The sequence below is a fragment of the Balaenoptera acutorostrata genome, chromosome 3, assembly GCF_949987535.1.
Source record: "Balaenoptera acutorostrata chromosome 3, mBalAcu1.1, whole genome shotgun sequence".
Taxonomy (NCBI): Eukaryota; Metazoa; Chordata; class Mammalia; order Artiodactyla; family Balaenopteridae; genus Balaenoptera; species Balaenoptera acutorostrata.
This window is the reverse complement of record NC_080066.1, coordinates 174,990,580-175,112,475: the sequence shown is the minus strand read 5'-3', so window position 1 is coordinate 175,112,475 and position 121,896 is coordinate 174,990,580. Positions and strand designations below refer to the sequence as shown.

Here is a 121,896-nt window from a genome sequence, read left to right as displayed (position 1 = left end):
CTCGGGCCCGCTGAGCTTGGCTACAGTAATTCACATAAGAAATGCCTCCTGGCTCCAGCCAGGCCCTCAAAGCCCCTGGAACACCTTCAGGCTTCGCTCCCTGCCCTTGACCATCATAGATCCTCCCAACACCTGTGCCCCCCTCAAACCTCAAATCCTTCCAGGGCTGCCTCACCCTTCCTTCCTTCCTTCCTTCCTTCCTTCCTTCCTTCCTTCCTTAATCCTCCTCCTTAACCTGTGAACCATCCTGTCTCCGGATCTGATTAGTTTCTTTTCTCTGGAACACTCCTTTCCCCCATTTTGCTTGTCCTTTGGGGCTCAGCTTTTATGTCTCTTCCTCCGGGAAACCCTCTCAAGCCGTCCCCTCCCAGCTCCCCAGGCTGGACCCCCCTTCTCTCTGCTCTCAGAGCACCTGCTCTCACCTGACGGTGGATCATCCTACACCGTGACACTGTCCTAATTATCGTCTCTGTCGCCACAGCCTCCTGGAAGACGGACTTTCTCAGGTTCACCGCAGGGACCCTCGCAGCAAGAAAGGCACTGAAGCATTAAGTGTTCAGTAGATATCCTTTCACCTGCAGCCCACACTTTCTACCTGTGTGTGCGGTTCTGCCTCTATCAGCCCTTTCTCCCTCTCTCCATGTACCAGATTCTACCCCCGTCAAGCTCAGTTCACAGTTCACTCCCTTCACAGCCTCCTTTCTTTTTTTTTTTTTTTTTTTTTTTTAAATTATTTTCCCTTTATTTATTTTATTTATTTATTTATTTATTTATTTATTTTTGGCTGTGTTGGGTCTTCGGTTCGTGCGAGGGCTTTCTCTGGTTACGGCAAGTGGGGGCCACTCCTCATCGCGGTGCGGGGACCGCTCTTCATCGCGGTGCGCGGGCCTTTCACTATCGCGGCCCCTCCCGCTGCGGGGCACAGGCTCCAGACGCGCAGGCTCAGTAGTTGTGGCTCACGGGCCCAGCTGCTCCGTGGCATGTGGGATCTTCCCAGACCAGGGCTCGAACCCGTGTCCCCTGCATTAGCAGGCAGATTCTCAACCACTGCGCCACCAGGGAAGCCCCACAGCCTCCTTTCTGATAACCCTGGAAGGAGATCATCCCCTTTCCCTCTGAATGCTCCAGGTACTGGGTCTGTGTCACGCGCATGCGATTTCTCATTGACTTTTTTTTATATTATAATTATTTCAATCTACGCAAGTTCCTTGTGGATAGGCTCTCTAGCTATGTCATCTCTCTATTCCTAGCAGTTAACCTAGAACATTTTGGATGGACAGGCAAGTGGAAATGTAACAAGAGATGCTTACTGGAAACGTGTTTCCTACCGCTGTGACAAATTAACCATAAACTTGGTGATTTAAAAAAAACACAGATTTATTATCCTCTGGTTCTGGAGACCAGGCATCCAAAATGTCACTGGGCTGAAATCAAGATGTCAGCAGGGCTGGTTCCAGAAGGGGGCTCCAGGGCGAATCCATTTCTTTGCCATTTCACGTCTCGACAGGACACCTGCAATTCTTGGCCTGTGGCCCCCTTCATTGCATCCCTCCAGCCTTCTCTGTCTCTGACACTTCTGCCTCCTCTTTATAAAGACCCTTGTGATGACGTTGGGTCACCCAGATAACCCAGGATAATTTCCCATCTCAAGATCCTTCACTTAATTACATCTGCAAAGTCCCCATTACCCTATAAACATTTACAGGTTCCAGGGACTAGGTCCTGGTGATCTTGGGGGACCATCATTCAGCTTATTACAGTAGTATTTACTACATCAGTAATAGTTGATGAGGAAGCCACACTTCTTGGCTCCCTGCTGTTTTTTTTTTTAAATAAATTTATTTATTTTATTTACTTGTTTTTGGCTGTGTTGGGTCTTTGTTGCTGCGTGCAGGCTTTCTCTAGTTGCGGTGAGCGGGGCTACTCTTTGTTGCGGTGCGCGGGCTTCTCATTGCGGTGGCTTCTCTTGTTGCGGAGCATGGGCTCTAGGTGCATGGGCTTCAGTAGTTGTGGTGCGTGGGCTTAGTAGTTGTGGCTTGTGGGCTCAGTAGTTGTGGCTCTCTGGCTCCAGAGTGCAGGCTCAGTAGTTGTGGCGCACGGGCTTAGGTGCATGTGGCATGTGGGATCTTCCCAGACCAGGGATCGAACCCGTGTCCCCTGCATTGGCAGGTGGATTCTAAACCACTGTGCTACCAGGGAAGTCCCTCCCTGCTGTTTTAATTCCGCCAGAAAAGTTGGAGGATTTCTTTTCTATGGGACGTGGATATTGGAGTCAATCGTCTAGGGATGCATCGTTTATAAAGTTCCCAGACCTTGGTCCTGAAAAGCCGGCCCAAAAAGACGTAAATCACTGGATTCAGGCAGCTGTTGATGAAAGCAAAGAAGTTGGCCCATTGCAGGCCCAGGTCGGTGAAATTCTCCCAGAAGCAGCCTCTGACAGCCCACACCTGGAACAGGAATTCCAGGAAGGCAAAGAAGTGGTAGGGGGTCCAGCAGAGCAGGAAGGTCGCCACGAGCATGAGTATCAGGGCCGTGGTCTTGCCATCCGTGGGCCCCCCACGCCTTGTCTTGCTGACCTTTCCCCGCCCGCGCAGGGCTGCCAGGATGTGATAGTTGAAGAAGACAATCGCAACCAGTGGGAGGAGAAACCCCAGCACGTTTAACTCCACCATCCTTGCAAAGGGCCAGGCCTCGTTGGGGTACAGCAGCACACAGGCAGAGATATTCAGTTCCGGGACAGCTTTGACGGAGCGCAGCAGGAACGTGGGGATACTTAGGAAGCCCCCCACGGCCCAGATGAGCACGCAGGTGGCCTGAGCCCGCCGCCGTCGCCGCCGCCTCCAGCTGGCCATGGGGTGCACCAGCACGCAGTAGCGGTCCTGGCTGATGGCCACCACCAGGAAGATGCTGATGAAGAGATTGGCCTTGATGACGCCGTTGACCACGCGGCAGAGGAGGGCTCCGAAAGGCCAGTTGAATTCCTTCCAGATGTTCTCTGCCCAGAAGGGCAAGCCCAAGACGAACACCAGGTCGGAAGCCGCCAGGTTGGCCAGGTAGATTTCTGCCGCGTTCAGACGCCGTCGGGCCAAGAGAAAGACGGACAGCACAAAGAGGTTTCCCAGCAGCCCGCAGAAGCAGATGGTGATGATAAATGTGGGTAAGACGCTGTGCAGCAGGTCCCAGGCTTCCTGAGCGCTGTCACAGGACGTGGCATTTGGAGGCGGGAGCTGTCTCTGGTTGGAGGACTGGAGCTCCAGGAGGGTCCGGGAGGCCATCCACGGTGACCTGCAATGAACGTCACAGAGCATCACACGGGAGGCGGCCGATTTCAGCCCGCGGCCCATCCAGCCTGTCCCCAGTTTCGGAAAATAAAGTTTTATTGGCACACAGCCGCATCCACTCATTTACCTTTTGTGTTACAACAGCAGAGTTGAGTGGTTGCAGCAGTGGCCCTTTGGCCCGCAAAACTGAAAATATTTACCACCTATTCCCTTAGAGGAAAATTTTGCCGACCCTGGGTATAAAGGAAAGGACCAGGGCTTTGAAACCCGAGTTCAAATCTTGACGTAACTACTTGGTGTGGGCCACTTAGACCCACTGACTTTTATTTGCCTCTTTGAACATTGGATCTAATTGTATCCCTCTTGTGGGATTGTGGCAAGGACTGACGAGTGTGTCTGTGGAGAGCTTGGCCTGGTCGCCTGGCTTAGAGGAAACACTCAATGGAAGGGGAAGATGAGTCTTTTTTTTTTTTTAAACTTTGGATTTGTTGATTGATTGATTGATTGATTGATTGATTGATTTATGGCTGTGTTGGGTCTTCGTTTCTGTGCGTGGGCTTTCTCTAGTTGCGGCGAGCGGGGGCCACTCTTCCTCGCGGTGCGCGGGCCTCTCACTATCGCGGCCTCTCTTGTTGCGGAGCACAGGCTCCAGACGCGCAGGCTCAGTAATTGTGGCTCACGGGCCTAGTTGCTCCGTGGCATGTGGGATCTTCCCAGACCAGGGCTCGAACCCGTGTCCCCTGCATTGGCAGGCAGATTCTCAACCACTGCGCCACCAGGGAAGCCCCGAGGATGAGTCTTATTTACAACCATACCATTATTATTAGCAGTGTTTCATTAAACAAAGCACTGGCACAAAGTAGGTGCTCATGTTTGATTTAATGAGCACCTACTTTGTGCCAGTACTTTGCCAGGTGCTGGAGATACAGGGAACAGGGCCCAGCCCCCTGAAGGTGCTCACCATCTAGAGGGAGGCAGACATGGAGACAGTGGTCGATGACCGAAGATGGAATGAAGCAAGGAAGAGGCCCGGCCCTCAGGGATGCTGACCCACTGGGACTGGGGCCAGTAGGGCGGAGGAGGTGAGGGCAGTAGTAGAAGGTGTGGGGTTTCTGGGGCTCCACACCTAAAAATCCTCCTCCCACCTGGATGAGTTAATATACGCAAAGCGCTTCAAATGGCTCCTGGCTCTTTGTAGGCTCTCGCTACCCGTTAACTACCGTTATCATCATCGTTATCCTTAGTGATGCCCAAGAGTCCTTCCCTTCAACTGGGCAAAACTCCTAGTATCCAACACAAGATATTGCGTAAGAGAGCTGATCTCGGGAAAGTCTATTCGGCTCTGCAGTCTTAGGCAATCACTTTGTGTCTCTGAGCCCGACTTTCCTCATCTGAGGAGGACGTGATGACCTTCTCACTGTGACACTGTAACCCACACACTGTGCCATTCACATCGGGTAAAATCCATGGGTCCCTCCATTCGTTCATCCACTGGACGAGTATGTACGGAGCACACACTATGTGCTAGGCGCTGTTCTAGGTATTTGGGACATAGCCGTGAATCCAACAGGCAAAACCCCCTGCCCTCAAGGTGCTTCTAGCCTTGTGGGAGGAGAGAGGCAATGACAATAAGCACACGGAATAAACCTGTTAGCCGGGCAGGGACAGCCATGGAAGCAGTGAGCTGTGACCAGGCTCTAGATAGAGTCTGAAGGTAGAACCACCATGATTTCCAATCGGATATGGGTTATGACAAACGAGGAGTTGCATGATGCTTAGATTTTTGGCCTGAGCACCTGGAAATAGGAAGTTGCAGTCAACTGAACTGGAGATGACGGAGTGAAGAGGGAGCAGGTTTTTTGGCGGGGAAGATCGGGGGTTCCCGTCTGGACATGTGGAGGCTGAGCTGTCGCTTGGACATCAGGTGGGGATACTGGGGCAGTCGGCTACACAACACTGGTGTTGAGAGACCACGTCTGAGATGGTGATACGTCACTGGGAGTTGTAATCACACGGATGGTATTTGGCATTTAAAGTCACAGGACTGGATGAAATCACCAAGGGAGAGTGTAGGCAGAGAAGAGAATCAGCTGCTGGGCTGCCAGTTGACAGGTCAGCAGAGGACACGGGAAATGACGGGTTAGGAGGCTATGACGTATCCGTGGCTTATAGGGTTCTGACCCAGAGCATATGGAAGAGAAAGGACACTCTTCTTTTGTCATTGATTTCAGGGCATAAATCCACCATGAAGTATTTATTTTGTTATTTGGCAATACTTTTCAATTTTGCAATGAGTCCTTCTGGCAACAATGAGCAAAAAAAAAAGAACGTTTAATGAAAATTTAAGTCCTGAACTTCTGTCTCTCAGGCAAGTCAAGGATGAACGTGTAACTTGCACAAAACGTTTATTGATGTTTATATCGTGATGGGGGCTGTAGCGCTTTCCCTGACCACAAGGAAACCTAACGCAAAGCTGCTACTTCAGAAGTTGGTATTTTTCAAAGATCAGCCCTAAGACGTTGATTTCACTCATATCACTGCAGAAGATGCTGTGACTTTTCACTTAGAGCAAACGACTGTTCTTAACGTTAATTCAGCTCATTTTTAGTGTCAGGTTATCTCGTGCACACACAAAAATGGAAGTGATGGCTGATTAATGTGACGGCTCCACAAGAAATCCACGGACAGTGAAATGGTGCCAGTTGATACCAGTGTCCTCAGAGTCTTCAAGCAGAAAAATCAGTCAATTCCAATCATGATTCAGTTTTTTTATCCAGTTCATGGAATCAAAGCAAAACTTTTGAAAGTTCACTCTGGCAAAATGAAACAATGGACATTTTGTGAATGCTATTCTAAACTCAGTTTAAATTGTTCACATTGGACAGAAAGTTGTATTTTTCTGATGATCACACACATTTTGGTGGGGCCCAGTGTCACGCTAACAACAATATTCTTGCTAAAATAAGAGACCGATGAAGCAGAAATGTACTTTGAACAGGTCATGGGGCACACACAATGTGTAATTGCAGATAAATGAGTTTCAATATTTTACCAATTGATATGGAGGTTATATTTGACAAGATTTACAGAATTCTAAAACATAAGATTTGTAGTTCAGAATTACTGAACTACGAACTTTGTGACGAAGTTGATGAGGAATTTTTTTTTGGCCGTGCTGTGAGGCTTGTGAAATCTTAGTTCCCCAACCAGGTATCAAACCCATGCCCTCGGCAGTTAAAGCACAGAGTCCTACACACTGGACCGCCAGGGAATTCCCTTGATGAGGAATTAAAACAACTTTAGCATGCATTTTCTTTCTCTGCTGCCCATCGTAAATCAATTTTAGAAGACGCTAAGTGCCCTAAAATGTTATTCAACTATTTGTTACAGCAGAGTTGAGAATTTTTGTTGAATTTTGTTCCAAATCAATGAGGAATCTTCGAACAAGTATTCAATGAATGGAGCACCAAAACATCAGCTTTTAGAGCTTTTAGCAGATTGTAGTTATTGAAAACAAAACTTTTATGCAGAAAATAATTGAAATTTATAGCAAAAAAGCAAGGGAGAAAATGATCAAACTAAGCGATGAGAGGTCAAATGGTGCACAAGATTTAATTTTTGAATTTTATAATGAGCTTTGGAATGTCTCAATTTGTGGGAAGCATCTTTTCAATTGGAGAAGTTCATATTTTGTACAAAATTGAGATGAAATTGGGACAGCCCCTGATCTGCAGCATCTAAATTTGACAAAGCATTCAAAACTTATAAATAGCTACAACTTATCTGAAGAGTTTAATGTGGTGAAAATATTTGTTGAAGGAACTCAAACTAAGGCAAAAAGACAGCACCTGTGAAAATATCTGGGCTGAAATATTTGCATAATTCCATATGCAAAGAATTAGACTTGAGAATAGCCTCTGCTTGGCAGAAGTTGCTCAGAGTTTATCAGATACCTCAACACCTGCAGAGAGAACATTTTCTTCATTAAATATTTTCTGGTCCAAGAGAAGAGTCAATTGAAGTTGCTAATTTAAATTTATTAACCATAAAATTTGAAGGAAAAAAAATTCAGGCAATTATATGGAACCATTAAAAATAATAAGACCACATTGAGAGAAAAATACATTCTCTGGAAAATGCCAAAGACATATGAGAGTCAGGTACAAGCTCAAGAAGCTAATTGTAGCACTTGCATATGTACCCAAACTAATTATTTTGCTTATGTTATTTTTCAATGTTCAGTTAATTAACATAAAGAAAATCTTTCATTTTGCTTTAATATATGTAGATGGATGAATATATTTAGATTTTTTTGGAAAAAATATTTTTGACTAGAACTACTTTATAACTCCATCAATATAATATAACCAATTTGTTGGGGGGGGGTGTGTATACACATAAATATATACAGTTAAATATATAATTATTTTGAAAATAGCTTTTAATTAGAACTACTTTTATAACTCCATGAATATAACATAACCAATTCATTGGTGTGTGTGTGTATATACATATACATACATGTATATATAATTAAATATACATATTTTTTGAAAATAGCTTTTGATTAGAACTACTTTATAACTCCATCAATATAATATAATCAACTTTAAGTGTTTTGTAGTAATTTGCTTTGGCAGCCACAAGAAAGCAATACACCCAGCAAACCTGATTTCACAGATACCTGGTGGCCCTCCATGCCCCGCCCCCGGCAGCCCCCTTGTACTACACACACGTGTGGGAGCTGCTTCCTAAGACTGCCGTTGGGCCTCATGCCATTCCTTCCTGTGTGCTTCTCTGCACGTGCTGAGGAAGCTCTATGTGCCACGGAAAACCCGAGCGTCTTCGTCTCAGCCCCAATCTCCCACCGACGCTGGGGCTGCAGAGTAAGCCCCCGATGCCAGATCTGACCCTTCACTGTCAGCCACGCCTGTGATCTGTGGGCTGTGCTGGGCTTTATTTAGGTAGCCTGATCCTGACAACATGCCTGGGAGGAGGGATGGCTGTCTTGTGCCCATTGTACAGATGGGCAAACGGAGGTGAAGAGAAGTGAAGTGACTTGCCTACATTCATACGGTGATAGGAGCCAGTCTGTTTATACACGGCTCTTCTTCCAGGCCCAGCTCAGGGTCAGGCCTCTTTTACCCAGCGTGCTGTGACCATAAAGAGAATGGTCCTGGTGTTAGGGAGCCTGGGCTTGGGTCCTGGGGTCACCAAACTGTGATTCTGGGCAAGTCAGATAACTTCTCTGAGCCTCAGTTTGTTCATCTGTAGAATGGGAATAACGGCAGTTATTACAAAGAGTCATGGTGACGCTTGAAGGAGATTATACCTGTAGAATCCCCTTGTAGGTTGCAAAGCAACAAATATGAGGCTCGAACAACCACCACAACAATAATAATGGTGATAACTACGGTAGTCATAATGTGATGATAAAGTGTCCTGGTCCCTCCAAGTGTAAGCAACCTCTCCTTCATGTGGGCTACCCTGGTGTCAGAACACGAGGTTGGCAAGTACAAAGAGACACCTTTTCTGCTCTTCCTGAGCTGTGGAACAGTTCAGGGATTACCAGGCACCTAGCACACTAGGAAACTAAGGAACTAAAATTCCAGAAAGCTGAGTTCCAGGAGGGCCTGGCTTCTTGGCAGTGGGATTCTCATTCGTCTCCAGCCTTGGAGCTTTCACCACCAGGAGGTTTAAGAAGGAGCTGGAAGGAGGGAAGCGGTTCGTTGTGGACGCTGAGAGAGACCCCGGATGTGGTCTGCTTTGCTTCCCTCCCTTTCCTCCTCCAGGTCACCTTGAATGTGTGGGACAGGGGTCGAGTCCCCTCTGAAGTGTGGGTGGCTGGGCAGGAAAGGGTGGCTTTGGGAGGCAGTGGAGGGGGCCTGGCTCCTGTGTGCTCCTGAGGGACCACAGGTCAGCAAGAGGCAGGGGCTGCCCGGGCAATGCCAGACCAAAACATGGGCTGTACCCCAGAGCCGTGCGGTCGGCAGAATGATGGTCCCCAAAGATGTCCACGTCCTAGTCCCTGGAACCTGCAAATATGTTCCCTTACATGGTAAAGGGGACTTTGCAGATGGGGTTGAGGTAAGAATCTTGAGATGGGGAGATGATGCTGGATTATGGAGGTGGGCTTGACGTCATCACAAGTGAAAGTGATTTCATTTATAAGTAAAAGAGGGAGGTAGGGGGCGGTCAAAGGCAGGAAGAGAGTAGAAGATGCTATGCCATTGGCTTGGAAGATGGAGAAGGGGCCATAAGCTAAGGAACACAGGCAGCCTCTAGAAGCCAGAAAAAGCAAGGAACGGCTTCTCCCTTCGAGCCTCCAGAAGGAGCACAGCCCTAGCCAACACCTTGACTTTAGCCCAGTGAGGCTGATTTTGAACTTCTGACCTCCAGGACTAAAGATAACACATTTGTGTTGTTTGAGGCCACTAGATTTGTGCTAATTTGTTACAACAGCAACTGGACACTAATACATGGGTCAAGGCTTCACCTTGCCCAGGAAACCAGGAACTGTCACCTATGCCACCAGCAGAAACCTGTTACTTCAGCTCGAATCTGATTGGTTCAGCAGACACTGCCCGCCATCCCATGGGACCCAGCTGGGTCTGTGGCCACGGCATGTGTTTGCTCAAGCCGAGCCTATTTTCAGGAGGCTGTCTTTACCAGCTGCTGCCTGTGTTTATGTAAAGTTGGCCAGAGAGGAGAAAACTTCCTTTGTTGGTTCCGAGTCTTAGCTCTGATATTTGCCTGGCCCATAGTATGTGGTCAAAAACCAGCAGCTATTGATATTATTAGTCATATTTGATCTTATCTGAAAAAGTCAAGAGTGACATTGGGCCAGTCTACTAGAGATGATCGATTCTGTAATTTCTATGTGATATTTTCTGAGCTCTGCACATTAAAACACTGGTGCATGCTACTTCTTCAACAAATTAGCCTTCTTCAAATTAATTCCAATTTCAACAGTGAGGTGATGATAAAGGCATTTGAAATACAGGCATAGATATTAAAGGATGTCAACCCAATCACATCATAAGATACTGTTTTCAATCCACAGATAACCCAACCAGTAATTGGCGTTATGAAATTTTGTAAGCGATCCTGGGGAGACCAGTTTGATTTTTATAAATCGGAATTCGTAGACTGTAAGTGGTCGGAGCCCACACGGAGCTCTGATGACTGTATTCAGCCTCTACACGTTTCACGTGACCTTGATGGAAAGAGCTGCCGGAAATACTCTCCTGTTCCAAGCATCCTCCCTCCTCCTCTTCTGGAAAAGCAGCTAAAACCCAAAGGAGGCATGGAATACAGTCTCTTAAATTGATTCAGAATTATGGTTTTTTAAAAAACATACAACAGAAAGCTGAAAGCTCTGCCAATATTAGTTGTAAAAGGAAAATTTTTTCCCCTGAGATATGGATCTTCTCTTATATTTTACTCTTATAAGAGAGGAAAAAAAGATGGTCATTTACTTACTCAGACAAAATGAAAGAGGTCACAACTTCAGCTGGGCTTTCTGATGGTGAGAGCTGCCTTTGGAGGTATCTTCTGCTCTGGGAAGCCTTGTGGAAGTGTGGTGGCCATAAATTACAGAACCCCTACTCCAGTGATGTCATCAGCTGGACTGCTGAAAAAGTGAGTCTTTCAGACAGAGGAAACAAGCTGGAATTTTGGAAGAAAAACAACTTTGCACTTTGGGGCTGGCAAGCGATTACTCAACTACCATCTCCATCTTTAATTTGGTAACATCTGGGAAGGTCCCGCGATCCTGCCCAAGAATGATACAGTGACCAACATGCCCTTAAAACACATTTTGGCATCGTTGAGTCCTCACAAGTCTGAGTGATGATTTTACCCATTCGCACTGGAGACCTGAATGCTTGGGGTTCTGCAGCAGCTTTCGTGGGAGTTGACTTGAATGTCCACTTTTGAATTTTGGTCATGAAGGGTACATAGCCAAGAATCCATCACTGTGGACCCCATTAAACAAACAGTGAACCACAAAAAGCTTGACTCATGCAATATGCAGAGCTGAGTAAGGTCAGATGCACTTTTCCCTCATCTTCCCTGCCAGTTCTGAAGTCTGTTTTTGATGTAAGTCTGCGGATATCAACTTGAACCACTCAGGACCTAGTGTTCAGACAGTCTGACATTTCTGGCTTTTTTTGAGAGTCAGACCTCAAGAGCCTTTGACTGAATGCCGCCTACTTTCTATCTCAGCTCCTAAAATTGAAGATGTCCTAATCTCCCTCCCTAAGTGCAGGAGAATGCTTCCACACCAGGGCTTGATTCCAGCTTCTGGAAAGTGCCTCCAAAATCTCAGGCCTCAGTCCTCCCTACACCCTAGTACTGCCTCTTGGACGCTCTGCTTGTATTTCTTGATGTCACCTTGAGCCTGGCGTGTCTGGAGCAGAAAATGTCCCCTTTGTCCTCAGAATCTGGCCTCCTCACCGTGTTTCCCTTTTCTATTACTAACACCTCACTGGAGACAAACTGCACTTTTGAATTTCCCAGCAGTTTTCTCCCATTGTTGGACATCTTAAAATTGTGGAAGCAGGTTGAAAAGAAAGAGGACACTCCAAGGATCAGATGTGTATTTTAGGGAGGAAGCTGGAATTTATCTTTGGGGAAGGGCCCTTCGTATCAGGAGAGATCTGGGACTTTTTCAGTCATGCAGATGTTAGGTGAGCGCCTGCCATCATTTTGGGGTAGATTTTAACTAGAGAAAGTACTCCAAATCCCAGTCATCAGTCCTTCCTAATTAGTAATGTAGATCAGAGTCTCACCAGCCAGACCCGCCTTTGCAGAAGGTGGTTGGCTTTTCTCCCTTTGATGTGAGTTTAGACAGGATTGTTTCTGAGAAGTATCTGCTCTCAGGAGATGTCTGCCGGCTCCAACACAGGTTTACCCACAGGATATCATGACACCAGTCCTGCCAGGAGGTGGGGTGCGCAGGCCTGACCTTGGCTTTGCCTCATGTGGAGGACAGACTGTGAGAAGTGGCCTGTGCGTGGCGGGGCCACGTGGCCAGGACTGTCAGTAGGCCACATGCCACTAGTGAGGGCTGAGTAAGTGGCACTGTGGCAGCCCTGCCAAGGCCTTGGGGAGCCCCACCCTGTGGTGGGATGGAAAGTTCTCTGAAGAAAATGGATGCTCCCACTGTTGCTTTCCGGGATGGGAAAAGGGAAGTGGGCCTTGGTCCAGGGAGGAGAGGGTCTCCTTCTGCCTCTGGGGCTGTGGGGTGTGGGAGCCTGAATTCTGGGGTCTGAGGGCAGGCTGAGGGAACCCCACGTGTAGGATGGGACCACAGATCCCTGGAACGTGGCGAAGATGGGAGGAGGCTGAGAGTGACATGGCAAAGGCCTGGTGTGAGCTGTACTGGGTGGAAGTCCCCTGGGCACTGGGACCCTTGTGGGAGGGTGGGCATAGGTATTCATAAAAGCAATAGACAGAAGTCACAAATATTAGTTGACATGGCTGAAATGAAGACATCTTCATAGATACCCAAGAAAAGTAGAGTAACCCAGCCCTAAGAGGTCGTAAAAGTAATGTTCATCCACGTTTACTAAATAATTAGGCCCCGTTTTGTGAACCAGAGAAATCACAATTCTCTGATCATTATACCGGAAGAAGAAGAATGCTTCCGAATTCCTGTAATCTGTATTCTGACTGAGGATCATACAGTGGATTGTGAAATGCTTTGTTCACTTTGTTCATTAAGTATGTGAACTTAATATACGTTAGTTAATAAAACTGATTTTTAATGTGTTAAAAATTATTTTAACAGATTTAAAATGATTATTTTAACCAATTTAAAATGATTACAGCAGAGACCGTTATAAGGCACAAAGAGGTGGCTGGTGGAAGACCCAGAAACAGAGAACAGCCTGGCCAGCTGGGCGGGACAGACCGACCCTCCCTGAAATTGTCCTCAGTGTTAACACAGCGGGACCCCAGGCAGGTACGGGTGGGCTCGGACTATGCTCGATGCAGATTCAAGGAAAGGGTGCGCTGGAGTTGGAGGAACTTGGGGACGCAGAGGTTATGTCCCCACTCTGACAGTCAGGATCACTTTCCAGCTCTCCAGCTGCTAAGTCCTGGAGTCACTTGGTCTCTTCTCCTTTCTAGTCACATCCAGCAGCTTCTTCAAGGTCAAAGACTCTGGTATATTTCATCCAGCGCAACTCTATGAATGACGTCTATATGCCTAGCGTCTTGTGCGGGGGTGTGGGTGAGGGTCCTACTCAGTCCGTAAAATAGCTGGCATCTCTCTTACAGCCTCCACTGCAGTTAAGGAAAGAAAACTCCCACAGGGCGACTTCCCACAAGGATGAAAGGCAGCATTCTTGTTTCGGTCTAGCGAGTGCTCTCCCCCTCTGCCCAAGCCTTCCTTCCCATCTTGGTTTTAGATGCTCATGCAACAAATACGTCTGCAACAAAGAACCCCAAACCAATCTCCTTGCTTTCTGATTTTTTTCCCTTCAGTTTATCCTTGGGCTAGATGAATATTCCGGAAGGACCTGGATTTTGTCACTTCAACGGCCCCGCCCCCTGGAATTCACAGACTCCTTGGCGGTCCTGCTGTTATCACCCAGAGCCACCTCTACCTGGTCCTTCCATTCTGGCTGAGAGGGAAGGCCCATGGGCCTAATGCATCTGGACTCACCGACCTGTGAGCGTTCGCTAGAAATCACCATCCCAATCCTCTCTTTCTCCTTCATGTCCATCCATCATTCAAATCCCACTGTAAGCTCTGCTCCTTTGTAAGCACAGGGCTGAGCGTTTTTCTTCCTGCTCTGCAAACACGTGGGGAGCAGCTCCATGGGGCCAGGGACAAACTGGGGGCCGGGGGCAGAGAGGACGGCTCAGCGTCCGTGCTGGGCCGCTCACGCTAGGGTGGGTGAGGCAGGTGAGCAAGCAGACACCTGCAGCCACGTGCGGCAAAGGCCATGGCAGAAGAGCGCCACACAGGTGCAGCACGAAGGGGGGAGGACAGGGCAGGGCAGGGCTGGAGTAACGGGTCATGATGTCAGGGGGATAAAAATAAACTCCTCCCCGCAGGTTTAACAAAGCGCAAAGACCCAGAAATCAACAGGGAGACAGCTGCCAACTGGAGTGTGTCCTGGGCATTCAGGCGGCGCAGGCGCTGCCCTGGCCTGAGTTCATGGCCATTTAGAAGCCAAGGGTTCTTGGTGCCTGTCACTCTGCAGAGAAGACTCCTCTGGGACAGGGGTTCCATGGGCCACGAAAGTTTAAGAAAGTCCACAGAAAACTCTCCATCCCCACGCTGGCCTTGCTCTGGGAGATCAGGTTTTCTCAGCTGGGTAGTGGGCTCACTAGAAACCTCCACTTAGGGAAGCTGGGAGGATCCCATGAGCTAACACAGCCTGGAGCTTGGCACATGCTGGCACTCAGGACATACCCCCCAGGGGCAACGCTCAGAAGGAGTCTGCCAGAGGATGATCAGCTATGTTCCTCGGTGTTCTACAGCCTAAGTCAGACCATGGCAGTCCTGTCTCGGGCCCAGGAGGACACTAAGATCTGACAGTGGCCCTCAAGGCCACAGTGCCCCACCCCCTTATGCATTTCTGAGCACCCCTCTCACTCTCTCCGTCTGTTCCCCCGCCTCCTCGCTCTCTTTTGAACAAGCTGTGTTGTCTCCTACCTCAGGGCCTTTGCACTGGCCATTCTCTCTACCTGGAGCGCCCTTCCCATAGGGATCTGCATGCTCACTCCCTCAGGTCCTTCTGGTCCCCACACATCCCCCCCTTATCAGAGAGCCCTCCCCTGAAATAGCCTTTCCTCCGGTTGCCCAGCTTCACTGTTTGTTACAGCCGTTATCATCACCTGGATACATTCATCTGTTTATCTCTTACTTCCTGTCTCTCCCAGCAGAATGTGAGCTGCCCCAGGCAAAGGGTTTATCTCTTTTGATTAGAGTCATGTTCCCAGCTCCTACAACAGGGCTCACATGCTTAATAAATATTTGCTGAAAGACTTCATAACTCTATTTATTTATATACAAGAGTATCAACAGCTTGTCTCTATCAACATGCATGTCCCAAACCCCTTGTGGGTGCCAGGTCCTGTGTGGGCACTGGAGGGACAAAGGTGAATGCTGTCCCCTTGAGCAGCTCTTGGTCTGGCTGAGGACAAAGACAGGCAGACATCCAGTGACTATACTTTGTAGAATGCAAAGTGGCAATGAAGTGCCAAGGTTCTGTCTGAGTGTCAAGACTGAAAGGATTTAATTCTGCTCAAGGCAGAGTTGGGAAAAATTCATGGTGGAAGGATATTTGAGTGGGGTTTTGAGAGATGAATAGGAGTTTGGAAGGCATGCAAGCTGAGAAAAACATTGTAGATGGAAGGACCCGCATGCATACCATAAACACACATGTGCACAGATGTGTTTGTGGAAGACTCACTTGGAACTTGGAGTCAGAAAGCCCAGGTTCTAGCCGTTCCCCCACCCCACCCCATTTAGTCATTCTTTATGTGAGATCACATAGCTCCTACCCTGGGGCAGTCCCTGTTCAGGTGTGCCCCCAAAGGCTCTTGGTTTGGTGCAGGAAAGGGAATTAAACAGTTTCATATCTGGGAGAGTGGGTACAGAGGGGGAGGCCGTCCACCTGCAATACTCCTGGAAGGGAGCTGGGTGACACACACAATCCTGGGAATGCTCTGACCCTCGGTTTCTTTATCTGAGATCATTCCCTACTTTGAGAGCAGTTCTGAAGATCATACACATGCATGGAAACTGTCAATATCACTTTATACAGATGTTCACAGGGTAAGATGAATGTTTATATATTGATGTAGCTTTTCCCAGTTTTATGACTTTTCTCTGTGTAATCTGGGAGAAAGTACCCATTTCTAGTCAGCCTAGATGCCTAATTGGCCCACATGTACCGCAAAAAATGGGACCATGAAGTAAAATTCCTCTTCCTTGAGGAAGTTCTCATATGATGTATTTAATGGAGATGGAGTTGATGCTGTGAGCATTTGTCTTTAGCATAGATCATGTTGGCCCCCATGATGGGGGATGCTTCTTTGAGCTGCCAACTCTGGGTACAGGGGAACTGAATGCGGAAGATAACTTTCACCTTTCCTGTAAGACTCAGGAATCCCAGCTCCATCACGGTTCAGCTGGGTGAACTTGGGCCATTTTTTATACCATCTCCCGGGGCCTCAGTCTCTTCATTATATTTTTTTTTTTCTGGATTTTTAAAACCATTTTAAAAAATTGAAGTATAGTTAAATTACAATGTTGTGTTAGTTTCAGGTATACAGCAAAGTGATTCAGTTATACACATAAATATGTCTATTCTTTTTCAGATTCTGTTCCCTTATAGGTTATTACAAAATATTGAATATAGTCCCCTGTGCTACACAGTAGGTCCTTGTTTTTTATCTATTTTGTATACAGTAGTGTGTATATGTAATCCCAAACTCCTAATTTATCTCTCCCCCGGCCCCCCATGGAAACCCAGTCTCTTAATCTGTGAAGTGGGCCTCTTCTCCGAGTTTGGGGATCAGGTGAGATGGCGATGTAGCTGGTCCTTGGTCAGCAGCCGGCGGGAGCTCTTCTGGTTTCATCACTTGGCCGTTGCACAAGGCGGTGGTAGTGTGAGCGCAGCAGGGTTACGTAAGCTGTCCTCTGCCTTGGCCAGGACTGGGGAGAGGAATAGGCAGGCGTACTTGACTGCCCTGAGTGGGCCGTGCGGTGACTCAGCGCGGAGGGGGGCGTCCAGAAGAGCCTCAGAGCTCCATCCTGGGCCATTTTTCAGGGTTGTTTATAAACAATGTCCCACCAAAGTGGGCTTGGTGGTGGAGCTGTCAGGAAGCCGGGAGCTGGGCCCTGTGGCCTCTTCTTAACCTGGTCTGAGACTCCTGGAATCGGCCTGCCTTTGGGGGAAGGAGAGAAACAGGGCAGCCCCGGCCCTGGGTCAGTAGAGACGGTGTGTCGAGGCCTGTGGTGCACACACTCTGGGGGCCTGGGCAGCCCCCAACACGCTATGTTACCTTGCGAGAGTTCTCAGTATCTTCCCTGTGAAGAAATCTCTAAAATTCTGTGAGATGGTGTATCCCATTCTTTCTTAGGACACCTTCCATCACCAACTAGCATCTCTAAACCCCAGGAGACCTGAAGAAGGTGTCTGGTTCCCTCCTCCATTGTCGGGGGAAGCAGTGCGTGTGGACTGGGGCGGGTACCTCGTGGGTGACACGCACTCAGAATCGTTAAAACATCTGTATTCGTCTCCTAGAGCGGCCGGATCAAAGTACCACAGACAGGGTGGCTTAAAGGAACAGAAATTTATTCTCTCACGGTGCAGGAGGCCAGAAGTTCAAAAGCAAGGTGTGTGCAGGGCTGGTTCCTCCTGGAGGCTCTGAGGGGGAATCTGTCCCCTGCCTGGCTGTGGGCGGCAATCCTGGGCATCCTTTAGCTTGTAGAAGCATCACTACAATCTCTGCCTCCGTCTTCTTAGGGCCTTGTCTCTGTGTCTTTGTGCATCCTCTTCTCTTCTTATCAGGATCCCCGTCACTGGATTTAGGGCCCATCTTTATCCAGTATGACTTCATCTTAATTACTTCTGCAAAGATCCTATTCCCAAATTAGGTCATATTCTGAAGTTCCAAGTGGATGTGAATTTGGGGAGGGAGGGGACACTATTCAACCCATGAGAACACCTTTATCTCACTTAATCTTCACAACGCCTGGATCCTCATTTTATAGGCAACCCCCCTGCCACCCAGAAACTCAGAGAAGTTAACTGATCTTGTCCAAATTCCCACAGCCAGGAAGCGGCAGGGCTGTGAACCAGGGACCTGGCTCCAAGTCCAGGGCAGTCCCTGCCATGTTGGTGCCACCCTTTACAGTTTACAAAGCCCCCTTTCCAGAGTCATTAGCTCTGTGTGACACAGGTATACTTATTGTATTATCTGCCCATTTCACAGATGAGGAAACCGAGGCTAAAGGCCGGTGTGGGGGAAATGAGTCAAATGGTTTGTAAAGATCAGACGGTGAGTAGGTGGCATGGCAGGGACTCAAGGCCTGGACTCCACGGTTCTTCCCCTCCAATTCAATATTATACCGCCGTGTAGGTCAGGTGAAAGAAGCCAGACACAAAAGACACATATTGTGTGATCCCACCTCTATGAAATGTCCAGAATAGGCAGATCTAGAGACAGAGGGAAACTTAGTGGCTACCAGAGGCTATAAGGAGGAAATGACTGCTAATGGGTGTGGAGGGATGAAGGCGTTCTGGAATTCGGGGGTAGTGATGGTTGCACAACCTTGTGAATACACTAAAAGCCACAGGAATGAGCAAGACACAGAACTCCTATCTCAGTAAAGCCGCTCTAATAAAGATCTCACTGTAAGGTGTCAGCCACCTGCCGCTGGGGAGGTGGTTCTTCAGGAAGCAAGAACTCACAAGCCCCAGAAAATGCAAAGTCTGTCCATCAGGACAGAAACAGCCCAAGCCGAGGCCGGATGCTCTTCATGCAAGAAGGCACCTTGGGAGCTTCTTCTGTGATAATTTGCATCCCCCTGTTAAGGCACAAACACACAGAAAGCAGGTGGGCTTCTGACCACACTCCTGAAGAACCGTATGGCCTTAGCAGGTTATTTCCCTCTCTGGGCCTAAGTTTCCACATCCCGAACTGGCAATGATACAGGCACCTCCCTACCTGAGTGGTCCTGAGGGTCAATCCTAAAAAGAGCTCAGCAATGGATAAACAACAAGGTCCTATTGTATAGCACAGGGAACTATAGTCAATATCCTGTAATTAACCATAAAGGAAACGAAAATAAATAAACAAGAGCTCAGCAGAGTGAGAGATATTTTCATGGAGCCCCTTTGACCTCAGCCAAAAAAACCCCACAAACAAACCATTAAACTTTCAGCCACGGCTATTGCCAAATCGTGACCTCCTTGCTCAACCCTGACCCCAACGTTCTCAGGGGGTTTGGCCAGAGGTCAGGGCTGTGTGGGGCTCTGCAGCGGGTCCGGGGATTGAGTAACTAGGAGGTATGGCGTGCGCTGTGCGGGTCACAGTTGGAGACTGCACCTTTGAATCATAAGTGGCTGCATCACCGGCGGAAGCCTGCATCACCAGCACTAGTTCCCGTTGGGGCACCTGGTGCACAGTTGGCATTTCTGCACTGGGCCCTCACCCGCTCTGGCCAGGACACACTCAGGAGCTGGGCCCATCGCTTGGTTCTGAGTCCACCAGAGGCCCCTCTGGGCTTCTCCCCATCTCACCAGCTCGCTGGGGCCAAGGAGGGTCAGGAGTTGAGGGCCGCTCATGTTGCCTGGCTGGGGTGGGAGGGAGGTAGGAGGGAGGTGAGAGGGAGGCCTTCCCAGCCTCTTTACACCTGCTGAGAGCCCTGCTCAGACTCCTCCAGATTGCAGACTTCCTTGAATCACGCCCCATCCGTGAGCAAAGTCCCTCGGATGAGTTAGCTCCCTTGTGCACTTGTGGGCGACTTTCTTCAAGCTCAAGGCCTTGGTGGGGTGCAGGCTGGATGGGAAGGGTGGGCACTGGACAGAGAACTGAATATCTACCAGGCACCTGGGTCCAATACGGCTGGAGGGTAGAGAATGGGCCAGGAACTGGAGAGAGGGAAAGAGACAAGGCAGGGGCCAGCTCATGAAGGGTCTTGCGAGCCACCTTATGGAAGTGGAGCTTTATCCCAAGAGTGGTGGGACACTACTGAAAGGTCTCCTGTTAGAGAGGGCCGTCATCACCCCCACCATCATCTTCATGACAGCCATCGCCATCATCACCACCATTATAACCATCACAGCCGTCACCATCACCATCATCATCACCATCACCAACATCATCACCATCACCATCACCATCACCAACATCATCACCATCATGCAGCTCATGCATGTTGAGTGCCAACTCTGTACCAAGCTAAACACTTTCATACACGAATTCTGCTAACAGTTCTATGATGTGAATGCCATTACTATCCTCATTTTACAGATGAGGAAATGTAGACTCAGAAAGGATAAGTGAGATGCCCAAGACCGCACAGCAAATGAGTCTGAGCCAGAAGCAGAACTGGAATCCAGGTCTGCCTGATCCCAAAGCCTTGGCTCTTAAACACTGTTCTTTACATGTTCTTTACATGTATAGCTTCCCTATCATCGTCTTTGCCTTCTTAAAAGATGTCATTGGCTGCAGAGTGGAGAATATGAATTGGGAGTTGGTGGTAGTTAATATCAGAGATGGGGAGACCAATAAGAGATGATGGTTAGACGTAGAAAGAAGCAGATAGATCCAGGAAACACTTAGGTGGAATGTAAAAGAGGTGCTGATTCACTAGGTGTAAGGAATAACAGAGAGGGTTATTCCTCTTTACCATGAGCCCCAGGTTTCTAGCATGGATTGATGGATGCAGAGACAGAGCAGTGTCATTTCTGTAGACACAGAAGGCAAGTTTTTTTTAAATGAATGAGTGCATGAATACATGAATAATGAAGGGACCTCAAAATTGAGTGGGTAATGAGTTCCCTGTCACTGGTAGTATGCAAGCAGTAGTTAGATAACTGTTTGATCTAGACCTTGTCAAATGGAAGGCACCTAATAGATATATAGCACATGCACGGATGATTGAATTACAATCATCCCTATGATTCCAGGGCCTCATGGGCCTCATGCGCACCTGATGGGTGCTTGGTAATGAGTCAGCAATGTAGGAATATGAGATGGGAGAAAATATTCAAACGCTGTTGAAATTTCTTAGATTTGTACTTGAGTATATTTTAGAGTGTACATTTTAATACATGTAAATAAGTGTACGTATTGGGTACATATAATCAAAATATTTTTACTTATATAGATACGCAATTACAATAGCTTGGACACCACTGATTTATAGGACAGAAGCCCTAAAGTAGGTTGAGTGGAAATAAATGGAACCCCCAGCCCAAAGACTTCTAACCGCCACGGCAGTGTCTGTGACAAGACTCAGGTTTTCAGGAGTTGTAACAAATGAAAGAACTACGCAAGAATGCCTCATCCCTTTATTATGCTGGACAAAAACACATGTTTATGCCGTTCATCCATTTCTCCTTGTTTGTGAAATGCTCCCTCTTTACAATGTAGTAGCTCTTTGGACCTTTCACAGGACAGATGTTCTTTATCATGGTACCAACACAACCCACGGGCAGCTCCCTTCCCACAGACCGATTGCTCCTTAGCCCGCGGGTGGACCCTAAATGGCCATTAGGAGCCCAGGGCCGTGATGCAGCTCTGCTCATAGGAGACCTTTAGACCATACACACCCACTGATGAATGAGTGGTACACATTCCAAAGCCCAGCCTCCTTTTGTGTTACCCCACTCACAATATGCACATGGTTTAACTTCATTCTAATACTAAATGGTTCCTACTTCGTTCTAATGCTAAATGGTTCCCGTTTCTTATTTCCTCTGTTTTCTTTCTCCAGCTAGAAGTGTGTATGTTTATTTGGGCAGAGGGGTATGCGTGGCAGAAAACAAAGGCTGGGATGGGGAAGAAATCTTCTGTGACTCTTTTTCTTTTAAAATCCAGAGCTGGATTGGGCAGTATTTATGGGCTCTTTGCCATCTAAACCCTCCTGGTCCCCCAGGTTCTATCCTCTCCAGAGACAGCCCGCTAACAAATCACCCATTTACTGATCGAGGGAGTGCTTCCAGGGCGCTGCCTACATTACACGTCCCAAACTCCATTGCTACTGAGCGTCCCTCCCTGCCTCGACTCTGAGGGCTTGATGTTGGCGCCTGGGTGGTGCGTTCTCCATTATCTCCACGTGGCCCGGCCACAGAAGGCAGATTATAAAACGTGTAGAAAGAGAAGAAACGAATTCCCCCTGGAGGACCTCGGGCTTGGGGCTAGGGCTGTCTCTTAAGCCTCTGGCCAAGGATGCTGGTCCAGCTTCCTCCTGCCTGACACCTGGTACCGGCTTTCCGCCCCGCCCGTCACTGCCCACCCCGCCCCTCGGCACAACGACCCGCCCCTGCCCCGCCCACAGGAGGCGGAGCCGCGGACCCTCTGCAGATGCTTCTTTGGGCAAATGATCTGCCAGAGACAGGTTGGGGAGGGCGTTTTCCCACCTCCACTGAAGGGGTGAACTTCCCTGAAATTGCTTGTGTGTGCGTGCGCTCGCCTGTGTGTTTGTGTGTGTGTGTGTGCACGTTGATGGGAAGGACAGGTGGTGGAAGGGAGCTAACATATTGAGCACCTAGTATGTGTCAGACACCGATGGGTGCTTTACACCACCATTAGCTACCGATTCTCCGCTACGGACCTTTTGCTGAACCTGTGTCTTTCTCCTTATAATAAATTTATTCCTGTTCTGTGGGCGTAATAATGCCTCACATTTACATATCACCTTTCATTTGTCAAAGTACTTTTATGCCTGTTAGCTCCTTTAATCCCCCAACAGCCTCGTGTTACAGAGGAGGAAACCGAGGCAGGGACACAGCCACGTGCAACTAGTTATAGGCTGAGCTGGGGCGGCCTCTCCTCACCCCTCTGCTCTGCCCCGCCCACAGTGCCTTGCTTGACCGTGTCTAGAACAGCCTTCTGGTGGCTGCAGGTGCTGACTTATCCCCACATGAGTCTGCAAGTTCCTTCAAGACCGAGACTGTACTTTCTTTTTCTTCTCTTACCCACAGTGCTCAAGGCTGCATATACAGCAAGTGCTGGATAAGTGCTTATTGGGTTCTTCTTTGGCACAGACCACTTGTCTTTCCATGAGGGGAATGAAAGAATCCTGGTCTCCGGGTTCACACCATGGATCTCTCAGAGTTTAACCTTCATTAACCTGAGAAATCATCCTCCAAAGTCCTAGCTGAGTGGATTAAAGAAACCCAAGGCAAAACTTCAGCTGAGCCCTGCGTGGGCACTCAGCAGCTGCACCAAAGCTGGGTGGCATTTCTGGACATCTGAGCTGTCATGCTGGGGCAAGGTGGGACACCACATGGGAGGGAAGGTTGGCCACTCCTGTCGCTGCCCCCAGGCTCCCTCCACTCCTGGGAAGCAGCAGACTGGTCTAGGGGTGGCAGCAAATAAGAACAATAATACTCTTGTGTTTCTGGAGCCCTTGGCCGTGTACCAGATCACTCCAACCTCACAGCCTTGTTATCTGCAACTTGAGCCGGGCAGGAATTTACTGGAGACACCGACTCACTGCCCGAGGTCACACTTGGGATTCCTTCCATTCCTCCTGGGGCACATGCTGAGAACCACTGTCCAACGATCGTCACCCACGTTAGTAGCCCTGGTGACATCTGCTCACTGGCTGCTTCCCACCCACTACGACAGTTTGTGAATCTGGCGTTCCACTGAGATGGAGGTCCGCAGCGTGCCCATGGAGTTCTCCATGTGGCTGGGCTCCGAACCGCAGCCCGCCTGCCGGCACAGCCGCCCGTACACCTCCCGCGACTTCTTGCGGAAGCTCTTGCCCACGATCACGTACACCAGCGGGTTGAGGCAGCTGTTGCTATAGGCCACGTAGGACGCGATCTGCGTGAAGACGTCGATCACGTGCTCGTCCCAGCAGCTGGAGAGGACGTCGAGGCGCTGCAGCGTGTCCAGGAAGGTGCTGATCTGGAAGGGCAGCCAGCAGACGATGAACAGTAGCAGCACGGCCAGGACCAGCACGGTGGCTTTCCTCTCCGTCTGGATCTCCTTGAACTTCTGCATCTCGTTGTTGCGCAGCACGCGCAGGATCTGCACGGTGCAGAAGGTGATGACGCCGAAGGGCAGCAGGAAGCCCACGGAGTTCAGGAGGATGTTGGTGAAGACCTCCCAGCTGCGGGACGGGTAGATGATGATGCAGGCGGTGACGTTGTGGCCCTCGGCCCCGTACTCCCGCATGGTCCGGAACACCAGCATGGGCAAGCTCAGGAGCAGCGTGCAGCCCCAGATCACCAGGCTGTAGAGTCTGGCCCAGCGCACCCCACGCATCCGGCCCATGGACATGGTCTTCACCAGGGCCAGGTAGCGGTCGATGCTGACCAGCATGAGGAAGCAGATGCTGCTGTAGAGATTCATGTAGAGCGCGGCGTTCACCACGCGGCAGAGGACCTCCCCAAAGAGCCAGTCGAAGTTGTTGGCGATGGTGATGGCCCAGAAGGGCAGCCCGCAGGCCAAGAGCAGGTCGGCCGCGGCCAGATTGCCCAGGTAGACCTCCGCCACCGTGCAGCTGCTCTTGTGCAAGCAGAAGACGCTGAGGACGAAGACGTTCTCGAGAGCTGCCAGTATGAAGAGGACCCAGAGGAACGGGGACTGAATGGTGTTCAGCCAGCTCCACCAGTCGGAGTGGACGCAGCCGCTGCTCTGGGGAGGGGTCCCGGTGAGAGCAGGCTCAAGGACTTGCGAGGTGATGTTGAACATTTTGGCGCTGCAAGAAAGTGGAAAAGAGGCAGTTACACCTCAAGGTCACAAGAGGAAGGAGAAACGACTGATGCAGAAGGAGAGGGGGATGCTTCCAGAAGGCAAAGTCAGGGGTGAAACTCAGGCCCTTTCTGCGCGGTGTTCAGAGGCAGTTCAGGTACACCTGTGTGCCCAGGGTCTTAGAAAGGCGCCTCTGCTCCTTGGACTTAAACTGAGAGCTCCTGTTCTTCGCCTCCAGGCTCCACTGGGATGTGTACTTGACCAGCATCCGTCACCCAGACTAACAAGCGTGAGTGTTAGACCCTGGACCTCCTCGAAGCTTCCATGATGGGAGGATACACAGCACATTCCTTCCTTATCACAGGCCCCCCCCACACACACAAAAGGGCGCTGGTCTCTTTCAGCCTCTTGTGGCCTGGCCATGGGTGAGCAGTTTATTAGAAGAGAAAGGTGATATCATGTCAGACAGGGAGAGTCCATCCTGGCTCGGAGACCACGGTCCATCTGCCCACTCCCTGTCTCCTTCTGGCAGAGGGCAGCATCATGCTTCCGTACCTTCCATCAGTGTAGCATTGATGATGAGCAGAGGTTGCTTGATGAAAAGGGAGGGGAAGTGGCTTTGGAGCCAGACAGTCCTCTGCGTTCAGTCCTGGCTCATTCATTAGCTGTGTGACCTTGGGTAAGTTAATTAACCTCTCTGAACCTTAATGTTCTACCTTGTAAAACGGGAATAACAAAATCTTCTCAGGGTTGTGGTGGGGACCTGAGACAAGGTGCAGAAAGCCCCAAGCACTGCACTTGATTCAATAAACATGAATAATTACCTGTTTTTTGTGAACTTATTAAAATAACCAATGTCAAACTCCAGCACCACTGTTGGCAGATTCTTGCTCTTACATTGATGATTTCATCATTAACCCACTGGCTCCCCTTTCACTCTGAGACTCAGACCAGCGGTGAGACTCAGACCAGGGGGCCGTTCACTTTCTGGATGCTCCTCTCCGACTTCAGCAAAGAGGCTTTTTTTTTTTTTTTTAAATAAATAAATTTATTTATTTATTTATTTGGCTGTGTTGGGTCTTCGTTACTGTGCGAGGGCTTTCTCTAGTTGCGGCGAGCGGGGGCCACTCTTCATCGCGGTGCGCTGGCCTCTCACTATCGCGGCCTATCTTGTTGCGGAGCACAGGCTCCAGACGCGCAGGCTCAGTAGTTGTGGCTCACGGGCCCAGTTGCTCCACGGCATGTGGGATCTTCCCAGACCAGGGCTCGAACCCGTGTCCCCTGCATTGGCAGGCAGATTCTCAACCACTGCACACCAGGGAAGCCCAAGGCATGGGTTTTTGATATACATTGGCTCCAACCCTAGCTGTGTTGTCTTGGGTAAATTGCTTGACCTTTCTGAGCTTCCACCTTATTGTTGTAGTCTTGCTCTCTCCCTGGCTTGCCTTGCGTGGCTCTCGCAAGGTTTAAATCAAAGAGTGGGTATGAAGACACATTGAAAAACTAAAAGCACAATGCAAAGGGCAGGACTAATGGGGCACTTTCCTAGTGCTCCGTGGGGTGGAGGAAGGAAGGTGGAAGTGGAGAGGCTCTTCCTGGGCAATTGATTGTTGGGTAGGCTCGTGGGGGAGGAGCTGAGCAATAGATTATGGGAAAGAATCTGCTGATTGTCTCTGGGATTTCCCAGAAAAAGTCCTGGAGCAGCTGGCTGGCTTTGAGGGGCTGGACTGGGGACCTGTGATGAACTCATTCATTGATGCAATTTATCTTTAAATGTTTCTTGAGCATCTCCTCTGTGCTGAGTTCCACCTTGGCTCTAGGGACCCAGAGGGGAACACCACACGTCTCCTGCCCTGCCCGAGCTCCCAACACCCGCGACCCAGTGTGCGTGATGAGTGCTGAGGGGTGGGAGGAGGGGCAAGGGACACAGATGTGGGGGGAGGAGGCTGGAGGTAACTCTGGAGCTGGGTCTCAGAGGATGAAGAGCATGTCAACAGGGGCCAAGAAGGAGGGAGGGCAGATCAGGCCGAAGGAGCAGCTTGAGCAGAGGCACAGAAGTGGGGAAGCCGCTCGTGTGTTCTGGCAGGTGGACGAGGAGTTGGCTGGGAGGTGGGAAGTGGGGGGGGTTGAATAAGGGGATAAGGACAGTCTTCAGTGGGCGCTGAGAAAGTGAGGCTTTGTCCCTATTGGAAATACGCTCTGGAAAGGCCCTCCTAGTGGAGGGTGGTTTTAATATGTCCACAAATTCTTCGCTACTCCTCCTTTCAAAGGGTGGAGTCTAATTCCTCTTCCAGTGGATGTGGCCAGACTCAGTGACTTGCTTCCCACCCGTGGCGGCAGTGACAGTGTGTGACATCCAAGACTAAGGCATAAGAGGCTTTGCAGCTCCCTCCTTGGCCTCTTGGGTTGCTTACTCAAGGGGCGGCTAGCCGCCATGTTGTGAGGACACTCAAACAGCCACATGGAGACGCTCCGTGGACAGGAACCGACTTGCCACCTTGGACGTGGATCCTCTGGCCCCAGTGAAGCCTTCGGTTAGATTCTGTTCCCTCAGCCTGTGAGTCTTCCAGCTGAGGCCCCAGACATCGCAGAACAGAGACAAGCCATCCCCACTGGACCCTAGATTCCTGACCCATGGAAACTGGCAGGCTTCTCTGCAGAGCCTCTGAAGGTAAGACCTCCCCTGCACGGCCCCCTTGGTCCAGCCTTTGGCCCGATTTCTGCAGGTACAAAAAACTTGTTTCCTTAGTGCCCCAGACCTGGGGCGCTGTCTCTCATGGTCCAGCTCTCTAGACAGTCAAGTGTCACACCACATGCTGCTTGTTAATTTCCCCCGCAAGGTAGTCCGTAGCCAATGGGATGGCACCTGGCCCATACCTGGCTCTGAGACGCCACAGGTTCGTTAGAAGGTGGCCTGGGGAGTGCTTGACTGGGAGTTATAGGGCCCGTGTTCCATGGCCCCAGCTGAGATGGCCATCTGGTCATGTCCATAGTAGGTCACACCTGACACAGGACCTAGAGGCCAGGCTGGGCCCAGCTCCCCTTTGTCTTCCTAACACTGCCCCCCTCAGGACTGACCCTCCCTTTCCTCTGCTTCCACTCGGGATCAATGCCCCCCACATTCTCTCTTTAGAGTGTTCAGACCTTCCCCAGAGGTCAGCCTTGTGTTGGAGACGTCCCGTCTCCACTGGAGACATGGTACGTCTCTGTCTGATTTCTTGTGTCGACTTCAGGATTTCAATCTCTTCCTTTCCGCGTTCACCTGGGGTCCTTCACACGTGACCACCTGTAATGTGTGCTTCTCCTCTTGCACACCCCTCCCTCAAAGAGAGCAATCCACTCCCTCTGCCCCCGACAGGCCTTTGGGGATTGGGACACCAGCCTCACCAGCCCTTGAGGACTTTTGTCTTTGGGTTTAACATTGCCTGTTGCTTCACGTGTTGTCCCGGAGAGGAGGGGCGTGCTCTCCTAGGTGTTCTCCAGCTTGTCCCCTCCCCTCTGCCCCATAAAGAGTAAATCGAGGAATCCCTTTGACTCACCTGAAAGAGGCAGTGGTGGGCATGGCGTCCTCATGAACAGACTGGATCATTGATCTCTTTCAGGCAGAGAGCACTTGGACTCAGAGGGGGACGTGAGTAACGGCCTGCCCAGGCTGACTGGAGGAGAAAAGACAGTTAGGTGGTGGGACTGGAGACCATAAAACACACGCATTCTCCACTAGGGAAGAGAAATGGAGGCCTTCACTTAACAGATATTTATTAAGCGTCCACCACACACTGGGTGCCAGGACATAATGTGAGAACAGGCGCAGCGTCTGTCCTCCGGGGGCTTATGGTCTCATGGAGAAGCCAGACATGACTCAGTCAGTAAGTTACTGAAAAGTGACATAAATGCTGTGAAATAAAATGCAAGGTCCCGTGACAGCATGGAATGTGGGGTTCTAAACCAGCCACGGGCAGGGGCTGAGTGGATATTTATTATGAGACCCGAGGGTGAGCAGCAGTAAGCTGGGTGAAAGGATGGTGGTGGAGGATGTCTGGGCAGAAGGAACAGCAGGTGCAAAGGCCCTGGGGCAGGAAGGCGCTGGGTGCGGATGTGCGTTAGGCCCTGGTGGCTGGATTGTGGGGGGGCCGGGGCAGTTCCTGCCCGTTTTTCTAGGCACGGGATGATGGAGACTGTAGAGGATCGATTCCAGAGGTGTTTAGGGAGGAACACTGACATGTCTGGAGCAAAATTGGACATGGAGAGGTTGGAGATGAGGGTAAGGAAGGGATCAAGGATGCTGTCACCCCCGTCCCGGTGCTGCCGTCTCCTATGAAGGGGATGAATGGGAAGGGCTAACTTGGAGAGACAGGATCATGTGTTTAGACTTGAACCTGTTAAGTTTGAAGTGCTTAGAAACTTGCACGTGGGTCTGGAGCTCAGGGGAGGGGGCTGGGCTGGAGGACAGGCTCGCCCTGATGCAATGGAGATGAATAAGACACAGGATCTCCAGGGCCTTTGAGCCTAATAGACAAATACAGAGGAGTGTTTCCAATCCACAGCTGTGGTCAGTGCTGCAACGTGCTCTCAAGTTCTGAGCCGGGTCCTCACCTGAGCCCCGGGGAAAAGTGACAGCCTCTCTGCCCCGTGGGGCTTGCACTGACGCAACCTCCCTCTCCCTCTTCAAGTTCAACTGCACTCTCATCCAGGGAGGTAGGCATTGGCTGTACGCTTGCCTTGCAGAGGAAGAAACGAGGTGCAAAGAGGTGGGGTGACTTATCCAAGTGCCATTGCTGGCAAGAGGTGGAGGTGGGACTTCAACCCTTCTGGTGCCAAACCTGGAGCTCGGACCAGTATCCCACGTGACCTCTGGCTGCTGTCTGGGAAGGGTGTGAAAAGCCGGGCGCTTGCATGCGTGTGTGTGTGCGTGTGTGCGTGTGTTTAGCCGCGGATCTGCCCTGCCCTACGTTTCAGCAGCTTCTCAGCTAGCGGAGTCTGTGCAGACCTTGCACACCCGGCTTCCAGAAGCCCAGCTCTCCCAGTGCAGCTGTAGGAGGTGGAGATCAGTTAGCAGACAATTCTGGAAATTTGAACACATTAGGAAAAAAAAAAAAAAGACTGGGTTGGTAAGCAGGAAATAAAGCCAAAGATCTCCAGTTAACACCCAGAAAAGGTTTCCCCAAACCCCCAAGCTGAGCTGAGGTCAGGATTTAGAACTTGCAAGAGATGCAATGCACAGCAAGTCCTTTTGATTTTTCGAGGGAGGGGGGTTAGGGGAAGGGAAGAAAGACCTAGTAGCATGCTTTTCCTGAGGGCCCCTGCTGGGCCCATGGAAAGAAAATTCAGCTGGGGGTCAGAGGTCATGTGTTCAGATCATTCATTCCTCAAGAGCAATTACTGAGTGTTTTTCTGGTGCTGGAGATTTGGTGGGGAAGAGTGAAGCCGAGCTTCCCCTGCCCCCATGGGGCTCTCTGTCCAGCCGAGGGACCTCAGCCTGCCTGCTGAGGTCACCATTTCCACCAAGACAGTGACAGCCGCGTAGCTAAGCCAGGGTCTCCCAGCTCGGTCACCCTGGGGAGGTGGCAGCCGTCCCTCCCTGCCCTCTGTCATGGGGCCGCACGGTCAGGTGTCCCCAGACCTGGCAGGATCAGCCCAACTGGACCCTAATTGTTTGCTAACGACGGTCAACATTGCTCTCCTGTTCAGAACAGAGTTGAGGGCTTTTCTCTTTCCGATGTCCGGAGAGCAGGCGGTTTGGGGACCAGGGAGAAAGCAGGAGTCTGAGGCGACTCTAGTTTCTCTGCATCTGCTCTGGACGCTCCACGTGGGGGGGGCCTCCGCCGCCCCCTGCTTCTCCCCAGCCCCGTCCCGGGGGCGCGGGGACCCCTCCCTGGGGATGACATGGCTGCCATCCGGCTTCCCGTGGGGACGCCAGCAGGGGGCTGAGGGAGGGAGGAGGATGAAGATGCGGCGCCGGCTCCCAGCTCCCTCCTCTGGGGGCCTCCAGGGGCTGGCTGGGCCTGGCCCGACTCGCACACAGCTCCCATCGGGGCCCTTTCCAACTCGCCGTCCAGGGATTCTGGTACGTGCCACCTCCCCCTGCTGCTCAGGCCTCAGGCCCGGAGGGAGGGGGGAGCGGGCCGTCTGCCGAGGCCTCTGCTGCTGCAGCTCTGAGGCCCGGGCAGGGTGCCCACGAGCTGTCTACACGCAGTAAATAGACCCTCTGTTAAAATTCCCTTCCGCTAACCAGTATGAGCTGGTTTGAATGTGCCCTCTCTTTCCTACTGGACCCCGACTCGTATATCTTGGGATTATAAACTCAGATGGCAGAGAACTATCTAAGGGACTGCTGGGGGGAGGGCGCGGGCGTGGTGTGGCGGGGACATCCCGCTGCGGGTGGTGGTGATCAGATGTGCGGTACTCTGGGTGTCATTGGAGGGAGTCCCTTCCCACCCACCCGGGGCCTCGGTGTCCTCATCGACACAACTGGGGGTGGGAGCGGGGGTGAGGCGGGGGGATGGACCCGTGCCCCCTCCCCCCTACTCCGATCCTCGTGTCTGGGTCGGGGTGCTGGGCCGATGACTCCGCAGCTGGGCTTTCCCCTTGTTTTTCAAACTGATGCTTTAGAAGAAACATCCAACATTCTCCCTCAGAAACTGGTCCAAGAAGACTTACTTTAAAAGTATTTCCTTTGGTTGAATCACATAAACACTGGCTCTTGGTGCTGCGGAGAGTATTTCCATTTTAGTCTCAGAGGGAGTCTATTCTGGTTCCCCAAGAATCCATGTCTGAGGGCTCTGTGGCCGTGGCCACCCCAGGACACACAGCGTCACTTTCTCAAGGGCCAGGATTTGCCTTGTATGGAGGCCCTGATACTCGTAGCCAACTTGTGCCCCGTGTTTTGTGGCGGCGCGTGGGAGATAGGAGGTATTTCCCAAAGCGAGGGTTGTGGGCTGGACGGTAAATAACCTCGAATCTTTGAGCCACTCCTCTGGGGTAGCCCTGGAGAAAGTGTCCTCAGCACCTCTCTGGTGTTTATAACCCACCTTTCAACAAAGACAGCAGGCCCGGTGCCTGGGCTGGCCCCCAAATCTAAGCCAGACTTTAACTGGATTGTTTATGGTCCATTGTATTTATTTTTACAGGCTTTGTTTTGGTGACAAATGGTACTCATTTTCCATTTAAGTTGGTGATATGGAGTTACCAGTTCAGAAGTGAGTCGCTATTAAAGAAGTAAAGACCTGGAATTGGGTCCCCCTCTATCGGGTCATTATTTAACCTCGTGGTGCCTCGTTTTTCTCAACTGTAAAATGGGGGTTAGTATAAAAAGAGCCCTCACCATCTAGGGCGGCTGTGAGGAGTAGATGAGTGAATACATGTCCAATGCACGAAGCACGTGGTGAACGTGTCCAGGATGGGCGCTGCTTCACCCCCGCTCCCCAGGGGGGCCCATCTGCTGCAGGAGCCCCCCACGTGGCCTGCTCTCCCACCCACAGCCCAGCTGCGGTTTGCAGACACAGTTCCACAGCTGGATGGAGAGATGAGCGTGTCGCTGGGACATCACCAGCCTGCTGATCCAGGGGAACCCTTGAGACCGCACAGTTCTCTCCTGTCCGGAGGGCGGTCCCCTTTTGCCTTTTGCATTCCCCTCTCACAGTGATAGCCTTGTGTGTGTGTCTATGTGTGGATGCACGCGTGCTCCGGTCCCGTTCTATTAAATACACCTGCCTTGCTCGTCTTTCCACCCTCTGCCGTGCCTGCTGCTGTGTTTTGCACATCAGTCTCTTGGAAAACATTTACTCCATAAGTAAGTAAAATCTCTCAGACCACCCAGCAAATTGGAGTCAAGGCCAGAGCTAGAAAGAACCAAGGTCTCCCGAATCTCAGCTCAGAGCCCTTTCCTGGACTTCTCCCCGGAATAAATGTTTTCCTCTAAAATCTGCTTTATATGATCGCTGAGTAAGGACGCTGTCTGTAGGGAGAAGTGCGGCCTGAGTACAGTTTCCAAGGGGCTTTTTCTCCTTTTCCCTGAGAAAAGGTCAGCGGTGTCTGTGGGGGAAGGACGGGGTTCTGGGAATTCATCCTCGGTTCCAGGAAACACCTAAAGAGCTGAATCAGAAGATCCCTTCAATCTTAGACGCCCATGTGGGCCCTTCTTGTGTTTGGACACTTTGTGGGCCTGGAATGTTTTGGAAACACTTACGGGGGTGGAGGTGGGGTGGCGGGAAGCGGGGGGGAGCCGTGAGAAGCGGAGCGCCTCTCCCCACCTGCTTTCTGCAGCCGAGGATGGGCCCTGCCTCCCTGACTGCTCAGCCTCGCAGACCCCGGGGCTCCTGCTGGTCTTCGTCTGTTTCCTGTTTCTTACTGTTAGCTTGTTCTGTTCAGCACATCCTGTTTTCCTCACCTCGGGCTCTGTAGTTTTAAAGAATGAGCAACTTTATCTGATATCCTAATACCAATCCTTCCCCTTAAAAAAAATAACATCTACCTTTTTATTTATTTATTTATTTATTATTTTTGGCTGTGTTGGGTCTTCGTTTCTAACATCTCCCTTTTTGTCTTAAAAGATAATATGACCACAGTAAAGAGCCTTTAAAAATACTAGAATCTTGGGACTTCCCTGGTGGTGCGGTGGATAAGACTCCACGTTCCCAGTGCAGGGGCCCTGGGTTCGATCCCTGGTCAGGGAACTAGATCCCACATGCTGCAACTAAGAGTTCACATGCCACAACTAAGGAGGCTGCCTGCTGCAGCTAAGACCCCGTGCAGTCAAATAAATATTTAAAAAAAAGAAAAATACTAGAATCTCTCAGAGTTCTATCCCCAAACAGCTCTTTTTATATCCACACTCAACCAGCTTTTCATCTCCTGTGGTTTTACATAGAATATCGCATCAAGGGGATTTTCCCATGTCGTTCCATTGTCGTCATAAGGATGCCTTTAAAAGAATGCACTGTATTGGTTTATTGTGGTTTATGAAACCATTCCTCGATTCCAATCCCTTTGTATGTAATGTATTTCCATGGGTCTCCATCAGGATGATCCCAAGGATATTTCTTACGTTCCCACCACCTCTGCCTTTGCTGGGGTTGCCCCTTCTGCCTGAGTGCCCTTCTCGGCCCTCTGCCTGAAGGTGAGACCAGCTGAGCCACCAACCCTTCCACGGAAACTCCTCCTTAAGTGCCCTGCGATGGTTGGTTTTATGTGTCAACATGTCTAGGCTACAGCCCCCTACAGTTATTCAATCTAATACTGGTCTAGGTGTTGCTGTAAAGGCATTTTGTAGATGTTATTGAAGTCCCTCATCAGACTTGAAGTAGGGGAGATTATCCTCCAGTATCTGGGTGGGCCTGACTTAATCAGTTGAAAGGCCTTAAGAGCGGAACTGAGGTTTCCCAGAAGAAGAAATTCCACTTGGGAACAGCAACTTCAGTGCATGTCCAAGAGTTCTGGCCTGCCCCTCCTGATCACCTTACCGATGGATTCTGGACCTGCCTAGCCAGCCCTGCAATTAAGTAATCCTATTCCTTGCAATAAATCTGTTAATACATTTCTCCCACTGGCTTTTTTTCTCCGTTGAACGCCCTTGAGCAGTGGAGTTCTCTTCCTTCTCTTCCCCCTCCTCCTTCTCCGTGACATTCATTTAGGGCAGATCTGTCAGAGATGCTTATGCTGCTTCTTCTTTTCTCTGTTCAGTGCCCGATGCCTATTAGGTACTCAATACAAGATCATTGACTGACCTGATAGAGGGCAGGGCGATCCTTACTTTTCTTTTTCTCCCCAGCAGACACATCTGCAGGGTAGAGGCAAAGGGAAATGGAAGAACTTACTGTGTGCCCTGCCTGCCACATCCTCAAGACTGTACTGTGTGGTTGATACATCATTATTCCCATATACCAGACAAGAAGGCAGAGGTTTAGCTAAGTAACCTGAGATAGTTCAAGCTCACAAAGCTAGCCAGAGGCAGGGCCAGGATTCAAACCCAGGTCTGCCTGAATCCAAACCCCAAGGCATTTTTCTTGCATCAGAAAGCCTCTCCCCCTCGTCGAAGTTCCTGGTGCAAGGCCCCACCCCCACCCCCGCCGCCCGGAATAGTTGAGGGATTAAGTGGGCTTGCAGGCTTGGCTGTCCCTGGCCTGGAGGGGGCACTGTGACTTCATTCCTCAAGGGAAGAAGTTTTGTGCAGGCAGCTGCAGGCGGGCAGCTCAGACGAGGGCTCAGCTGGCCGTGTGGAGGTGGCAGGGGGATTCGCACAGGGCTAGAAATTGGCAGCCCGTGAGACTCGGTCCCTGGGACCTTTTGGTAACGCGGGTTTTGGAAGCAGGAAAGCTCAGTGCCTCGATCTCGCCAGTTACTTGTGGTTTGGACCTTGATTGGCACTGCAGAGGGCAAGTCACAGTGTGTGTGTGTGTGTGTGTGTGTGTGTGTGTGTGTGTGTGTGTAAGAGCATGGGTTGGGTGCCTCGAGATGTTCCTAAGGGGTTGGAAAGACAAGGGACCTGGGGTTTCATGACTGAGATACAACCAGCTCAGAATCCCAATTCCAACACTTACTAGCTGTGTATAACCTTGGACAAGCAGCCCAACCCCTCAGGGCCTCAGCTTCTTCATCTGTCAAATGGGAAGCTAAGAGCACCCCCTTTGTGGGGCTGCCGTGAGGATAGGGAGGTTAATGAATATAAATGCTTAGAACAAAGCCTGACACGCTTCAAATGCTCTATACATGTCAGGGTTTCCTTCCTCTCTGCTCTGCATTAGGTTTCTGCAAACAATTTTATTGGAAAAAAGAGTTCTACTTAAAAAGAAAATGCTCAGTCTACCTCCAACCCCTCATGACAAAGGGGGAAACTGAGGCCCAGAGAGGTGAGGAGATGCCTAAAGCCATACAGCGAGTAAATGCCAGCCTGCAGAAAGAGCCACGGCCTGGCCTGTCTCCTCCTGGAGTGACCTTTTAGGGGTCTCTTCCAGGCCAGAGGTGACCAGGGGTTGGGACACACTCACAGGTCTGAGGCCACTGGGGACAGAGCCCAAGTGGCTGTCTTAATGGAAGCATGGGTTCCTATACCCAGCATATTCCTCCATCCTTCTCCTGCTCCGGAAACCCTTCCTGGGTTAACATGACAGGGTCCTGGAATATTAGGGTGGGAAGGGCTCTTGGACACTATTTCATCAGGCCCCTGTTATATAAGTGGACACGGAGGCCCAGAGATGGTGGACATTATCCCAGGACACACAGCCAGTTAGTGGCAGAGCTCAACCTTGAACCCAGGTCCTAGAATTATGGTATCTAAGCCCCCTGTGTGTTGTTTGTTTGTTTGTTTTTGTGTTTTGTTTTGTTTTGTTTTTATCATCCTACAGCTGCTCCCATCCCATGTAGAAGACAGGGCTGTGTGCTAATGTCTGATTGTGAACATGTTCAAAAACCCAAACTCACACCCACAGCCCATGCAAAGGGATGGTGAGGGCACACACCAAAACGTTACGAGCTGCTGCCTTTGTGTGATGAGAAAGATGTCCTTCTGGGAGAAAATATGTGCAAAACGATGTGACCGACAGGGCTTAATCTCCAAAATATATAAACAGCTCATACAACTCAATAACAAAAAACAAACAACTCAATCAAAAAATGGGCGGAAGACCTAAATAGACATTTCTCTAAAGAAGACCTACAGATGGCCAATAGGCACATGAAAAGATGCTCAACATCGCTCATCATTAGAGAAATGCAAATCAAAACTACAATGAGGTATCACCTCACACAGTCGGAATGACCGTCATCAAAAAGACTACACATAATACACGCTGGAGAAGATGTGGAGAAAAGGGAACCCTCCTACACCATTAGTGGGAATGTAAGTTGGTGCAGCCACTATGGACGACAGTATGGAGGTTCCTTAAAAAACTAAAAATAGAGTTACCATATGATCCAGCAATCCCACTTCTGGGCATAGATCTGGAGAAAATTCTAATCCAGAAAGACACATGCACCCCAATGTTCATAGCAGCACTATTTACAATAGCCAAGACATGGAAGCAACCTAAATGTTCACTGACAGATGAATGGATAAAGAAGATGTGGTATATATATACAATGGGATATTAGCCATCAAAAAGAATGAAATAATGCCATTTGCAGCAAAATGGATGGACCTAGAGATGATCATACTAAGTGAAGTCAGAGAAAGACAAATATCATACGATATCACCTTTATGTGGAATCTAAAAAATTATACAAATGAACTTATTTACAAAACAGAAACAGATTCACAGACATAGAAAACAAACTCATGGTTACCAAAGGGGAAGTGGGAGAGGGATAAATTAGGAGTTTGAGATTAACAGATACACACTACTATATATAAAATAGATAAACAAAGTCCTGTTGTATAGCACAGATATTCAATATCTTATAATAAACGATAATGGAAAATAATCTGAAAAAGAATATACGTATATATATATATATATATAACTGAATCACTTTGTTGTACACCAGAAACAAGCACAATATTGTAAACCAACTATACTCCAATTAAAAATGTTTTTAAAGAATGATGTTCTCTTCCTACTTTCCTGTATGTTCTGGGGTTTCTGTTACAAGCATGTAAATAATTTATAATGTGCAAACAATAAATGCTGGAGAGGGTGTGGAGAAAAGGGAACACTCTTGCACTGTTGGTGGGAATGTAAATTGATACAGCCGCTATGGAGAACAGTATGGAGGTTCCTCAAAACACTAAAAATAGAACTACCATATGACCCAGCAATCCCACTACTGGGCATATACCCTGAGAAAACAATAATTCAAAAAGAGTCATGTACCAAAATGTTCATTGCAGCTCTATTTACAATAGCCAGGACATGGAAGCAACCTAAGTGTCCCTCGACAGATGAATAGATATAGAAGATGTGGCACATATATACAATGGAATATTACTCAGCCATAAAAAGAAACGAAATTGAGTTATTTGTAGTGAGGTGGATGGACCTAGAGACTGTCATACAGAGTGAAGTAAGTCAGAAAGAGAAAAACAAATACAGTATGCTAACACATATATATGGAATCTAAGGAGAAAAAAAAAAAGGGTCATGAAGAACCTAGTGGCAAGACGGGAATAAAGACACAGACCTACTAGAGAATGGACTTGAGGATATGGGGAGGGGGAAGGGTAAGCTGTGACAAAGTGAGAGAGTGGCATGGACATATATACACTACCAAACATAAAATAGATAGCTAGTGGGAAGCAGCCGCATAGCACAGGGAGATCAGCTCGGTGCTTTGTCACCACCTAGAGGGGTGGGAGCGGGAGGGTGGGAGGGAGGGAGACACAAGGGGGAAGAGATATGGGAACATATGTATATGTATAACTGATTCACTTTGTTATAAAGCAGAAACTAACACACCACTGTAAAGCAATTATACTCCAATAAAGATGTTAAAAAAAATTTATAATGGGAAGAAATAGAAATCTTTGCAAGAGGGTGAAGCAAAAACCATGTAGGGTCCAGTGGGAGTGTGTTTTCCAGAAAAGCCTTTGCTCAGGAACGGCTCGGACTTGGTGAGCTGAAGAGCTCATTTCCCCGTAGACGCTCCAGCTCCTTGAATGTTCTGGTGGCCCCGGGGGTGGCCCCGGCCCTGCTGGGGTGGGAGGAGAGGGCGGCTGACCTGGGGCTTCGGCCACATGCACGTGTGTGCTATGACCTGTCTTCCCATCCAGCCCGGTTTATAAAACGTGGGGGAGGAAAACACCATGGAGACGCTGAGCCAACCACAGAGAAAAAACTCCTTCGTGGCATGAGGGGATTTGGGTCCTGTCTAAGATGCGTGCAAAAGGAGTGGTGAACACCAGATTTGAGGCAGGTGGAGTTTTATCCCTTCCTGCAAAGGGTCCCCACAAGATGCCCTTGGCTCCTAAGGGACCGGTACCTGTTCAATTCCCGGGAGTGGCCTTCCTGCCCATTCACTCATTCATTCATTCAGTCAACAAACTTCTATTCCCCATGTGTTTGCCATGCTCAGTGTGAGATATCATGGGAAGGGCACAGGCACGGTGGGCAGGACAAAAAGAATTTGGACATCAAGACACAACCTAGTGCCATCCTTCAAGGACCATCTCAAATGTCACCTCCTTTGAGAAGCCTTCCTTGACCTCTCAGCCAGCAGAGATCTCTCCCTTGTCTGAGACTCTATAGCAAAGAAACGGAAGGGTGCAAGCCTCTGGGTATCAGAGCCCTGGGTTCTAGTCATGCCTCCATCACTGAGTGCCAGATGTGACCTTGGATAAATGCTTTGACAACGCTGGGACTTCATTTCCTCATTGAGAGAATGAGAGATTGTACTAGGTGGTTCTGGAGACCTTTGTAGAACCATGTCCCTAGAGGGGAAATGAGCTGCTGTGGGGAAGCAGTGAGCTCCCCATTCTAAGAAGCATGCAAGCAGAGGCAATAGGGTCAGCACACTGAATCTTCAGGGTTCATCTCCTCACTCGTTGGCAACCAAAAACTGATACGGAGATGGGTGGAATGAGCCAGTCTTAGTAAGTTCACCTTCACTGGGCGTGGTGAAACAGAGGTGTCTTCCTGCCTCCCTGTCTGTCTCCCTGAAGCCTCCAAGGATCCCAGGTCCTGGGTACTGGCCCCGCCCTGTCAGGCCTGCCCAAGTCAAAGCCACAGTCAAGTCAACTACAATGAGGTACCACCTCTCTCTGGTCAGAATGGCCATCATTAAGAAGTCTGCAGATAACAAATGCTGGAGAGGGTGTGCAGAAAAGAGAACCCTCCTACACTGTTGGGGGGAATGTAAGTTGGTGAAGCCACTATGGAAAACAGTATGGAGGTTCCTCAAAAAACTAAAAATAGAGTTGCCGTATGATCCAACAATCCCACTCCTGGGCATATATCTGGACAAAACTGTAATTCAAAAAGATACATACACCCCTGTTTATAGCAGTACTATTTCAATAGCCAAGACATGGAAACAACCTAAAAGTCTGTGGACAGATGAATGGATAGAGAAGATGTGGTACATATATAAAATGGAGTATTACTCAGCCATAAAAAAGGAACAAAATAATGCCATTTGCAGCAACATGGATGGACCTAGAGATTATCACAGTAAGTGAAGTAAGTCAGAAAAAGAAAAACAAATACCATATGATATTGCTTATATGTGGAATCCAAAATATGACACAAATGAACTTATCTATGAAACAGAAACTGACTCACAAACATAGAGAACAGACTTGTGGCTGCCAAGGGGGAGGGGGGTGGGAGATGGATTGGGAGTGTGGGATTAGCAGATGCAAGCTAGTATATATAGAATGGATAAACAACAAGGTCCTACTGAACAGTCAGGGAACTATACTCAATATCCTGTGATAAATGGAAAAGAATGTGAAAAAGAATGGATATATATGTATAACTGAATCACTTTGCTGTACAGCAGAAATTAACACAGCATTGTAAATCAACTATACTTAAAAAAAAACAGACCTTGCCCTAGTCACATGACTGCTGCCCTCTGCCCAATTCCACTAAGGGAGGCTGATCTCCTTGGAATCCAGGGAGTCAACCTTCAGAATTCCAGAGCTCTGGGCTCTGTCAGTGTGATACGTTCTTTTAGAAAAGAGTGGGAGAGGTGCATATTTCTTAGAGTTGATCTGCAGAGCTTGGAATCCCCCAAGAACAGAGAAGCAGAGAGGAAGGGAAACGCTGGGCCCAAGTCCCCAGCTCAGGCACTCACATCATGCCTGGACGCACGAGCCAGGCAAGTCTGGGACGTGTCTTGGTTTTTGTCTGACTGGATGACCTTGGGCAGCCGACGTAGCCTCTTGGTAAAATGGGCATAGCTTCCCCTAAAAGGGTGTTGTGAAGACTGGTAGCAACGTGTAAAGTGCCTGCAACTTTGTTTGCATGTTTCTAAGTACATTACAGAGTAACCTCTGCATGTAGGAACTATTATTATTATCATCCCTATTTTACAGATGGGCAAACCGAGGCACAGCCTGCATGGTGGAGCTGGGATTTTAAACCCAGGTGGTCTAGGCCAGACCCCCAGATTTGATTTTTGATTTTGTTTTTTAGCTTATTATGATGGAAGTTTTGAATATGCACACAAGTAGATAGACTAGCATCATGAAACTCCATGTACCTACCACCCAGCTTCAACAATTGCCAAGTCACGGTCAATCTTGTTTCTTCTATACCAAACCCCACCCCAGCTCTTCTGTATGATTTGAAGCAAATCTCACACGCCTATCATTAACCTGTAAATCTTTCAGGGTGCATCTCTAAAAGATAAGGACTGTTTTTTTCAAAAAGCATAATCGCATACCCCTTATTCCATCTAAAAGAAATCAACAATAAATCCTTACCAGCATCAACTATCCAGGCAACTGTTCCCATTTCCAGTTGTCTCACTCTGATTGCCAAGCAGTATTCTAAGTGCTTCCCATGAATTAATTCAGGTGATCCACACCTCTCTTAAATGGAGGTACTATCTTTATCCCCATTTTATAGATGAGAAAACAGAGGCATAGAGAGGTGAAGTGACTTGTCTAGAGTCACACAGCTAGTAACTGGTGGAGCTGGGATTTGACACTGGAACCTCACGACACTGTCTCTGTGGTGTGAGGACAGTGGTAAACGAGAGCTGTCACCTGCCCTCAGTGGTCTCCCAGGTGACGGGGAGTATGCCCAAGGGTGGGAGCGCAGGAGGATTCCTGGGGAAGGTCTGGACCCTGCCCAAGAGCACCAGGTGATCTCAGCTGTGCAGCGCTCCTGTACAGCTCTGTTTCCTTGGCTTCTCTGCTAGGACGCCTGACACAGCCAAAGCGTGACGTTGTTGATGGGTGACTGGCACCATTGCTCTGGCTGGGATGAGGGGGGCCGGCTAAATCTGGGGGCAGGGAGTCAGAGGCTGTGGCAGCCAGGTGGGAGAGGAGATGGTGCCTGAGATGGAGGGGGGATGGAGGGAGGGAGGGAGGGAGGCAAGGAGGGAGGGGGAGAGGGAGGGATGGGAAGAGGGGGGAGGGAAGAGAGGGAGGGAAGGGGAGATCCAGGGAGAGAGGATGTGGGAAGGAGGATGGAGGGAGAGGGGGATGGAGGGAGTGGGGGATGGAGAGGGGAAGATGCAGGAAGGGTGAGCGAGAGGGAGGGGGAGGTGTAGGAGGAGGAAATGGAAGAAGGGGGATGGATTCCAGAGAAGGTGAAGCATCAGTAGCCTTGAAAAGGGTGGGGAGAGGGAGGGCAGAACAGTGGAGGGAAGCGCTCTGGGTCTGGGGTTGGTACCTCCACCTGCAGGATCTCAGGTGACCCCCAACTCCTCAGAAGGCAGACAGAAAGACCTCAACGGTTTCTCTCATCCCCAAGCCTCTGCTTCTCTTGAGAAGCAAAGGTCTGTCAGCTTCCTTTCTCCTTCATTTCTGCCTTTTGTAGTTGACATACAGCACCCTGGGACTATTTGTCCTGGCGTGGAAAGCTTGTCCCCGAGAGCCACATTAATGCCTCCTTCACCACCGTTGAGGCCCTGGCACGGGTGGACTCCTGGTAAACATTTTTTCCATAAACACTCTGGCGTTCCCTCGGACTAGCCCAGGACCAGCACTCACAGGAAGAAGCTCCTGCTGCCCTGCCGTGTGCCCGTGGGGACCTCTGGGCAAGGGTGGGCTTCTTCGGGCCGACTGAGAGGAGACAGAGGCAGTGGTGTGCTGGCACATGTTACCAACTGGATCTTGGCGGGGGGGGGGGGGGAAGCGCTAACTGGTAGCATCTGCAAATTTCCGTGTTGTAACTATTCCCACCGTGGCTGATTTCAAGCCCAGTTGAGCTCATGCAATTCCCGACCATGTGACAGTTGATTCCCGCCTTGCCCTGCCCAGAGCCCCAGCAACCATGTCTCAGGACCTTGCCTCCCTGCCCACCTACCCCGCTGCACAGGGCAGGAGCCCTTCCAACTCCTAGTCATCCTTCAGATCTAGCTGAACATCACCTCCTCCGGGAGGTCTTCCTGGACTCTGAGTGTCTCTGCACAGAGGCCCTTAGCTTCTGTGCTCTCATGGCTCTCAGTACATTTACGTAAATAGCTTGTTTAATTGGTTCTCTCCCCACCAGGCTGGGAGCCCTCTGACTGCAATAAATGTCTCAGTCTTCCCTCCACTGTATCCTCATCTCCTAGCGCTGGGCCTGGCCAAGGGCAGGTGCCTCAGGAAGTAGTGTGGAAAGGATGAATACTGATGATGATGATGTTGACAGCAACGCGTATAGCATCTTCCATATGCCAGTTCTGTTCAGAGCACATAACAAACATCAACTCACTCAGTCCTTACAACAACTCTAGACAGGCATTGCTAACCCCATTTTACAGATGCGGAAACTGAGCCTCAGCAAAATTCAGCGGCAGGGCCCGGCCTGGGAAACTGTGCAGAAGCGCTTCCCTTAGTCCTGTAAGAAAGGCGGGGCTCTCAGCCTTGTCCTCATCTTAATAAACAACAAAACAGGCTCCGACTCCTGCGAGGGGCTTGTCCAAGTTTAGGTAAAGGGCCTTGGCCAAGGTCATCGGCTATTAAGTGGGTGGGAATGGGGTAGGATTCGAACTCAGGGGTTGCAGATACAAAAGTGCTTTGTAAACTGCCAGGTACCCCAGATGTGTTAGGGCCATGGAATTTTCGAGCTGGAAGAATCTCGCCATTTAGAGATTTTTTTCGTCCAACCCTATGTTAACCGTGAGGAAACTAAAGCTCTAAGAGGGAGGTGACCTGTCCCTGGTCGTGCATGAGTGCCCCGACCCTACCCCTCTGCATACAACCCCACGATGCCGGTAACTCAGTGGCAGTGTGTACTGCACTTTACAGTTTATGACAGGGACGTTTGCACCCTGATCAGCGGTTCTTTCCCTGATCCTCACATAACTGTCCTGCGAGGGGATGTGACGCCTATTTTATAGGCAAGGCAACAGAGGCTCAGCAAAGTGATGTATCCAAGGTCACAGACTCCTAGGTGGGGACCCAGGTGCCAACTCCCAGAGCCACCAGAGAGACGACAAGAACCAAAGAATAGCCAAGTTGATTGTGGTCGAGTGCATCAGGCAGACCCCGCTCATGAACCCCTCCTGACCCCCATCCCCCAGCTATGGGGCTGTCTCCTCAGGGCTCCCAAATGTCAGCCTGGGGCCAGGCAGTGGGAAGGCTGGGAGGTGACAGTTAGAGCTGGCTTGGCCCCCAGCTCCTCACTTCCCTCTGAACCTCGGGGATAGTAGTAGCGTGTCCCCCTCCGTGTTGTCTGGGGCTGAAATGAGCTGGTGCTGTCAGATGCTGAGCCCCGGGGCTGGCACGGAGCTGGGGTCCCCCCACGGTAGCTGCCATCAGAGTTGCTTTCGCTATTGTTAGTATTACTGTTATTAGACCTACCCTGGGCCGCTGACTCAGCACGTGCCTTTGAGCAGGTGGCTTTCCCTCTCTGGGCCTCAGTTTCCTCATCTGTAGGGCAAGCAGGGGGATGATTACACAGATTATTTTGTAAGGTCTTTCCCACTGTGACAGTCTGTGATTAGCAGCTTTCTAAATCTGTTCATTCTGGTGCTGGTGTGGGTCTCCCCACTGTAGTGACTTCCTCTTAATACATATTCCAGACATTGGTGTTCCCACATGCACACACACACACACGCAATTTTCTGTCTCTTTGCACGCATCCGGACTGCCACATTGTCAATTGCTCAAGCACAGGACAGTCTTTGCTTCTCTGAATCCGCAGTCCTGGCAACGTAACTGCTTGTTGAATGTTTGATGAATTGCATTGCTATTAGCAGTAGTGAGTTCCCTGTCATTGGAAGTATTCAAGTAAAGTCTGGGCAGTGTTTTTTTGGTGTATTTGGACCACGATTCCTTAAATTCTATGGATTTAGCCCTAGGACTACATATGGCTGTCCCATCCAATGCACGGCTCCCGTGCCCCTCGGCCTTTCTGGTTTGAGACACATATATTAAATTTGTATGCTATGAAGGTACTGGAATTGCCCACTGTATGTCAGTAGATTCACAGGCCCTATCTCCCTTAATTCTCCAAGAACACCATAGGAAGTTTACACTGGATAAGATACCATCTGATTTCAGGGAGAAAAATAAACTTCAGCGAGGTCACTAACCCCCAAAAGTCCACCCAGCTGTGAAGCAGGGTTTGGCCTCAGACCACCCAACATCTGCACTTATTCTACCCCGCACTAGGCTGCCTTCTCCTTGTGCGAGGGGGAGAGAAGCAGTGGCGGGGTGTGGAGGGTGCTATTATCTCTATTATGTAACCCTGCAGAGGAACCCTGGCTTGCAGCTCAGCTAGCACAAGGGGTTGTGTGTCCTGGCCCGTGACTCTGAGACCTCCCCAGACCCTGCCTGTGGGTGCAGGGCCCCAGGGTTTATCATTTCAGTGCTAAAGCAGCGGAACATTCCAACTTTTCGAGCCGGGATGGAGGAGCATTTCTGACACCACGAGCTTGCCTAGTCTCCGTGTACTTCACAGTTTGGAAAGCAGCAGGAAGAGCCTGGGGGATGACGTCCCCAGCCTACGGGGAAACTGTGCCAGACGGAGGCCACACCCAAGCAGCTCACCTTCCCACACACCCAGCTTGAAGCCTGCCCAGGGGACACAGGGGCAACAGTTCTGTGCCTCTGCTCACTGCCAGGTCCCTGAACCTCTCGGAGCCTCAGTTTCCTTATCTGTGGAATGGGATTGTTCACTCGTAGGCACTCAGTGAAGGATCACTCTTAGTAGAAGTTTGCATCTGGTGAGATGCCAAGTCCACTGCCTCCAGCCCCTGGCTGCCTGGACCCGATTCCTCAGGAACCCTCGGAGCCAAGACCACATTAAAACAATCTGGTTTGCAAATGTTTAATGGGCCAGTCACACACTGAGGGGGGAGGCAGGCAGACGACAGCTTCGATGGTCTTCTCCGAATAGGGTCAGGCAGAGAGGGTTGACTGGCTCTCAAACCTGTCTCCAGAACATTTGATTTTGGGATAATTCAATGAAGCAAATCAAGAACCTAAAAAAATACCCTTTACGTTTTGCTCGGTATTTCTGAAAACAATCAAAAGGACAGGGAAAGCCTCCTGTCCTTAGATTAGGGCAATAAGAAACAACCAAAACTTTTCAGACCAGGGGACTGATTAAATATTATACGTGAAAAATGACGTTCCAAAGAGTTCACAAAAAGAGAGAGAATACTTCTGATATCAGGCCAGGTGGGAAAAAAAGCTGGGCACTAAATCATATGTATAACACAGCAGGAAAAAATCTGGAAGGCAATATACCAAATTATTACTAGTGGTGATTGCCTTTGACCAATGGGATCCTGTGCTGCTTTTGTGTTTTCTTTATTCTTTGTAGTAGCCTTCACATTTTCTGTGAAGAACATTGATTGCTTTTGGAATGAAACTATTTAAATAAGTCAAGTGTTCTCTCCTATTTTTTTCAAAATAGAGAATGAATGATGGGTTAGCTTGTGTCAGAAAGATAATCAGCCAGCTCATGCTCAAAGAAAAGGCCTTGCTTACTTAAAAACCGGTACATCAATGCGTAATCATGTTTTCATATACAATGAAATGCTGAGTGTCTTTATGAGTTGTTTCTTCAATGATTTCCTGTCTTACCCAACCACCAGTCCTGAGCATGAGACAGGCTGGGACTTGGGACCCTTTGCTGCAGTGCTGCAGTGCTTGCACCTGGACAAACGTCTCCTCCACCTACGAATTACAAAGAAATTATAAGGGACTAAAAATAAAACTGTGTGCAGGTGCAGCTGGGGCAAGTTACAGACAAAAAGATACAAAAAGACCAAAAAAACCCCAACTACCACTTCTGAAGAGCTGGGCACAAAAACAGGGTGTCGCCAGCAAAAGCAGGGTACTATGCGTGACCCCTGCACTCAACCCCACCAGAGGGGTGGGCAAAACACCTAAGCCGCCCCTCTGGCTGGATCCCTGGACACACCCCTACCCTCACCCCATAAAAGGGACAAGCTCACCCCTCCTGGAAGTGGGGGGGGGCAAACAAGGGAAACTGTTACTTGTTTTCACCCACCCCCTCCCACCCGCTGCAGCAGGGGCCCCAATAAGTCTTGCCTGAATTTCTTGTCTGGCCTCTAGTCAATTTCTATTGCTTGGGGAAGGCCAAGAACCCTGGTCAGTATCAAGCAGGTGGAGTCAGTGGGCTTCTAAGAACCCAAGAAAGAGCACCCTGGTGGGGAGCTGCTGAGGGAGACTCTGGGAAGGTGGGATTTCCTGCTGGACTCAAAAGCCACTTCTTGTCACAGGATTCAGCCTGATTTTTTACATTTGGGGTCCCAGTGAACCAAAAATCCTTCCCCAGCCTCTGTTCTTCACTTTGACTCATGTCTCTGTCACCTGAGTTTCGTCTTTGAGGGATTTTTTTCACGATGGTTGCAAGGATGGCATGTTCTCTGAGCCCTTTCACATTCAGCATGTCTTTCTGCCGCCTTCACTCATGGAAGACCATTCGCTGTCATAGCCTGCTTCTCTCCTGAGTCTGGAGACGCTCCTCTGTTGGATTTGGTGTATTTGCTGATGTGGAAAACCTGAAGCCAGCCTGATTTTCCTTCCTTTGTGTGTTGCCCGCTGCTTTCCCCCCCGTTCCCCCGCCTCTGGGTTATCTGGCTGCCCGTCTTCACCACCCTCTCAGGTCATCCTCAGTCAGGCCAGCGCTGGCCCTTGAGGCAAACCTGCAGCAAAACGAAAAAGGCTGGGAGGTAGCATCACTCTGGAGGCACCCAGATGCCAGCTCTGCCATTTACCAACAGTGTGACCGAGCCAGAGGCCGCCTGGCTGGGCCTGGGTCCCCCCACTTGCAGGACTAGAGACGTTATCTCCTGCCTGCAGGTTGTGGTGATGACCCAGCGGGATCAGCCCCGGCCATCAGGGTCTCATTAGCCCTCGGCTCCCTCTTCCGCCTCGGAGTAACCGTTGCCTCCACGGCACCCCAGATCCAGGCGTGTTCTGTGCGGTGACCGGCCCGGGGGGCCCACCTCCACCCCCTCAGCCACGGCCACCACGGTCCACACACGCTCTTGGAAGAAATTCCCCCAGGCCACCTGGAAGTCCCCGGGGCTGCGACTTATTTTTGCAGTAAACACACGTGTACACCGCTGGGGACGTGCAAGGTGGCCCAGTCCGGGCAGTCCGCGCCCGGCTGGGGCTTCGGGATGATGCCGCAGAGCGGGAAGGCCCGGGCTCCCCCCGGCATCTCCAGCCCCGGCCCCTCCTTCGCTTCCCCACCTGCTCTCTCCCCCGCAGTGGCAGGGCTGGTCTCCTCGCCGCCCCGGCCTGCGCGCGCCTCCTGAAGCCCATCCTGACATCTTTGCCCATCCAGGGAGCCACGGCGTCCTCGAGGGGGGAACCAGACCGGGTCCCGATCTTAGCGCCGCCGCTGACGGGCTCTGTCACCTCTAGAGAGCGTTGCGTCCGCGCTCGGGGGGAAGCGTCCCCGCTTAGCAGCTTTAGCAGAGTCCTGCGGGCGAGGGTGCCCAGGGTAGGGCCGAGATACACACTCTTGGGGCCCTGGGTGGGCTCCCGCCTGGTCTGTCCCACCGCATGTCCTTCCCCATTTAGACCCGCCCCCCGCCTTAAAGGTCTAGGAGCCTCCTGGGAGAGAACTTGAACCCTGCCCACAACGACAATTCAGAGAGCATCGATGTCACAAGATGGTTATGGGGACAGGCAGGCAGCAGAGAGGTGGTGGTGTGTGTCTGTGTGTGTACATGTGTGTATGTGTGTGCAGTGTAGTGTGTGTGTGGTGTATTTATTTGTGTATATTTGTGTGTGTATGTGTGTGTTTGTGTGTGTGCATCTGTGTGTGTGTGTGGTGTGGCGTATTTGTGTGTACATGTGTGTATGTGTCTGTGCTGTCTCTGTTGTGTGTGTGTTTATGTGTGTGTGTGTGTGTGTGGTGTGGCGTATTTGTGTGCACATGTGTGTATGTGTCTGTGCTGTCTCTGTTGTGTGTGTGTTTATGTGTGTGTGTGGTGTGGCGTATTTGTGTGCACATGTGTGTACATGTGTGTATGTGTCTGTGCTGTCTCTGTTGTGTGTGTGTTTATGCGTGTGTATGTGTGTGTGTGTGAGCGTGTGCTGTGTGCTGTGTGTGTGTGTGTGTGTGTGTGTGTGTGTGAGATGTGTGAGTGTGTGTGGCAGGCTGGCACACAGAGGCCCAGGAAGGGGAAGGTGGAGATCCTGCCATTTGGCTCTGGATGCAGGAGGCTCAGGACCAGCAGGGGACATGGCCGTCCCGGGTCCTCTGGGCTGGCCCCTGGGGTCACAGGAGCGGGGTGCTGAGTCCAAGTGTCCCAGGCCCTCGCCTGTCTCTCCCACAGGCTCCGCAATCCTCGCGGGCAGGAGCCTCTGAGCCGGGAGCCCGGAGAGTCTCTCCCGAGTGGTTCAGAAAGGAGGGAATGAGCGGGCCCTGCGCGGTGTGGGCACTTTCACACACGGTCCTGCTGTGTCGGCTGCACAAAGGTTGTGGATGGCGGTCTTGATGCCCTGATGCAGGTGGGAAGGGAGGGGGTCAGGCCGGTCAGCGACCTGCCCTGTGTCACTCAGCAGGCAGTTGGCCAAGCCCCGATCAGAACGCTGGGCTGTTGCACAGCGAGGCCAGGGCCCTCCACCACGGCCTCTGCCCAGGCGCTGGAGCTGGCTGGAGGCCGCCTTCAGAGAAGCTGGCACTCAGGGTCCAAAAGAAGGGACTTTGCAGAGTGATGCAGGCCTACCAGTGGCTGCCACGGACTCCTGGGGTCGGACCCCATTCCCTTGGGGGAGGCACCCGGGCTCAGAGCCGCTGGGCTCAGAAGTCTCATCTGTGCCCCAGAGCCTTTAGGACATGGGGACACGGCAAGACCCACAGAAAGGAAGTCTGGAAACCTGCCACCCGACTGTTAGTCTGCAGTGACAAAGAGGCCTCCTTGGAACACCTGCTCTCTCCAGGAGGCCAGAGGCCACATTCAGGAATGTCAGCACTCACTGGCCCTGGCGTCTGATGGCCAGATGCCCTTCCTGTTGTCACTGCAGAGTCCGACCTCCCAGGAGGCCGGCTGAGCCTACCAGGGTACAGGCCCTAACAGCCAGGAGGGCGCTGCAGGTCCCCTGGGGACCAGGCTGGGGATGAACAGAGGGGTAAGATGAGGCCCTGGCCTTTGAGGGGGCTCACAGGCTGCAGGAGAGGCAAACACACAGATGATGCCAACACAGCCTGGCTAGTGCTGTCACTGAGGGGCCAAAGGCAGTTGCGGGGCACCAAGGAGGGACCTAGCTTCTGGGAAGGGGTGTAGAAGGCTTCCTGGAAGGAGGGACCCCTTCATCTCAAAGGATGAGTAGGAGAAGAAGCTTGAGGAAGGTGTGGAAAAGCATCAGAGGCATGGGAACAGCATGAACGAAGGCTCAGAGGCATTGGAGAGCATCGTGTGCTTAGGATCCTGGATAGTTCAGATTTTCCTCAGTTTCACATCAGCTTTTTCCTCCTCTCTGTTTGGAAGAGTCAAGCCCTCCAATATGGTCTCAACTCCACAGTTGGGTGTTCCTGCTTTAGGCCTGGGAAGTGCTCCGTCTCTAAGGCACTCTGCAGCACCATCACAGGCCCATTTTAGAGTTCAGCCCCCAGAGGCTTGCTTGGGGAGGGGCTGCCTTTGCCCTCCCTTACGTGGGGCTGTTTGGGGGAGAGGCTGCCCTTGTAAATCTGCTCTGAAAGTTCTTTCTCCCAGTCGTAACCAGCTCAGTTCTGCCTCAGTGGCCTTCACCAGTCCCGCACCTCTCAACGTGCCAAGCAGGGCCTCAAATTCAAATGCCCACAGGGGCCCATTAAAGTGGGGTGCTGGAGGTGAGAGCAGATGCTGGCTCTGGGGGAAGGATGGGCACTCAGAGGGCCAAGGTTTGACCTAAAGAGTTGTGTGTGGCCAGGTGGGGCGTTAAATTTCAGCCTTGCCAGAGCCGTCTGCATTCCTAGAGAAGCTGGAAAGCTGAATTTTTATGTGAAATATCCCACTTTAAAAATATTGACTCTGGGCTTCTCTGGTGGCGCAGTGGTTGAGAATCTGCCTGCTAATGCAGGGGACACGGGTTTGAGCCCTGGTCTGGGAAGATCCCACATGCCGCGGAGCAGCTAAGCCCGTGAGCCACAACTACTGAGCCTGTGCGTCTGGAGCCTGTGCTCCGCAACAAGAGAGGCCGCGATAGTGAGAGGCCTGCGCACCGCGATGAAGAGTGGCCCCCGCTTGCCACAACTAGAGAAAGCCCTCGCACAGAAACGAAGACCCAACACAGCCAAAAAAAAAAAAAAAAAAAAAAAATTAATTAATTAATTAAAAAAAAATATTGACTCTTTTAAAAAATGCTGGTGGCTAAATACTTAGCACATCTGTGAGCCTGTTGGTTCATGGGCTCTGATTGAGACTTAGGTATAAAAGGTTGAAGCAGAGATGATGGGATCCCAGGCCCAGGTCATGGCGGGGGGCAGGGCTTTGAGCTCTGCTCTCCTACCTTCAGGGACATGGGACCCGCCCAGGGAACAGGAGGCCAGTATGGAAAGAAGGCCTTCATGGGGCCAACAGAAACCCCCAACCAGGCAGATCCTCCTTCCCACAGCCTGGAAGGGCTGGGATGCTGGGCCCCAGCTTTGCTGCAGGCCACTCTTTTTTTTTTTTTTTTTTTTATAGCTACTTTATTTATTTCTTTCTTTTTTTATTTTTGGCTGTGTTGGGTCTTCGGTTCGTGCGAGGGCTTTCTCTAGTTGCGGCAAGTGGGGGCCACTCTTCATCGCGGTGCAGGGACCGCTCTTCATCGCGGTGCGCGGGCCTTTCACTATCGCGGCCCCTCCCGTTGCGGGGCACAGGCTCCAGACGCGCAGGCTCAGTAGTTGTGGCTCACGGGCCCAGCTGCTCCGTGGCATGTGGGATCTTCCCAGACCAGGGCTCGAACCCGTGTCCCCTGCATTAGCAGGCAGATTCTCAACCACTGCGCCACCAGGGAAGCCCCTGCAGGCCACTCTTGACCACAAATAAAGTGGTTGCTTATCACTCCCTATCTCGGCAGCTTATTCTAATTCTCCGCATAGCGCAGATCACTTCCTAATGTTTCCTTCCCCTTCCCTACTTTCCAAAGAGCCAGCTTTTGGTTTTTCCTTAGATGGAATACTGATATTAACGTTTTTTTCCTTTCTAATTAATCATTTTGTTTTGTCATCATTATTCTTTCTTCTACTTCTTTTTCTTTCTTTCCTTTGTTCTTCTACTTTTTTTGTCCATCCAGCTTCTTGAACTGAACATTTTATTCATTTACTTGCAATCTCTATAAACAATAATATAATAATCATCATAATAATTATTATTATTAACATGAGTTCGACTATGAGTATGGCTTTGTCTGTATCCCATAAATTTGATTAACAGTGTTCTTGTAACTGATCTTGTCTCAGATATCTGTAATTTCAGTTTTGATGATCTCTGATGGGAGAGTTCTGAGGAAGAGCATTTTCTAAAATTTACAAGTGATTTGTGATGTTTAGTTTCTATATTTGATGTTAATTTCTACAGTATGGTCAAGTAATGCAGCCAGTAAGAGTTTTATATCTGGGACTATATTAAGGTTTTCTTTAGGGCCTAGAACATAATCAATTTCTATAAATATTCCTTGGAATGTATTTCCTTTGTTGAATACAAAGTAAGATAATTTATCATAGCTTATAATAATTATATGTTACAAATATAACATACTATAATTTTATATATATATATATATATATATATATATATATATATATATACTCTTCAATTCTTCTAATGGTTATCTTTAAAATTTTAACAAACATATGAAAACTTGTATCCATCTATTAGCATCAAGAGTAGAAAAATAACTGTTCTTCCAGCTAAGATAAAATCTTTAGTGTAAATCAACTATACTTCAATTAAAAAAAAATCTTTAGCACACTTTTCCTCCTCCCTTCTTTTTCTCTTCTCACTTTTCAGATTTAGCTGAAATAATAAGAAATTTTTGTTCCAGATTATTTCCTAATTTTTATGTCTATTTTAAGCATCCTGCCTGAACAGTTACAAAGCTTCACGATCACAGTACAACCAATTTGTTAGCCATAGTTTAGAACTGAACTGGTTTAACTGATGAGCTAATTTTCCCTATGACTTGCCTTTCCTTTTCTTGAATTGCTTGATGGGATTAATTCCCCATCTGGCTGGAAGGTGCAATCTCAGAGGCTCTGGAAGGACAAGAAAGCCTGCCTCCTGCGGTCAGGGTGTCACCCCTGCTGTATGGGTATTCATAGTAGATGCCATGCGCTGGGCTGGGTTCAGTCTTTTCCCTGGAGGGGCTTTCAGTTGGGTGGGAGAGGCAGGACACAGCTTGATGCTTCCTGAGGCCCAAATCCACCTGCAGGGGAGCTAGGCTGGGAGCTGTCTGAGGCCCCGAGTTCTCAGGGACAGTGTGTCTGTCGGTTCCTGAAATGACATGGGAGGGGGCGGTGATACAGCCCTGGGTACCAGGGTTTGGGGGCCCTGAATTTCGGCCATGGGGATTAAGAGGAGGGGTCTGGGGATGGTGGCTTTGGGGTCTAGGGCAGGGGCAGGGCCTGAGTTCCTTTCGAATTTGCTCCCCCCAGAAAGCCATTTGCTAAGTCAGTGTGTGTCCATGGCTGGTCTTCCCGGTCAGGCCACACCCCTTGGAATATGGTCACTTGGGGACCCAAAGGAAAGAAGAGGGAGCACGATGTCACAGGTACACATCAGCACAGTAACAGCCACAGAAGCGCTGGGCTTGCCCAAGTGCCTGGCACTCTACAGTTTACAACACCTCACGAGGTGTCTGGCACAGGCGCTGCTGATTTCTTGAGGCTCAGAGAAGCAAAGTGACCTCGTTGAGCTGGCTCAACCAGCTAGCGAGTTTGGATTGGGGTCTGGAAGCCAGTTCTCTGTGCCCGCCTTCCCAGAGCTCCACTGGCCAGAGAAATCAGAGGGGCCCAGAGGCGCTGGGGAGTGTGGGCTGGAAACCTGAAGTGTGAGCCCTCAAGGGAAAAGTTACAGGGCTCCCACAGATGTGCTGCCTAGGGATATGAGTGTGGGCATGCTGGGGCACCCTGTTCCCTGGGAACCCCCAAGCTGCAGTGACCCCACTGCAGGGCAGACAACACCTCTGGTAGTCCCAGGTCCTTGTTGCCGTCCCTCTGCTAAGTGGGCACCTGCAGTAAGCCTGGCCCCTGTTTGCACTGCACTAGCACCATCTGAGATAAACCTCTCCATGCTCCTATAAATAGGAATGACTATCCCCATCGTACAGTTGAGAAAACTGAGGCTCAGAGAGCTTCTCCAGCAGTAAACAGTCAGAATCTGAACGCAGAGCCTGTGCTTGTTCCACCCTGCTTTGCGCTGTGATGATTTTTTTTGGAGGGGGTTCACATTTTTCTAACCTATAGAACCCTACAGACTCCAGAGTCAAAGGAATACTTTACTACTTGGGTTTGTTCTGGAAAGTATATTTTGATTGAGGAGTTGTGGAAGTTTTGCTCAGGGAGGACCCATAGGATGAGAATTATACAGTCCAACTCCAAGAGAGAGAAAGTGGCCCAATGCTCAGTGGGAGAGGGATTTAGCTTCAGTCTAAGGAAGGACTTTTTAACAGTACAGCCCTCTCGAGATGCAGCGGCTGCCTTGTACAGTAGCGACCTCCCCGTTCCTGGAAGCACGTGCACAAAGAAGTCAGGGAATTCCTGGGCCGGGTGGGTGTTGGAAGGGAGGTACTCAGTCTTAGTATCAAGTCTTAGGAAGTTCTGATCATTTGATCCATGGCTCTGGGATACCCTAAGTGCCTTCTGAATCCTCAACACAAAGTCCTGCACGGTGCGCTTTAAAAAAAAAATTAGACTTTATTTTTAAAGCAGTTTCAGGTTCACAGAAAAATTGAGCAGAAAGTACACAGAGTTCCCATATACCTCCTACCCAACACGTGCACAATCTTCCCCACTTATCAACATCCTGCACCAGAGTGCTGTGTTCTTACAATCAATGAACCTACACTGACATATCATATCGCCAAAGTCCATGGTTTACATTAGGGTTCACTCTTGGTGTTGTACATTCTATGGGTTTGGACAAATGTATAATGACATGTATCCACCATTACAGCTTCATGCAGAGTAGTTTCACTGCCCTAAAAATCTTCTGTGCTCCGTGTGTTCATTCCTCCCTCCCCCCAACTTTGGCAACCACTGATTTTTTTCACTGTCTCCATAGTTCTGCCTTTTCCAGAATGTCATATAATAGGAATCCGACAGTATGTAGCCTTTTCAGATTGTCTTCTTTCACTTAGTAATATGCTCTGTGTGCTTTTAGTGCCTGCCAAGTGACCAGTATTCATTTATTCATCCATCCACCCATCCATCCATCTATCCATCCATCCATCCATCCATCCATCCATCCACCCATCCATCCATCCATCCATCCACCGATCCATCCATCCATCTACCCATCCAGCCATCCACGCACCCACCTACCATTCAGTCATTCAGCAAATACTGACCAGTGCCCACTTCATGGTAGGCAGGGTTCTCAGTGTGGGCTAGCCAGCTGTGAATGGACAGACATGATACCTACTTCCATTTTGAAAACCAGAATCCCCTGGTGGGTCTGCAGGGCAATCTCCAGTGCCCTCTCTGACCCCAAGGCTGCACAGGTCAGAAAGGCAGCCATTAGTGTTACCCTCGGATCCACTCTGAACTTTTTATCCAGACACGGTCACTGTGTTAGCAGAGACCACGTGGCACGGCTCTTTCCCCTGCTTGGCGCCGTTGGCCAACATCTCTCCAGTTCGGTCTAATCCCATGTCCTTAGCCTCACCATTCGTCAATCATCGGAACCTTCCCCTGCTTATAAGTGACAGACCTGAGTCCCAAAGAGGTCAAGGCCTTTCCCGGACCCTGAGCAGAGGGCTTTGCTCAGTTACGTCCTGGCTCGGAGGCTCAGTTTCCTCATCTGCTCTGTGATGGCCTCGGACGCATGACTGCAGGGGTTTTGTGAGATCCCGGCAGAGCTGGGATGAGACCCTGGGGTCCTGCCTATGCGGCCAGCATGGGAGCCTGCATTTGCAGTGTTCTCCAAAACCCCTTCTCCTGGCTCTTCCCCACCCCCTGTTTGACTCCAGGAGAAAAGCAGTGAACTCTTCCTTCAAGCTTGTGGGGCTCCTATTGTGGAATGTCCTCTTCACCCCGACTGCTGCCAGGGCCCAGAAGGACACAGAACAGTTTTCCTCCAGATAGGGAGGGTGGACGGTGTCCTGTGGGGTCGCTCACCCTGCCCCCAGCCACCCCCTGAGAGAAGGAATAAGAGGTGGGTTGGCCCTGGGGCCCCCATGGCCCACTCCTGGGCCAGAGCTCCCACTTCCTGTGGACTGATGGGAGCCCCAGGCAGCCTGACTCAAGGAGGCACATTCTAACCTGCCTGGGAGAGCAACTCCCACCTCCCTCCCCGACGCAGCCTCGGGAAACTACCTGCCCTCGGCAGCTCTGATAATGGCTACGATTTATTGAGCACCTACTGCATACGCGACACTTCACTTCATCAGCCCATTTCTGTCTTTGCCCCCCATCCTGCCAGGTCAGCTTTCTGGCTCAGGAAACTGGGAAAAAAACGGACTCAAAAACATTACCCAGGGGACGAGAGCAGAGCTTGGTGTCAACCCAGGGCTGGATGCAAAGCCCACGCTCTGAACAAACAAACTGTTTTATCAGCCAGGACCAGACGAGAGGGATGCGAAGCTTATCTGAGTTATCACCACGACCGCCCCAATGCACATCAGCCATCGTTCACAAACCCCCTTCCATCTGTGGTCTGATTAACTCCAGCCGCCCCGGGAAGCAGGCGAGCAGGGTACTTTGCAGACGAGAAACTGAGGCTCAGAGAGGTTAAGTAACTTGTCCAGGGTCACACAGGGTCAATGAGCGGTAGGGCTATGAGTGAAAAGCCAGATTCTTGAGTCTAAACCTCACACCTTCCCTGCTTCACCACCCTCTCTGTTTTAGTACAGGAATCCACCCAAAGTCTATAAAAGTCAGGTCACTAAATGGCTCACATAAATATACACCTGCCTGTCTGTCTCCTCCATTCAGGGAGAAGACAAACCTAGAACAAACAAGAATGTTTCTCTTGCTGGGAGCCCTTCTTGTTACCTGTAGGGAAGGAAGGGAACTTTCCCAAACTCCCCAGGACCTGAGGAAAACTTCTCACCCAGCCTGGGAATCAGCCCCCATGTCACCCATCTGCCCGCCCTCCCTCTGTGCTTGGTCTGCCTGTCCTTCCCGGAGAAGGTGAGGCGGCTGGACCAGCCCCTGCCCGGCACCCACCTTGTCCGGAGCACAAACGCGGGCACTTCGTAGCTCCCTGGTCCAGCGGGGCTGCCCGAGGGCCCCAGTCCTCCGAGGAACCTCCGGAGCTGAGCTGGAGTGGCAGCGGGAACATATCATCTTTCAAGGGCTGGGCTGTGATGTCATCACCCTCCTGGGCACTTCCTCCCTCCACCTCCACCCTAGGCCAGAGCTCCAGCTCCTGCCCAGCGCCGGCCCCAGTCAGGCTGGCTACAGTTTCCAGAACGCAGACCTACAGAGGCCAGGTGGGTAGCTGCATCTGCCCAGGGCTCCTGCTGCCCTCTGAGCCTGGGGCGCTGGGCGAGCCGCGTGGATGATTTCCAGGTTAGTGCACGGAGTGTTCTCTCGTGTAGACAGGCTGCCCTTTAGAGGCTCGGATTGGCAGACGTGTTCTGGGCTCCAAGTCAGCCTGGATTTCAGCCCCAGCGCTGCCACTTTCCTGGAGGAAATCCTCGGGCAGGTGACTAAACCTCTCTGAACTCTGAAAGGCAGCTGATGGTGACCAATCTCAGAGAGGGGAGGGGTGAGGGTTAGTAACAGTCCTGACATGTACATAACTTTTACTGTGGCAGGCGCTTTTTTAAAGCCCATAAATGCGTTAACTCAGCTAATCCTCCTCAGGAACCCAGGCAGTCTGGCTCCAAAATCTGTTCTTAACCACTTTCCCATCCCTTTTCTCAACTAAATGAAATTTTGGTGTGAATATTGGATGCATAGCAGGTGATCCCTAAAATACTAGTTTTCTTCTTTCTGGTATTGAGCTAGGTAGCTGACACACTTCACAAGTGAATACATTTGTCTAATAGCACATTTATTGCTTATCATGATTTCTTTTCCCTATGTGGTTGTTTTGTGTCTGAGTTCAGGTGTAAACAGTGGGCATTTACACAGAAGGTAGAAACAAGGGTGGCCAGGGAGGCAGGGGAGTTCTGATTTTTTTTTTATGTCATGTATATACTTCCAAAGGGATGACGGCAGCAGAAACTCGGAAACATCTTCAGAGATAGAACACCTTTCCCTGTCCTGTTTTCTGGTGACACTTAAGGATTTGTGCCTCTGAGACTCAGCCATTTCTTTGGGGATGTTTGGCTGTGGTTTCCTCACACTTCAACACTGATTGGCTTTCTTGGCTTCGCTCTGGAGACTTACTGACAATCCACAGCACTTAACACTCCCAGAAGCTTAGAAGCTGGAAAGTATGGGGGCCTTCGAACATTTTTGGAAAAAGTCTTAAAGCCTTTCCTTCAAAAGAGAGCTGATAATGTGGGTCCGGTGGGACTGCGGGAATAAACGGGAGGGTCACAACTCCACCTGCTGTCTCCCCTTCCCCTGTAACTTCTCTGAACCAAGTCTTCAAACCAGCGACTGAGTCCAGCTCCATTATTAGAGATACGGGGAAAGTGAGTCCCAGAAGGGTTAACGGGGAGGCCTGGGATCTAGGCCTGACTTGGCTGTGAACTGGTTGCATAAACTTGAATGTGGTCCTTTCCCCGACCTGGTGTCTCAGTGACTCCTCTGCACAGTGGCTGGTTCTACGGTGCTGGGACTCCTTGATCTGAGGTTTCTGACTTCCTAGATGGGAGCAGGGCTCTTTGGACAGGCTGCCTGGTGCCCACCAGCCCTATAACATGGACTGTGCTATACGCTTTTTCCAGGAGAGAGGATCTATAGTCTTCGTCAAATTACTGAAAGGATCTTCTATGATCCAAAGCATCTTGCGTCCCTCAGATGTCAGAGAGAGAGAGAGACCTTGTGAGGTCCCTTCCAGCTCACATATTCTAGGGTTCTACATCTATGAGATGAAAAATCTTCAAAGATCTGAATCCAGTGCTGATGCTTCTGTAAATACTATTGACAGAGAGAGCTCCAGAAGGCATCGTCCATCTACACACTTCTCCATCCACCACTGTAATATAGTTTTTTTTTGGGGGGGTGGGGGAGAAATGCTATCTTGACGCAGTTTTGAAGTCCTGGCTCGCGGTTGGTCAGTTCTTGAACAGCTAAGTTCACACTCCCATCACTTCCCTTCTCGGGCTTTTTCACACTCTGGGCCACTATGCACCTGCCCTAATCATGCGGGGGCCAGGTACCAAACAACTATGGACAGCCCTTATATCCTGGAACTTACAAAATTATTCAAATTAGCCAATCCACAGGGAGCCTGAGAAAGCTGCCTAACCCATCCTGCTTGCTGTACATAAGCTCTCCCTACAGCACCAGCTTGCTGTTACTCTGTCCCCAGGTGCAACCCCTGTGTGGCCCTGCCTGGAAGACTTCTCTCCTTTGGGGAAGTAAGTAACAAAAAGTTCTGCCTTTCATCTATCTGAGTGCCATCGTGTCATGTCTCTCCAACAAAAGAATCTTTAAATCTTGTAAAATAATCACCCACTCTTCCATCCACCTACACTTGTATCTACCCATTCACCCATCCACCCACCCGCTCTCCCATCCTTCCATCCATCCATCCATCCATCCATCCATCCATCCATCCATCTACCCACTGATTTATCAGACATCCGCATAGGTAGTCTGTGCATTGTTAGGCAGAAGTGAATGAATCAATGCACCCATGTCTGGGAGGAGCCCACCACTGAGGCCAGGGAACCATTTCAAAAGGAATTTCTCACAAACTCAGTAACAACCCACACTCATTTATATCTGGATCGCACGTATTTGTACTTCATTTTTGCTATGAGAAAATTTAGCTAAACCCTTCCTGCGAAATCTGACACCCCTGACTTATTCTACCCCTTTCCACTTATCCACTTGGCTGGGGTCACAGGGGGCTCAGCCTGAGGTCACAAGGGGGCTCAGCCCTGCCAGGACTCCGGCTCCAGCCGGCCCGGGGGTTTTCAGGGACAACTAGAGGGGGCACCGAGTTCCTCCTGCATAACCCTGACGGCCTCCGCGCTAAGCCAGGGCCCCTCTGTGGCTTGATAAGAACCGACCCCTGGCCTCTCCAGCTCAAGCCCAAACCTAAGCCTTAGCATCACGCAGTCATCTAAGTCTCCCAAATGTGGCAGATGGCAGCTGACTCATGCAGTGATTTGCACATGCAGTGATCTCTGTTTGGAGTGCCCTTCCTTTGGAAACTCCCGCCCTTCTTTTAGGGGCCGCTCACGGGCCTTTTCCTGACGTGCCTGGTGGAGGCTGCACCCCGCCTGCACTCAGCAGCCTGGCCGCCTCCCTCCACAGCGCCGAGTTTTCTTCCATGACCCCCGGACATGAATCCCATGAGGCAGGGACTCCTGTCTTATTTATCACTGTCTGTTATCGTCCAGCACATAGCAGGGCCCCTGTGAACTCCTGCTGATGGAATGAAGACACAGGTCAGTCTACGGGCAAAAGCCCCCAGATCCAACCTCACTGGGGTGGAGAAAAGAGCCCATAAAACAGAACAGCAGGAAAGCAAGCTATGTATGCAAATATATGCACACGTGTTTGTTTATGTATGTCTGCCCCTCCACCCCAGTGTTCCAGAACATTCTCTCCAAATGTCTGTGTGTGAGGCTGAGGTCCTCAGTCCCCTCCCCAGGAAGGCCCTTTTCCATCCACCTCCAGAAGTGGGCTGCGCTTTTGTCCAGAACTCTATAGTCTTGACCAGAAAGCAACCCCTGTTCTCTGTCACTCGGCAGCCGCCCGGCATACCACAAGCAGACCAATCCTGAAAAACTGGGTGAGCACGGATTTTGATTCAGAGCGAAACATGCACAAAGCCTATAGTGTGGATTGGTTGGCACTGATGCCCACGCCCACGGACCCTGCAGAGCAAGTCCCAGCCGACGTGCAGCCCCCTCCGTTCTGCCTCTGTTCTCGCCCCCGACCCCCACAGGCCCCCATAGCCCTGCAGGAAGCTTCGTCCTGGGCACAGCTGGCCCTCAGTCCCCAGCTCCGACCCCCGGGCTGTCCATTCCCCAGTGATAAGCTACTAGCTGTTTAAAGTCCTTCTGAGTAAAGGAGAATTAAAATTTTAATTTATTAGCATGCATTTTACCATTCACCTTTATATCGCTCAGCTTGAAGTGCAAATATCTGTGCGTTTAACTCATATGTGAAATCACCGAAATAGCACCATTTATATTTTGCAGTTTATACGTGCATATGTATTTTGTTCTTTCCAGAACAGTGGAAACCTGGCAGAAAGCAAACTCTTGCTTTCCTTAATATGGGTTTTTTCCTCACAATTTCTGTCCGAGTGGACATTCCCACACCCCGTCCTCAGATTTAGGGCGTGAGTGAAATCCTTGCTATTTCTGGTACAAAGACCTTCAGAGCTGTGATCAGAGAGGAACTTGAGGAAGGAGGTGGGGGCGAAGGGCACAGGGAGGCTAGTCTTTCCTCCGTCTGTCTGCCTGTCTCCCTGCTGCCCTGGGAGGTGGATGGGGGCCTCGTCCTGCTGGGCCAGCAGGTTGGCGGGAAGGAGGCCTCGGTTGCCAGTTGGCCTGGCCACACTGCTTCCTACCTCTGTCCTTGGCCTTGGGGCTGCCGCTGCTCTTATGTCCAGAGGTGATTCCTCACTTCCTGCCCGGGCGGCAGGCTGGGGGTGGCTGCTGAGTTTGGGAAATTCTAAGGGTGAGGAGCCCAGGCTGATTCCTGGCATCCCTTGCCCTTCTTCTCCAGGGACTGACCGCTGAGCCAGGGTCCCCAGGGAGCCGGCTCTACCTGCAGGGTCCTCGTGCCTCCTCGTGCCTCCCGTGGAACCTGGGACCCCCAGGTCCGGCGCCCACCAGGCTCGGTGCCGAGGCCCCTCCTTTCCCCTTCCCACCCCCTCATCAGGAGATTGAAGCTCCGAGAGGGGATTTACTCTAGCGAGTGGCATCCTCGGATCTCCCTATTCTGGGTATTTCATAGAAATGGAATCCTGTGACATGTGGCCTTTGGGGCCTGGCTTCTTACACTCAGTGTCATGTTTTTGAGGCTCAGCCACATGGCGGCACATAGCGGTCCTTCATTCCTGTTTGGGGCTCAGCAACGCTCCGTCATATGGCTGGACCACATCTCTTTGTCCCTTCCCCCATGGATGGACTTTGGGGCTGTTTCTACCTTTCAACCATCGTGAATAACGTTGCCAGGAACATTCAGGTAGAAGTGTTTGTTTGGGTGCCTGTTTTGCATCTTTTGGGCGTGTACCCAGCTGGGCCATGTGGGAACTCTGTGCTTCACTTTTGGAGGAAGAGCCAGACTGTTTTCACAGCAGCTGCATCAAGAGGTGCCCCCGCCCCTTGCAGTTCCCCACTCATAGGTTCAAACACCTAGCGCACTGAAGCTGCTGGAGGGCTGCAGAGAAGGACACTGCCCTGGGGGGCATTCTGGAGCCGAGCAGAACCCTATGGGGCCTTTCCCAGACAGACCCCTCCCTGATATCCTCTGCTGTAGCTCCTGTCTGAAGTACCTGGATAACAGTATCTGATGCACATTTCCTGAGTTTTTCAGATGCTGAAGCCACCACCAAATGGAAGAAATTAACTATTGGATAATCACGAGCATGCAGCCCCCAGACCTTCTGGCGCCTAAGGATTGATAAAGTTAATCCCTGTGATACTGCTGTGTTATCTCACCATCAACCAATCAGAGAATTGTGCACAAGCTGATCACAGACTCTGGGATGCCCTGCCCTCGCCTGGCCTTTAAAAATGCTCTGCCCCTATGATATTGTAGAGCACAGGGAACTCTGCTCAATATTATGAAAAAACCTAAAAGGGAAAAGAATTTGAAAAAAGAATAGTTATATATATATATGTATAACTGAATCACTTTGCTGTACACCTGAAACTAACACAACATTGCTAATCAAGTGTACTCCAATATAATTTTTTTTTAATTTAAAAAATAAAAAGCTGTAAATTGCTGCTCTCAAAAAAAAAAAATGCTTTGCTGAAACTTTTCAGGGAGTTTGGGGTTTTGGGGGGCATGAGCCACACGTCCTCCTTGTCTGACCCTGCAAGAAACCTTCCTCTGCTCCGGACTCTGACGTTTCGGTTTGTTTGGCCTCCCTGTGTATTGGGCACATGAACTTGCGTTCAGTAACAATTCGAGTTTCTACTGACTCAGTGGGCTAACCGTTGATCACCATCAACATCAGCCTCCGTTTCACTTCATCCATTTGTTCCGTGTATTTTCAGTTCAAAGAGGTGCATTCCCATGTGCTATGCATCAGCGTCTTACAACGAAGCAGAAATGTTGAGTAACCTGCCCAAGGTCCCCCAGCTAGAGGGGGGCTGAGCTGGAGCAGGAACCCAGGCCTCCTCTGCACTGGAGCCTGCAGACGGGAGCCTCTGCTTCCCAGTGGATGGCCCCCGAGAGCCAGCCTTTCCCTGGAGCTCTCTGCTCCCCAACCCTCTCTGCCCCGGCTGGCACTGCAGTCAGATTCCGAATTCGCCCCAACTCTCCCTGGGAGAGAGAAACTTAGTACACAGCATTCTGGGCCACATTCCTCCGCCTGGGGGCCTCCAGCTGGGTGCCCTTCACTGTTGAGTAATTCCCCTTTAGCTCACCTTCGAGTCTGTTTTCCTAACGCAGCCCCAGACAGCTCCCAGCCTCCACCCCCTGCCCTGGCTGCTGAGTCCCAGCCCCCCTCTGGAAAACACAATCAGCCAGGCTCCCAAGTGCCCAGCACCTTGCTCTAGCCAGGCCCCTCCAGGCAGGTGACAGGTGACATCTCCAGCCCACGCAGTCAGCTTCTAGGTGGGAACCCTGTCCCCAGTGAGGAAACAGGCTCCCCCAGAGGTCAACAGCCTGAGCCACCGCCAGCCCAGACCCAGCCACTCTCACTCAGGCCACTGCCGTTGGCCCTGGCCGGTTTCCCACTTCCTCTCCTGCCCCTCCCACCCTTCCCTTTCACAGTTGCCAGAGGGATCTTTTCTTTTTAATAGAAAACTTAAAAAAAATTGCATGGAGTCAAGTTCCCTCTTTGTGGTGTCCGGTTGGTTCTGTGAGTTTTGACAAAGGCAGAATCGTGTATCCACACCCTCGTGCCCGCAGAACAATACAATCACCCTGCACATTGCCTGCAGGCTCCTTTGCCGTCAACCCTCCCCAGTGCCCTGCTCTCTGGCAGCTACTGATCTGTTTTCTATCCAGAGGGATTTTAAAGAAGGTAAAATCAGTCTCGGGTGGCGGCTTCCACTGCATCTGAAATAAAACACTCCAGGCCTCTTGCTCACTCAGTGCATACCCTGCCACAGGACATTAGCATCGCCCGCTCCTGCCCCAGGAATGTTCTTCCCTCTTCTCCCAGGGCCAACTGCTCTCCTCCCCAAGTCACAGCCTTAGTGGTTCCTTCTCGGGGGGGAGGGCCTTCTCAGCCAGCCTGGCTAAGAAGGTGCCCTCCTTCCCACCTGGGGCTCTTCTACGGAACACCCACAAGGTGCAAAGTTATATGTGTGTGCTCGTGTGTCTCCTTTGTCTGCTGTGAACTCATAGCTCCATGAGGGCAGAGCCGTGTCTACACTACCCGCCAATCCACAGGCAGGCAGGTCCTAGGTGCTCAGAAAACACTCACTGAACAGGTGAAGGGGGGTTGCTGATGGTAGTGAACCCAGTTTGTGTCTGACTCTCAATCTGTACCTTTTCCACTGTGCCTTGTGCGTCCCCAGAATTCTCACTCATCTGTCCATCTATCTATCCATCTGTCTGTCCATCAAACACTCACTGAAGCCAGCTCTGTCCCTTGTGCCAGCCCAGGGCTCCCAGAGCTGGTAAGGCTGGCCCCTGCTTTCCCATGGTCAAGATTAACAGCCGCGCATCCCTGCCGTGCCCTTCAGAGGTGGGAGAGGACTCCCCCACCCACTTCCTCACGTTGCCTCCTCCTCCCAGCCCTGTGGGGTGAATTATCAACAGAAGGGGAAGTGACCTGCCCAAGGAGAGCATGACCTGAAGATACCGCAGGGCATCCCAGCGCCCACAGAGCCACGCAGTGCCCTCGGAGAAAGGCAGGAGATGGGCAAGAGGATGTGTCCTCAGGCGGGCAGAGAGGAAGCCTGGATCCTGGAGGGTCCACAAGAGAAGGCAGGGAGGGAGGGGCACCTCAGAGCTGGGGGCTCCCGCAGTGCCCCGCGGGGAAACGGGTCCAGAGAGGATGCTTTAGTCATCCAGCCCATCCTTGAGGGTCCCTGTGTTTCTAGGGTGGGTCACAAAAGCAGATGTGTAGGAGACATAGGGGAGGGGTGCTCTGGGGCCCGGGGAGGAACCAGCCCTGACGATGTCAGGGGGACATGAGCAAGTCCATCCTGTTGTTTCTGCCCCATAAATAGGCACCACCTTCCAAAACACCTCTCTGCCTCAAACACTGAGGGCGTGGAGGTGATGCCAGAAATAGGTCAGGGCCCCCCAAGCTGCAGAGACGGTGTGGGCGGTGACTGACCGCCCTTCTGGGAACCGAGCTCTGTTCTCTTCCCAGATCCGAGTGATTCAGAGAGTGAGAAGGTGACCTTTTCCTTTCCTGAGGGTTACGTTTTTAATTCCAGGGTTTATCTGAGTTTTTTGTTTGTTTGTTTGTTTGTTTGTTTTAGCAACCTAATGGAAGCCAAAGTGAACTATGTCAAATTATTGAGACTGACACAGTGCCTGGCCCAAGGGAAATGTGTGATAAACAGTTACTCATTGACTAAGCAGATGCCTTCTCCCCCCTCCCCTGTGCACACAGAGCACTTGAAGACCAACAATAGAAGGCTGGTCTTTGGTGCAGGTCTGTGCACCCAAGACCATGAGTATGTGGCCGAAGCCTGGCGGTGGGCATGGGAGTGGGGACACTAGAGGCTGGGCTTGGAGGCTGTCCAGCCAGGAATGGTGCCCCAAAGCCACCTTGGAGCTTCGCCTGTGTAGACACTGTCGCTGCCCCTGCTGATGCGCCCAGGGCCTGGCACTGGACGCTGGTGCATCAGGGAGCTGGGGCAGCTGCCGCCACCCTCCTGGGGTGGGTTTCCAGGTCCTCACTAGCTTCTGATTCAAAGGCCATTTGCGAACGTCCGATTGGGACTCGTGGCCACGTGCCTGCACCCCAGTTGCAAGAGAGGCTGGGAAAGCATTTGCCATCCTCCAAAACTCATTGGGTGGGGAATCCCCCAAGCTCACCGAAGGTATTCCGAGAGGGAGGGAGGAATTCCAACAGGAATAAGCACGCTCACAACAGTCCCCTGTGGACATTCCATGCTTAGGCCAATCCGTGTCTCATATTGCCACGCCTCTGGGCCTTTGCTGTGCTGCTCTGTGCACTCGGCCTGACATTCTACTGCACATCCCCCATCTTTGTGCATGACTATATATATTCCTCTTGCTCTGCACCCCCCCAGCCCTCCCAATATGATCATATAAAATAATTGGTTACATCGAGCATCAGTTTTCATGTTACTATGTCTCTGATATGAAATGTTGTTTCTGGGTAGATGTATAAGATCTCTGCTTATTCTTGTTCCTCTTTTTTTTTTTATAGCATCCTGTTCTTGTTTAATGGATGCACTATTTCATCCTTATGAACATATAAATTATACTTAAAAAAATTTCTTCTATTTTCTGCACTGCTTATCCTTGGTCTCATTTCTTCTTTGCTTTTAGCTTAGAGGGTTTCCTCAAAGGGCCAGTTCCCTTAGCTGTCTGTTTATTTTGAAGAGTGAGCTGTCCAGGGTTCTGCATACCTGGGTTGGCCTTGGTGCCAAGTGCAACTCATGGAGGAACAACCGAGCAGCAGGCAGGGAATGCTGTCGGGGAACCTGCAAATGTCAGTGCTGCAGTGTTTCCTCTGCAGCCACTCAGCTTCCCAGAGAAGAACCTACCGATCCCCTGGCTTTTCTGGGGACAGGTTTGTGGGTGCCAGAGCTCAATGTGCTGATGTTTACAGCTCCCTAGGCTGTTCAGCTTCATGCCTCACCTTTACGCCTTTCAATCTGATTTTTCCAGAGGATAAACCTCATGTCCTGGGGCTGGAGGTGGCATGGGAAGGAAGAAGCTGATGCTGGTGTCAGACAGGGCACCGGGAACCCAAACATTTTGTAGAGAAACTTTCAGCCAATCTCCACTTCCCTTTTAGTCCGGAATCCAACACCCTCCTTTCGTGGTACCTGGTGCCTCAGACGGCAATCCCCTGTGGGTTCTGTGGTCAAGTGGTGTGTTTGTATGGACTCTCCCTCTTCGCGCCCTTAGGTGGAAACCATCCCCATTCTGCCAGATCCCTCTTCTGCTTTCAGCCCGCTAACAATGTCGTGACTCTCAGCTGCTAGGGCAGCTTCTCCTGTGTTTATGTTCTTATAGAGTATTACCATTTTTTGGTGATACCTCTATTAATATTTTAAAGGGGTTTTTGGGGAGACAGAGGAGACCCATTAATGGTGAATGCGTCACTTTTAACCAAAATTGGCATTTTACTTTCTATGACCTCCCTTCTTCCCACAGGACGTGCATGACTTTTCCCACACCGCGACAATGCCCGTTGTCCCTCCCTGGACCCCTGTCCCTCACTGCCCTCCATCCCCTCTCTACTAAGCTCATACGGCTCTGATGCCACTGTCGACTGAGAATTGCCAACCCCAGCCGGGCCCCGAACAGCGCCTAGAGTCGCCCATCGTTTCTCATCTACTGGTCCGTCTCTTTTCCTTCAAATTCCAAACTTTCCTCTTCCCCCAAGCAAATGACCCTCCTGCTACTTCACAGGGAAAACCAAAATCACTGGATGAGGGTTCCTCCTATTCTCGTTACCACCATCCTCTCCAGCCTGGGTACCGTCTTCAGGGACACATTTGCCCCTCCCCCACCCAGTCTCCACCCAGTAGCCCAAGGGCCCCTCCAAGAACATACATCAGCATCTGTCACTTAAAACCCTCACCGTTTCTTACTTTTCCTAGACTTGTCAACCTCCCCCTACGCGCCTCTACTCTCCACTCAAGCTTCCTTTCAGTCCCAGAAAGAGCATGCACTCAATATTTTTACATTTGCTTTTCTCCAAGGGTAATATTAAAAATATTGAACAATGGCAATATGCTATAACAGGGTCCCAGAGGCCTCCTGCTCTACGAGGAGTTACCCCTTTAATGTCTGGATCGCGAGAAGGTATTAGTTCCCAGGGCTGCTGTACCAAAGTGCAACAAAGTGAGTGACCTAAGCAGCAGATATTTATTGTCTTGCATTTCTGGGGGCTGGAAGTCTGAGGTCAAGGTGTCGGCAGGACCGTGCTCCCTCTCAAGGTTCTAGGCAAGGATGTGTTCCAGGCCTCGCTCCCAGCTTCTTGGCTATGACAGCTTAACTCCAATCTTCACATGGCGTTCTCCTGATGTGCACGTCTGCGTCCAAATTTCTCCTTTTTATAAGGGCACGGTCATATTGGCTTAGGGACCCACCCTAATGACCTCATCTTAACTTGATCATCTGTAAAGACCCTATTTCCAAATAAAGTCACATTCGTAGGGACTGGGGTTAGGGCTTCAAAGATTTTTTGAGGGGACACAATTCAATCCTTATGGGTTGACCAGAGTGTTAGGGGTGGGCATGTGGGAAAATATCTATTTATTAATGCATATGGAAGAATGTCAGTATTTTAATAACCAGGACATCCTGGCTGAATATGTACTCAGCCAGCCCTGGAACTCTCCCCATCACTTCCCATTCCCTTCATCTTGTGGCATCCTCAGCTTAACCATCTATGCCCCTGAGACCCTACCCTGGAAGCCCCAGCTGCAGGGGCTCGTAGCCGTGCCATGAGCACCACAGCACCCATGCCTCCCTGCCTTGACCGTGTCGGTTGAGAGGGATTATTTCCCTTCCCTGGGCACCTGGAACCCAGCAGGTGCTCCAGGGTTATTTGCATACATGTCTTTGCTCCCATGGAGTCCTGGGGGCAGCGGCCTCATCTCTTACACATCAGCCTCACCAGTGTGGTGGGCACTGGAGAAATGGTGGATGAATAAACAAATGCTTTCATGAATGGATTTTTAACCTGTCCACCAATATCAGGCTGTATCAACAACCTTTCTTTGTTTTACACTCTGATAGGTGACATGGAACTCACAGGTCAGCAGGTAAGAGACTTAAACAAACATTTGGGGAGGGGAGGTTTGCTGTGTAAAATAAAATCTGACCTCCCGTGCTCCATCGTGAGAAGGAAATAAGAGCTGCAGGTGGGGAAGGGCAGATCACAAAGGAAGGTCCCTAGGCAATCAGGGCTCTCTGAGAAAGGGGAGGAACGCTAAATCTATCGGGGTCGTCATTTCATGATGTAGGTAAGTCAAATCACTATGCTGTAGAGTGAAGTAAGTCAGACAGAGAAAGAGAAATACTGCATGATATCGCTTATATGTGGAATCTAAAAAGAAATGATACAAATGAACTTATTTACAAAACAGAAACAGACACAGATTTAGAGAATAAACTTACAGTTAAAGAGGAAGGGTGGGGAGAAGGGTTAGTCAGGGAGTTTGGGATCGACATGTACACACTGCTATATTTAAGATGGATAACCAACAAGGACCTACGGTATAGCACAGGGAACTCTGCTCAGTGTTATGTGGCAGCCTGGATGGGAGGGGAGTCTGCGGGAGAATGGATACATGTATGTGTATGGCTGAGTCGCTTTGCTGTGCCCCTGAAACTATCACAACATTGCTAATCAGCTATACTCCAATATAAAATAAAAAGTTAAAAAAAAATTCAAAAAAATCACTACGCTGTACACCTTAAACTTATACAGGGCTGTTTGCCGCTTACATCTCAATAAAACTGGAGGAAAAAAAATCCACATATTGCTGAAGCCCAGCCCCAGAATTTCTAATTTAGTAGGTGCGAGCTGGGGCCTGGGAAGCAGTGCGTCTAACAAATTCCCAGGTAATACTGTTGCTGCTTAGCTTCAACTTGAGAGTCGCTGATAGAGTCAACAACTTCAAGGTAAAGATGGTAACGCTAAAGCCCAGAAATGTGTCTTGCCCAGCAAAGTTGGCTAATGCCCAAGATGGACGTAAAACCAAGCTGTCACCTCCAAGTCAATATAACCCCTACAGCAGGCTGCCTTTGCGGCACTCCCTCAGGAGAGGGTGCCTGCCTGACCTCGCAGTGATTCAAAGAACAACCATGGAAGGAAAGAATTAATACCTTGGTGGTGTTTCACCTGGCTCTTGTTTATATTGTATTTTAATGTCTGATTCCAGAATCAGCCATGTTCTTGACATCTGCACCAATCTTGCACCACCAAGCATTCTATTTTGTGTGTGGAGATCTGATCTCTTTATAAAAGCAACATTGCAATCACAGTATCATTTTAAAAAGGCAATTCTAAAACTTACTAATCTTCTCTTCCTAATAATAGAGGGTTCTCAGGACAAAGGTCTTCTGTTATAAGATCACTTTTCTCTGTAGTAGCTCCCTGGTAGATAACTGATTGGGCAACTAACAAAAAACTTACTGTGATCATTGAGAGTAAGGAATTCAAATAAGTACTGGGAGACAATTTAAAAAAAAAAAAAAAAGAAAGAAAGGGACTTCCCTGGTGGCACAGTGGGTAAGAATCCGCCTGCCAATGCAGGGGACACGGGTTTGAGCCCTGGTCCGAAAAGATCCCACATGCCTCGGGGCAACTAAGCCCGTGCACCACAACTACTGAGCCTGCACTCTAGAGCCCGCGAGCCACAACTATGGAGCCCGTGTGCCTCAACTACCGAAGCTCACGCCCCTGGAGCCCGTGCTACGACAAAGAGAAGCCACCCCACCGCGTTGAGAAGCCCGAGCACCGCAACGAAGTGTAGCTCCCGCTTGCCACAACTAGAGAAAGCCCAGGCGCAGCAACGAAGACCCAACGCAGCCTAAAATTTAAAATAAATAAATAAATAAATTTATTTTTAAAAAATTAAAAAAAAAAAAGCAAGAAAAGAGAGGAAGGCTGGGAGCCATGATGCACTGGCAGGGCCTCCGCACGAGGGGGTCCGGAGCAATGACGAGCTTGGAAGAAAGGCTCCACGCGGAGCACAGGGTTCCTCTCGGCTCCTTTGGAAGCTCAGCCAGGACTTTTCACTCCGTGTGGCTCAGAGGACTTGGTGTCTCCTTCCTCTGTTTGTCCTCTGCCCCCCTCTGTCTACACCCCTCATGTGTTTTCACCAGGAGTGACCCCAAGTAACAGGTGGGGTTGAGGCTGTCACCACGTGCCAGAGCTGTGTCCTTGGGGGTGGCCCGTTCAACTTGTCCCCTGTTCCGTGCTCAGGTCTTCTGGTCATTCAGGCTCAAGTGTCAACTCTCCAAGAGGCTCGCCTGACTGCACGATCTAAAGTAGCCTCCAGGGGGAGGGGCACGATGGTGTAGGGGATTAAGAGGTATAAACCGCTATGTATAAAATAAATAAGCTATAAGGATATATTGTACCACACAGGGAATATAGCCAACATGTTATAATAACTCTAAATGGAGTATAACCTTTAAAGATTGTGAATCACTATGTTGTACACCTGAAACTTAACATAATATTGTAAATCAACTATACCTCAGAAAAAGTCATCTCTAACACGCACGCGTGCATGCACACCCAATCCACACAAACCCAAGTACACACTGCACACACATCCCACCAACACACACACACTGACACACCACACACACACACACTCACACACACCACACAAGGTGGTCCATTCTCGGCTCAGAAATTAAAACTTTAAATTGCAGATGGAGGCTTCACGAGGTTAAGCAATAGCCCCTCAGGTGCGTGTGGATTTCTCGACTCCACCCTCAGGCACAGAGGCGCTGAGATCAGATGTCTGTGCTGCAGAGCTTCAGAGACCCTGGGCATCCACCCCATCAGCCCAGAGGGTGCGAACCCAGGGTGCGGTTCGCCTGACCCCCGGCTCTCTGGCCCGGGGTCTGCCTCAGCAAACCCTTCCGAACTCCGGGTGCTGACACCCAGTCCCCCGCAGCGCCGCGAAGACTGGCTGTGGACCCCGAGTGGTGGGCGTGCAGCCTGGGCGAGGGGCTGCGTGCTCCACGCTCTGGTTCTGCTGTGACTCTCAAGTGAGGCCCTTACCTTGCCCTGGCTGAGCTTCCTCATCTGTCAGATGCAGACAGAAAACGGCACCGAGCTGACGGGCTTGTGCGAGGACTCAGTGGTCTATGCGTCCGTGGAAGACTGAGACACAGGCTCCTGGGCAGGGTGCTGTTTGGGAGCTGACCCCGTGGGCCAGAAGGAGGAGCTGGTGGACGGGTGCTAGGAAGGCGGGAGGCGATGCAAGGACGCTTTCCTGAATCGGCCACTGCTGTGGGTGCTGGGCCCTGCCACCTCGAGGACCTTCTAAGGTGGGTTGGATTGTGTCTCAGAAATGCCTGCCCTGGGACAAGAGGGAAAGGCGTTTCCCCAACTCAGGGAGGGTTTCCCAGTGAAGCACTGGTGCCCCCACGCCCTTGGGTGGCGCTTCCGGGAGTGCGGAGCGGGGTCGCCCGGGCAGCCCCTCCTATAGATCCGAGAAGCCCCAGGGCAGGAAGAGAGGGGCAAGGGTGCATCCAGAGGCTGGAGGTTGTCGGCCTAGAAGGGCCAGTTAGCGGAGCCACTGCTGGCGCAGGGCTGAGGCTGTGAGGGCACCCAGGACACACGCTCCGCCCTCCCCGTCACCGGCCATCACCGTGGCTCTGCCACTCTCCGTGCGGGAGAACCAGAGCTCCTGCTCCCAGCGCCTCTGTCTCACGGCTCTTGGCGCCTTGCGGCATCTGTGTGTCCCTTCTCTCTGTAGGTCTTTTGCCTTCTGCTTCTGCCAATAGCCAATAGCTGGTTTTTCTGAAACTCAAGTCCAAATTCTCAAGCCTGCATCCGATGGATACGAGTGGTCCCGCTCCTTCGCAGGTGCCCTACAAGCCTGGGGCCAATCTGTCCATGAACCCCTGGGTCAGATGCCCTCCTCAGGCTCACGAAACCCATTTTGCCTCCCAACGAATCTGATGTTAGGAAGCCATCCATTCAGCCCTGTCGCCTCCCCTTTCCTGAGCCTAGGAGAGAGAGAGAGAAGGCCTTCGCTTGTCTGTTGTGGAGCTTGAGGCGTGCCAAACCTATGGGTGCTCCGACAACTGGGCCCATGTCCCCAAAGGGTGATGTGGTAGACAGAATAATGGCTTCCTCAAAGATGTCCACGTCCTCTGTTATGTCATGTGGCAAGGGGGAATTAACTTGCAGATGGAATTAAGGTTGCCAATCAACTGACCTTAAAATAAAGAGATTATCCTGGATTACCTGGCCCCAATGTAATCCTACGGGTCCTTAGATGTGGAAGAAGGAGGCAGAAGAGTCCGTGTCAGAAGCATGCAAAGTGGGAAGAACTCTACCACCACTGCTGGTTTTGAAGATGGAAGGGGCCACAAGCCAAGGAATGCAGGAGAATTCAAGGGAGTTAATATGGTGATCTAGGGAGATGGAGGGTAACGGGGCACCCTTCTGCCTTCTTCTTTCATGGGGCTGAAGTGAGCCAAGCTTCTCCCCACGATTTGGCAAGGCTGGCTGCTGGGTGGTCCCAGCAGGTCAGGCGTTGAAGCCACCAGAGCAACCTGCCCATCTGGCTCCTCCTACCCTGCCCATCAAGCTGGACAAACACAGATCCCTCTGCCCACAGGTTGGCAGCAGGAAGAGGGGATGGCTGTTGGTGACGAGGTCTGATGCCCGCCACCATCTCCACAGCTGGGTGAGAGGCATGGCACGGGGGGCTGGTATCTTGCTGGTGGCCGGGCCCTGGGCGGGGGTGGAGGAGCTTAGGCACGTCCCACCCCTGCTCTGAGCCGGTTTCCCTTCTCACCCAGGCTGTATCACCGGGCTGTGAAGATTGAATACACTGTGCTGTGGAAGCATTTTGTTGAGTTTGAATGCCCCGCAGGTGGCAAGGGCTCCCCACCGGGCCACAGTCTCTGAGCCCAGCTTCCCATCTGAAGAAGAGACCAGCAGGAGAGGTGATTGGGGCTCCGCTGACGTCTTGCCTCTGACTCACGCACACACGAAACCCCCCACATGGCAGGGCAGCTGGAAAAACACTGAGTTGGAGGGTAGCGTGCGGACGGCCAGATGGTTTTCATCTTAATGATGATGAAACTTGAGACACCAGGATGCGGATGGGGACCCGAGGCTCTGATGTGGTGAAACGTGATCCCTCCCGCCAGCTTCTCCACGCTCATCCTCCTGTGCTCTCTCTTTCTCTGTCTTTGAATCTGCGATGTTCCTTTCAAGTTGATTTCACATTTGTTTTCTGTCTGTGCTTCTCACTCTCTCCTTCTGTGTCCTTTTCTTTAGCTTCTCATTTTCCCCTCACTGTTCTTAGAGGTTACCTTTTGGTATCCCCTGCAGCAGCATCAAGGCTCACCCTTCTTCTTTTTTGTTTTTTTAATTTTTATTGGAGTATAGTTGATTTACAATGTTGTGTTAGTTTCAGGTGTACACCAAAGTGAATCAGTTATACATATACATACATCCACTCTTTTTTTTTTTTAAATTTATTTATTTATTTTTGACTGTGTTGGGTCTTCGTTTCTGTGCGAGGGCTTTCTCTAGTTGCGGCAAGCGGGGGCCACTCTTCATCGCGGTGCACAGGCCTCTCACTATCGCGGCCTCTCTTGTTGGGAGCACAGGCTCCAGACACGCAGGCTCAGTAGTTGTGGCTCACGGGCCTAGTTGCTCCACGGCATGTGGGATCTTCCCAGACCAGGGCTCGAACCCATGTGCCCTGCATTGGCAGGCAGATTCTCAACCACTGTGCCACCAGGGAAGCCCCATCCACTCTTTTTAAGATTCTTTTCCCATATAGGCCATTACAGAGTATTGAGTAGAGCTCCCTGTGCTATACAGTAGGTTCTTATTAGTTATCTATTTTATATATAGTAGTGTGTATAAGTCAATTCCAATCTCCCAATTTATCCTTCTTCCCCTGCCTTACCCCCTGGTAACCATAAGTTTGTTTTCTACATCTGTGAGTCTATTTCTGTTTTGTAAATAAGTTCATTTGTACCCTTTTTGAAGATTCCACATATAAGTGATATCATATGGCATTTGTCTTTGTCCATCTGGCCTACTTCACTCAGTACAATCTCTAGGTCCACCCATGTTGCTGCAAACAACATTATTTTGTTCTTTTTCATGGCTGAGTAATATTCCATTGTATATATGTACCACATCTTCTTTATCCATTCCTAAGGCTCACACTTCTCAACCTTCATCATGCTGTAATGCAGTCTCGGGGATCTGTCCTTACCCTCCTGCCCCCCAGATCTCGTCAGTCCTGTGTATCACTCCCTCAGATCCCCTAATCCTGGCTGGGAAGTAATAGACAAATGTGTTAGTCCATTTATGATTCATGGGCACTTTATAGGAGTGTCTCCTGGGGTGACGTTGTTTTTACCTAAAGCCCGGGCTTCTATAGCACATGGCAAGTGACTTGGGCTGAGACCTGTTGATGAATAAGCTTTTCCTGGTTCCACATCACACTCATCAGGGATTTTCTCTTCTGGATCCTGAGATAAATGTCCTTTTGGATTGGTGGAAGTATTAGTGGAGTGAGTACAGAGCTGTTGCAGCAAAGAGCCCCTCATCCCCCAAGAGTGGCTACAGGCATAGACATCTATCTCTTGCGCTCACATAACAGTTCTGAAGTGAGCTATCTGGGGAGGCTGTACTCCATGTGGTCATTCAGGGACCCAGGTTCCTACCATTTCTTACTCCATTATTCCCTAGGTCATAAAGTCATTTGCATGTTTGGAGCTGGGTCACTGCCATGTCTGGGTTCCCTCTTACAGGAAAGGAAATAGAATGTGATAGAAGCACTCTCTGTGGCTTAAATTCTAGACCCCCAAATAGCGTATATCACGCCCATGACAGCCTGGGGAATACAGCCTAACCAGGCAGCTTGTGTCCAGCTACGCACGTTCATTGCTAAGAAATAAGGGGAATAGGTCCAGGTGGACAGCTAGCCATCTCTGCCACATGGGACAACAGAAGAAGCTATTGCTCTGATTCTGTCCCCATCTCTGCCCTCTTTATTGAGATGGGGAGCTCAGGATTCCAGCTGTAGGCTAGTCCCATAAGTGACCTCTTTGTATTAAGGACCCAGGAGCTTCTTGGGAAAATACGCATTCCAAGGGAAAAATCTGTTCTTGCTGGGTTCAAGGCATAAATGACCAAGATAGGGAGAGAAACGATTCTGAGCACAGCCTGCTGTCACTCAGATACCGTTCTGGATCAACCCTGTGGACACATGCCTAAATCAGAGAGGAGGTGCAAGGAAGGTAAGTCAAAGCCAAAAGAAACCTCCTCAAACACAGGAGAAGGAGGCAACCTTTGGGGCAAATCCTCCCAGGGACAGCCTGGCTTTGCCTGCCCACCACTCAGGCCCACGTCTTCTGAAAACAGCCCCTTCACTCGGAGGCCCCCTTGGTCCCCACTGCATCAGCTTCATGGAGACTTTAAATCAAGTGGTGGGCATGTGTTGGGCCAATCAGAGGCTCTTTTCCAGTAACTTGACCTCTGAGGGGATGGAGGTGAGGCTGGACCAGGGTCAGGGCTCTGTGGTCCAGAAGGGCACATGGGGACTCCTAGCCTGTTGGTGACGTTCTGTTCCTTAACCGGGTGGTGGGTACATGGGAGGCCAGTTTATTACTATGTCTTTGTTCTTTTTTTTAATTTAAGTATAGTTGATTTACAATGTTGTATTAGTTTCAGGTGTACTGCAAAGTGATTCATATATATATATTCTTTTTCAGATTTTTTGCCATTATAGGCTATTACAAGATGTTTTTTTATTGGAGTATAATTGCTTTACCACGTTGTGTTAGTTTCTGCCACATGGCCAAGTGAATCAGCCATATGTATACACACATCCCCTCCCTCTTGGACCTCCCTCCCCACCCCATCCCACCCAGCTGGGCCATCACAGAGCACCGAGCTGAGTTGCCTGTGCTATACAGCAGATTCCCTCTAGCTATCTATTTTACACATGGTAGTGTATTTATGTCAAACCTAATCTCCCAGTTCATCCCACCCTCCCCTTCCCCACCCCGTGCCCACACGTCTGTTCTCTACGTCTGCCTTTCTATTCCTGCCCTGCAAATAGGTTCACCTGTACCATTTTTCTAGATTCCACATATATGCATTAATATATGATATTTGTTTTTTTCTTTCTGACTTACTTCACTCTGTATGACAGACACTAGGTCCATCCACATCTCTACAAATGACCCAGTTTCGTTCCTTTTTATGGCTGAGCAATATTCCATTGTATATATGTACCACATCTTCTTTATCCATTCATCTGTTGATGAACATTTAGGTTGCTTCCATGTCCTGGTTATTGTAAATAGTACTGCAATGAACGTTGGGGTACATGTGTCTTTTTGAGTTATGGTTTTCTCAGGGTATATGCCCAGTAGTGGGATTGCTGGGTCATATGGTAGTTCTATTTTTAGTTTTTTAAGGAACCTCCATACTGTTCTCCATAGTGGCTGTATCAATTTACTTTCCCACCAGCAGTACAGGAGGGTTCCCTTTTCTCCACGCCCTCTCCAGCATTTATTGTTTCTAGATTTTCTGATGATGGCCATTCTGACCGGTGTGAGGTGAAACCTCATTGTCGTCTTGATTTGCATTTCTCTAATAATTAGTGCTGTTAAGCATCTTTCCTGTACCTCTTGGCCATCTGTATGTCTTTGCTGAAATGTCTATTTGGGTCTTCCATCCATTTTTTGATTGGGTTGTTTGTTTCTTTGATACTGAGCTTCATGAGCTGTTTGTATATTTTGGAGATTAATCCTTTGTGTGTTGCTTCATTTACAAATATTTTCTCCCATTCTGTGGGTTGTCTTTTCATCTTGTTTATCCTTTCCTTTACTGTGCAAAAGGTTTTAAGTTTAATTAGGTCCCATTCGCTTATTTTTGTTTTTATTTTCATTACTCTAGGAGGTGGGTCATAAAAGATCTTGCTGTGATTTATGTTAAAGGGTGTTTTTTCTATGTTTTCCTCTAAGAGTTTTATAGTGTCTGGTCTTACATTTAGGTCTTTAATCCATTTTGAGTTTATTTTTGTGTGTGGTGTTAGGTAGCATTCTAATTTCATTCTTTTACATGTGGTTGTTTAATTTTCCCAGCACCGTTTATTGAAAAGACCGTCTTGTCTCCATTGTACATTTTTGTCTCCTTTGTCATAGTTTAGGTGACCATAGGGTTTATCTCTGGGCTTTCTATCCTGTACCATTGATCTATATTTCTGTTTTTGTGCCAGTACCATACTGTCTTGGTTACTGTAGCTTTGTAGTACAAGATAGTGAGTACAGTCCCTGTGCTATACAGTTGGTCCTTGTTGTTTATCTATATATAGTAATGGGTATCTGTTAATCCCAAACACCTAATTTATGCCTCCCACCCATTACTATATTCTTGACTCCATACTGACATATTATGAATGTAATTTTTCCCCAGTTTTATTGAGAAATAATTGACATACATTACAGTATAATTTTAAGGCATAGAACATGCTGGTTTGATTTACATGTATTGTGGATGAATATAATCTTTTATATGTAGGCTATAATTCAGTAACAAAAATAAGGAAGTGGTGGCGGGTTGATCTGTCCTGCTTGCAGAACTCAGAAGAAACCCCGTGCTAGTGCCTGCTTCTGGATGTTTCTCCGTGTCCTTCTCAAGACCTGGCTGTCCAACTTCGGTGATTCTGGGAGATTTTTCCAGTTTCTCTGCCTCACCCTCATCATCCTCCCTGTCTCCTCCCTACATGTACCAGGACTGGTTTCTGCTGCTAATAACTGAAAACCCTTCCTGAAATAAAGGAAACATTATATGAATGTGTACGAGTATGTGTGAGTGTGTGTGAGTATGTGTGTGGGAGTGTGTAAGACCCACTGAGGAGAGCTGACTCAGCTTCTGCAATGACAGGTATTGGACAGAAGAAGGAAGTCCTGTTTTCTGTTTGTGGTCCTGATTTTAACTTGTGGCTGGCATGGTGGGCGTGGCACTACCTGTGGCCTAAGGGTTATTGGGGTGGGAAGTGAGGGACAGATTTTGCTCCCACGCACAGGAGACAGAAGTCTTGGCAGCAAGAAGCAGCAGTCGGGCCGAGATGCAAAAGAAAATCGACGACTGTGGGGCACACAGAGTCAGGGCTGAGGGGCCCCCACGGTCCTCTGATTCAGCTTCTCATTTTGCAGAGGAGGGACCTGGCCAGAGAACTTCCGTAACTTGCCCTGGCTTGCACAGAGGATCTTGAATCTGACTTTGCCATGAGGCTGTCCCACTAGAAAGAAAAGATGGAAGCTGAGATAGGAATGCTCAGCTGTATGACATGGGTGGGAGGGGAAAAGCAGGTAGAGGCTGGGGCAGAGAGAATCAGCTACACGAGTGAAAGGTATCTTCCCTTGTTGCCGCATGCTTTAATTAATCAGTGTATGATCACAGATGGGGCAATAATGGAGAAATTTTTGAGTGTGCCTTTGTCACCCAGGCAAACAATATGGGACCAGGGATGAGAAAGCATGATTATTGTTGTAGCCAACCGGAAATACAATTTGGATTATCATAGATATTCATATATTCAGCCTTTGATTTCTTATTTATTTATTTTTAAATATTTATTTATTTATTTGGTGGCACTGGGTCTGAGTTGCGGCAGGCGGGCTCCTTAGTTGTGGCATGTGAACTCTTAGTTGTGGCATGCATGTGGGATCTAGGTTCCTGACCAGGGATGGAACCCAGGCCCCCTGCACGGAGAGCACGGAGTCTTAACCACTGTGCCACCAGGGAAGTCCCTATTCAGCCTTTTAAATTGTATGTCAGCCTCTGATTTGCCCAATCACTGGCACTGGGGACCCTGTGAGAGCAAAGCAGGCTCTGACGCTTCCTTGCTGGTGGACCTAGACTTTCGGGGAAGACAGATATTAAACATGCAATTTCACAAATGATTGATTAGGCACTTCGGTGCTCCTTGACAGGAAATTGCTCCCGTGGAAGCGACACTTAAGCTCCTGCCAGAAGAAGGACGGTTTAGCTGGGAAGCCTGGCGGGATAGGTTCCCAGGTGGTGGGAGCAGCATGTGCAAAGGCCCTGGGGCTTGGAGAGTGTGGCTTGTTGGCAGAGCTGAAGAAGGCATTTTGTGAGGAATTGAGAGAAGACGAGCTTGGCCGGAGTTTGGTGAGTGTGGCAGGGGCCGTGAGAGAGCTGAGTCTGGGGGGAGAAAAATGGAGAGGGGGAGAAAGACCTCGAAAGCCATGGAAAGGAGTTTGGACTTTGTCCTGGGGTCAAGGGAAGCCACTAGGGGGTTCAGCGTGTGTGAGTGTGTATGTGTGTGTGTGTGTGTGTGTGTGTGTGTGTGTGTGTGTGCGTGTGTTACGATTTGATGCCGAAAGCTCAGCCAGCCTCTGGGCACCGATGACGAATGGAATCTTGGAGACAGAGTTTTGGGTGAAGTAGAAAAGAATAGCTTTATTGCTTTGCCAGGCAAAGGGGGATACAGCAGGCTCGTGTCCCTCAAAAACTATGTGTCCCAACCCGGGAGGAATTGGTGAGGAGTTTTATAGCAACAGTTCAAGGGTGGGGTTGCTGACCAGCTTAGGGTATGTGCAGGGCCTGCGCCCCTTTAACCTCATCTCAGGTGGTCTCCTAGTCTGATGAGCTTCTCTGGTTGCTTTAATCTGGCCTCAGGTGGTTTCTTGGCTGCCCCTCCCTGGTCTCTGCATCCCCTCCCTTCCCCGAGTAGCAACTGTTGGAATTTGCCCTTTGGAACTCAGGGGAGGTCATGGAAGCTGAAGTCTGTCCCCTACAAACAAGAAATGGGGGACAGGAAGCCTTCCTTGCCCAGGAGCCCCAGAGGGTCCTGCTCGGTTTCAGGTTCTCCAGAGAAATGGAAACAATGGGATGCATATACACAGAGAAAAAGATTTATTTTAAGGAATTGATTCATGTGATTACAGAGGCCGGCAAGTCCAAAATCAACAGGGTCGGCCAGCAGGTTGGAGGCCCAGGACAGAGCTGTAGGTTTCAGATCGCCAGCCTCCATAATTGGGTAAGCCAATTCCTTAAAATAGATCTCTCTCTATATATGTATTCTATTGGTTTTGCTTCTCTGGAGAACCCTGACTAATCCAGATTTCTCCCCTTCCCCTCGGGACTGTTTCCTCCTCTTCTAAGGTCACTTGTGATGGCAGAGATGCCTGCAGCTCCCAGCTCCCCACCATACCCGTCACACCATTTTATCCCTAAGGTCCTGGGAGGTGGGCTTCAGGGAGACCAGGATCAAAGTGCGGGCAGCAAAGTGATCAAAGGCACCAGCTGCCGGGTCTGAACGCGAGTTCCGGACCTCATGGGGCACATTGCTAAACTGCTGGTGCCTCAGTCTCCTCTTCTGTAGGGAAGGGCTGATTCTGTTAGTATCTCTCTCATGGGTGGGGTGGAGGGTGGAATGGGTCTGCTCTCTGTTTTACTGAGGGAAATCTGGAAGTCAGACGAGTGAGGACATTGCATGGCTTCTCTGCACGTTAGTGAAGCCTTCCTAACCCCCAGGGCCTCGGGTTGCTCATCTACCAGGCGGGTAGGACCAGGCCAGCTCGCCCGAAGGCTCACCCTGCACTGTTTGTCTTCCTGAGTGAAGGCAGAGACAGCTGGCTCTCCCTGGAGAAAATGCTGGGAAGACTGTCTCCCTGGGTCCTGGCAGAGCCGAGGAAGTTTTGGCTGTAAATAATCTCAAGAGGCCATGCTGGGCTTTTCTTCTGCAATCTCTAACCTCCCACAGATTGCCAAGAGGCTCTTTCCAGCAAAATGGAAAAATACTTCCGACTTCTTACAGACCCATGTGCCAAACCCAGCAGGCGCCAGCAACTGTGGGGCCTTCAGAGCCAAGGGCTCTAAACCTCTCTGCTCAGGGAAGGCTACCGAGATATCTGGGCCCTTCTTTAACTGGCTAAATAGACAAATGGACCTTGAACCTCAGACCAGGCCCACCCTTCTCGGGTCAATTGATGGGAAAAACCCTCTGCTCTGAAACGTTAGGCAACGGAATGAATCATGGGGGTGTGACCCAATGGGTTTATCCTGGATGTCACGGGACTAATGTTTGTGCACACATCCATTCACTACTCATTCATTTACAAATATTTTTTAAGCACTTAGTATGCTCTAAGTGCTGGGGATGTTGCAGTGAAACAAACAGGCCAAGTCCCTGACCTCATGAAGTTTATATTCTAGAGGGAGGAGATTAAAATGAAATAAGGAAACAGATAGATAGACAAGATAATTCTAGATAGTAACTGATCATAAGAGTGTAATGAAAGAGTGAGAAATAGGGTGTGACTACAGGGAACTAGTAGTGATCAGGAGAAGTCTCTCCAAGAAGATGACATTGAAGCTGAGCATTGGATGGTGAGAAGGGAGCAAAGATGAGGTCAGGGAGGGGAGCTTTGCAGGCAAGGGGGAGAGCAAGTGAACAGACCAGAGACAGGAGACAACCTGGCTCATAACGAAAACCATACAGAAGGTCAGCACAGTGAGAGTACAGTGTACGAGGGTGGGTGCCAAAGGAGGTGATGTGTAGCCAGCAGAATGTGAAGGAAGAGGAAGCTTGCATTAGCCAGGGTAAGTTAACACTAGCTGCAATAACAAATGACTCCCAGAGCTCAGAGGCTTGACAATGCAATAAAGGGCTGAGTCTAGCTCACTTCCTAGCTCTATGTGGGTGTAGGGGATTCTCTCTCCTCCAGTCTTTGAGGAACCCAAGCTCCTGATGTCACGTGACTCTGTCTTCCCCCAGTGCCTAGTGTCTGGGAGCCTTCCATGGGATACATGCATCCAGCCAGTACCCAAGGGAAGAGAGAGGTGATGGGGAATTGTGTGGTAGTTTTTAGGAAGAGGCTTGGAAGGGGTATCGTTGACTCCTGCTCACATTTCATTGGTCAGAACTCAGATCCCTAATCTCTCCTAGATGCAAGGAAGTGGGGCTGGGAAATGTCCAGCCGTGCACCAGATGTATTGGTGAAAACCAGCCAGGTTTTTCCTCAGTACCAGAAAGGGTGGTGGGAGGGACTGGATCTTATAGGGCTTTGTAGATCACAGTCAGGAGTTGGTTTTATTCCAGGTGGGCTGGGAGGCTGATGGAAGGTTATAAAGGAAAATGCATCACCTGGTTTACATTTGTGTTTTGCCTCTGACACTAAGCTACTGTGTCATGTGTGCAAACATGAGCTATGGATCCTCCTGGGCCTTCAGTTTTATCGTCTATAACATGGGGGAATTGGAATTCAGATTATTTTTAATACCCTTCTCCTCCACATCTCTTGTGGCATGCATCACTTCCTCCCACATACCTACTCTATGGATTTTTGGGGACTTCAGGAAACTAAGACCATGTCTACCAATACTGAGGGGTGGATCTTCTTCCAGGACAGTCCTGGAGTCCAGAATAGAACGTGAACAGGGTGGAAAGGCCACAGAAAACCTTTCCAGTCCTCTGGTGGCCAGCCCTGGTAGATGAGCATGGCCCAATTCCTGGTCCTTCCCACCTTCCAAGTATTATACTGATACAGAATGTCCCTCACCACGTTTCCTACCTCCTGGGTTGTTGACAAACACACACAAGTTGAGTGAATTGTCTTCTTCCCAGAAACCCCTTCCAATTCCTCTCCTGGACCCAATTCCCACACATCCCACCAGATTCCACTCAACACCTCCTTCTACTGCTTACTCCCGTCCACCGTGATTTCTCACTTCTCTGAAATCCAACACACTTAGGGTGTATGTCATCCAATTTAATCAGTGGCTTGTTCATGTATTTAGTATTCTTTCATTTTTAAAGGCTCATGTCTGTGGAGTGCTTTTTATGAGCTGTTGATTTCAAGATTTTTTTATAATTTTTTTTTCTAAATTCGTTTATTTGGTTTTTCTTTTCTTCTTTTGGCTGAGTTGGGTCTTCGTTGCTGCACATGGGCTTTCTCTGGTTGCGGTGAGCGGGGGCTACTCTTCATTGCAGTGCGCGGGCTGCTCATTGTCATGGCTTCTCTTGTTGTGGAGCACGGGTTCTAGGCACGTGGGCTCAGTAGTTGTGGCTCATGGGCTCAGTAGTTGTGGCTCGTGGGCTCTAGAGCGCAGGCTCAGTAGTTGTGGTGCATGGACTTAGTTGCTCTGCAACATGTGGGATCTTCCCGGACCAGGGCTCAAACCCGTGTCGCCTGCATTGGCAGGTGGATTCTTAACCACTGCGCCACCAGGGAAGCCCTCAATATTTTATTTAAAAGCATAGCCTGCCTTATGAGGTAGGTAGCTATCACATTAGGCTAGGTTGCAGAAACAAATCAATCCTGATGTCTCAGTGGCTTAAGCAAAGGAGGTTTATTTCTTGTTCACATCACAGGGCAGTTGGGTCCTTTTCCAAGCTCTGACTTGGGGACCCAGACCTGTTTCGTCTTGTGGGTCCGACGTCTAGTTGTTTCATGATCTCCTTGTTTCATCCAGTCAGTATGGGGGCCTGGGGCCTGGAGAGTAAGAAGAAAGAGAAAAGGCTTATTTGTGGGAGACCCTATGAGCTAGGCATGCAAGTGGCATACATCACTTCTTCCCACATCCCGTTGGCCAGAATATGGTCACGTGGTCTCATCTAGCTGCAAAGGAGGCTGGGAAATAGAGTTTAACAATATGTCTGCAAAGAGGTGAAAACTGATATCGGTGAACACTAGCAGTATCTGCCCCAGTAAGATTATTTTAGACATGAGAAAACAAGGACTCAAGTGAGGTGAAATGAATCACCCACAGTCACTGGGCTAGGAAGTGGGGTGCCGGGGAACCTGAGCTTAGATGTCAAAACACAGCGAAGTGTTCATAGTAACATGTTAACTGAAAATGGCAGGAAATAAAAAGTATGCAATTTGATCCCACTTATATTACATATTTACACACACACAAGTCCACATACAGAAAACAGACTGGAAAAAAATACACCAAAGTACCATTGGGTTATATCTGGGTTATATTTAGTTGCTTGGACTATATATGTTTAAACTTTTCTTTATGTTTTTTACCATAAGAAAATAATTGCCATTACTTTTTAAAAGTAGTTGATTAATTTTTCTTAAATGTTCTATTTCCATAAAAGCATATCATAAGAACAAAAAAGTTGCACATGACAATAGTATTCTTACTAGCAGTAGTAATTTCTTACATCTGTGATTCTAACTCCTAATAGTTTTCAAAGTACTCTTGCATATTTCATTTGTTGTTTCGTTTATTCACTCAGTGAGCTCCCACTCTCTTTCCACCAGGTCCTGGTGAGGCTCTGGATGGCACAGAAGGGACATAGACCCAGGAGTCATCAGTTGAGCCAGCATTCATGCAATTGATAAATACAGGAATAAAGTCACGAGTGGATTTAGCGACTGCCTGACAGGTGGGCCCCAGATCATATGGAAGCCTGCATGCTGCACCTTGGGGTTTGGTCAGTTTCCTGTTGGCACTGGGGGACCTAGAAGCAGGGATCTTGGGCCATCAACCTAGATTGCAGAGCTCACTGCTGTGAATACTGGTTGGGGCCGGGAGAACATGCAGCTGAAGCCCAGGGCATCCCAGGAGTCTGGGGATAAAGGTCTGATCTGAGACCAGACCCATGCCCAAGCCAGGGATCTTTCTAGAGCATTTCTTAGCCATCAGATGGCTTGGTGGCTGAATGTTCCCTCTGTGCCTTCCTCAGACACTTAGAAGGACTCTGCCCGCACAGCTGAACCTAGAGCCCTGTGAGTCCTTAAATGCGACTTTGAAGCTGGCCACAAACTCTGCAGGCAAACATATTGTTGGGATTTATTCTTTGTGTATCTAGAATCTGGGGAGCATAAACAAGGCCATGTCTGCCACCCACTCTTAGGAGTGGGTCAGGATGTCCTGTACCAGACCTGTCAGCCTGGACTTTCTGTGATTGGGCATGGTGCACGCACACACACACACACACACACATACACACCCTAAACACATACATACACACGCTCACTCACTCACTCACTTCTTCTCTGTATGATCAGATCCCTGCCCCAAATGCAGAGCTACCTTTTTTACCCTCTTCTCTGCATTTCTTTTTTTTATTCATTTTTGGCTGTGTTGGGTCTTCGTTTCTGTGCAAGGGCTTTCTCTAGTGGTGGCAAGCGGGGGCCACTCTTCATCGCGGTGCGCAGGCCTCTCACTATCGCGGCCTCTCTTGTTGCGGAGCACAGGCTCCAGACGCGCAGGCTCAGTAGTTGTGGCTCACGGGCCCAGTTGCTCCGCGGCACATGGAATCCTCCCAGACCAGGGCTCGAACCCGTGTCCCCTGCATTGGCAGGCAGACTCTCAACCACTGCGCCACCAGGGAAGCCTTTCTCTGCATTCTTGATGGCAGAGAGCCTTACATTTTTGCTGAAACCAATTTAGATGCGAGAAAAAAAAAAGAACGTGGAAAAGATAACTGTATTTCCAAACTTTTTTTTTTGTAAGCAGTGGAGAATGTTTTTGAACAAAATCTTACATGGACAAAGTTGCTCAGGTTAAAGCCAGGTGGGGCCCAGGCCCTGGTCACTGGGCAGCAGCCCCCTCAGCCCCAGTGTTGTCTGAGAAATCCTGGAAAAGCAGAGGCGAGAATGGCCAAGCGCTGACGAGGGTCAGGAGTGCCAGGGTCCAGTGCCCTGCAAGGCTGCTCCCGGAGACTCTTGGGGAGACCCCAGAAGGGATGCTCTGGGCCTGAAGATCTGCTCGGGTCCTGACTCTGCCCTGACCCTCTCTGGGCCTCAGCTTCCCATCTGAAAAAACTGGATTCTCACGTATGTAAAGACACCTGGGACCAAAGGATCCCTGCTCCCCGCCTTCCCCATTGCGAAGGTCGGTGGTATCTGAGTTGATTTCTAGCACCATGATTCCATGGGGGAAGCGCATTGTGGATAAAATACAGAACTTGGAAAAAGTAAACCATATTTGGGAAAATTGAGGGACCTCCCAGAAGAACTGTTGAGGCTGCCCTTACTCATTGCCTTGTAATCCTTCCTTCAAAGCAAATTTAAGCCATTGTATACTTTTTATCTTCAAAGCCATTTTGGAAACTTGGGACAGATCCTGGTAAGAAGGGAATTTTGAATTTGCAGGCAGCTGTGTTAACTCTTTCAAATCCATGGTTGTCATTTTCAAATATTCGGTGGCAATATAGCCGAAGGGACCTTCCATTTTACAGATGGGAAAACTGAAGCCCCAAAGGTAGGAGGATCAGGTTAGAGGACAAGCCAGTGGGGGGACCCAGGATTCCTGACTTTGTATCACTGCAGGTGGCTTAAGAGCAAGGTCTTCAAAGTAAAAAAGACCCTGCACGGAAGCCCAGCTCAGCCAACTAAAAGTCCTACGATGGTGGGCAATTTACTTAAAATCACCGAACCTTAGTTTTCTCCTTTGGAAAATGGGGTAGTTCCTAGTTCACAAGGATAATGTTGGGATTAAATAAGGTGGGTGTCAAATGCTTAGCCTAGTGCCAGGCACAAGGAAAGTGCTGGCAAAATGTTACTCCACTATTATTGCCCTCATTTCCTGGGGAAGGAAACTGAAGCTCAGAAAGCTTCAGCCTCTGGCTGTGTGTGACTCCAGAGCCTGTGTCCCTAACCACCACACCACTCGGCTTGGGCAGAGGGAGAAAAGCCGTGCGCCTCAAATTCCTTTCAGTGAGAGCATTTTATGTCTTAGAAAGAAACTCCAGGGCCAACTTGGGATCCAAGCCTGCTTGGGATAGAAGCGGAGCCTTCAGGGATCTGTGTGAGGGCAGAAGCATCCTGCTTGCGACCGGGCAGAGGAGGCTGGTGAGTCTGATGTGTGTAGGTGTTGAGAAGAAGGAGGTGAGATCGAGAGAGGAAGGGAAGAGCCCGAACCTGGGCAGAGGGAGATGAACCCCTTGACCACGCATGCCTTCAATTGCTAAACTCACAAAATGCGGCCCCAGAGGCATCCTTGGGCTTCACGAGCAGAAGAACCCTGAGGTCAGTAGCAAGCCAGCATCCAGGATGCAGAAGTGCAGAGCTGGAGACAAAAGCTCGAGGAAGCAGGTCTTGGAGAAGTCACGAAAATCACTTTGTGGGTGGCAGGTTGGGGTGTGGAGGGGAAGGACCCTCCGGAGACTCAGAGGCCCTAAATTAGGAGTTTGGATGAAATGTCTCCAAATCCCTGAGAGGCAAGGAGGCCCAGATGACCCTTAGGTTCTGTGTGTATAAGTCAGTTTAATTAGTTTTCCATGAACCTGGAGAAAGCCTGAGAATTTTGCTCTTTCCATCCAGACTCGTGCAAGCTCCCTTGGCTGCGTCCGGCATCCTAGGGTCCTATCAGTTTGAGCTCTGAGTCCCAGGACCAATCCTGCCAAGCTTTAAACACCCCATCCGCTCGGCCTCTGGCAGAACCCGAGCCTCCTGGACCACCCAGGACCACCCACTTCCGACAGATGCTTTGAACATTCCTAATCTGACCCCGTCTCCCACCCTCCTCTCCCATCCACCCCTTCCTCTGAGCCCTCCAGAACTCAGAGTCAGTCCTAAGTTCTGCTAATTTCACCTCATACTAATTCAAACCCAGGCTATCCGGGACACTGCTTCCCTTGCAGTCTTCTCCAGAGGCTGATATTTTTTCCACAATCGCAGGCTCTGGAAATAGTAGTCAACGCTGCTGCTCTTCATTCCGCTGCCAAGCTGTCTCCTTCCTCTTCAAAGCCCCCAGCTCCTTTGAAGTGCATCGTCCGTCTTCATGACCCTTGCCCCTTCTCGTGGCTCTCTTTTCTTGACTTTCCCATCACCCCCCTTAGTCACCAGTAATGTTAATACTGACTCACTACTCTTCCTCCATCACCATGCCCTTCACCGTTCTAGGCATGTGCACATCCTTCTGTCCTGGAAGATGGATTCTTGTTCAAATTATTTTTTGAAGAGTCTGGCCAAGAAAAGGGGAGTGAGTTTAGGGCAGGTGGAAAAGCTAAGCAATAAAGTAGACTCTGCTGGAGACCAGCTTTTTGCCCAACCCCACGGGGGTCTCTGGAGGATTAACAGTACCACAGAGCTCATTGCATCTCCAGGGAGCCACCGCTGTACCCGCCGCCTTGTCTGCCGTTGGCTGAGATCTGCAGAGAGCAGGGAGCACGGCCTCCTGGAATCTGAGTAGCAGTCACAACACCATCCAACCCCAAACAACCGCCCGATCTCAAAGGACAGCCAGTGATCTCTATGGCCACCCATCTCAGCCATCCATTGGCAATCATTTTTAAAAAATTTTTTGGAGTATAGTTGATTTACAATGTTGTGTTATTTTCTGTTGTACAGCAAAGTGAATCAGTTATACATATACATATATCCACTCTTTTTTAGATTCTTTTCACATATAGAATATTATATTTCCCATTACAGAGTATTGAGAAGAGTTCCCTGTGCTGTACAGTAGGTCCTTATTAGTTACCTACTTTATATATAGTAGTATGTATATGTCAACCCCAATCTCCCAATTTATCCCTCCCCACACCCCGCTTTCCCCTCTGGTAACTGTAAGTTTTTCTACGTCACAATCTTTTTTTTTTAATTAATTTATTTTTTATTTATTTATTTTTAGCTGCATTGGGTCTTCGTTGTTGCGCGTGGGCTTTCTCTAGTTGCGGCGAGTGGGGGGCTACTGTCCTTTGCGGCGCATGTGCTTCTCATTGTGGTGGCTTCTCTTGTTGCGGAGCACAGGCTCTAGGCACGTGGGCTTCAGTAGTTGTGGCTCACGGGCTCTAGAGTGCAGACTCAGTAGTTGTGGCGCATGGGCTTAGTTGCTCCAAGGCATGTGGCATCTTCCTGGACCAGGGATCGAACCTGTGTCCCCTGCATTGGCAGGCAGATTCTTAACCACTGCCCCACCAGGGAAGTCTGTCTAGGTCTCAATCTTGATTTGAAGCTTCCCACTTTCTGACCACCAACGCCTATTCTTCCAATTCACTTCCCTCCAAAACTTCTCTTTTCCAACTATCTGCTCAACCCTCCGCCTGCACGTATAAGTTGATTATAGCCAGGAAAAATGAGGCAATGGAGCTGGCTGTTTATATGTCAGATTTAAAAGCACAGATCTCTAGAGGCAATGAACACGTTCAGTAAATCCATTTCTACTTTCCTAGAGATTCCACCTCCATTTTCCTAGTTTACCACTTCTTCCCTCTCTACATCTTCCACCTTGCTTTCTTCCCTTCCTCTTGGCTGATGACCTTGTCTCCTATTTTATAGAGACAGTCCATCTATTTAGATGGAGACATCCCATCACCAAGTCACAGCCTGTCAGCATCGCTCTCCACATGCTCCGTAATGGAAGATATGTCTGTTTCCATCACTTGGCTCAGGATTTCTTTCCCTCTCACCCTCTCAAGGTCTTCCCTTCTGTAATTATCCTTTCTCTTTTCCCCATCACCAATGACACCCTTTCTGATGGGCTGCCCAAATATGTCCTAAGGGCAGCCTTTGAAACTCCTCTGACTGCACCTCCTCCTCCACACACCACCCCATTCTTCTGCTTCCTTCCCAGCACCACAAAGATTTGTCTATTTTTACAACTTTATTTTATTGAAGTATAGATGATTTACAGTGTTGTGTTAATTTTTGCTGTACAGCAAAGTGATTCAGTTATACATATATATGTACATATATATATTCTTTTTCATGTTCTTTTCCATTATGGTTTATCACAGGATATTGAATATAGTTCCCTGTGTTATACAGTAGGACCTTGTTGTTTTTCCATTCTATATATAATAGCTTGCATCTGCTAATCCCAAACTCCCAATCCATTCCTCCCCCGTCCCCTTGGCAACCACAAGTCTGTTCTTTATGTCTGTTAGTCTGTTTCTGTCTCGTAGATAAGTGCATTTGTGTCATTTTTTTTCTTAATTTTTATTTTATATTGGCGTATAGTTGATTTACAATGTTGTGTTAGTTTCAGGTGTACAGCAAAGTGATTCATCTATATATATACATATTTCTATTCTTTGTCAAATTCTTTTCCCATTTAGGTTATTACAGAATATTGATTAGAGTTCCCTGTGCTATACAGTAGTTCCTGGTTGATTATCTATTTTATATATAGTAGTGTTTATATGTGAATCCCAAACTCCTAATTTATCCCTCCCCACCTTTCCCCTTTGGTTACCACTAGTTTGTTTTCTAAGTCTGTGAGTCTGTTTCCATCTTGTAAATAAGTTCATTTGTATCATTTTTTAGATTCCACATATAAGTGATATCATATGGTCTTTGTCTTTGTCTGACTTCATTTAGTATGATAATCTCTAGGTCCACCAATGTTGCTGCAAATGGCATTTTTCATTCTTTTTTATGGTCGAGTAGAGTAGTATTCCATTGTATATATGTACCACATCTTCTCCATCCATTCATCTGTCAATAGACACTTAGGTTGCTTCCATGAAGTGTTGTCTTGACTTGTTATCTCCTCTTTCTCATCTTCTCCTCCAGCCTTTCTAAGCCAGCTCTTGTGCTCATGAATCCCCATGAGATGGCTCTAGGTAACCAACGCCTTCCATCGTGCCAAAGCTCAGTTCTCCCTCGACCTCCTGCTGTCATTTGATGTAACTGGCCACGTCGTCCTCCTGAGACTCTCCCCTCCCTAGGTTCCCACCTTACAGGCTGATACCTTTCTGCTGCATCCTCCTCCTCACCCCCCCCCCCCCAGTGCCAGAGTGCCCCAGGGCCAGCCCTCAGCCTTCCTCCCCTCTCTGCCCATACTCCATAGCCGAGTGCATGCAGCCCATGGCTTCAAATACCAGCATATGCTGACTCCAAAGTCCCCGTCTCCATCCCAGATGTCTCCAGACTCTTCCTCTCTCTATGCCAATTGACCGTCTCCACCCACATGAATAACGGACCCCTCTAACCTAACAGGACGAGATTGAACAGTTGGCTCTCACCCCTACTTCGCAGTCTGCCTCTTCTTGAATCTTCCCCAAGACAGGAAATTGCATCACTGGTTGCCTTGTGGCTAGGTCAGAAACCCAGTGATTCCTCTCTTTTCCTCAGACCCTTCTTCCAAACTGCCAGTTAGTTTTTCCTGGGAGCTCCAGCCCCGCCTCAGCCCCTCATTCCTCCACCTGATCCCAGGTCACCACCAGCTCTCACGTGGCCCCCAGAGAGCTCCTGATGGGCCTCCCTCCTTCACTCTCCCCCGGAGCTGAGTGATCGCATTAAGGCCAGATATTGACATTGAGGGTTACTGACGTCAGATCACGTCATGCCCTGTCTGATGCCCCTGCAGTGGCCTCCCATTACCCTTCAGATGGAAGCCAGATTCTTTATGGGGGCGGCACCCCCTGCTCCCGCTGATGTCACACCTTTGCCTTCTCCACACTGTCCCTCTAAGCTCCAGCCACCAGCCACGCAGACCTGCTTTCTGCCCCTCGTCCTGTGATGCTCTCCAGGCCTCTCAGGATCATTTCACTCATCCTTCAGTTTGGAATGTTTTGCCTGAGATCTTCTTCAAAAGATTTTTTCTTTAACTTTTATACAATTTTAAAAGATTACTTTCCACTTACAGTTATTACAAAATATTGGCTATATTCCCCATGTTGTACAGTACATCCTTAAGCCTGTCTTACACCCAATAGTTTGTGCCTCCCACTTCCCTGCCCCTATAATGCCACCCCTCCCGCACTGGTAAACACTAGTTTGTTCTCGGTATCTGTGAGTTTGCTTCCTTTTTTGTTATATAGTTTGTTGTATTTTTAGATTCCACATATAAGTGAGGGCATACAGTATTTGTCTTTCTCTGTCTGACTTATTTCACTTAGCATAATGCCCTCCAAGTCCATCCATGTTGTTGCAAATGGCAACATTTCGTTCTTTTTTGTGGCTGAGTAATATTTCATTGTATCAATATATATGGACCACATCTTCGTTATCAATCATCTGCTGATGGACACTTAGGCTGCTTCCATATTTTGCCTGAGATCTTGGTGTTGCCTTCTCATCGCTCAGAACTCAGAGGTCGCCTCCTCGGGGAGCCGTCTGGGCACCTTCTCCACCAGCCTCCATCTCGTCTCCTTCACAGGCTTCCTCAGTTCCTGACATCATCTCACTTACGTGTCTGCTTACATGTTACCACATGGCCCCGCAAGAACGTGAGCTCCTTGAGGGCCGGGTTCCACTTGAATCACCCATGGCCTGTGGCCTTGTGTGTAGGAAGGTGTCTGCTCATCCTAGCTGCTCAAGATTCAGACCTGCAGGTGCCCAGAGCGATGACCAGCCCTGTGGGACGAGAGGAACAAGCCACGTTCAAGGGTTGGTGGCAGACGTACCACAGATGTGCCTGTCGGGGTGGGCAGGCATGCTGGGACAGAGCACACCTTGCTTGTGGCGGGGCTGGCCCAGGACCCCGAAGGACGGGGACACAGAGGCTGACAAAGCATGGGGTGTGGGGGGTGGTTGCCAGAGGTCTCTCAGCTCTGCCAAGGTGATTTCCTTCAGGGCCACAGAAGAGGAGATGGCCACACGGAGCAGGAGGAAACGCATCCTGTAAAACCCAGGCTCCTGCGCCCACCCGAGGCTAAAGACACCCACTCAGCTTCACACTCAGGACTCCACCCAAAGACATTTCAGAAGAGGGACATTAGCACCTGGGAGGCACTGGCCAGCTAGTCCGTGGCTCTCCATCAGATGCAGCCACTGGGTTCAACGAACTGAACACTTTTGGACCTTACGGACCCCCACCTACAGTGTGTCTGCAGCTCAGCAGGGAACAAAATGGGGCTGGTTGATTGAAGAGCTGGGCAGGAACCCAGCAGACCTGCCTCACAGTCGTGGTCCATCTGTACCTGGGGTTGGATCTCAGGCTCCCCGGGCCAGGCCCTCTGCCCTGGATAGGGCTCTTGGAGGGGCAGGGGCAGAAGTGACATGGGGACAGGCATGTAGGAAGGCACGGGAGACACTTCATCTGGGGTTGGATGGAGATTGGACCTTAGCTGAATCACCGAGCAAGATTTTGAACTTCTTTGAGCCTCAGTTTTATCATCTGTAGGATGGGCTCAGTCACTCTAGGATTGGCCAAAGGGCAGATGAAGCTTGGGCTTAAGTCACCCACAGAGCTGGGCATCCAATCAAAGTGGATGGATGGTTTGATACTTCAAATATAGATGCACAGTGGTCAGCTCAGGCAGCTGAGACTTTTTGATATTTCCTTGTGTTTATTTTAAAATAAAACAAAAGTTAACCTTCCGGTTAAATCATAGCACTTTACTTGACACATAATAGGTGCCCAATACACGTTGTTGCTTCCCTCTGTCCTGGCTTCTCAGAGGTGAAGTGGGAAGAGGCCACAGAAAGCTTTCACCAAATGGACCCTTCGGTGAGGGCTCCTCTGACGCTTTTCTGGAGGAAAAAAGCCACGTCCTCTGCGTCCTGCATCCCTGGAAATCCCACGTATGGTTGTCGGTGTGGAGTTCCAGCTCTGAAGAAAGTGCTTGCTCTGGGGATGGGGCCTCATTTCCGTTGTGATCTGGGCACTGAGTCAATGAGCAGATGACCGTGCACCCTGCCAGGTGTCAGCATCGAGGGCGGGACATATGATGGGGCGATGGGGAGTCCTGGTGGGATGGGGCAAGTGCCACTTTAGATGAGGTGACAGTTGAGGAGGGCCCCAAAGGACGGGAGGGAGCAAGATGTCCAGGTCCCTGGGGGAGCAGCTTTGCAGAAGGAAGGGCAGTGTGAGGCCTTAGCATGGGCAGGGCCTAGGATGCCCAGAGCACACAGGGAGGGACTGAGCAGATCGAAGTGAGTAGGGAGAGCCAAGGGCGAGGAGATGGAGGGGTCTTGGAGGGCGGTGGAGCCAGGGAAGCTACACACTTTGTCTTTTATTCTAGGTGGGATGGGAGGGGACCCCTGGAGCGTTCTGAGCTGAGGAGAGACAGATCTAACTTAACCTCTCAACAGATGACTCTGGCTGCGGTGTTAATAATAGATGAGGGGGCAAGGGTGAATGATCAAGAACGGTTATGAGTGTTTTGCAACAATTCAGGGCAGAGATGGTGGTGGCTTGAGTTGGAGGCTCACCAGATCTATGTGGATTGCCCGCCATAATCAAAGGTAAGGTTGGCCAATATTCCCTGCTGACACCGTAGGGGAGCTAAGATGGCAGATATCTTCTAGGCACTGATGGGGGGCAGGTGCTTTTCATGCCAGCTTACCTAATAAAACAACTAACATTTATTAAATGTCTGCTATGTACCTGCCAGGCACTGCCAGCCTGAATAGAACGGGGCTCAGAACCAGAGATGCTGGCAGGAGAGACTTCATTTCCCACGTTATTGAGTGTCACTTACTAAGGAGATTCCAAGGGTCAGGGAGAAGCTAAGGACACGTGTGGCTAGTGCAGTTCAGCAGAACTGAGGTGACCTGAGGCTCCAGGATGAAGCAGTGCGGGCCTCCCACATGTCAGCGGCATTTAGTTCCCTCCCTTCCCCTCCCTGCAGGGATGGAGCTCTGTGCCGGGCCAGGGGAACAAAGTGGAACAGACTATAGACCTTGCCTGTCAAAGGATTCCAACCAGCCAGGGAGAGACACACACTTTCTGGAAAGTCTCTTTCGAGCATAGGTAATAGAAAATCCAACAGAAACAGACTCAAGTGAGAAGGAATTTCAGAGTCTAAAATACTCTGAGTATTTAATAAAATACTGAAGAGTCCAGGAGTATGTCTAGCTTCAGGAGATGCTTAACCACAGCCCATAGGATATCACCAGAATGCCAGGACCCTGTGAAACAGGATGGGGAAGAATGGATCCCCGAGAGGTTATTACTGGAAGTAGAGAGATGGGTGCTGGGCAGCCACAAGCCATCCAAGAGACTCTGCAACAGCCAGATGGGTGCCAAGCCAAACTATGAGATGTTATCTGAGAGGAACATTGAGGATGGAGAGGTTGATTCCAGCTGGGGTGATCAGCAAGTGGTCACAGGAAAGGTGGTGAGCTGAGACTTAAAGGAGCATTTCCATAATGCCATTTGCAGCAACGTGGATGGACCTAGAGATTATTATACTAAATGAAGTAAGTCAAAGAGAGAAAGACAAATACCCTACAATATTGCTTACATGTGGAATCGAAAATATGACACAAATGAACTTTATCTAGGAAACAGAAATAGACTCACGGACATAGAGAACAGACCTGTGGTCGCCAAGGGGGAGGGAGAATGGAAGAGGGATGGATTGGGAGATGCAAACCATTATATATAGAATGGATAAACAACAAGGTCCTAGTGTATAACACAGGGAACTATGTTCAATATCCTGTGATAAACCATAGTGGAAAAAAATATGAAAAAGGATGTATACATGTGTATAACTGAATCACCTTGCTGTACAGCAGAAATTAACACAATATTGTAAATCAACCATACTTCAATAAAATAAATTTTAAAAAAATAAAGGAGCATTTCCAAGAGGTATAACATGCAGGAAGAAAGTCATCCGAGATGGGGGCATGGCATGAGCATGACGTGGGGGTAGATCTTTGGTGTGGAGAGTAGGAAAGTGAGTGGCCGGACCATCGGGAATTTAGGAGATAAGGGAAGAAGTGGGATGGGGCTGGATTGTAAAGGGCCCTTCGTGTCAACTTGAGGAATCTGGACTTCCTTTTCTAAGCAATGGCGAGGAATTAGAGGTTTGAGGGCAGGGAGGCAATGTGTTCTGTGCTTTAGAAAGATTGTTGGGTGGCAGCACGCAGAGGGGACAGGAGAGGAGGTGAGGCTGGCAGAGAGCACAGTTAGAGGAGGTTACTGTGGGCCTGAACTGGGTAGAAATCTTGGCAAGGGGAAGGGAGATGGGTTTGATGAAACTGAGACATTAGACCAGATGCGATGGAGGGGCTGGTTAAATGTGGGAGCTGTGTGGCAGGGAACTGATTACTTATCCAATATCCATTCTCTTCTTTCTTGCCCACAGAAGCTCAGTTTTGTTCAGGGCAGCAATGTGCCTTGTGATTGCTCGCCTTCCCAGGTGTCTGGCAGTGGGAGGTGCAAGGCAGCTAGTTGTGTAACCCAGTTGTGCCAAAGCGACATTAACAGAAGTCTATCAGACAAAGCTATTGTTTCCCACATAAAAAGGAACAAACTCAGGTGACATGAGCCTTTGCCCTGCATCATCTTTGCCTTGACATGTCCTGCTTGGAATGTAGCTGCAATGCTTGGAGGTAGAGTAGCATTTTTGTGACCATGAGGATGAGAGCTTCCAGGTGAGGATGGTGGAGCAGAAATCTACAAGGAATCTGGGTTCCAGATGACTTCCTTAAGCAGGTGCACCAGCCCCAGACTGCCTGCCCCAGATGTCCTGTTACACTATACAAACAGACACCTTCTTTTTTTTTTTTTTTTTTTTTTTTTTTAATGAGGATCTTGAATCAGATGCGTATGTTTTTGATTGATTGATTGATTGATTGATTTTGGCTGTGTTGGGTCTTCGTTTCTGTGCGAGGGCTTTCTCCAGTTGTGGCAAGCGGGGGCCACTCTTCATCGCGATGCGCGGGCCTCTCACCGCCGCGGCCTCTCTCGCCGCGGAGCACAGGCTCCAGACGCGCAGGCTCAGCAGTTGTGGCTCACGGGCCCAGCCGCTCCGCGGCATGTGGGATCTTCCCAGGCCAGGGCTCGAACCCGTGTCCCCTGCATTAGCAGGCAGACTCTCAACCACTGCGCCACCAGGGAAGCCCACAAACAGACACCTTCTTAGTTAAGCCACTGTCGTTTGAATTATGACACATACAGCTCAAGCCAATCTTAGGAGATACAGTGGGGATGAAGGCAATGTTAGAAATGACTTTGGAAATTTGAAGAACAGGTGGAGATTGATGCCATTAGCTGAGATTGAGAACAGGTTTGGAAGGATCAGCGTGGCAGGAAAAGAGCCTGCCATCCAGAGTCAGACTGGCCTGAGGCCAAGTGGGAAATCCTTTAGCCTGCTCAGCCTCGAGTTACCCATCTGTGAAATGGGATTTTAAAGTCAATTTATCAAGAAGACCAGAGACAACAGATCCATCATGTAAAGCGTCTGATACCTGCTTTGGGTTCCCAGTAACTTATGGATTTGCTTCTGGAGTGTCAGGAAAGAGGAAACCAGCCTTGCTGGGGATTCAAAGTAGAGAAGTTAGTACAAGAAGGTCACTGAGAACTGTGGCCTCCTTTGTGTCCCAGCCCAAATGCCCTCAGCTTCCCAAGGGACGAGGACGTCCCCGAGCCAGTGGTGAGGCCAGCAAGAGCTCCGGAAGGGTGAGCCAGCCGGGTAGGGGGGCTACTGACTCCACTCCTCTTCTCGTCCAGCACGAGTATATTGTGGGTGACGTACACACCAGACACAGAGATGACTAAATACGGGGTGGTCTGATGTTTGTGGGCTCATCCTTGTTGCTAAATTTCGTGCAGCCATATAAACTCCAAGGAACAAACAAACACAGTTGACCCGTAATGTGTTTATAATGGTTATTAAGAAGGGAGGGGACTTTTATTCAGGCACTCCAAATGGTGACTCAGCTCTCCTTCACCCCCTCCACACACAGACGGCTCACTGGAAACTGGAAGAATATGGGCAGCAAACACCTGGGAGCCAATATCTTGCTGGACCCTGATCTCAGGGACTCAGAAGATTCAACGGCCAGAAGGGGCATTGGCGGCATCGAGGCCACTGCCCATTGGAGCTTGAGTGCCTGCCCAGTTCTCTGCCAAGCTGGTGCTCAGCTGCGTCTCGATACCTCCAGAGAGGGGGACCTCACTGCCCCCAGGATGCCCGCTTCATTAAGACTCTGAGAACTCTGGGGACAGGTGGCAGGTCTTATTTGACTTGCACTCTCAGAGCCTGGTGCAATGTCAGATTCCAGAAAGGTCCATCCTGTTCTCTCCATCCAACACCAGCCTTGACTGAGCTTTGAGCTAAGTTCTGGGGGATCTGAGACACGTAAACTCAGTCTCTGGGCTTGAGTATTCTAGAGTCCAGAGAGGGTGGAAGGAAGTAAACAGGTGATGACAATACAGTGTGATGGGTGCCACAATGGGCTGGAGTAGGTATAAGGGTTGAGTGGGCACACGGAGGGGACGCTCATCAGGCACTGTGGGGGGTGTGTGTGTGTGGTATGGCGGGGGGGGGGGCGGGAAGGCACGTAGGAATGAATGGTTGAAAGACCTCAGGTCAGTAGAGATTTCTCTGACTCATACCATCTACACCAGGTCCACTGGAGCCCCCAGTTCTCACCCTGGGGAAATCCAACTTTTCCCAATATTTCTTGGGGATTTAAGTTCCCACGGACACCTCTGGCCCCAAGCCCCTGATTCCACGGAATTCAGTTCAAGGCTCATCTCCCTGCCCCACATCCCACCTGTGTGTGTGGAAGCTGACTGAGACCCCGGCTCTTTGTTTCTGCAAATTAAACAAATGAGATAGAGCCAACAAGAAGCGTGCACGAGTGAGCATGCAGTGAAGACGCTCTGAAAGTCTGGGAGAAGCGGCGGGGAGTGCACCGCAGGCAGCGCACCTGGGGGCCCTTCCACCATCCTCACCTGGGTGCCCTCCCCGGCTGCACCGCCCCGAGCCCCAGCCTGCCACGGCTCGGCCCATCCACTCCTCCTCCTCACCCACCTCCCTGCCGGTCCCCAAATCCCATGTTTTCATTGTCCCCAAAGCTCTTGGCAGCCTACGGTTACCTGTCCAAACCCACCCGTACTCAGCGGGACAAGAGCACCTCTCACAGAGCAGGGTCTTTCCCCTTTAGGAGCAAGACATTTGCAAATAGTCCTCGGGCCGGGGAGTCCTGGGTTCCTAGCAAACTCCAGTCTCCCCTGGGTCTTTGTTCTGCCCCTCAGGCTGTGAAGAACTGGTGTGTCCCCCCCTTTCCTGGGTGCAGGGCTGTGCCAGCACCTTGTCCTCGCTCTGTGCCGACCTGGAAAAGAAGTGACTGGCCAGCCTTCCACTTCCCATCATGGACCATGAGCGCATTTGTTCCAAGTTCGCGCTTTCTGATTTTCCTTGCCCTGCCCCACGACAGGCATCCAGGGTGCAAAGAGATTTGTCTGTGCTGCCGCTGTGGTCAGGGGTTTTGAGCATAATATTGTGGCAAGAGGTGGTGTGGAAAAAACTGTATGGTCAGAGGCCATTTCTGGAGAAGCCCGGGGTTTGGGCTTTCATCTCCTTCCAGCTTCCTTATGACAGGCAGTTGCTCACAGCTGGGGCCGGAAAGGAACTTGGAAGCTCTCAAGACTTCTGTCACCCTGGGAGTCTGCCCTTGGGTCCTCGCAGGGGCAGAGAAATGAACTAGTTTGTCCCTAACCCTTGTCACTCATGGTATGAACCCCTGCCTGCCCCCCAAGTTGTCCTGGCCTCTGAGTGTGGCTGTGGGCAGAGAAGAGGGGCTGATAGAGAGAGAAAGGGAAGCAGGTGGCTGGCTGGCACCTCCGCCCTCCCTTCTCGCTGTCCCTCTGGCTTTGAGGATGACCTGTCCCTTCTGCTTTTTCCCAGGATGGGGTGGTGATTGGAAGAGCTGGAATCAGAAACGTGGCAATTGGTCCTCCTTCCTTCCATGTTTCCGAAAGGACCAAAGGGCCCATGATTGCCCTCTGAATGGAGAAAGGGATCAGCAGGGGTCAGGACAGGTGCGTGGCCACCTGGCTTTCCTGCCAACTCCCCTTTCAGCTCTGAAACCGAGGATGTTGGCTCAGGCTGTATTGTGCGGGCTGTGACTGAGTTCGATGAGCCTCTTCAGCTAATTCCTTCCTTCCTTATTCCCATCTCACTAGGAAATCTCCTCCACAAACCCATGGGCTCCTCAGGGGCAAAGGCTTTGCTGGGTCACCTCTGTGTCCCCAGCGTCCAGCCCTGGGCCAGCCCACGACGAATGCTTCAAAGATGCAGCTGGTGAGGCCGGGAGTTAGAGCCTCAGCCTGCAGTCCTGGGGCCTCTGGGTGACCTTCGCATGTTAAAAACATCCTGGAACCTCACCTGTAAACAGAAGATGAGAACATCCACCCAGCAGGGCTGGTGGATTAAGGACTAATGAATAAATGAGTGTGTTAGTTTTTTATTGCTGCGTAAGAAATTACCCCAAATTACCCCAAATTTTAAGCCAAAAGTGGTTTAAAACAAAACTTGCTTGTTATCTCACGGTTCTGAAAGTCAGAAGTCCAGGCAGGCCCACTGGGCTCTCTGCTTCCGTTCTCATAAGGCCAGAATCAAGGTGTCAGCCAGGCCAGGTTCTTATCTGGAGGCTCCAGGGAAGGATCTGCCTCCAAACGCATTCTTGTTGTTGGCTGAACCCAGTTCCTTGCAGCTGTAGGACCAGGGTCCCCATGTCCTTGTTGGCTATGAGTCAGGGGCCATTCTTTGCTTCTAGAGGCCACCACATCCCTCAGCAAGTACCCCCTTCATCGCTAAAGAGCAAAGGTGTGTAGAATCCTTCTTGGGCTTCTAATATCTCTGACCTCTTCTTTTGCCTCCAACTGGAGAAAACTCTCTGCTTTTAAAGGCTCACCTGATTGGGTCAGTTCCCCACCAGATAACCTCTGCAAAGTCCCTTCACAGAAGTACCTGGGTTAGTGTTGATTGAATAACCCAGGGACGGGAATCTGGGGCCACCTCTAGAATCTTGCTAATGTCAAGTGCTTGGCAAAGTGGCTGGCACCTAGTAGGAGCTCAACCTCATCAGGGAGCTGGATGATCCAGTGAGAGTGGCCCTGCCACCCACTGGGCTTGTGTAAATCACAGAGGTGCCCCTGGGGCATGACTCAGGGCACCGAGATTACTGGAAGATGAAAAGAACAGATCCCAAGTCTCTCCTGCCTGGATGAGGCAGCTTTTTTGTGACCATGAGGAAAAGACCAAGATCATTACAGAAACGAAGGCCCTGACATCACCTAGCCACTGAACCTGTACCAGCACCACTGAGAAATCACTAGGGGGTCGGGGGAGCAGGTTTAAACAGGGGGTGGCCTGATCTACTAGAACCTCTAAAGGGATCAGTATGGCTGCTCTGTGGAGGATGGATTTTAGGGGACAAGAATGGAATCTAAGAGACCAAGTATGAAGATATTGCTTTAGGCCTGCTGACTTAAACCAGGGTGGGTGGCAGGGAAGTGAGTGAACTGGTGGATTCTAGATGCTCTGCAGAGGAACCGGAGAGACGTGGGGAGACCTGTGGGAAGGAAGTTGAGGGGGGCAGAGTGTGGACCGGGTCCAGGTGGAGATGCCTCAGGAAGAGAGAGCGAAGGACTCTGGCAGGCAGACACAAGTGTAGGCCAGGTCTAAGGAGAAGAAGAGTGGGTAATACTCTCTCCACCCAGAAACAATTCCTGACAATATTTGGTTCACTTGCTTTTAGAATTAATTTCTAATGCACTGTTCTGTCCTGTATTCTTTGCCAGAGTTGTAATCATGTTATATATACAAGTGTGTGACTCTGTTTTCCCCCACTTAACATTATATCGTAAGTGTTTCTCTCAAGTTACTTCTTATAAGTGTCTTTTTTTTAAACGGTTGCATAATCTTCCACCAGGTAGATTTGCCATAGTTTATTTAGCTGATCCTTGTTATTAGAAATTAGCTTGTTTCCACATTTGCAGTGTCATAAATAATACTGTGATGACACAACTTTGTGCATAGCTGGTGGTTGACTTGGAGATGCAGGGCCCACTCATCTCACGCTTGGGACCTGCCGGGCTGAGCCTTGGCCAGGCATAAACAGCCACAGATGTATTCTGTTTGGCCCATACAGTGTTGATCTGCTTTTTTTTGTTAAATGGAGACTTCACATACAAATTCTATTTTACAGCTTCTTTTTAAAAATTTTTATACAAGTTTTTTTTTTTTTTTTTTAATTTATTTATTTATTTATTTATTTTTGGCTGTGTTGGGTCTTCGGTTCGTGCGAGGGCTTTCTCTAGTTGCGGCAAGTGGGGGCCACTCTTCATCGCGGTGCGGGGACCGCTCTTCATCGCGGTGCGCAGGCCTTTCACTATCGCGGCCCCTCCCGTTGCGGGGCACAGGCTCCAGACGCGCAGGCTCAGCAGCTGTGGCTCACGGGCCCAGCTGCTCCATGGCATGTGGGATCTTCCCAGACCAGGGCTCGAACCCGTGTCTCCTGCATTAGCAGGCAGATTCTCAACCACTGCGCCACCAGGGAAGCCCTTTATACAAGTTTTAAATGTGACTTTCCATTTACAGTTATTACAAAATATTGGCTATATTCCCCATGTTGTACAATACATCCTTGAGCCTATCTTATACCGAGTAGTTTGTACCTCCCACCTCCCTCCCACTCCTATATTGCCCCTTCCCCTTCCCCACTGGTAACCATTAGTTTGTTCTCTATATCTGTGAGTTTGCTTCTTTTTTATTATATTCACTAGTTTGTTGTATTTTGTAGATTCCACATATAAGCAATATCAGATAGTATTTATCTTTATCTGACTTATTTCACTCAGCATAATGCTCTCCAAGTCTATCTATGTTGCTGCAAATGGCAAAATTTCGTTCTATTTTAAGGCTGAGTAGTATTCCGTTGTACATATATATACCACGGCTTCTGTATCCATTCATCCGTTGATGGACGCTTCCATGTCTTGGCCATTGTAAATAATGTTTACAGCTTCTTTTGAAGAGTCAGAAGATTAGGTGATCCTGGCCCACATTCCTGCATGTCACCCTCTGCTGAAGCCCTTTAGCTGGGGTAGGATGCTCTCTTTCATCCCAGGCTCCACTACTCTCCACTGTATCCTTCACATGGAGGCCATATGACAGTAGCTATTTACCACTGCACTTATGCTGATTTTTTTTCTTAACAAGAAGAGTGAGATATTTCTCACCTCTATATGTACTTTTTTCAAAAATGGGAAATATTGACTATAGTTCCCTGTGCTAAAAAGTAGGTCCTTGTTGGTTATCTATTTTATATATAGTAGTGTGTATATTTTAATCCCAAACTCCTATTTAATATCTTGTAATAACCTATAATGGAAGACAATGTAAAAAAAGAACATATATGTTTATATATATATGTATAACTGAATCTCTTTGCTGTACATCTGAAACTAACACAACATTGTAAATCAACTATATTTCAACAAATTTTTCTTTTTTTAAAGTGGGAAATAAAGGACAGACTGAGAGGGCTTTGGGTTTCATAAAAGACAGGAGAGAAACTTTTTCTTGGTGGAATTAAAGAATATTCCTAATACTTAATATGCAAATCAAGTATATCTTTGTAGAAAAAAATGCCATGAAAGAAGACATGTCATGGAAGTTTGAGGCAAGAATGATAGGCTCCTATACCTGGGCCTGCTTCACTAGTTACAATTCTCTGCTAAGCTCCTGGTCAGTTTCTGTGTCCAATGCCTTCTATGGGGGGCTGTACCAGTCAGGAGGCTCTGGACAGCAAATAAAAGACATCTGAGGCAAAAAGGCTTAAACGATCAGGAAATGTATGTCTCACGTCTAGGCAGAGTGGGCTTCAGGCAAAGTTCTATCAATGTGTGATGCTCTCGTCAGGGACCCAGATTCTTTCCAGTCTCTTTACTCAGTCACCCTGAGGCTGGTCCATGGCCTGATTGCAATACGGTGGCCGGTGACAACAGTGCAATGTGCTTCCTTACACCCACCGGGAGAAAACAGGGAAACCCTTTTTTTTTTTTTTTTTTTTTCAGTTTACTGCAGCACTTTTATTTCCTCACAATGACGCATTGCTGGGGCTTGATGTTCTCACATGACAGTAGAAAACCAAAATCTGTTGTCATCTCTTAAAGAATTGAGAATTGCGTACAAAAACCTTACATAAATTAAAAGAATGAATAAATTTACAGTTGTGAATGCAAACCGTTTTCCAACTCAAGGCAAGTGACAACCCACGGTGCTCTGGCAGGCAAACTTCGGTAAGAAAGGAAAGCAGGTAGAACTTGTTGCTGATTTTGACCTTGTATTCAAGTTAACTCTTCCCTTGGTACATGTATAATACCCTGTGCATATCTTTGATCGAAACCCCTATTTACACATGGCTCCGTCACTTTGTGGCTGTGGTGAGAACACGTTTATGGAAGAGAAATCCAATGGCTTGATGAGAATCTGGGAGACCACGAGTCTCTCGATCTGTGCAGGGTATTAACGTGTCAGAGCTGTATATTCCAGGATTTCTCTAGAGGCTGTCAGGAGTCCTGAACCTGTTGTCATTTCTCTCTTGCCGGTCTATGGGGTTGGGAAGGTCCGAGTTTTAGGACCTGCTTTCCTTTCAGACAGGGGGACTTTTTCACCAACCTTCTGAATCTTTCCCTTCAGTCTGATCAGGCCAACTTAGGACACGTGGCCGCCCCTAGACAGATAATAGTCACGGGGGTAGGAGTTGGGGGGCGGCAGTGCTGTGGACTGATGGGCTAGATTCATCGCAGTTGTGGTTGGATCTGGGGGGTCAACCTCAGGCCCACCACAAGCCCCTCCTTGAGCCCTCCTGACTCAGCTCATCTCATTCTTGGCTGTGCTTTATATTTGCAAGGACTCAGACTCAGCCCTTCTTGAGTGAGGTCCCATATCAAACCCCAGCAGAAGCCAGTTGGCCCCACACCAGGCAATCAGCATCCCCCCTGTCGCCTATATCCCTCCTGCTGGAGAGGAGACAGGCTGCTCTGTTCTCAACACCACCCTTCATTTCACTCTTCGGTTTGGGACTTCAGTGATTTCATAACAACTCCAGATTTCAAAGTCTAATTATTTTTTCTAGCCTCCATACCACCCCAGGAGACTGGATGATTGGGACAGCACCGCAGTGGTTTGTGGAACAGAGACGTTTCAGTAAACAGGGGTAGAGGTTATTTTCCCATCAGGCTCCTGATTTCCTCACTGTGCCTACCCTACATGCTAATACAACCTGTAATTACCAGCCAGGGTCTCCTCAGGGAACCAGTTGTGACGTGCTGCAGGAGCGCGGCTTCCCTTGTTTCCAGGTTCCATGCCTCGTGCAATTGATTTTGGGGGCTGGGGAGGTTTTCCAGCTAATGAACCTGTCACATAGCTCTCAGCTAATCTGACCCCGCATCCTGGGCCAGTGGCATCTACAATCCAGGAAGCCCAAGCCCTTAAAGTGATTAAGTTTTGCAGCTGCCTTCCCGATGCTAGTGTAATTACGCCTCTGCTACCATTACTCTGGATGGGAGATTAGCCTATGGGGATCTCTCTAAATGCGCATTAGGCCCACAGCCAGGGCTGCATTCTCATCTGCATGTGGACCCTTTGCAAAGATACTCATTTACACTTAACAGAGGGTGAAATCACAGAATACCGGAAGGCGGGGGAAGGTGGTAACTGGGGGATCTGCAAGTCGAATTCTTGTAGAACCTGCATTATGGTCACTTGGGGTGCTGGTCAAAAGGGACGATTCTTGGGCATCAATACCATATTCCCCCCAAAGACATGAGTCAATGACCCAGAACCTCACCCCCAGTCTTCCCCCAGCCACACCCCTCCCACACGCACAGGGGCTCTTATTTAGAGACGATAGGGTCACGATAGGAGTTTACGGCACAGCCATAAAAAATCTGGGTCTCCACATCCCTATACTACTCTAGCCAGCTGGGGAACTGGGCACTTAATATGCTAATACTGCATCCGTATCCTTCTACTCATGGGGCTACTTTGTAGAGTGGTACACATGGTGCCCTGCCCAAGGGGGTCTAGTCAAAGGGGTGAGCGGACTTCTCTTTCTATTCCCCAAGCCATGCCCTCTAGCCTGGGCTCACTGCTGGCAGAAGCTCTGTCTTTTTTTTTTTTTTTTTTTTTGTTACAATGTGTGTTAGAGTCAAGTATACAGTAAAGTGATTCTGTTATATATATATTCTTTTTCAGATTCTTTTCCATTATAGGTTATTACAAGATATTGAAGACAGTTTCCTGTACTATACAGTAGGTCCTTGTTGTTGTTTATCTATTTTATATATATACATAGTAGTGTGTATCTATTAATCCCAAACTCCTAACTTATCCCTCCTCCTCTCCCCTTTCCCCTTTGGTAAACATAAATTTTCTATATCTGTGAGTCTGTTTTTATTTTGTAAATAAGTTCATTTGTATCATTTTTTGTTAGTTTCCACATGAAAGTGATATCCTACGATATTTATCTTTCTCTGTCTGACTTACTTAATATGATAATCTCTAGGTCCACCTATGTTTGCTGCAAATGGCATTATTTCATTCTTTTTATGGCTGAGTAATATTCCATTGTATATATATATACCACATCTTCTTTATCCATTCATCTGTTGATGGACATTTAGGTTGCTTTCATGTCTTGTAAGTAGTGCTGCTGTGAACGTTGGGGTGCATGTATCTTTTTGAACTAGAGTTTTCATCTTTTCTGGGTATATGCCCAGGAATGGGATTGCTGGATCATATGGTAACTCTATTTTTAGTTTTTTAAGAAACCTCTGTAATGTTCTCCATAGTGGCTGCGCCAATTTATATTCCCACCAATATTTGTAGGAGGGTTCCCTTTTCTCCACACCCTCTCCAGAAGCTCTGTCTTTTTTTTCATACTTCTTTTCGCCCCCTATTTTTACCATTCAATTCTTATATTCTATATTCAAATTTCTTTTTTATTTTTATATTGTTTAGGCACACTATGTATGCAGTTCTTTTTGAGTTTAGATGAAATGTAGACAGTGAAGTGTGCAGATCTTAAATGTACAGTGTGATGGGTTTTGACAAATGTTAATGCCCAAGGAGCCAACTCCCAATCAAGAAAATAAATATGTCCATTTCCACAGAAAATTCCCTTATGGCCCCTGCTAGTCAATCTCTACCTCGCAAAGGCGACCACTGTTTGGATTTATATCACCACAGAACACAATGGTTTGGCCTGTTCACAACTTCATATAAAAGGAATCCCATGTGGTCTTTTGTGTGTGGCATCTTTTGTTCAGAATAATGTCTATGAGAATTGCACACATTGTTGTCTGTATTGGTGTCATTTTCTATTGCTGCGCTGCATTCCCTTGTAAGAATATTAGACTATTTATCCACTCACCTGTTGAGAGACAATTGATTTGTCAAATTAAGTCTTTTGTTTTTCTTAATATGACAATTTACATTGTTTGATTCCCAAAGCATCAGCCAACTTTGCATTCCTGCAATGAAACCCATTTAGTCATGATGCATTATTCCTTATTTAGTACTGGATTTTGTATGATAGTATTTTGTTAAGATTTTTTGTGTTTATATTCATGAGGTGTATTTAATCTGTAATTTCTTTTTTATGTGATGTCTTTGTCAAGTTTTGGCTATAGGGTTATGCTGGCTGATTATTTCTGCAGAAGAACCCTTCTTTCATCCCTGATATTATTACTTTATTTATTTTTATTTTTTATTTTTTTAACATCTTTATTGGAGTATAATTGCTTTACAATGGTGTGTTAGTTTCTGCTTTATAACAAAGTGAATCAGTTATACATATACATATATCCCCATATCTCTTCCCTCTTGCGTCTCCCTCCCTCCCACCCTCCCTATCCCACCCCTCTAGGTGGTCACAAAGCACTGAGCTGATCTCCCTGTGCTATGCGGCTGCTTCCCACTAGCTATCTATTTTACATTTGACAGTGTATATATGTCCATGCCACTCTCTCACTTTGTCCCAGCTTACCCTTCCCCACCCCCATATCCTCAAGTCCATTCTCTAGTAGGTCTGCATCTTTATTTCCGCCTTGCCCCTAGGTTCTTCATGACCGTTTTTGTTTTTTTTTTTTTAGATTCTGTATATATGTGTTAGCATATGGTATTTGTTTTTCTCTTTCTGACTTACTTCACTCTGTATGACAGACTCTAGGTCCATCCACCTCACTACAAATAACTCAATTTCGTTTCTTTTTATGGCTGAGTAATATTCCATTGTATATATGTGCCACATCTTCTTTATCCATTCATCTGATGATGGACACTTAGGTTGCTTCCATGTCCTGGCTATTGTAAATAGAGCTGTAATGAACATTTTGGTACATGACTCTTTTTGAATTATGGTTTTTCAGGGTATATGCCCAGTAGTGGGATTGCTGGGTCTTATGGTAGCTCTATTTTTAGTTTTTTAAGGAACCTCCATACTGTTCTCCATAGTGGCTGTATCAACTTACATTCCCACCAACAGTGCAAGAGGGTTCCCTTTTCTCCACACCCTCTCCAGCATTTATTGTTTGTAGATTTTTTGATGATGGCCATTCTGACAGGTGTGAGATAATATCTCATTGTAGTTTTGATTTGCATTTCTCTAATGATTAATGATGTTGAGCAATCTTTCATGTGTTTGTTGACAATCTGTATATCTTCTTTGGAGAAATGTCTATTTAGGTTTTCTGCCCATTTTTGGATTGGGTTGTTTGTTTTTTTGATATTGAGCTGCATGAGCTGCTTGTAAATTTTGGAGATTAATCCTTTGTCAGTTGCTTCATTTGCAAATATTTTCTCCCATTCTGAGGGTTGTCTTTTGGTCTTGTTTATGGTTTCCTTTGCTGTGCAAAAGCTTTTAAATTTCATTAGGTCCCATTTGTTTATTTTTGTTTTTATTTCCAAATAGTTTATATTTACTCTTTTTCTTTTCTTGATCAGTTTAGCTAGGTGTTTATCATTTTTTCTTTTATCTTTACCAAGGACCAACTTTTGGATTTGCTAATTTTCTCTGCTGTGTGTCTGTTTCTATTTTATTAGTTTCTGATTTTATCTTTATTACTTTCTTCCTTTTGCTTAGTTTGATTTTACTTTGCTCTTTTTTCTAATTTCTTACTATAGAAGTTTAGAATATTAATTTTTAGACCATTCTTTGTTTTTAATATAAGCACTTAAAGCTATAAATTTTCTCCCAAGTGCTGTATTAACCTCACTGCACACATTTTCTTCCCATTTAAAATATTTTCTAATTTGTGACTTCTTTTTGCCTATATATTATTTAGACATTTTTTTGGTTAATGTCCAAATAGTTGTTGATTCTCTAGATATATTTTTATCATTGATTTCTAGTTTAATTTCATTTACTTCCACTCTTCATGATTTAAATCTTTATAAATTTATTAAGACAGTTTATGACACTTCATCAGGTCCATTTTGGTAAATAGACATTTTGTGCCCAACCCCACCATCAGCACTGTTTCTTTCCTCCTCTCCTTTCAGGCCTTACCACCACTGCACCTCTCTCCTCTACCCCACTCTGCTTTTCTCCTCTGAAGAGCAATATATTTATATTCCGTCAGCTCATTGTTTCTTCCCTCCAGTCCCTGGAATGTAACCCCTGAGCCCTTGAAATAAAGGGATACTGTGCTACTGCTGAGTATAGTAATTGATAGTGTTGTTCAGATGATCTATGTCTCACCAAATTTTGTGTCAAGCTGTTTTTTTTGTTTTGTTTTGTTTTTTAAAATTTTTTTCACATCTCTATTGGAGTATAAATGCTTTACAATGTTGTGTTAGTTTCCACTGTACAACAAACTGAATCAGCTATATGTATACATATATCCACATATCCCCTCCCCCTTGAGTCTCCCTCCCACCTTCCCTATCCCATCCTTCTAGGTGGTCACAAGGCATGGAGCTGATCTCCCTGCACTATGCAGCTGCTTCCCACTAGCTATCTATTTTACATCTGGTAGTGTATATATGTCAGTGCTACTCTCTCACTTCAACCCAGCTTACCCTTCCACCCCTGTGCCCTCAAGTCCATTCTCTATGTCTGCATCTTTATTCCTGCCCTGCCACTAGGTTCATCAGTACTGCTTTTTAAAATTCCATATATATGCGTTAGCAACGGTATTTGTTTTTCTCTTTCTGACTTAACTATTCTAGGACCTTCCACCTCACTACAAATAACTCCATTTCGTTCCTTTTTATGGCTGAGTAATATTCCATTGTATATATGTGCCACATCTTCTTTATCCATTCATCTGTCGATGGACATTTAGGTTGCTTCCATGTCCTGGCTATTGTAAATAGAGCTGCAATGAACATTTTGGTACATGACTCTTTTTGAATTATGGCTTTCTCAGGGTATATGCCCAGTAGTGGGATTGCTGGGTCATATGGTAGTTCTATTTTTAGTTTTTTAAGGACCCTCCATACTGTTCTCCATAGTGGCTGTATCAATTTACATTCCCACCAACAGTGCAGGAGGGTTCCCTTTTCTCCACACCCTCTCCAGCATTTATTGTTTGCAGATTTTTTGATGATGGTCATTCTGACCGGTGTGAGGTGATACCTCATTGTGGTTTTGATTTGCATTTCTCTAATGATTAATGATGTTGAGCATTCTTTCATGTGTTTGTTGGCAATCTGTATATCTTCTTTGGAGAAATGTTTATTTAGGCCTTCTGCCCATTTTTGGATTGGGTTGTTTGTTTTTTGATATTGAGCTGCATGAGCTGCTTGTATATTCTGGAGATTAATCCTTTGTCAGTTGCTTCATTTGCAAATATTTTCTCCCATTCTGAGGGTTGTCTTTTCGTTTTGTTTATCAGTTGTTGAGGGAAAGTTATTGTAAGCAGCTCTTTGCAGGAAACCCCTTTTCTTGTCAATTTAAGCAAAGCTACACTGTAACTAACTTTTAAACCACGTGCCTCTATGCTGTACTCATCTTGGGCCCTAACACACCTTTCAAATTTTTTTTTTCTTTTCTTCTTTTTTTAAATTTATTTTTTATTGAAGTATAGTTGAATTACAATATCATGTTAATTACTGCTGTACGGCAAAGCGACTCAGTTATACATATACATACATTCTTTTTCATATTCTTTTCCGTTATGGTTTATCACAGGATATTGAATATAGTTCCCTGTGCTATACAGTAGGACCTCGTTGTTTATACCTTTCAAATCTTTTGATCACACAGTACCTTGCCTAAGCTGTTGGTTCTTTCCATAGATCAAAGAAGTAGAAATGAAGAGCAAGTAATTAACAGATGACCAGCTCTCTTCCCTAGCTTCCCCTTCAGCAATCTCATGAACAAACTGTGTGAACAAACTGTGTAAACAAGATAGCATCTAAAGAAGTCGACGAGTCTGCACACAGTGGGGGGATGGCTATGAGTCTCATCCCCATCTCAATGACATTACTTCCCCCATTCCTTTTAAAACTTTCATGGCCGAACAGAATCTTGGGAGTCGGTTTTCAGGGATACTGAGTCCACCTTCTCCTGGCTTTCTGATTAAAAGCAGTGTTTTCTTTTCTACCAAAACCTGCCTCTCGAGTATTGATTTTCGAGTGGCGAGCAAAAGACCTAAGTTTGGTAACAGATTTTTAGCCTTTTTTAGATTACAGCCAGAGTTCCCTTCCCAAAACATGCTTTAAATCACAATACCCTTCTATTCAAAAAGTAGCAAAGGGTGTCCAGTGTGTGCAGCTAGGCCAAACCCAATAGCGTGGCTTTCCGGGCCCTCCAGGCTCCATCCCTGCTTGCTTCTCCAGCCTCACCTTTCACCTCGCAGCGTGATCAGCGTGCTCATGAAGGGTCTTGTGCCATGAATGAACATGTGGAGGAGCATGGCGAGTGTCAGAGAGCAGAACTTACTCTCTCAGGCTTCCCTGGAGCGTGACAAGCCACACCCCAGCCATCCCAAGAGCTTCAGTTGTGTTGGCCCTTTGAAAGCACCTCACTGGAAGATGGGCCACATCTTCTTTATCCAGCAGGTAAAAACATGCTCCTGGTGTGTGTCAACCTTTGGTTTCTGGCTATTTGTCAAACTGAAATAGGCAGTGAAAAGGAAGCAATGTAACACCCTGATATCACGTAGAACATGGGCTACTCTCCAGTTTCTGAAGAGGAATTTGAGATTTTATTTCGACAAGTGATACAAGTTGCAGAACAGGTGAGTGGATACAGGAGAGGCCTCTTTGAAGACCAGTAAAGTGGCCATCAACAGTTAAGTAGAGTTGATTTCTTCTGGCATTGCCAAACTTTGGAGTTTCTCCTGTAGGGCCTCCAGACTCCAGCCCTTGGGCACTTGCTCCGGCAGCTCCTTCCGTGGAAGATGCCATGTCCCTTCTTCCTCACCTTTTGGAATTGAGCTCATCAGTCAAAGCCCTGCTTCAATGCCTCCTCCTCCATAAAGCCTTCCTTGATTTTCTTCTCAGAGTTGCTTCCCCTGCCCCATGAGGGTTTGCTCATATCCTATTTTAGTGTAAAGTAATGGAAGTAAACAGAGGCTCTGGAGACAGACTCAAGTTTGTGTCCTGGGTCTGCCACATGTTCGCTTTAAGATGCTGGCCCAATTACCTAACATTTCTAAGACTCTGTTTTCTCATCTGTAAAGTGAATAATTGGAACTTCCTCATAAGTTGTTGTAGGATTAAATGAGGTTATACCTGTAAAGTACCGCAGCACTAACATGTAACAGGCACTCAACAGATGTGAGGTATGTTGATGATAGGGTGACGATGATCTTGATTAGTTGGTTGATTCTGTCTTGAATTACAGGTTCTTTTCACCTGTCTCCTCTATTGAACTATAACCTCCTAGAAGAAGGAAATTGTGTCTTGTTTTCTGTATCTCAAACATCTATTGTACCCCTAGACCCTAGTAAGCACTCAGCAAATGTCTTTTTAAAATGCAAAATGAGATGAAGCAGACCCTAAAACTGAAACACGAAAACACATTTCCATCTCAATATTTGTAAAGGATCCACAATTTCTGGACTCAACCAGAAGGGTAAGCATTCTATCAGAGAAACATTTTTGCAGATTTATTGAATGCGTTTGCTTCAGCTGCAGCATGCCAGGGGAAATGTGAGGTCAGACGTACTTCTGACTTGTATCTTGGAATTCTTGTTGGCATCTCGCCCTTGTTGAGTTCCTGTGGTTGTAGCTACAGGATGCAGGGTGGGGTCACCTGGGAGTTGTTAACCCTGTTTTGGAAGCTGGCACTGCCCTGCTTGTTAAACACTTCCCTCCTCCACACACTAGGTGATGGGCAGGGAAGGGACCGAGGGATGGTCCAAGGCCAATCTCACACACCACCCATTAATGTATTGGTCTAGAGGAAACGGGCTGGCCTGTGTTTTCCCATTCTTGGCACACAGAAGTGTTTGTTCTGCCATGTCCAGGACAGCTGCAGGCCTCAAACAATGGTGAATGATTTATTTGGTAAAGTTTATTTGAGTTCCAAAGGGTTGCTAAGCATATTAAGTAGCTGTCCTCCCTTTTCAAACCCAACCAGTGGTTCCACATTTATCCAGGAGGAATTTCGCTTCGTTTCCGTGATTTTTTCAAGGTGTGTTTTATCTCTCCCTTCAATCTCCCTAGCCTTTGGAAAATGATCACTGTGCCTCTCAACCTTCTAGCCATGAGTGGGCAATATTATGAACACCGTAAGAATTAAATTTTAAAATTCCATCGATTAAAATATTTAAAGATTAATCACAAATGAGTCCTAATCCATTCTGTAATAGAATCATAGTTCTTTTTGTTCTGACCCACTGTGTCGATGTCATGTCTAAATGTCTAAATTGGCAAGATGTCCTACCTAAATGTACTGCAGGGTGTGGGTTAATCTTTGGGGAGAAGTCTGTTACACCACAGTAGCAAAACATTGCTCCAAATCCCTGCGTAATACGCCCCCTTTCTAGTCTGCACCATGGCTCTAAAAGTAATCATGAACTAAACAAGTTCTACCCTTGGAGGATGAGTCTGCAGTAGAAATCCAAACAAAGAGTCATGAAACACTTGTTTCCCCAGAATGAATCAGACACAGGCCAGGAGTTGGTAGATGCCCTGTCAAGCTATGGAATATATTTTGTATGGTTTTTTTTTTAAACAAAATTGCTTGTAATTTGTATGTTATTTCGTAGTGTTTTCCTTGCACTTACAAGATATTATGAGTATTTTCTTATGTCATCAAATAGTTTCCTCCACCATCATTTTTAATGGTTGCAGAGTATTTCATTGAATGATTGGTCCATAGTTTATTTCCCTAAAATATTATTGTTGGATGCTTGGAATAATTATATCTTAAGATAATTTATTAATTCAATTGTCAAATATCCAGCAGGCATCAAACACATGCCAGGCCTTCTAGGGATAAATAAGACACAGTCCTCGTCCTTAAGAAGCTCTCATTCTGGGGGAAAGATCTTATGATAAACTGTGCTAGAGGAAGAATTCTACTCACAGAATAATGGACATGGCACAGGCCACAGGCCAGACTTCTCTAATGGGTGGGGACTCTCCCTAAAGCCTGCTATCCTCTCTCACTCCAAAGTGCTCGGGCCCTGAGTTGCACCTGTCAGAGGTGGGAGGCTTACCTTGGGCCAGGTGCCAGCAGTCTCCTCTCCTTTCCACTTTCTGCTAGGAGAATGGGTCTCAACCCTTCTGCATGCTAGTCTCAGCTGGTAGATTTTCTAAGATGCCAATGCCCAGGCTGAGCAATAATAACCAGGAATGGGGCTTGAGTGATGGTGTGCTGATAGATATTGAACCGTCATCTCTCAAAAAAGTATGCATATTTATACATAAAGTATGCTTATTATAAATTTTACCGGTACAAAATATGTTTAGGACACAACTTACAAATAATTTAAAATATGCAACACTCCTTCTTGTAAATTCCATAATAACGGTTGATTCTTACAGAAAGCTCTTGCCAAACCAGAGTCAACCTCTGGTTTGCGAATGACAAAGGAATATAGTTTTCCCTTGGACGTCGGTTTATATTTTCATTTATGTTAATGTAAGCAGCTTTTGGCAGGAAAGAGCTCTCTGCAGGAGGCACTCTTCTGTCTTAACCTTAAACCAGGCATCCCCATGCTCTACTCATCTCCAGCCCGAGCACACCCTTCAATTCTTTTAGCCACACAATACTTTGCATAACTTGTCAGTTCTTTCCATAGATCAAAGAAGTAGAAATGAAGAATAAGTAATTAACTGAGGACCAGATATCTTTCCTAGCTTCCCCTTCAGTAATCTCACGAACAGACTGTGTGAACAAGACAGCATCTAAAGAAAGATCACAAGTCAACAAGCCCGTACATAAGCCTGCACACAGTGGGGGATGGCGACAACTCTGGCCCCCCATCTCAATGATTAACTGAGATTGCTTCTCTTTTTCCCCTTAAAAACTGTCATGGCCGAGCAGACTCTTCAGAGGTGGTTGATCCATCATCTCCCCAGATTGCCAGCATTCTGATTAAAGGCACCTTTCCTTTGCTACCAACATTTGTGGGTACTGATTTTGTAGGTGGCAAGCAGCAACACCTAATTCATTCAATAACATTAATAAGTACGATGAAAGTGAACCAACAAAAAAGTGTGACATGAGCAACATCTGCTGGATTGGATGATGGTTTTTGAATACTGGAAGAATATTTTCTCCCCTTTTATGGGTACAATTCATAATATAACAGCTACAAAAAATGGTACTTTTTGTGGTTTAATCTGCGCTATTTACATTTTCTCCATCAATTTCTTGAGTGTAGGCGTTCAGTGTAAAAACAAATCAAGCACTGATTTGTAGTATTTGCTGATTCCTATGGTGTAGATTCTCCTGTGGCCAGTTTCGAACCACTGATGTGACATCACTACATGCAGAGCTGGAAGAAGACGTGCAGCAATGCCTCATTATATAGAATTTCCACGGCAATGATAAAATAGACCGAAGGGCCTCAGAAACATAGGTAATAGTAAAATGTAGTAAAGTAATTAGGAAATCATAGCTTTTGAGTATTTTCTACCATTAAAAAATGTAATTTACTTAATTATAAGCTTATATAGCTTAATGTTTGATTATATCCTGCAACACTTGTGAAAATTTAATAACCAGCTGTTATAGGCCAGTAAAAGCTAGTTATCACGTACCACTGGGTGCAAGCCCAGGCAGAGGGATTTTTCCTAAGCTTCCCAAGTGATTTTGATATTTAGCCATTGTTGAGAACCACTACCCAGGGCAGATGTCTTCAAACTTTTTTGCTGGTTGTTGGGAAGGGGAAATTTTCCCCATTACCTCCCTTGAGTTCTTGTGGCTGGACTAATAATAAAATTGACAAGAGACAGATTAACAGGAGAAAAAGAAATAAATTTTAATTTGTGCACGTGGAGGTCTCATAGCAATGGTACCTAAGAAGTGGCCAAAGCTTTTCTACTTTTTTAGACAAAGAAACAATAAATTTGTGAGGAATTGACAAGACAAAGAAACTTAGGCTTTGGCTGCTTAATTAGTGATGAATCTAAACAGAGTTTAGGCTTGGGGGGAGTCAATGAAAGAAGTAACAAGGTTTGTTTATATGGGCTTCTCAGCTCCAAATTTCCTGCCTCTGGTGATAACGGTGTCCTTCTACTTCCAGATCCAGGAAGTGAACCTTTCACATGGGAGATTAATTCCCTGTTTTCAGGGAGACAGAGAGGAGGGTCAGAGTGTCCCTCTTGTATCAGCTCTTTCTTAAGTAACTTTACTTCAAAATAGTCAATATGCCATTGAGGCATCTTTGGGGGTGGCCTGCCCTGGGTCCCCAATATTGTGAACTTCTTAAGGTAATTTTGAAAATGACCCCTCTGTGCATACTTAGGTTGACACCTAAAACTCATCATGAGATAGTCACAAAGTCTTATAATTTCCAAAATATTGTAAATATTGGTATTTTAAAAATAAAAATGATAGCTCTCCCTAAAAGTATCTCATGGGATCTAAAGGCCATAGCAATCTAATACTATGTAGGGGAGGTAAAAGAAATCTTTTTTCCTTTCATCTTCTAGGTTCTCAGCTGGGACTCTATAACAAAAAACAGATTAACAAAATAGAAACCAACAGAAATTTATTAGCATGTTTATCTCACCTCTGCATGAGACAAACTCAGGGATGGGTAACTCAAAGGGGTGATGAAAATGTGGGCTTATCTAGCATCTCCAACAAAGAACAATATGTTAGGAGATGACACCAGCTTCACAGCTGGAAAGACAGTGAGGGCAGACAGCAGAAGCAAGAAGAACTACAATCCTGCAGCCTGTGGAACAAAAACCACATTCACAGAAAGATAGACAAGATGAAAAGGCAGAGGGCTATGTACCAGATGAAGGAACAAGATTAAACCCCAGAAAAACAACTAAATGAAGTGGAGATAGGCAACCTTCCAGAAAAAGAATTCAGAATAATGATAGTGAAGATGATCCAGGACCTCGGAAAAAGAATGGAGGCAAGGATCGAGAAGATGCCAGAAATGTTTAACAAAGACCTAGAAGAATTAAAGAACAAACAAACAGAGATGACCAATACAATAACTGAAATGAAAACTACACTAGAAGGAATCAACAGAAGAATAACTGAAGCAAAAGAACAGATAAGTGGCCTGGAAGACAGAATGGTGGAATTCACTGCTGTGGAACAGAATAAAGAAAAAAGAATGAAAAGAAATGAAGACAGCCTAAGAGACCTCTGGGACAACATTAAATGCAACAACATTTGCGTTATAGGGGTCCCAGAAGGAGAAGAGAGAGAGGAAGGACCTGAGAAAATATTTGAAGAGATTATAGTAGAAAACTTCCCTAACATGGGAAAGGAAACAGCCACCCAAGTCCAGGAAGTGCAGAGAGTCCCATACAGGATAAACCCAAGGAGAAACACACTGAGACACATAGTAATCAAATTGGCAAAAATTAAAGACAAAGAAAAATTATTGAAAGCAGCAAGGGAAAACGACATATAACATATAAGGGAACTCCCATAAGGTTAACAGCTGATTTCTCAGCAGAAACTCTACAAGCCAGAAGGGAGTGACATGATATATTTAAAGTGATGAAAGGGAAGAACCTACAACAAAGATTACTCTACCCGGCAAGGACCTCATTCAGATTTGATGGAGAAATCAAAAGTTTTACAGACAAGCAAAAGATAAGAGAATTCAGCACCACCAAACGAGCTCTATAACAAATGCTAAAGGAACTTCTCTAAGTAGGAAACACAAGAGAAGAAAAGGACCTACAAAAACAAACCCTGGGCTTCCCTGGTGGCACAGTGGTTAAGAATCTGCCTGCCAATGCAGGGGACACGGATTCAAGCCCTGGTCTGGGAAGATCCCACATGCCGCGGAGCAACTAAGCCCGTGAGCCACAACTACTGAGCCTGCGCGTATGGAGCCTGTGCTCCGCAATGGAGAGGCCGCGACAGTGAGAGGCCTGCGCACTGTGATGAAGAGTGGCCCCTGCTCGCCGCAACTGGAGAAAGCCCTCGCACAGAAATGAAGACCCAACACAGCCAAAAATGAATAAATAAATAAATAAATTTATTTTTAAAAAAAACCCATAACAATTAAGAAAATGGTCATAGGAACATACACATCGATAATTACCTTAAATGTGAATGGATTAAATGCTCCAACCAAAAGACACAGGCTCGGTGAACGGATACAAAAACGAGAGCCATATATATGCTGTCTACAAGAGACCCACTTCAGACCTAGGGACACATACAGAATGAAAGTGAGGGGATGGAAAAAGATATTCCATGCAAATGGAAATCAAAAGAAAGCTGGAGTAACAATACTCATATCAGATAAAATAGACTTTAAAATAAAGAATGTTATAAGAGACAAGGAAGGACACTACATAATGATCAAGGGATCAATCCAAGAAGAAGATATAACAATTATAAATATATGTGCACCCAACATAGGATCACCTCAATACATAAGGCAACTGCTAACAGCTATAAAAGGGGGAATCGACAGTAACACAATAATAGTGGGGGACTTTAACACCTCACTTACACCAATGGACAGATCATCCAAATAGAAAATTAATGAGGAAACAGAAGCTTTAAATGACACAATAGACCAGATAGATTTCGTTGATATGTATAAGACATTCCATCCAAAAACAGCAGATTACATTTTCTTCTCAAGTGCTCATGGAACATTTTCCAGGATAGATCATATCTTGGGTCACAAATCAAGCCTTGGTAAATTTAAGAAAATTGAAATTGTATCAAGTATCTTTTCCAACCACAATGCTATGAGACTAGATATCAATTACAGGAAAAAATCTGTAAAATATACAAACACATGGAGGCTAAACAATACGTTACTAAATAACCAAGAGATCACTGAAGAAATGAAAGAGGAAATCAAAAAATACCTAGAGACAAACGACAATGAAAACACAACGATCCAAAACCTATGAGATGCAGCAAAAGCAGTTCTAATAGGGAAGATAATAACAATACAATCCCACCTCAAGGAACAACAAACATCTCAAATAAACAATCTAACCTTACACCTAAAAGAACTAGAGAAAGAAGAACAAACAACACCCAAAGTTAGTAGAAGGAAAGAAATCATAAAGATCAGAGCAGAAATAAATGAAATAGAAACAAAGAAAACAATAGCAAAAACCAGTAAAACTTAAAGCTGGTTCTTTGAGAAGATAAACAAAATTGATAAACCATTAGCCAGATTCATCAAGAAAAAGAGGGAGAGGACTCAAATCCTTAAAATTAGAAATGGAAAAGGAGAAATTACAAAAGACACTGCAGAAATACAAAGCATCGTAAGAGACTACTACAAGCAACTTTATGTCAATAAAATGGACAACCTGGAAGAAATGGACAAATTCTTAGAAAGGTATAACCTTCCAAGACTGAATGAGGAAGAAACAGAAAATATGAACAGACCAATCACAAGTAATGAAATTGAAACTGTGATTTAAAATCTTCCAACAAACAAAAGTCCAGGACCAGATGGCTTCACAGGCGAATTCTATCAAACATTTAGAGAAGAGCTAACACTCATCCTTCTCAAACTCTTCCAAAAAATTGCAAACGAAGGAACACTCCCAAACTCATTCTATGAGGCCACCATCACCCTGATACCAAAACCAGACAAAGATACTACAAAAAAAGAAAATTACAAACCAATATCACTCATGAATATAGATGCAAAAATCCGCAACAAAATACTAGCAAAAAGAATCCAACAACAATTAAAAAGATCATACACCATGATCAAGTGGGATTTATCCCAGGGATGCAAGGATTCTTCAATATATGCAAATCAATCAATGTGATACACCATATCAACAAATTGAAGAAGAAAACCATATGATTACCTCAATAGATGCAGAAAAAGTTTTGGCAAAATTCAACACCGATTTATGATAAAAATTCTCCAGAAAGTGGGCATAGAGGGAAACTACCTTAACATAATAAAGGCCATATACAACAAACCCACAGCCAAAATCATTATCAATGGTGAAAAACTAAAAGCATTTCCTCTAAGATCAAGTACAAGACAAGGATGTCCACTCTCACCACTATTATTCAACATAGCTTTGGAAGTCCTAGCCATAGCAATCAGAGAAAAAAAAGAAATAAAAGGAATCCAAATTGGAAAAGAAGAAGTAAAACTATCACTGTTTGCAGATGACTTTATACTATACATAGAGAATCCTAAAGATGCCACCAGAAAACTACTAGAGCTAATCAATGAATTTGGTAAAGTTGCAGGATACAAAATTAATGCCCAGAAATCTCTTGCATTCCTATACACTAATGATGAAAAATCTGAAAGAGAAATTAAGGAAACACTCCCATTTATCACTGCAACAAAAAGAATAAAATACCTAGGAATTAACCTACCTAAGGAGACAAAAGACCTATATGCAGAAAACTATAAGACACTGATGGAAGAAATTAAAAATGACACAAACAGATGGAGAGATACACCACGTTCTTGGATTGGAAGAATCAATATTGTGAAAATGACTCTACTACCCAAAGCAATCTACAGATTCAGTGCAATCCCTATCAAATTACCAATGGCATTTTTTACAGAACTAGAAAAAAAAAAACCTCAAAATGTGTATGGAGACACAAAAGACCCTGAATAGCCAAAGCAGTCTTGAGGGGAA

General features: G+C 48.3%; 2 protein-coding genes across 3 annotated transcripts; both read right to left on the bottom strand.

Moving 5' to 3' along the window:
• Positions 1-1,430: 1,430 nt before the first annotated feature.
• On the bottom strand, positions 1,431-57,078 carry BDKRB1 (bradykinin receptor B1). 2 transcript variants are annotated; one of them, XM_007178891.2, is made up of 4 exons: positions 57,056-57,078; positions 28,226-28,342; positions 10,764-10,914; positions 1,431-3,285 (listed from the first exon to the last, which is right to left on the bottom strand). In XM_007178891.2, the coding sequence occupies exon 4, from the start codon at positions 3,273-3,275 to the stop codon at positions 2,217-2,219; it is 1,059 nt and encodes a 352-aa protein (XP_007178953.1). In that variant the 5' UTR covers positions 3,276-3,285; positions 10,764-10,914; positions 28,226-28,342; positions 57,056-57,078; the 3' UTR covers positions 1,431-2,216. The 2 variants fall into 2 exon arrangements, with proteins under 2 accessions (XP_007178953.1, XP_057400603.1); XM_057544620.1 differs by lacking the exons at positions 10,764-10,914; positions 28,226-28,342; positions 57,056-57,078 and adding an exon at positions 3,409-3,763.
• On the bottom strand, positions 22,308-28,320 carry BDKRB2 (bradykinin receptor B2). The gene is made up of 2 exons (XM_007178892.2): positions 28,226-28,320; positions 22,308-24,693 (listed from the first exon to the last, which is right to left on the bottom strand). Exons 1-2 carry the CDS (start codon positions 28,273-28,275, stop codon positions 23,604-23,606), a joined length of 1,140 nt encoding a protein of 379 aa, XP_007178954.2. The 5' UTR covers positions 28,276-28,320; the 3' UTR covers positions 22,308-23,603.
• Positions 57,079-121,896: the final 64,818 nt, after the last annotated feature.

Excerpts from the sequence above, each read along its gene's own strand:
- BDKRB2 (XM_007178892.2), bottom strand. The coding sequence starts at position 28,275 with ATGATCCAGTCTGTTCATGAGGACGCCATGCCCACCACTGCCTCTTTC. Across the intron at positions 24,694-28,225 it reads CCCACCACTGCCTCTTTCAG|CGCCAAAATGTTCAACATCA; the intron begins GTGAGTCAAAGG and ends ACTTTCTTGCAG.
- BDKRB1 (XM_007178891.2), bottom strand. The coding sequence starts at position 3,275 with ATGGCCTCCCGGACCCTCCTGGAGCTCCAGTCCTCCAACCAGAGACAG.